Source organism: Zophobas morio, unplaced genomic scaffold, assembly GCF_036711695.1.
Source record: "Zophobas morio isolate AGI-343-1 ecotype UQ-CSIRO unplaced genomic scaffold, CSIRO_AGI_Zmor_V1 ptg000024l, whole genome shotgun sequence".
Classification (NCBI taxonomy): domain Eukaryota; kingdom Metazoa; phylum Arthropoda; class Insecta; order Coleoptera; family Tenebrionidae; genus Zophobas; species Zophobas morio.
Window position 1 is genome coordinate 15,221,085 of NW_026972129.1, and position 144,179 is coordinate 15,365,263.

Consider the following 144,179-nt stretch of genomic DNA (forward strand, 5'->3'; position numbering starts at 1 on the left):
TTGATAGTCCGTAGTAAAAAACGTAAGTTGTCTTTTCTGTGAGACGAACATATATAGAGAAAATTCAGTACGAAATTTCAAAAAAAACGTGGGTGTATAAAAGTGAATACAAAAATAATTGTAGTTTTATATTATATTTATTCTTTTTTAATCTTCCACTAAAAATGATTTTTGGGTACTTTTATAATGTTTGGGATTTCGTTTTAAATTTTCTTTGCTACACTCCATGAGTCCATGGGAGTTGTTTGAATATCATTTAATGTAAGCGATTTGTATATTATTGCCACTTTTTTCTTTTAAGACATTTACAAGGAACTGTTTTATGTAACCAAATTAGATTTGCTCAATTCCATAATAAGTAATAATAAATAATCAAAGGATATTTTTGTTGTATATGTACAAGATCTCCTATCGATTCGGTAGTGGAAGAAACACTCTTTTTTTATTCATTTACATTTCACGGAATATTGCACACCGTAGTTTACATTTAAATTTTAAGACATTAGAAAAACGAATGGTAATCTTACAGCAAACTTTTTGATTTTGTTGCAAAAAACCTGATTATACATTTTAATGACTCTAAGATTGGCACCACAAAGTTTAAGAGTTTCTGGCGCGCATTGTAAATTTGAAGTTTAAAAATGGAAACAAAACTTTCAATGAAACAATCAACTACAATAATTTAATGTTGATGTATAAACTTCCACTATCGAATCGTTGTGACGGGCTATTATTGCACTTCATACAAATATTTCTAGTTCATGTAGGTGAGTATACAGACTGCTATTTATTATATTACGTAAAAAGACATTTACTTGCATTAAAGTAATTTTTGTGTTATGTTAGGATTGTTATAAATTCTGTTGTTGAATAAATCTTTGGAAAGTTGAAGTTTAACTTTTTATTTCCAAGTTCTGTAATGCCGAACACGCCGGAAAGACAACGCGAAAAACATGATTGTCGCCGAGTTCTAACCACTCGTCTCAGGTGGCCAGTGGTCGAAATTCATGAATGGAATGGAAGGGATAAATGCAGAGAACAGGGCCGTACTCAACACTCAACAACAGTTTCTATGTTAAACTGTAAAGTTTTGTTGAACAATTTTGAATCCTAAAAATCTACACCCATAATGTTAAAATTAGGATGGATTAATAGGTCACAAATTATTTTCTAAATTTTAAATAGGGTTTATTTATCAGTTTTGATTTTTTTCTTAGCAAAATCTGGAGATAACGTTATCAAATTTTTGGTGAGGAAGATCAGATAAATTTTAAAATCTGCGATAATTATTATTTTCACGCTGCAAAAACCCTGTCCAGCTTTCAAAAATGAAAACAAATATTTTAACATCACAAATTTCAACATACAAGGAAAAGAAAAAATAATTGGATGTAAATATACAACTTATTACGCTTGTGTGGCGGCAAATTTAAACCACGACAATCGACTAAAAAACACAGTTTAGTGAAAAACATTACGGAGCGTGAGGACGCGTAGCGACAGCGGCGCGAAGGGCGTCTCCTGGTGAACTACAACCACAACGCCCGCTATGGAGATAAACATTCACATGAAAAGGACAAGGAAAAAAAGCTCCCAGTTTGAGTTTGTAGTCCCCTCACTCAGCCTCACGTGAAATAAACTCCAGAATTTTCACGCTAGCAAAATGAGTATTATTATTACCAGGAAGGAAAACTGGCAAAGTTAAATTATGTTACACTCTATCAGGAATTTCAAATAACAAAGGATTTACATGAAGTTAACTTACGCATTAATTGAAGTTAATGATTGAATTAAAATGAGTTCATCAAGATTACATCATGGCCTCAAAAAATCCACACAATAATCCAATCCAAGTATAACGTAATATTAAATACGGTAAAAATCAAAATAATATTCGAAAATAAATGTTCAAATTCAAGGTATAAGCGAATAATTCGGATGTAAAGAAAATAACACATTGATATAATATAAAATAAATAAAATATATCCCATTTCTAGTCCATGAAGATATTAAATTAACTGATGATAATTTTCAAGGTCCTTGAATCAAAATAAGTGAATTTTCGTCACGTGTTTTTAGTATTAGAACCATAAACAGTTATGACCTGTGAATTTGCAAACAATAAAACAAAAATTACACTATTGATGGAGTAGTCAAAGTTTTTTATTCGAAACGTCGATGCGACGTTGCCACGTTACTCCAATTTTGGAATTTTTTAGGAATGCAATAGTTCAAAAAAATCTCAATAGGGTTATTTTTAAAGCCTGTATTACAATATTTTAATTAGAGATAAAAACAGGTAATTACGCGCTTTCAGTGTGGAATATTTATAAAAAAAAGTCTAAAACATTACAATTTTCAAATATCGATATTTGCGTTTTTTTCAAATATAACATTTGGTATTTTATTACTGCATGTTACGCTATATTTTTGTTTTCTTTTTCTAGATATATGGAGTGTTAATGCAGCAGCAAAATTCAGTTGTTCAGTTCAAACATAGAATACTTTGTATAATTGGAAATAATTTTAGACTCATAACTTTAGTTTGTGACTTTTTTTCTATTTTTAATAATTAATAAAACACGTATCGAGGCACGCTTAGTGACTCACCCTGTACAACAAAACTAAAATGTTTGTCACCACAAAAACTAAATAAATAAATGAATTTTTATTGCACAATACGTTCAAACATACGTGCATTTTGTTTATGTTGTGGCACCGAATTTGTTAGGAGTATACATTAAAGCTTCATCCTCGTAATAAGCAAATATTTCAATCTTGTTATTCCCACTCAAAGTAAATACACTGTTAAATTGAAGTGATTAACAGCACGTCGCGAAATCGACTAATGAAATACGTGAAATACGGTCCTGCCCGAGGGTTAAACAATTTGCGGACCAAAGATGCTGAGTCTGTTTGATTCTTGTGCCGGCATCTGAGCATTCTCAGCTCAGTAGCGCAGCGATGTTCGTTGTAGGCGCGCGGACGAGCCTTTGGGCCGTCCTTGTGCTTCGGATGATTTACACTGTGCAGGGTGAAACGTCTTTGACACCGCCGTATTTCAATTTGGCCGAGGGCAGGAAGATCACGGCATCGGCCACGTGTGGTGTCGACACCGAAGGACCGGAACTATACTGCAAATTAGTAGGGGCCAATGCCGAAAATGATCTAAACGTTAATGTTATCCAAGGACAGGTAAATGCTAATTCTACAAAAATTCGCATGTTTCTTGGACCATGTGTGACTGTGTGTGTTTTTTTTTAAACACGCTAACATTCAAAGAGCGACTACTAAATTTCAGATTTTACATCCAATTAGATTCACTGCTCGGAAGCATTCTGGTCAGACGATAAATATAAATTTATTGTTCAGTTTGTTATCGATCATTGAACTTACTCCATAAATAAATAGAAGAGTAATTTGATTCTTAAACATTTATTCTAAAAATTATAGTCTTTCCAATTTCGAATCTTTCCTAATTTCTATAACCTTTGATAACAGTATGTGTTTGGTAAATTAGTTTTATCAAATACATACATATTTAAACTATGATAAAGGCTGCTAATCAAGTAGCGGCCTAAATTACTCTTAAGAAAGATTTTATTTTACCACTAGGATTTTAATTTTTTGGAAAAAGCGCAATGTTTTCGAAATGATGCAACGCACCAAGACGACATTTCTTTTATAAAACTATAAATCTGTTGCTGAATAAGCAAATAACTGACTGTTACGGGATAAATATTTGTGAACTATTGCATTATACAGTCTTTTAACTATTCCATAAAATTACTTTTTTTTTCCTAGATATTTATGTAACACACATTTTTTTTATAAAAATAGGCCACAAAATGTTTATCATTAAATTTAAAACAACTTTATCACTAAATAATTATAATTATGATGATTTTGACTTAATAGTAATTGTTATTTTGACCCACTTCCTAGTTCACTGGTGTAGTATAAGATTTAATAAACTCAAAACAAGTGATTCTCTTGTACTACATGACGAGAATCATTCCCAGCTGAAAATCACAAGAAGTCTTTATATTTTATTATAATTACAATTATTAGAATGCGTTCTGTTTGTTTGGCCATCGATACACTGTTTTAGTTTTTATGGCTAATTTCATGTTTTTTGGACATTTCATGACTCCTAAAAGAAAAAAATAGATCTCCCGTTTTATTAGACATGTAATCCCCGAAACTGCTAGACAGATGATTGTGAAATTTTAGATATGTTTTAAGAATATCATGGAAGTGATAGTAAAATTTGTCTGTTGATGCCCACCAAAAATGTGGTGACGTCATCCTATTTCCAAAATAGTTTTATCCTATAGCTATGGTTTATTTAATTCAGCCTTATTTGTAACCTTCATGTATGTGAATTAGCAAAAAAATCAAAGTTGTAAAACACAAAATAACATTAAACTAATTAATACTGTTTGTATAATTTTAATCAATCACGGCAAATTTCTAATGGAAAAATTACTCTACAATACGCACATACTTTATTAGTCTTCCTTTCTTTTTGTGCAATTCTTTTATTGTGTGACTGAGTGAAAATAAAAATTAAAGTGTAATATTTAACCTAGAATACACTTATAATAGAAAACTAGATTCTTATTATAAATTCTTTCTGTCTAGTCACAAATAGAGATTGTCTGAACGATTTCATGATGTAATTGATGAGAAAAATGTGTTGATTGCTTTCGGTAGAAGTCATGTAGTTGTATTATACAGTGTGTTGTTTTACGAATGCATCATAGGGAGATACATGTGTAAATTATTCTACTGCAAAATTAGCACCAACTTCCCTACTTGACAGGTCTTAAATATAGGTCGTACCCATTTGAACCTTTTCTGGACATGTACAAATAGACATTTTTATTTGTATTTAAAAACAGGGGACACATCATCAAAAATGTTAAATATCTATCAGGTAAAATGATTAAAATGATGGAATGATTTTCATTTTTAATTGAACTATTTTTTTACTTCTTTGGTTCTAAAAATTATCACAATTTGAAAAACCATTAGCACAATGAAAATTTTACAACATAAATCTCTATGATACATTCGTAAGAAAAACACACTGTATATTTTTCACCATGTAGTTCGAATAAACAAACTTTTTTTTAAACGCAGCTTATTTCTACTAGTGCTGGTGGCTTTTTTTTTATAATGTTCGTTAGAATTAATAAAGTTTGTATAATTACGAGAATATGAACCTTTGAAGTTAGTCGAAACTGCAGCCAAAATTGTCACTAATTACAGATGTAATAAGTTGATATATATGTTTTAAGAATATTATCTATGAATTTAGGTTTTCCTTAGTATTTCCATCACATTAAATTCAAAATAAATAACAATAATATACAGACACCCTGTATATAAATAGATAAACCACCACAAACTCTGTTAAAAAATACAGAGTGAACGAACTACAGTACTGCTTAATTTTATATGATTTTTTAAAGATAAAACAAATTGAAAATTTCGTATGAAATTATAGATTCAACCTTTTAATGAAAGTACAAACATCTAAAAAGGCAGGAACTGTTAACTAAATGACCCTTGCAAAAGTTAAAAAATGGAAGCACGTTTTTGGTTACTAAATTAAACGGCGTTGGTTTTATAATCATTGAACTCCAAGCTATTTGATTATGAACAATAAGGAAGATTTTTGAAAAGTTGCCTAAAAATTCTCAAGAAATTCTGAGATATACGTAGATCTCAGCGAATTGATTCGAAAAACATAGTGTTAATGGTCCGGAACCAAGATTTTTGAAAAATTTAGTTAGAAAATGATTTCTTTTAATACCTCGAAGGCTCGAAAAACGGTAAAAAAATTATACGAGGGGGTGTTGAAAAATTGAGGTGTTTGAAAAAGAGCTAATTCGAAAAACAAAAGTGTTCAATGGTTCTGGATCAAGATTTTTGAAAAAATCGGTTTGCATATGAATTTTTTTTAATATTACGAAATCTCGGAAAACGGTCAAAAAGTCAAAATTTGGAACATTGAGATTTTTTAAAAGTTACGCAAACCTCAAAAAATTCCATGATACAGATCTCTACGCGCTGATTGAAAAACATAAACTACATAGTCCCTAACCAAGATTTTAGACAAATTTGGTTTGAAATAAGTGCAATTTTTTAAATTTCTCTAAAAATGGCCAACACTTTTTTTCACATTTTGTCATTATTTTTACATATGTGTATGTAAAATATTTAAAATTGTGATACATATAGAAAAAAAATAAATGGGTTAGATTTATTGACCCCACAAAAAAGGGTAAACTAACGACAAAAAAGATGTTTGAAGCGCCAAGAAAATCTTTTACAAGACTAAAAAATATTTACACTCAAAATAGATTAATGCACGACAAAAGGTGATAATAGAACGCCAACATATGAATTATAGAAAAGTACAAATTAACGATAGTTTAACCCCACAGCAGTCGCGCCTTATTTTGAAAATTACTTTGACAAAACTTCCCTCGTTTTTGAAGTACAGAATAACGAATTCCGCTTCTTTGAAAAAATTGTTTTCTGATAACCTTTATACAGAATCTTTAGAATGTATGGAAACGATTAAATATCTTGAGAACCAGTTGTACAAATCAACTGAAATTAGGTATAGGGGTACAAGAAGTGCTCCAATTATTCGTCACACAAACACACCGAATAAAATGGGAATTCGGTGTTGTAGTTCCTGATTAAATCAATAAAATAAATTCACGCATTCATTAATTTTTTTGAGTCACCCTGTATATGCAAATTCAAAAAATATGAATGGAATGATAAATTACAAGTACAGACTCATTATATTTTCTACATTTTAGATAGGATTTATTCGGCAAACTTTTCAGGTAATGTAAATATATTTTGAATAAAAACTTATCATGCTTATCATAACTGTACACCATCTGCAAGATTTTAAAGCATTCGGTTTTGCAGATTCCAAATTAAATGTCAAAATGTTGTTACTTAATTTTGATTTTTTTTTCCAAAAGTCTGGACGTTTCGAGTAAAATCTCAATTCGGAGTCATAAACTACATGTGTAAGACTGTGTTATTTGATACAATTTAAAACCCATTTACTATGTACAATTTTGAAGTGACGTCATCACATTAGTGGTGGGGATGATTAGACAAATTTTGGTTAGCGTTTTACCATCCACATAATATACCTAATATAAATATAAAATTTGACAACAATCGGCCCAGTACTTTCGGAGATTATCAGTCTAATAAAACTCCGGGACGGCAGACAGACGAACAGACAGACGGGAACGGGAGATCTATTTCTTCGTCGAGAAAACGTAAAAGTAGAGAGTCGGCCGACGGACTCGATTACAATACTTCCTTTGCTTACGCTCGGAAAGTAAAAATACGAAAATGTACATTCGTCCAATGGACTCAATTACTATATGTATTTCCTTATGTTTTTGAAAAAATTTGGACGGTTCGGGAAAAACTCAAAGCGGATTCGTAAACGACACTTATAAGAGTATATTGTTGTAAAAGAGTTAAATCAAATAAACATAGAATTTTTTGAAATGACGTCATCAAATTGTTGGTGGGGATGATTAGCAAAATCGGTCCAGCAGTGTCGGAGATTACGTGTCTAATTAAAATGGATACAGACAGACAGATGGAAACGGGGAACTGGTTTTTTCGTACTCTAGGGGTCATGAAACGTCGAGAAAATATAAAAGTGGCCATTCGTACTATACTTAGCTTATGCTCGGGAAGTAAAAACTGTATTTTTATTTTTTTTACTGAAAATTCGTTAGGGATCGTTTATAGAAATCAACATAAATAATTTATGAAATAGAATTTTTATTCTATGTAACTGGATTTTAGAATTAAACAAATTGAAACACTAGTAACACGTAAAGTGTCGTTCGAAAGATATTTTATCGATTTCCAAGTTCAGTTTCACTGCGAATTCGGATTCAAAATTTCTCAATAACTTAGAAACTTATCATTTTTGAAATCTACTGAAAAGTAAAATACACTGCCACACAAAATTTTAAATATTTTTTTTTTTAGATAATCTTGTTATTTTTTCCATTTTGGCTCCTAATTCGTAATTATTAAATCAAACATAGAAATTCTGAAACAAAAATCGCCAAAACAACAAACTAATAATGATTTGGAACCAAGTTGCAAAAAATATTTACTGCAGTACTTCCCGCATAATGTATATTATGTTTTCCCGACCCAATCGCTAAACCAACAAATGATTAATTCAGTACTGCCAAAATCCATAATATCGAATGAAAATAGTTGGCCTTCTTTGTGTTGCTAAGGGTATCAATTAAAGATAATTTCAAAAACACATTTTATTAATTTTTGTTACAAAAAATCGTAAAATTAAACGGTGTTGTATCGAGTCCTGTCATTTCACTTAGTTCCCTAGCGAGGTAAGTAGCCCTAGGAAGGTAAGTGACACTGTTTCACTATTTCCTAGGCAACCAGAACACGATTAGTAATTTGAACTTACCTTCATCAAATGTGACGAAAAGGGTCGGAAAAAAAACTATTTCTGTCATGAATTTATTATATTTTATGTCTGATTTCTTGTGATGTAAGAGGTCTATGCTATTTTCAACTGGTAGTTATTTTTTAATTGTTCTTTTTTGTTTAATTTGTTATCTGAAAGAATAATAGTTTAGTGTATTGCATTTATAGTGGTATACAAAAGATAAAATTCTGTAAGTAAGCACCATAATTTTATGCAGTGAGAAAGTATTTTGTCAATTTAATAAATATTAATACAAATATTTGTATAGGCTATTTCATGTAAAACTCATCCCCTTGTAACTTCTATTAATAGTGATGATCTGCTCAAGTTCGAACCATATATTAAAGAAGTACAATATGATAAAAAAAAAAAACTCCTCTAGTAGGCCGTGCAATTTATTTTTAAAATAATGATGTTGGTACTGCAGTTATTTGACCCTTATTTGACGGTTATTTGATCGTATCTGTCAAACTATACGAAGAACGCGTTGGTAGTTAACATCATTAACTATTTTAAAAATAAATTGCACAGCCTACTCGAGGATATATGTAATCTAAACAAATTCGAATCATGTTACATGTTAAAATGACAATACAAATTTCAAAGTCCTGCAGGTATTTTTTGAGATTAAAACGGAACTTTGTTATTCAAGGAAAAGTCCTATTTTAATTTTTGTGAAATTAAATTATGTAATTTGAGAATGTACCTATAGCAAGAATACTCTTTTAGGAAAAAAAAAATTTTACAACCTAAAGTTAAAGAGCTCGTAATCGTTATAAACCGAAACTTGTGGCCTGCAAATAGTGAACAGGGACGGATTTGTTTTTTTTTGTGTAGTAGAGTATTAACTTGTGTTTTTAGACCGGCATGTAGTTTACTTACAACACCATCGAATTATTGTGTCTAAATATTTAGCCGAATGAATTTCAAACCACCAAATATTTTTCTAATGCAGCCCTGAAATTTACGCAAATTTTAAAGCAGCATGACGTATTGCACTGGAAAGGTTCTTCATCCATTGTGACACCAATAGTGTCATAAAATTTTATTAGTGCATAAAGATGGTGTTCTTACTATTCAAACTCCACCCAAAACATATTTTTTGCATCTTAAAATATTTTTCAAGAATTTTAAATGATAAAAGTGATTAGCAAATAAAGTGTGAGGTAATGCATGTATGTGAAAAGCAGCTTTTGTGGCCCTCTACTAAAAAAAAATATTTTGAAATGTGTGATATGTTACTAAAATACGACATCTTTTATAAAAACGTAAAAAGAAACACCTGTTACATCTTTGTTTTTTAAGGGACTCTAATATGTGTTATCTTGAGCATAAAGTTCGAAGCAAAGACGAGGACGTTGTATTAATGCTATTAATATTATAACGTCCTTGAACAAAGACTTATGTTACTAAGTTTACAAAAAAAAAAAAATGGGTGAAGTTGTCAAGTACAATAAGACAATATGATCGAAAAAAGCGATCTAGTAAGCTATGAAATTTATTTTTAAAATAACGATGTTGTCATTGCAGTCAGTTGACACTTATTTGACCGTAAATTTCAAAATAATTAACACGAACAAGGAACGCGTTGGTGTTGCCAACATAATATTTTTAACATTAACTTTCAAAGGTTGCTAGACGTCTTTTTTCTCGATCATTCAATTTTAAGAAATGTAAATCAACTTAATTCTCAGTTAGATGCCGACGCGACTTAATGATTTTAGAGAAATACTAAAACTCACTGAGGCGTAAGGACACGAATTCCGTGAGTTCCTCAATAAATTATTATTGCCAAGTATGTCATTTATGATTGTGTTTGATTGGCACACATCGATCCTTTATGTGATATACCATAATAGAATTATTGACATAGAAGGGGCTATTTGTGGAACTATATTAAATAAAATACTCAAATCCATTAAATTAATTCATGTTTGACTCTTTTTTTTCCAGTTTTGCGATGTTTGCGACCCAACAAGACCAGACAAAATGCACCCTCCAGAATTTGCAGTGGATGGTATGGAAACGTGGTGGCAAAGTCCCCCATTATCACGAGGAATGAAGTACAACGAGGTTAACTTAACTATAGACCTCGGTCAAGTAAGTGCATTTTTAACTTATCAATTTTTATCTTTTACTATCTCGTTGCAATTAAATCTTGTCCGTTCAGAGTTGAAATATCACTTTCAAGAATCGTGGATTTACAAAATACCTCGCTCAGTCTTTGTCCGATTAATAAGGTAGCAAAGATCACGATCGAACAGAGCTTTGTGTTTATGTAACGCGTTATGCTATTTCTAATTTTATCACTTTAAAAGCGTCTATTTTAGGTGAAGCCTCGTAAATTTGTGCACTGGCTGCCTATTTAACGGCTTTCCGATAAAAGTTTTATGAGGGTCTTTTTTCTCGTCTATTCATTCAGAGTTGCGGTTCGTCCATTCATAAAAGCACCTGCAAAAACTTGCTAGTCTTGAGACACCGAAGACTTCGTGACGCTATTACTACTTCTTGTTTGCTCAACCAGCGACTGCTTCATTTTTATAGCAACTCAAAATATCTTGCAAGTAACGAGCATCATTAAAAATAGTGGATTACGATTAACATATCGTGCGATGAGTCAATTTGGAACCTTCATGTTTACAAGTAACATTATCACATTGTCACATCGCTTACAATCTTAATTCAGTGTTTAGTATTAGATCATCTTGTAAGATAAATTGACCGAATTGTTTATTCTCTCTCTAATAGATAGATGAAACGAAGACTTTTTCCAAGTTACAACCGCTGTGTCTTGCGAGATGTCACAAAAAGAGCATCTGGCAAGCACATGTTTTATTTAATGTTGTGACCCCCGTCAAATCGTCTCGAGAGAATTCCTTGCTCTTTGTCGCCAGATAAATAGAACAACGCAACAGTATTAAGTTTTCTTATTCTTTTTAAGCCTTAATGCTTTGATACCTCTATAAATTGTTGAAATATGAGTGTAATATCGTATAAATCAAAGGGGTAAAGCAATAAAATGTGACATAAGAATGAATGTGTAATAATATCTGCAGACAATTTTTTCGTATTAACTTGTCATGTATTTCAACTACCGCATATCATATCAAGACGGGCGATGTGGGTGTCCACTTCCCGCACTAATCAATGTTTAAGGCCTGTATCAGTTATCACAGGATGTTCATCTCTTTTCCTATCTTTTTTTTACACAAATGTTTTAAATGCCACTTTTACAAGAATTGAGTGAGATCTTTTTTGCAAATAACACACCACATGTTTAAATTACAGTAGATCTATACTAACTATAATACGAAAGCAGATGCTGTTGTTTAATTAACATGTCATTTTTTTGAAGACTATTTTTTAAATACAAACTAAGGTCCCCTAGTATTTAACAGTTGTACAATTTTAAATCATTTTATTGAAATATGTTAATTTGTAATTATAATTAACAGCAATAGTGCGTAATTTCTAGATAGTCTAGTATTGACAGGGTCTACCATTGACCTTCATGAACTCCCAAAATACTTTTGTCAATATTTGCGACAAATAATAATTTATAACGAGTGTCCCAGATTTTGTTCTACAGTAGCGTACAGTAAAAGCTAAACTTAATTGCAAATTCGTTAATATTTATATTTCTCGAATTAATCCGAGTAAATCATTATATTAGTGCAAACATGTTGACGTTTTAAACAGTATGCCACAAATGTTTTAAATGAGGGTATACTCTGTCACATATATTTTGCAATCTATTACTGCGGAAAAATAGTCAACTATCAGCGTTTATTGTTATTATTATTTTATTTATTTCAATAAAACTCCATTATATACAGTCGTGGCCAGAAAATCTTAGGCATAATTTTCCTATCATTTTGAACATTTTAATGTAGTCTATGCCTTATTGTTACTTTGACGTTTGAAGTTTAAAATATTTGTCACGGTGCATCCAGAGTCGGGATGCCCTCAATGTCATAAATGACAAAACTAAAAAAAATGGACGAAAGTTGTTTACACAGAACTTCCCTCACTCCTGAAGTACAATGAAACATAGGCGAGCATTTTCGAGTTGAGTTTTTCTTTACACAATTTTGTGATGACGTCATCAACATTTTTGCAAGAACACGTATATCAATTTGGATTGATGCAGTGTATTAACTACTAAAAATAACAGTTTTGTATTCTCAAAATTTTCTGGGAAAATGGAGTGAGCCGTTCCTGATTTCATCAATAAAATAAATTGACTCATTCATTAATTTTTTTGAGCCACGTGTTTAATAAGCACATCTAAAAAATATGAATGTAGTAATAAATCACAAGTAAAAACTCGTTATATTTTGCACATTTTGGGTAGAATTTACTTGGCAAAATTTTGAGATGACGTTATCAATTTTTTGGGGGCAATAAACAGATATATTTTGATTAAAAATGTATCATACTTATCATAACTTTAAACATCTGCAAGATTTCAAAGCATTCGGTTTTGCAGATTCAAAATTAAATTGCAAAATATTGTTTTATGATCTGTTATGCTATGTTATTTTATACAATTTAAGATCATGCCATCACATTATTGGTGGGGATGATTAGACAAAGTTTATTTAGCGTTTTACCATCTACATGATATTCCTAATATAAATACAAAATTTCACAACAATCGGGGCCAGTACTTTCGGAGATTATCTATCTAATAAAAATCCGGGGACGGCACACAGACGGACAGACAGAGAAACGGAAAAGGGAGACCTATCTCTTCATACCTTAGGAATAATCAAAGGTCGAGAAAACGTAAAAGTAGAGAGTCGGCCGACGGACTCGATTACAATACTTCCTTCGCCTACGCTGGGGAAGTAAAAATAAGATCACAATACTTAAAAGTGTTGCACACTTTATAACAATGGAATGACATAGTATATAAGATTTTCCGGCCACCGACTGTAGTATTGATACATTAACGATTAATCTTTTGTTTAAATAATCATATGGAAGTGTAAAAGATGTTATTATTATTCTTTTATACTCGTCTGTGTTTATGCTTTCTTTAAGGTTGTTAAAGTTTTATACTGGAATATTTTCAATCATTAATAATTTAATATTTGCAGTAATTTTGTTTGATTGAATTATTATTTTCGTGTAGAAGAAATTTAATTTTCAAGTATATAGCAAAAAGTTAAAAAAAATTCAAAATTGCTTACATACATTTTGCCATGAAGTAACTAGATTTGTATACAAAAATTATTCAATTCAAAAATTTTTAACAAAATATGACTTGAGTCATGTTTCATCAATGATTTTAGAAAAAGATCTACAAGAATTCCTAAAATAAATAATTTGATTTACAAAGAATGCTGTACTCGAAAAAATGAGATAGCTAGGGGCTTGGTTTTTTTTTTTTTCAAACAGACTGTATATCAAAATTAATATATGGATTACCTTAATGTGAAAATAATACTTATTTTTCTATTAAGTAAATGTTTTAACAAATTAACCCTGACTTAACTACAGTATTTTTTATGAGTAGATTTGCTGCATATTTTTTTGATCTTGTGTGGTTGGGTGTGAAAAATAAAGTAGGATTTTTTGCATATTTATGGGATTCTTAAAATTTGTTTAAATTGTCCTGTTTTGGGTAAAAAATAAAAATTGATACATTTTTGCAATTTCTTATAGATATTCATTCATTATATACAGTCCCGTCATTACATTGTTACAAAGTGTGTAACCTTATATTTCTAGTTTTGTCATTTTTTCATCTGCTTTCAAGTTTTCTCGACGTTTCATGACCTCTAAAATACGAAAAAAGTGGTCCACTGTTTCCATCTGTCTGTTGTCTGTGTCGATTTTTATTAGACAGATAAATCTTCGAAACTACTGAACAGATTATCGTCAAATTTTATATTTAAATAAATAAAGAAATAATAAATAAATAAATTCATAAATTTTATTCACGGGAAACCCCTTTAGTACCAATTATAAGACCATAAATCCCAGAACAAACTACAATAAACATAAAATAATAAAATTAACTAAACGATAAAATTACAACAATCGGTAGTGATGTAGGTAAATCACATTGTAATACGATAAATAAACTTAAAATTAAACTCAAAATGACATTAATTAATATATGTTAGGGATATCGTGTAGATGGTAAAACACTAACCAAAATTTGTCTAGTCGTCTCCACCAGATTTTTGAAAATGTAAAACTGAATGCTCTGAAATCGTACAAGCGTTGTAAAATGTTCATCAAAATTTATCCCTTTATTCCCTCAGATAAAATTGATGACGTCATCTCAAAATTTTGTCCAATAAATCCTATCTAAATTATCAAAAATATGGTTTCATCTATCGTGTGGTTTCGAATGCATTCATATTTTTAGAATTATTTATACAGGATAACAAAAAAAATAATAAATGAGGCGAACTATTGATTGATCAAATCAAGAACGGCTCACCCCATTTTTTCGAAAATTTTAGTATGCAGTACTGCTGTTATTGGTGTCCTTACTAAGGTGTTGATGACGTCATGACAAAATTTTGTTATGGAAAAACTCACTTGAAACATACTCATAGCATGCTTTTTTACCTGTACTTTAACAGTTGAGACATCATTATTATCATATCATAAAAAAAATTAATGTTGTCATTTTTCCTTTTTTTTTTTGTATTTGTTTGCCTATACTTCAGGGCCGAGGGAAATTCCCTCTAAATAACTTTAATCCAATTTTTTTATTTGGTTTTTAAAGTCCGTAGTAATGGTCCACACGTTGAAAGCCAGTTTTGAAATGTCTAAAAAACGATGCATTTTAATAGGACTTCTTTTTTTTCCAAATTTTTTGTAGAATTTTCAATGTGTCCAAGTTTTGGGGTACATTTTAGGGATGTTAAAAAATTAGTAACTTTTTTTTTCATTTTGATTTAATATATATTTTCATACTTTAGAGCTTCCAAGTTTATGCGATTATCTTTTCTGGTCTTTACGATTTGTGTATGTGTTACAAGTACCAGTCATCAAAAAATAGTACGACTAACGCATTTAATAAAAGCTAAATAGCTATTTGTGCATCTGTATACCAATTGGTAGGTACTTTGGCACGCGAGAATTATACATAATACCTAATACCAAAACCAAATTTTAAATAGCCAGTTCACAGCGTCGATGTGATTTTTTTCCAAAATTGTTACTGTTTTTTTTTTTAATACAGTTTCCTGACTTCTACTACTAACAGTACTTTGGAAAAATTATTGTCAGCATTAATGTTTTTATACGATTTATGCAGGCAATGCATCTTTAATACGTATAGAATTTTTGGAATTTCCGGTGAACTCAGTGTCAAGCTAACCTATTCCGTTATTCAGATTACGCGTTATCTCGTTTTTAATCTAGTCAGTTAAGAAAAAAAATACCCATTTATTCTTTCCAGAATTCTTACCAAACACTAACCGATTCATTAACGTTTTTTCACTAACCTACACCGTAAAACTGTAAATGATCATAGCGAAAAACTGTTTGATTTACGCATTTCATGTCATAAAGTATTTTTACCCCACTGAATTTTAATTCAAGGTTTGTAGTATGCTAGGTACTACTCCTTTTTTCAGTTAGCTTGATTTTGAATATCACCACTTATTTTGCATAGTTTCCGAAGAACCAAAAAATGGACCAATTATTTATTACCCCAAACTCCGAGATATATTTCATTTTTGTTTATCGTTCCAGTATATCTTGTGTGTTATATCTTATATCACTTACATAATGTTTCTATTTGTTGTTTTAATTTTTATCTCTTCCCGATTTCCTATATTTTATCACGGCTGATTCCATTTTTATCGACATTTCATAACCCCTAGCGTATGAAAAGTAAGTATCCCATTTTAGTCTGTCTTTAGCCTGTTGGCTATTTTATTATACAGATAATCTCTGAAACTACTGGACTGATTATGTTGAAATTTTAGGTATATTTTAAAAATGTCATATAAATGGAAAATGCTAACCAATATTTTTCTTTTATCTCCACTAATAAGCAAATCATATTCAAAATATTCAAAGTAATCTGTGCTTGTATATTTTTGGAAATAAGTCAAAATTGTACAACAAATTTTAAAATATAACTTAGATATAAAAAAAAACGATCGCTATGAAATTTTGCATATGCCTGAGCTTAGGGGAATTGTGCTTAATACGGCATACTAGATAAAATGGCATATCATGTGTATTGTGGAAACTAAAAAGAAAATTTAAACTTGGCGCCAATAACTATAACGAATTTTTGTTTGCGTGAAGATGTATCCAACGGTCATGGCTGTGATCGGTGTTGGAAGCAGGTGACATGTGATTCTTTTCTCGAAGGTAAATATAAATTTTTCTTGAAACGGATCTAATTTGCTATAACTTTCGTTAAACGGATTTTTACTTTATCAAATTTAAACGTAGAGCAGTTAAAAATGTGTATTTTTTAACCCATATTCAGTTTTGTAAATAAACGTAACCTAAAAAAATATCAGCTTTAACTTTCCATAACCTACGGTAGGGGCAATATGGCACACAGGGAATCAGGGTAAAATGACATATTATGCCGTATTCCCCGAATATGTTCCCGACAATAACTAAATTCTTACTAAAATAACAATAATGTGACTTTTATGTTGCAGTATGGGAAATAATTATATTCGTAAAACAAACCGACAGAAATGGTCTGAGGCCGACATGCTTCAAGCTATAGATGCGGTGCGAGCTAAACGCATGGGATGGCTTAAAGCCACTAAAATGTACAATGTCCCATTTGGGACTTTAAGACGCCGGGTAAATAATATGAATAAACGTGTTAAAGGTACCCAAAAAGGAATGGGAACGAGCACGACAATACCACTTGAAGCTGAGCAAGAAATTGTTAATCATATTCTTGATTTAGAATCAAGATTATTTGGTGTTACAGCTCTTGAATTAAGACAGCTGGCCTTTAAAATTGCAACTGAGAGAGGCTATTCTCATAAATTTAATACAGAAAAACAATTGGCGGGGTGGGACTGGTTAAGCGGGTTTCGCCGAAGACATCCGGAAATATCACTTAGAGCTCCAGAAACGACGTCAGCAGCAAGAGCCAAAGGTTTTAATAAAGTCCAGGTGAAGAAATTTTTTGACTTACTCACTGACACCATGACTAATGAAAATATTCCTACTAGTAGAATTTATAACATGGATGAGTCTGCCTTGACAACAGTACATAAGCCTCCAAGGGTATTTGCCCGCAAAGGAAAAAAACAAGTAGGCGCTCTTACTAGTGGCGAAAGAGGCCAACATGTAACAGTAGTGGCTTGTATGAGTTCTGGTGGTCGTTTTATTCCTCCAGCATTAATATTTCCAAGGAAAAACTATAAAGCTGAGTATTTTGATGGATGCCCGCCTGAAACGTTAGGATTGTGTTATGAAACTGGATATATGGTCTCAGACCTTTTCAGTAAATGGATGGATCATTTCATTAACCACGTGAAACCATCAAAAGAAGAAAAAGTTCTACTAATCGTGGATGGACACAGCAGCCACAAATCGTTAAATGCTCTTGAAAAAGCCAAGAAACACGGCATTGTTTTGTTATGTTTACCAGCTCATTGTACACATCGGCTCCAACCGCTAGATGTCTCATTTTTTGGCCCTTTGGAAACTTATTTCAATGCAGCATGTGCCCTTTGGATGAAAAATCATGTGGGAAGAACAATAACTTTATACCAGATAAGTGGATTATTTTGTGCTGCTTATTCAAAATCTGCTACTGTTGAAAATGCTTTAAGTGGTTTTCGAAGTTCGGGCATATCACCATTAAATCCAGACATTTTCCCCGACCATTTGTACGCACCAAGTGAAGTTACTGACAATCAAAATTGGTATGATGAAAACACCAACAAAACTAACTTTACTGTGGAGGAAAATGTTGACAATAGTAATAATAATGAGAAAGTAAACAGTGAAAGGGCAGAAATTATAGAAAATGTCGTACTTGATAAACAAGAAACAGCTAGTAAAAAAAAAGAAATAGTTGAAATTAACCAGAAAACTGATAAAAGTGATAATATAAACCAAGCTAGTTCCTCATCACTCGAAAATAATTATCAAATTCACATTGGAAAAGATAAGAGTAGTGAGGGCAAGTCTAATCTCGATATTTCCATAAAAGAGTGTCTAAATTTACTGTCTCTGTTGGACGTAAAGGCTTTGAAAACACCTTTTTTCGCGGCGATTTTACAATTCCAAAAAAAATATTAAAACTTGGATCGAAGCTGACAAACGCACCAAAAGGTCACCTACCTTGTTTTGTTCAGCCTCCTGGGTTGAGGGTTTGTAGACCGCATGCACAAAGGAACCACGTGTCTAAGTTTCGCGACAACAATTCGCGATTTACGTCACACAAGATGGCAACTGCGTTCACTTAACGCCCACCTTAGCGATGTTACCTCTCTGAGGGTTTCTCGATCACTCTCTTCGATAACAGCGCCAACCCCAAGTACCGGGCCCTTTTGCTCGGTACTATGGCGCCTCTAGTGGAAAGTGACCAAAATACACTTGTCAGCAATCCGCGGGAAAACAAGCAAAATCAAAACAAAATATTAACAAACTTCGAACCGGAACATTCCGCCCACCAAAAGAAAATTAAACAAAATTTTTTTTTTTTTTTTAAACGTAGGTTCCAGCACAATATAAGGTTAATTGACAATCTAAAAACTAATGACTAAAACTAAACACAATATGATATACAAACTATTGACGAGGAAGCGGGCACAGCTTCACTAGAGGACGTGTGATCAGGCCGCTAGTGGTACGTACTTGTGCAACTCGCACTATGCCGTCTTTTCCCGGGTGCAGCGCGACAATTCGGCCAAGTTGCCACTGCAACGGGGCCACCGAATCACCCTTGATTACGACCAGCGTATCTACCGACGGTAGGTTATTCGACGTGTTCCATTTATTTCGTTGCTGCAATGTATGGAGATAACCCTGTTGCCACCTATGCCAAAAATCCTGGTGCAACCGTTGCACGAGCTGCCATCTACTTAGCCGATTTGACCGCATTGTCTCCAACGGTTCATCGGGATTATCCGCGGAGGCGGGACACAGGGGTCGCGAATTCAATACGGCTTCAAATTGCGCCAACACGGTACTAAATTCTTCGAAGGTTAGGGGTTGCTCGCCTACAACGCGCTTAAGATGGGATTTGAACGATTTGACGCCCGGCTCCCATAATCCTCCCATATGGGGGGCCGACGAGGGGTTAAAATGCCATTTGAGGGTGCAGTTACCGGCCGCTGCTTGCAATAACAAATACTGTAATATCCGGAATCTGACATGTAAATGTTTCCGATGAGCGGCCTCTAGTTCGATTAGACTGTGCGAGCGCGGCAATAACAAGGGGTGCTTAGTTTCATAGGGCAGTTCCGTTTGGTGCAATCTTCTAGTGACGCGAATCAAACCGTCGTCCAGGAACGGGGTCAATTCGTGGAATGGTTTTGAACACGTGCCATTCTTTTGCAATGAACGAATTTCATTGGCAAACACTTTACTTTGTTCCATTCGCACAGGTATTAACAACGCATGATGCAATTCCCTTCTGTGTACTTCAAGTTCCCTACCGGTACCAACTTCTAGGTCTACTTGTAGAGGCCACTCAGTACCTGTCAACCACATGGGATCCGCCCACCATAGCGGATGTGTGACACGCTCCTGTAAAAGTAACCCCCTCGAGGCACAGTCGGCTAGGTTATCAGGGCCGCTTCCATGATTCCATGCCGAAGGTTCGAATATACCTTGTATGGGCGCGATTTGATTTGCAACAAAAGTGGTCCAATGACCGGGCCGCGACTTAATTCCCGTTAGCGTTACTCTTGAGTCGGGCCACGCACACACCCTGTGTGTATTCAACACACCCTTGAAGGTTTCCCGGGCAAATGACAAAAGGTCGGCCGCAAAGAGGCGCGACTCAGGGACGAGAAAACGGCGCACTGCTGACTCGGCGGACCGACCTAATAAGGACGGCGTCTTGTCGGCGAAAGGTAATTGAATGTTGTATCTACCCTGGATGTCACGTGAGATCGCCGACGTGACTTTTTCCTCACACCAAGCGTCTTGCGGGGCCGCCATACTGCGTTGTGAGCCCTGCTCAGGCTGCCAAAAGCGTTTTAATGCCGCGTCTACAGAGTTGTCTAGGGACGTACAAAAGGACCTAACCGCGGTTTGTTGTTTGTTACGCCTAACACCCCCAATCAGTACCCACCCGAAAACAGTATTTAACGCGGACGGTTTCTCGAGCCCACCTTTCCTGAAGCCGGATGTCACGATTTGTCCGTAAACATCAGCACCCAACAAGACATCCACTTGTTGTGGCTTACCGAATTCCGGGTCAGCCAATTTCAAATTACGTATGTGACGAAATTGTCGCAGACGATCTTGTGATACTGCCCTTCTGGGGACGTCACCGCAAATTTGAGGCACAACAACCATTTCAGCTTTTAACGAAAAGCTACGTACTAAATGCGACCTAACTTCGCATTTCAATACACCCGACGTACTGCTTGACGACATTTGATTCAAGCCTTGAATTGGTACCACCGCGTTAGTTTGAGGGAGCCCTAAAACCTTTGCACACCGCTCTGTGACAAAGGTGGCCTCGCTCGCAGTATCCAAAAGCGCCCTAAATGCGCGATATTTACCTCGCGAATCCACCAAAATTATTCGCGCGGTCGCCAACAGAGTGAAACTATGGGTCGCGATCGCGTTAGTCATTACTTTGACCCCGTCGTCGACCGATGGGTCCTCAAAGATCCCTGACGTCTCTTCCGGCTGGGCGCTAGATTTGGGGACAAAATGTAACAACGTGTGATGTCTACAATCACAAACCCGGCAGTTTACTTTAGATGGGCATTTGCTAACCGAATGTACCCTCGACAAACAATTATAACACAGATTTTTCTTACGCGCGAAAGTATGTCTATCCCGTGGTTCCATTTCTAAGAAAGCATCGCATTTCGTTAATGGGTGCTCATCTGAACAATTAAGACATTGTTCCTTGCTGATTGGTGATCGCGTGACAAACGATGACGTCACGGGACGCTTAGCAGGTACGGAAGATGCAGCTGTGGGTTTATGAAGGGCGGATGCGGAATTATGACCCATTGTCATAACGGAAGTTTCCAACGCGGTACAATGTTTAAGCAAAAATTCTTGGAGGTCATTGTAAGCAGGTACGGAATTTCCTACAATACTCAACTCAAATTTCTGTTTCCACGTGGTGTCCAGTTTTTGCAACATTAAATTTAATAACGTGAAGTCCCACAAATCGACTTCATCGTACTGCTTCAACGCGGCCAAATTTTCAGAGAACACGTTTAACAAATTTCGCAACAAACTCGGCGAATCTCCATTCACTTTGGGTGCACTATAGATCGCTTGCCAATAATTTGTCAATAATACGCGCTTATTGTTATAACGCGCCACCAGCGCATCGAATGCGATAGCATAATTTGCCGCCGAAATCGGCAAATTTTTGATGACGGTAGACGCCTCGCGAGACAATGACGTCGACAAATATTGAAATTTTTCAATTGCGCTAAGATTTGGGTTATTGTGGATAAGCGACCGAAACAAATCATAAAATGTGGGCCAGTTTTTGATCTGACCGTCAAACGTCGGAATTTGAATTTTGGGCAATTTGACGTTGTTTGATGTTAAATTGCCCCTGGGTGCGGATGACTGCGCGGCCTCGCGATTTAATTCCGCTGCAACCGATTTAATTGAATACTGCATATCGTCAAATCTTGATTGCACCTCGTATTGTTCGTCTAGCTGCTCAGGGGTGGTGCATAATTCGACAATCTGCAACTGTCGCTGCTCAAACTGGGCAACAATATGGTTTAAGTCCGCAGCTCGAATAAAAAACTCTCCTCGTACAGTTTCGTGGACTCTGGCTTGTTGCGATAGATTCACTAAAGCCTCCACGCGTTTGATCAAACTAGCGCGTCCATTACTTAGCGCGGCGACGGTAGCCATTATGTAAGCTCGAATTGACGTATTTCGAAAATTTGAAAATCAAATGAAAATGCGTGCTAATCACGCTTAGCCAAACTACAACAAATTTGTGCTGGAATCTACAAATCTCTCGTAATTACCCTAAATCCGGCTCGAAGGACCATATGTTGGACGTAAAGGCTTTGAAAACACCTTTTTTCGCGGCGATTTTACAATTCCAAAAAAAAATATTAAAACTTGGATCGAAGCTGACAAACGCACCAAAAGGTCACCTACCTTGTTTTGTTCAGCCTCCTGGGTTGAGGGTTTGTAGACCGCATGCACAAAGGAACCACGTGTCTAAGTTTCGCGACAACAATTCGCGATTTACGTCACACAAGATGGCAACTGCGTTCACTTAACGCCCACCTTAGCGATGTTACCTCTCTGAGGGTTTCTCGATCACTCTCTTCGATAACAGCGCCAACCCCAAGTACCGGGCCCTTTTGCTCGGTACTATGGCGCCTCTAGTGGAAAGTGACCAAAATACACTTGTCAGCAATCCGCGGGAAAACAAGCAAAATCAAAACAAAATATTAACAAACTTCGAACCGGAACAGTCTCCTATACCTGTAATTGAGAAGACGGTTTCTGGAAAAAAAAGCAAAAAACGGCAATCACAGGGAACTGCAGTTTTAACAAAAAGCCCTTATATTGCGGAACTGAAAGATAAAGAAGCGAATAAAAAGAAAAAAACGTTGAGAGCGTCAGCTAGAATAATCAAACATAAACTGTTCCAACCTACGTGTGATACAAGTAGTGAAGAAAATGATCATTGGGAAGATTTCGAAGACGATGAAGATGATGCGTGTTGTCTTTATTGCAATGATAGTTACAAGAGATCTAGAGCCGGTGAGAAGTGGATAAGGTGCATTAGCTGCAAAAAATGGTCCCATGTCGAATGCTCAGGAGTTAGTCCCAAAACGAAGCAGTTTATCTGCGAAATTTGCGAAGAATGAATAAGTTCGTCGGTAGAACCTATTTTTTGTTATTTTTTTATATTTTGTATATTATTTACATTTTTAGTTCATATTTTTGTTGTGTTGTTCTCTAATTATTGAAGTAATATTTTGGTTTTAATATTTTTTTTGTTATAATTAATAAATATATACGAATTTCTTCTTAAAATTCCTATTCCTATTCCTATGCCATTTTACACCGTACATCAGGGTAATATAGATTCTGTCACTTCCAAAACTTTCAAGTGTTGCAAAAATGTAGTGCTTGATTAAATATATGTTATAACTGAACTTCAAACTTAATTGATAAAGCTAACATGTGCCACAAATCAGAAAAAGATTATGTTTTTTTTTATACGTGAAAATGATTTTTTTTAAAAAGTATGCCGTATTAGACATATCTCCCCTATTGTGAACATGTGAAATCGTTAATCGCAATTTTTTTTTTTTTTTTGGAAGCAATGTTTCAGGTTTTATAATTTATATAAGAAGCTAGACTGATTGAATTGATTGTGCTTTAGGAACAAGGGAAGTTCTTGTCCAGATAACTTTAGATCTTTTACACTGATGGAACAGTTTGTATTTTTCAGTGCCATTTGGCAAAGTGTTTTGTTTTTTACAGCGAAGTAATCGAACTGATATTTTGTAAAAATCAAAAAAAGTGATATTTTGATTGACGTTAAAAACATATTTAAAATACGAGATCAAATAGTACTTAAGGTAAACTTTAATGAAATATTCAAAAATACTGTCATCAGCTTCTAAATCTAAACCAAATTATGCTTTATTAACACCATATATTATTTTTTGATAAGTAGACTGGTTTTCGAATTAAATTTTTTTACGATTTTAAAACTTTACAATTTTAAAACTACTACAGATCTAGTTTCGTGTGCACATACAAGTTTCCTTCCAAGCTTCAAGCAAGTAAGAGACAAAACTACACCGATTAATTTTCTCACTCCCAAAGAGAAATTTCACAAATTTTTTTAAACATGTTCGGCAAAATTGTACAACATTTTTCAACACAAACCGCAAAACTTGTAATGTGAGTAGTAAATTTTTTATTCATTTGTTATATTTTCAGGAATTTCATGTTGCGTACGTGTTTATCCGAATGGGTAATTCCCCGAGACCTGGCCTGTGGGTTCTAGAAAAATCTGCTGATTATGGAAACACCTTTAAGCCCTGGCAATATTTTTCCGATTCTCCAGATGATTGTCAAACATATTTCGGCCGAGAAAGTTTACAGCCAATCTCGAGAGACGATTCTGTTATTTGCACAACAGAATATTCGAAAATCGTACCTTTGGAAGGAGGAGAAGTAAAAAAATCTACGTAGATTATCAAATTGTTTGAATTGTAACATATTTCAGATCCCCATTTCACTACTAAACAACCGACCATCTGCTAATCATTACTTCAATTCCACGGTTTTACAAGAGTGGACAAGGGCAACTAATGTTAGATTGCGACTTTTAAGAACGAAAAATTTGCTAGGGCATCTTATGTCGGTGGCCAGGCAAGATCCAACCGTCACTAGAAGAGTAAATTTGTTTATATTTAATTGGCATCTTAGTCTCAACAACAATTTTTAGTACTTCTACTCCATCAAAGATATCAGTATTGGAGGACGTTGCATGTGTAACGGACATGCTGACACTTGCGACATTCAAGACTCACAAGATCCGAGTGTTTTATTATGCAGGTGCCAACACAATACTTGTGGAGCAAAATGCGACTCGTGTTGCCCTGGTTTTGAACAGAAGAAATGGCGACAATCCAAAATAGACGATCCGTTTGTTTGTGAACGTAAATTAGACGTATTTGACCACAGTCCTGTGGAAAATTAATTTGGTTCTTTCAGCTTGCAACTGCTTCTACCATAGTAACGAATGTGTATACGACGAAGAAACAGATCGACAACGACTGTCGCTAGATATTCACGGTAGATACGACGGTGGAGGTGTCTGTCAGAACTGTCAACACAATACCGACGGTATAAATTGCAACAAGTGTAAACCCACATTCTATAGACCTTATGATAAACACTGGAATGAAACCGACGTGTGCCGACGTAATTGGCTGCAAGCAAAGGTGCGTTGAAGAGTAACATGTTTTGTTTTAGCTTGTGATTGCAACCATTTTTATTCTACTGGTAACTGTGCGGAAGGTTCTGGTCAGTGCGAGTGTAGGAAAGAATTTAAACCTCCGAGGTGTGATGATTGTAGTTTTGGATACTTTGGTTACCCAGATTGCAGACCGTGTGAATGTTTCTTGAATGGAACCAAGGATTTGCAGTGTGCTGCACAGAATGGACAGTGTCCATGTCTGTATAATTTTGGAGGGCATTATTGTAAAGAGTGCGCACCTGGATACTTCAGTTTTCCGAGCTGTAAACGTAAGTACCAATAAAAATAATTCTCTGCCTTAGTATATTCTAAAGGCACACCTTTAATATCTTGTTAATAAAACATTGATCGTTTTGAGCCACTAATAGTCGTTTATGTTATTAATGGCGATTTGGATTGAATGCATTGTTAAATACGCGTGGGAAGTTGATACTTGATGGAGCGAATAGTAACATATTAACACACTGACTCACGCGTTGCATATGTAGTTTTATCTATCGCCGTTCGTTTCAATTTTGTGTGAAATAAAGACTTCATTTGTCTGTCTTTTAAAGACGAAAATTGAAAAAAAATCGCTGAACTGGTTCCAATCTAGCAGATAATTACTTTAAAACCGTAGTAGTTTACAAGTTGATGACAAAAAACAGTTGATCCAAATTTGACTTAAGTTTTTTACGTGAAAAATCAATGACTGTTACCAATGCAATTTTCCCGCTTTTCACAGAAAAATCAAATTAGATTGAACAGGAAATTACGGCTAGAATGACATTTATTATCGCATTAATGAGGTAGAATAAGATTGCTTCACGAAATGAGGGTAAACAAATTTGCTCTTGATGACCTTGTGCATGCACTTTGCTAATGGAACATGTTGACATTTTGTCATATTATTATATGCATTGTACTAGTCTATTTAAAAAAAAAAAAATGTGCAGTTGAGAGTACCATACTGAATTTTTACTAGCAAAAATGTTCTATATCGGAATTTTCTTAAAATTTACCTTTATAGCTGGTGTAAACTCAGCAACAGATTTAGTATGGTTTATTTACGCAAGCTGTGATTTTCTTAAGGGTATAAAAATTTCTTATGGCCTATGGTGACCTATGATATTTAAAAATATTGCAGATTTGCCACTAAATAAAAAGATAATAAAAAGTATTGTTTCAAGCTTTTTTTATTTCACTGACAATGCAAATGTCAAACTGACAGATAAATTCAATGAAAAACAACAATAGTGCCACCACAGTAAAAAAAATCCATGGCTGACTAAACGACTTTTTTTTTAATCATATGGTAGTTTTACACACGGAAAGAGTGTTTTGATTTTTTATTAGTGAGTTTTAAAATGAAACAAATAAATCAGTTCATGAAAAAAAGCTTTAAAAATATATATGATTACTTGGATTGTATTATTTTATTTTATTTATTTATTTATTTTTTTTGTTGTTGCGTACTAAAGATAATGTTTTTTATTTATAAATTATGCAGAGTGATTGAATTCAACACAACATCGAAATGTCATTATTGTATATAAAACTTTCTGTATGAACTAGACAACTAGGCTTTTAAACCTACAACGTCATTAACAAATGTGTAGTTTGTCAAAACCGATCCAAATTTTTAACGCTATGTCAGTTTTGTCGCTCCACAAAATTAAGTTATGATATTTTAATAAAATCGATAACAAATTTTGATTTAAGTTGGTTGTTACTCTCAACCAGTCAATTTTATCAATAGGAAGTAAAATAGGATATGTTGTACCAATTTCAAGTAAAAACTACATAGTGGTCTAATCTTGTTGCATCAATTGGTGGAAGAAAATAGATTTAGTTACTAAAAAAAATGGTTTAAAGTTATTTAGACAGAATTTCCTTTGCACCCGAAGTCAATTATTCAAATAAATTCAACATCTTAGGGAAAAAAAATTAACGACGATGAGATTGGAACTCACGCGTGCACTTATTTCGCACATGCCCGATTTATCGGTTATATGAACCACTCAGCGAATGTTGCACATTCATTTTTGTACAATAATTGTGATTAAAATTAAAATTCAAGGCAAATTCATAAACCATAAGTGTAGAATTATGTTATTGTATAAAATTTAAATAATGTTTAATGTACAAAATTTTGAGGGGACGTCGTCATATTGTTGGTGGGAATGATTAGACACCTTTTAGTTACCGTTTTACCACCTGCACTATGTTTTTTGACAACAATCGGTCCAGTAGTTTTGAAAAGAAAAGAAGTAACTATTCGTCGATGGATCCTGCTTACCCTCGGGAAGTAAAATAGGTCAGTCATTTAGGGAGAACTTCCCTCGCCGTTGAAGCACAGTCAAACCTGTCCAGTCTTAATTAAAAATTACAATAGTTTCTTAGCTTATGCTCGGGAAGTAAAAATAGCACTGTTCACATTTATTAATTTTTTAAACATTTTTTTGATGGCGACAAAAACGTGATAAGTAAATTTTAATTCTTGTTCTGTAATATAAAATAAACGTTAACAAATCGTCAAAATTTCGGTTTCCTGTCATGGATTATAATACACTGAAAATTTTATTTTTACAGATTTGATTTTTTACACCAACTAACACACGTATCATTAAAAATATTACTTAATACATTATTAAATCACAAACAAAAGACCCCGCCACTAAATTTCAAGCAAAATTGGCATAATTTTAAGATAACGTCATCAAGTTTTTGGAAGGTATAAACAAATGAATTTTGATTAGGGATTTACTATTCGATAACCTTAAAATGCGTGCAAAATTTCTGCGCAGTCGGTTTCATACTTTCTAAGTTAAATTGTAAAATTTTGTTGTAGAATTTTGAATTTTTGACCAAAACCTATATGAAAAATTAAAAATTTAGCAATTAGTACATCCCAAGTGTATATCACTGTATGTTATCTTGCGCACTTTAATTAAGATTTTTTTTCAAAAACCTAAGTACAAAAGGTTAAAAATACGAGTTTGGTAATAGAATCACAGGTAAAGACGCACATTATTTTACACATTTTAAATAGGTTTGACAGAGAAAAATTTTGAGATGACGTCATTAATTTTTTGGAATTGACAATCAAAGAGGCCTGAGGTATACAAATTTCATTCGAGATACACCCACATAAAACTTTATGACAGATAATGAGTGAAAACCCTGCACAATGGCAACAGTAATTTATTGCTTTTAACACCCTAGCGACCAGAAATCGGCACGTTCCGGCAGAATTTTTCAGGGCCGTACTCTGTTAAAAAAATAAGGTGAAATAATAGACAAATTGTATTAGTTAAATAATAGTTATAAGATTACAAGTCACTTTCAGACTCAGATGAGTCGTTATTTATTGAAATTATAATTTCGTTAGGCCGTGTATTTACAAATGTTGATTCAACTTTTATAACATGCCGAATACAATTCTGCCATTTTTCAGAAGATATGAGTTCTGATTGTTGTCTAATGAGATTTACCACAGCGGGAGAACTTTCTGGACGATTATTATATTTTCTAATATATTATATCTACATTTATAACATTACCGAAAGCAGGTAAAACTTTCAACTCAACCCGAATACGGCTCTGTATAAAATGACCTTGTCAAGCCCTTTTCATAATTTATGGTTGCGGTTTCAGGAGCACCGATTTTTGAGTGATTGGTCCCATAAAAATTTATATGGGTGTATCTCGAATACGGTTACTATACATGGCTATACAATCTCACAGTATCCTAAATCCTCATCATTACATCCATAAATAGTGTAAGTATCAAAGGGTTGACACGTCACTGTACAGAAAATATTTGAGCAAGCTGGTTTGAAATATTTAAATTTTGATAAACCTAATTTTTATATTATATCGCAACTACAGCTAGTTTAAAAAAAAATGGGACAACTGACAGTGACATGAACGTCATATTCCCATTGTTTTTCATTATTGATCTATGGAGAACCTGATTTGCTCATCTTATCCCGTTTTTTGTGAAACCAGCTGTATAAAAACTATTTAAACATTTTTGTTTCGCTTACATTAGAAGCAAACATGTTTTGAACGCACGCCATATATAATTAAAACTGTCGAACGTAAAAAACTCATGGGGACTTTCCAAAAATTTTGTACAATTTATAAGAAAACTGTGGAATTATTATGTTTGTAATTTTCAAAAAAAAAACCACTCAGACTGTTTCATGTCCGTTACACAAGCATAGCTTGCGCTGAACGATCATCGATGATCTGAATTCAGTTTCAGTAACTGAAAGCAGATCTGCCTCACGCTCAGGACACGAAACTGTCACTCGTCATCGTGGCTGCGTCAACTCCACATTTGAATGTGGAGTATGTGAAGATATACTACAGAAATGATCCTGTGAAGTATGATCTTGCCGTACGTAGTTCTCAGAGGGGTAGTTATTAGCAAAGGGAACTCAGGTAGTCGGCAACAGAAGACCCCAGCACCCTCTGTGGCCAACTATGCAAAGTGGCTCTTGACCTTGAGCGTTGATAATATCATTTACAATCGGTTTTTTTTTTGTAGTTTTAAAATAAATTAAAAAATATCACACGCGATTTTGCACATTTTGCTACATAGGGCATATGGCAATCTTTTGAGATGACGTCACCAAATTTTTGGAAGGTATAAACATTTTAAATTGATATATTAAATTTAAATCAGCTTTTGACAGCGTAATTTATCTTACTGTCATTTAGACAACTAGAAGACACAAAAGAATATTTTACTTCTATTGTTAGTATTAAATCTGCTCTTCAAGAAATCAAAGAAGTAGACAATTTTTATATTTTGTTAAATTTTATTGATTTCATGATAATCAACGTAACAATAGCAACAGTTACTAATTTAAAAAAAAAAATGAATTTACCCTATATAGTATATACTTACTATATTACTTATTAACGTTTCTTTTTCTTCGTCTCTTAGTATAGTGACTATGCATGTTTCCCTCTCGACCATTACCATTCCAGAACGCTATCGACCGTATCATGTTTGAAATATGGTAACATATTTCATACTATGGACAAAATAATGGATCTAAGCTGACACTCTACTTTGTCCATAATTATTAATATACAGAAAAAGTGATTCTCCATCATCACGATTTTATATTTATTTTAGATTGCGAGTGTAATCCAGTTGGTGCAATTTCACAAACCTGCGACCAAGAAACCGGAAACTGCACTTGCAACAACAACTTCGGGGGTAAACACTGTGACGAATGTCAGGCCGGATACTTCAACTACCCTTCATGTTCATGTACGACTTCAATTCATAAAATTGTACGATCTTTCACACGTTTTCTCTAGATTGTAACTGCGACATCAAAGGCACCAAAGAAGGAATCTGCGATAAACAATCAGGTCAGTGTATTTGTAAAGAAGGCTACGGTGGCGATCGCTGCGACACCTGTCTCTTGGGCTACTACGGATTTCCGGACTGTAAGCCCTGCAACTGCAGCAAAGTGGGCTCTTTGGGCTTCAGCTGCAGCGCAACTGGGAAATGTCAATGTTCAGTTAACTACGCCGGAAAAACTTGCGATCAATGCAGTCCCGGCTACTACAAATATCCGGAATGTTTACCGTGTGAATGCGACAGTCACGGATCTAATGGAGTCTCCTGCGACAACGAAGGCAAATGTGAGTGTCATTACAACTTCGCAGGACAACGGTGCGATGGTTGCAAAGAAGGCTTTTACAATTTTCCCCAGTGCGAAGACTGTAATTGTCATCCAGCGGGTGTTGTGGCTGGGTTTGCGGGCTGTGGGTCAGTACCCGCTGGGGAACTTTGCCAGTGTAAGGAAAGGGTGGAAGGTCGCATTTGTAATAAATGTGGCCCTTTGTATTGGAATCTCAATGTCAACAATCCGCAAGGGTGCGAAGAGTGTAACTGTAATATACCTGGGGTACTTGGTGGTATTGCGGTTTGCGATTCAGACAGTGGAGAGTGTGTTTGTAAGTCTCTTGTGGTAGCGAGGGGTTGTACAGAGTGCGCTGATGGTACTTACGATCTACAAGAAGAAAATCTGTTTGGTTGTTCCGGTACTATATAAATCCACTATGGTGCCAATGTAAATTTATGCGAGCTTTTTAGATTGTGACTGCGATGTTGGCGGCGCGGTGAACAACATTTGTGACAAAAATTCCGGTCAATGTTTATGTCATTCGAGGGTTACAGGGCGTACCTGTAAAGAACCACTTCAAGCTCACTATTTCCCGACTTTGTACCAATATCAGTATGAAGTCGAAGATGGTCACACTCCTGCTAATACTTTGGTCAGATATGCGAATGACGAAGACATTTTCCCACAGTATTCGTGGAAAGGCTATGCCGTCTTTTCTCTCTTACAGGTGATTATTGATTCCTAAAAACTAAACATGTTTAATGTAACTTTTTTTTAGAACAAAATTTTGCAAGACATTCATATTTTCAAACCTTCACTCTATAGAATGGTACTTCGCTTTGTGAACCCAAACCCTGAAACCGTTATAGGAAAAATTAAAATAACGCCGGATAATCCGAGCGATAACGAACAAGAATTCCAGGTGCAATTCAAAAATTCTTCTGCTCCTGCTTTCGTTACAGTTTCGGGTGCTACCGGAAATACACCATCACCTTTTGTTATGAATCCTGGTCGCTGGCAAATTGGTATAGAGGTTCATAAAAATCTACTGCTGGTATGTATAATTTACCTTATCAGTTTTTTTACATATTTTTTTTATCACCAAAAATTGTGTTTCATTATACCGACAATATCTACACGCTGTAGCACGTATAACAATTTTTTCCTTTTTTTCTGTGATAAAATGATATACATTTTGCCTTTTCGTTTTAATAAGTGTAGACTTCTTTTCAGAACATAAAACTTAAAACATGTTTAAAATGGAAAATTTGTATAAGGAAATATCGATTCTGCAATTAGGCTCCGTCCCGTAATGGCAAAATCCATATTTCCTTGTAAAAATGTACCATTTTAACCATGTTTCAAGTTTCTTGTTGTGCAAAAAAGGCTATGTATATTAAGAAAAACAAGACAAAATATAAGCCCCGCCCACCCACCCCGTCTCAATTGTGATGATTTTTTTATTCGTCGTGAGCCAAGAAGGTGGAGCTTAACTGCAAAATCTTTATTCGTCAACGAGTAATTAAAAACATTTTTTTGAGTATCGTGTTGCTCAAAGAATATTATGTATATTAACAAAAAATTAAAGCTGAAGATAACATTTTAAACGTGTTTTAAGTTTCTAGGAATAAAAAATCATCACAATTGAGATGGGGTGGGTGGGCGGGGTTTATATTTTCCTATATTTTCTTAATATATATACATAGTATTCTTTGAACAACACGATACTCAAAAATATGTTTTTTATGTCTTATAAAGAAATAAGTATTTTACAGTTAAACTGGGCCCTCGTGGCTCACTACGAATAAAAAAATCATCACAATTGAGATAGGGCGGGTGGGCGGGCTTGCATTTTGTCTTTTTGTTTGAATATGTGTAGACTTTTTTCAAAAAATAAAACTTAAAACATGTTTAAAATGGAAAATTTGTATAAGGAAATATCGATTCTGCAATTAGGCTCCGCTCCGTAATTGCAAAATCCATATTTCCTTGTAGAAATGTACAATTTTAACCATGTTTCAAGTTTCTTGTTGTGAAAAAATGGCTATGTATATTAAGAAAAACAAGACAAAATATAAACCCCGCCCACCCACCCCGTCTCAATTGTGTGGATTTTTTTTATTCGTCGTGAGCCAAGAAGGTGGAGCTTAACAGCAAAATTTTTATTTTTCTACGAGTAATTAAAAACATGTTTTTGAGTATCGTGTTGCTCAAAGAATATTATGTATATTAAAAAAAAATTAAAGCCGAAGATAACATTTTAAACGTGTTTTATATTTTGCTGTATTTTCTTAATATACATAGTATTCTTTGAACAACACGATCCTCAAAAACATGTTTTTTATTTCTTGTAAAGAAATAAGTATTTTGCAGTTAAGCTGCGCCCTCACGGCTCACTTGAATAAAAAAAATCATCACAAGTGAGACAGGGCGGGTGGGCGGGCTTACATTTTTTTTTTTTTCTTTGAATATGTGACATATAAGTATAATATATGTTTGTTTTCTACTTGTTAAGTAACTCCTAATTTAGACTTATGAGTGCTCAGGTATCCGGTATATTTATTTGTACTTATTTATTTACTTTTCTTTTTTTTTGTATTAATTATATAATATATTAATTATAGATGTATTGTTACGTTGAACGGATGATTAAAATCGGCGTGGGTTAAACTCAACAATTTATTTCTCAGTAACTCAAATTTACACGACTGATTACACAGCGATTATCTACAAAATAAATTCGGCGTAACTTGACTGTACTCTCGACTGAACTGGTTGCATAGTAATCGTTCCCGAAGGTGGCCTCTATTTAAAGCCATGCTTCCCGTCTAGAAATTTCGCAGTCGAGGTCTTTCTGGATTTCCCAGCGCGACTTCCGCTTCCAGGCTTTTCTCCAGCCGCCGTCACCGACAATGAGTCATCATCGCCGTACATACTAGAACCCTTAGGCGTCGTACCAGGGCGGCGTATGGGTTTCTTTCGTAACAGTATTATACATCAATCTGCAGTTTTTTTTTCCTGTTTTTTGTGTGTTAAACATCGTAGAATCGCTTGCAAATCCTCACACTGACAAAGTAACGTATTTTAAGGGTCTCTATTATATGAAATATTTATTACTAGTACAATTTATTTAAATAATAATGTTTTTATTAAAAAAATGTACCATAAATTAATTCAAAATACGTCGAATAATTTTACAAGGAGTATCAGTGGAAACTTGGCTTAATTCAAACTTGCCTGTCGTCTATCATCCCACCTTTACCACCAAGATTTACCTTTTCAGGATTATTTCGTACTTCTACCGGAAGATTTCTATTTGGCAACTATATTAAACAAAAAAGTCGAAAAACCTTGCACCACAGACGACTTAGGTTTGTGCCGGGACCACACCTACTTAAACTTAACTGACTACTCTATAACTTACGGTGCCGGAGGATACATTCCAGAGGGTCGCAGAATCGGGAAACTTCGAGAATATTTCCAAGATACCCAGGTATGACTAGTAAAACAAACTTTTTTGACCTGATGTTTATTTTTCGTTAGCATTTGTCAAAAATTGGTGTAGGCAACAGAGTCCCGACTTTAAATCTTGCCCAACCTGAAGTATCGTTCAACATTACTGTAAACAAACCAGGGCAGTACGTGATAGTGATCAACTACGTTACACCCAATGAAGATCAGAGAACACACAAAGTAGATGCCGTTTTACGTTCTGGTGATCATACTACTCAAGGACAAACAGTTTTATATTCATGTCCGTATACTACTTTATGTCGGCAAGTGGTGACAACAAATGACGGCATTGTGGCGGCACAGCGGGTGGATGGAAATGAAATTGCAGTTAATTTGAAAGTATGTACATCCCTAACACTAGCAAATTTTTGTTTCTGAACTTTGACAGGCGCTTTAAAAAAATCTAAATAAGAAGTTGATGTAATTTCCGGAAAAACCTAATAAAATTCAGTTGAAATTAAGGTTGATTTAAAGAAACGCCACGTTTTATGTCAAAGTTTGAAACAAAAGTTGTTTTAGTCAAGCCTTCAATCGTTAAATACGCCTACAGGGTTCCAATTCTGATGTGGGTATACACTCAGTGGTTGCTATACCATTCGAGCAATGGTCATTAGATTACATTAAACCAAAATCGGTTTGTATTCGAAAAGACGGTAAATGTATAGCGTCTTCTTTCCAAAACCCTCCAGAGACGAAAAAAATTCAGTTTGAAGAAAATTACGCCCCACTGGCTACCACGCTCCTGAATACCACGTATATGTGGTTAAATCCAAACTATAACACCATTGATCTAAAAGGAAAAGTACCGAGTCCGGGAGATTATAGTTTCGTTGTCCATTATTATCAACCCAACTTCCAAGGTAAGCGTTTTGATAACGACAATGTGAAAATTATTTAAGCAAACTTATCTTGTAGATTTCGATGTTAAGGTTTTAATGCAAAATGGGCAATTTTATGAAGCAACGTTGCCTGTGAACTATTGCCCATCCCTCTCCGGATGTCGTGCGACGATAAAACAAGCAGACGGAAACTCCAAGTTCTCACTAACAGAAAACTTCATGCTTACTTTAAAGGTATTTCATTAAGCAACTTTAGTCCATTACATAACAAAAATTTGTAGGAACCCGACAGCAAGAACGTATACCTGGACTACCTATTAGTTATTCCGGCCGATTTTTACAATGACAGATACCTGGAAGAAGAAGATGTCGACCGTACAGGAGAATTCATCTCCACCTGTGGCAGCAACCACTTCAACATTAACACAACAGCAGAAGGCTTTTGTAGAGACAGTGTCTTTTCCATAACGGCAGGTCACAACAGTGGCGCCTTACCATGTCGGTGTGACTACGATGGCTCTCTTAGTTTTGAGTGTGACAAATTTGGAGGACAGTGTCAGTGTAAACCTAATATAATTGGTCGAACCTGTGAGGCTTGCAAAACCGGCTTTTTCGGCTTTCCTGACTGTAAACCATGCAACTGCCCAACGATTGCGTACTGCGAACCCACCGATGGTAGATGCATTTGTCCACCGCATGTAGAAGGGGAAAGATGCGACCAGTGTAAACCTTTAACTTACGGCTACGATCCCATTATCGGATGCGAAGAATGCAACTGCAACGTGCTGGGTATCCAAGGCTCACTGCAGTGTGATCTCAATAATGGAAGCTGCCAGTAAGTAAAAGAAGAATTTAGTTTTCAGTTGAGCAGTTATGAAATGCAAGCTATAACTTAAGAAAAATCATCCAGCATTTTTTATAAACATGTGTTTCCTTTGCAGTTGTAAAGAAAATGTGGTGGGCCGACAGTGCAACAAATGTTTGGCTGGTCACTATGCGTTCCCGTATTGCGAAAACTGCGCCTGTGATACTAGAGGTACAAACAACGACATTTGTGACCAACAAACGGCCGAATGTTTCTGCAAGAAAAATGTGGTTGGACCTCAGTGCGAGACATGTCGCGAAGGCACTTTTAACCTGCAAGAATCAAATCAAGACGGCTGTACTGAGTGTTTCTGCTTTAGTAAAACCACCAGATGTGCAAGTTCAAAACTGATCAGAATACCGATAATACAAATGGATGAGTGGCAGCTCGTGGAGCTCGACCTCGATACCAAATTAGGAATAAATCGGTTAAATTTGACGGTGGAAAATACTGAGGATTATACTATTGATGCTGTGTTTGACAAAACGGATAATGAGAATATTACGATTTACTTTTCGGCGCCTAGTGATTATATTGGAAAGAAATTAACTACTTATGGGGGTTTTCTAAATTATACGCTGTACTACACTATAACGCCTGGCGAAGGTCAGTTGTGTGAGTCGTTACTGTGATTGGCACTGGAGACGTTTTGTTTGTAGGTAGCGCTGTCAGCGAACCAGATGTTATTTTGAAAGGTAGAAAAACATACTTGGTTTATTCCAGTTATGAACAACCTGCAGCCGATGAGGAATACCCGGCTAGTGTTCAATTTGTGGAAGATAATTTTGAACTACCTACTGGTATACCAGCTAGAAGAGACCATATCATGGAGGTTTTAGAAGATTTGCAGGGAATTTACATTAGGGCTACCTACTGGACTGGGACTGTTACGACGAAGTAAGTAAAAATTAAAATATATAAAAGACTTAAGAAAATGTTCAAATTGACACACAGATATTTTCTTATCATTGACACGAAATTACAGACATATTACTATGTTTCGTGGTTTCTATTCATTGTCATTGTTGTTTGAAACATGTCGATTTTATTAATTTTTGCCAATCCATTTAAGATTTTGCTAACTTCATGTTTTTTTCAACACTTCCTGGCTTGTACAATACGAAAATGCCGGCGGTCTCCCTTTTCCGTCTGGCCGTCATTTTTGTCTGTTTACAATTATACTACACCCGTATTTTGCGAAACTATTGAACCGATGGGTGTGAAATTGTGGGTGTATTTTAAGACTATTGTATAGATGATTAAACACTAATCAAAATTTGTTTGTTCATCCTCACCAACGATTTGATGACGTCATTTCAAAATTTTGTTAAATAAATCAAATCTAATTTTATAAAATAACTAGCCCGGCAAACGTTGTTTTGCCATATAAATTATTTCTAGTGAATATTTTGGTAGTTAAATAAAAAATTAAATTAAAAGAAATAAATTGTAATTAAATTATAAATTATACATAAAAAATTTATCGTACGACAATGATTATATTCAACAGCCATCTTCCAACCCTATTGCGCATCTTTGGATGAAAGTAAAGATACTCATACCGTTATTAAAAAATGCGGGTTGGTGGTAGAAGGGTGAAAATTTAGGGTTATATGTATTTCTTGTTGCCAAATCTTAAAAAAATAAAAATACAAAATTTTGTCCAAAAAATAAAGAAAACATTTTTTATCACTTAGGAACATAAAGAATAGTCTACGACCTATTCTCAGACCTACCGAATATACACAAAAAATTTCATAAAAATCGGTCAAGCTGTTTCGGAGTTTGGTTACAAACACTGTGACATGAAAATTTTATATATTAGATATGTTTTTGTACTTGTGGTTTATTAATCCGCCCTAATTTTTACCTTGGATGTCTAGAGTTAAAAAAACAATGAAAATTTGTATTAAAAAATGCAAAACCGTCTGCTCTAAAATCTTCCATACGTCTGAAAGTTATAACAATCAAAATTATTTGTTTGTTTTCTCCAACAGCGTCATCTCGAAATTTTTGTAGATAAATATATCCTATCAAAACTGTGCAAAATCTTAGTCCACCCATATTTTTAACCCTATAGAGTAAATTTTTACACCAATACAAAGTTGTACAACAAAATTTTACAAGTTATCTTAGCAATAATTATTAAAATAATTGTTATTGAAATTTACCACATGCTTTGAGACTATCATCGGCTGGATATATCGCTAATCAAAATTTGTCTGTCTGTCCCCACCAAAATTTCGATAACCCACCTCAAAAGATTGATAAGTAAATCCTATTTAAAGTTTAACAAAAAAATGTATGTTTCAAAAATTACATCTACACTGACCGGCAAAAAAACGGCCATCCTGAAAATTTTCGCAAAACCAAACTTTAAAAATTATACAGAACGACAATTTGAGAGACGTCTGTAAGAGTTAACGGCATTGTTTTCGCGTCATAACGTTTATTAACTGCCAAACTTATAATCAGATGAGGAAAAACACTGTTTACAACAACACTCTCCTTTATTGTTTTAATTAAGAAAATACTTGGTCTGTTTCTGTTATTTTTTTGTTAAATTAAATTTAATTCTGCGTTTATTTGTCTTCTTTTTTTTGCTAATTTGTACATCATGTGTCAATAGTGAATGGTTCTTTAATAAAATAACGATCACTAGTTAAATTATAGTATATTAAAGAACGAGTTTCATAAGGCAAATATTAAAGCACGAATCCAAGTTTATAGAATGAGCGGCAAATCCGCGAGTTATATAAAATGGCCTAATGAACGAGTTATTTATACTATTTTTTCTACCGCGCACGTTTTTTCGCAAAATTTAATTGATCTAACACGAACCACGAAATATTTGAGGTTCGAATTTTCACAACAACTGTAATTCGAATCAATTTGAGTTAAAATTGGTTAAAATGTCTTGTGAAGAAGTTAGTGAAGTCCTTACGCCTCCCGAAATACGGGAAATTTTAATTTGACTTTTGGCACTGACATTCACCTGACATTATGTGACATTTCTCGTCTTGTCTACCAATCTTACCGTTCTAAATTACACCAGATCTATTTCAGAACCCCTTTTCACTATTAATGAATCGCTATGACGTCATTTGGGTGTTTTAGTAGCTCCATTAGAAAATCAAAAAATGTGCGCGGTAGAAAAATAATTTCTAAAGTGGTTTTGCGAAATTTTTCAGGGTGGCCAGTTTTTTTTTCCGGTCAGTGTAGAACAAAAAAGAGCAATACTGTAGTTAAAAAGAGACTAGACTACTGTTTACACCTTAACTGCTACTTACCTCACTCTCAAAGATGTCTAGCCTTTCCTGACCAATTTTAAACAATTGTCCTTCATCCTGTGATCGATCTCAAAGATCTTGCGAAAACCTAACTTTTTGGATTCGTCGAATTTGGAATAAAACGTGACCTCCTTAAATCATATCATAGAGTAGGTACGAAATCTCGTGAACCAGACCGTATTGAAAATATCGTCACTTGTTTACTTGCGTTCGTCAGAGATCAACATCGTAACAGGTGCGTTTTAGGTCTGTGTCTTGCCGTTTTTTTGTCTTTTTGCGTGGACGGGACCGATGATTTCAGTATGAACATGCTTCAACCCCACTTTAAATAACGAAACCCGATCTTCACCGATTTTCTATTAAGCTTGCCAAAATTAAAAGAGTTCTATTCATCAAAGTTTTGTATTATTTTTGTATATCTACGAAGTATAGTAGGGCTGCTAGCTCAATTTGACCTCATTTGACTTGAGCTAGAAGCCCCACTACTTTTTATCGAACGTTTGTCATCACCTTATGCTGTATTCTATTATATTTCCTCAAGAAATAACATAACATTAAAATGTGTTTTATTTAAACGCAAAAGAACTGTCAGGTGTGGGATTCGAACCCACGCTCCTTTTCGAGAATCAGAGCTTAAATCAAACGGTTTAGACCGCTCGGCCAACCTGACTACACTTAATGTTTTATTTATAAATCTGTAATTTCCTACTAAGCTATATGAGAGGACTCGAGTCGGGATGGGACTCGAGTGTGCTCAAAACAGGACCGTCCCCGGGGTCAGGTCGACCAAGCACAAATGTTCGATAAAAAGGAGTGGGGCTCTTGGCTCAGGTCAAATGAGGTCAAACTGAGCTAGGAGCCCCACTATATAACTACTTTACGAACAACAAATCGTAGTGTTCTCCTCTTCTTCTTTGAGTTGGAAGCTGTCGATCAAATTATTTACAATAAATACAAATTCTCTAAAACTGTATTCACTTACATCGAAAATCGCAGAAAGGCCCACGTATACAGGGTTAGTCACGAGAGAATTACTTCTGAAAATTATTTTTACGCAACCCAAAAAACGAATATCATGTACCATTTGATACTAACTGAATTTAAAATAAAATGCTTAATCCATGATTGCTTTGAGTTTGGCAATCTCATTTTGACAATTGTGGAAAAAGAGGTTACGCGAGTGTCCATGGTGGTACCGCAGCCAGTCGGAAATCTCCTCCGGCGCCGCTAATAAATTTGTCAGTGTGCCTCTTGATCTTTTGCAACCGATTAATCACGAGAAAATTATTTCTAAAAATTCCTTTTACGGAATTTTATTCAAAGGTTACAACACAAACTCAAACAAGTAAGTAAATAATTTAACTACTAATCTGTTGAAAATGTTGGACATTTTGGGGGGATGCTACGGCTTTTTTGTAAATGGATGGCCGAAGAAGTCCAGAGGTTGCAGATTTGCACTTCGAAGAGGCTCTAGGTGACGCAGAGATGGCGAATTAACACGTGCACATTAGCGGCGAACAACATTGGTAGAGCACTTACGGCTTCAGTATAGCCCAGATTGATCTGACTGTATGTCGTCGTTCGAATGGGGCTCTAGAAGTGAGTCAACGATGAAAAAAAAATGTTAAAAATTAATTAACGTCAAAGTGACACTGCCAAAGTCAAAGCAATCATGGATTAGGCATTTCATTTTAAATACAGATAATATCAAGTGGTACAGGGTATTAGTATTTTGGGTTGCGTAAAAATAATTTTCAGAAGTAATTCTCTCGTGACTAACCCTGTATAAGACAAATCCTTTCGTCAAAATCTTTTCCAAATCGGCTTATAAAAAGATCACAGATTAAGATGGATGTGACTAACTTGAAAATTATATTAAACTTTATTGCTGCAATAAAGCGCACACGTTTATCTATCCATAAAAATTGCAACACAGATGTTAAAAATAACTCCTACTGATTTACTCTATAGATTAATCAAATCCTCAACATAAAATAATATACGCGATTTTTGCAACAGATTATCAAATGTTCTCCAAGACGAGGCAATCCCCTATCAACACTATACCGGTGACAACAGAAATATCCTTCTTGCTGATACAGTTGAAGAATGTCGCTGCCCTGAAAACTACCAAGGGTTATCATGCGAAGAGTGCGCTCCAGGTTACTACAGAATAGAAACAGGCCCTCACGGCGGTTACTGCGTTCCATGCCAATGTCACGGCCACGCCACCGAATGTGACGTCGCCACTGGAATTTGTATTGTAAGCACTACCTTTACGATTTTTGAGATGTTTACGTTTGAATAATCTCCAGAACTGCACTCACAACACTCGTGGTGACCACTGCGAACAATGTGAAGTTGGCTATCACGGAAATGCTCTAGCAGGAACTTCCAGGGATTGTTTAATTTGTGCGTGCCCTTTGCCCGTAGCGAGCAACAAGTATGTTTCTATTTACAATACGATGACCACATTGTTGTGATTTTTTCGTAGTTTTGCGACAGGATGTGATGTCAGTTCGGACGGTGAAAAAATTAGTTGTGATTGTAAAGAAGGGTACTTTGGAGGGCGTTGTCAATCGTGCGCTGCAGGGTTTTATGGGAGGCCAGAAGTTTTAGGTGAGTTCTTTTACGATATTCTTAGCTTGTATATACGTATGAGTGATTTTGCCCTTTTACTAGGTGATATATGTAAACCCTGCCAATGTTCGGGCAACATCAACCCTGACGACCCCGGATCTTGCGATACCGCCTCAGGAGACTGCCTAAGATGTCTAAACAACACATTCGGTAAAGCTTGCTCTCTATGTGCCCCTGGGTACTTTGGAGATGCTGTTGTTCTCAAGGATTGTCAAAGTAAGTTATTTTTTATTCTATCGACTATGAAACAAACAAAAAAACACCATATAGGTTGCATATGTGATGATGTGGGCACCGACCACTGCAACAGCTTCACTGGAGAATGCGTCTGCAAACCTAACGTCATCGGGGAAAAATGCGATCGCTGTGAAGACACTCACTACGGCTTCCAGACTGGAGCTGGTTGTGTACCGTGTGACTGTGGTGACGCTTCGGAAAGTGCTAGATGCGATGACGTCACTGGACAATGTAGGTGTAAGCCTGGAGCCGCTGGAAGACCTTGTGATCGTTGCGCGGCTGGCTATTGGAATTATACAGAGGAAGGATGCGTTTGTAAGTATACAAATTTTGGATAAACATATTTGATGTAAAAAGAACAAAGTAGTTATTTAATTATTGTGTGTAAAATTTTTACTCAGCCTGTGGTTGCAAGAGTGATTATTCCCGTGGTTTCGGCTGCAACGCACAAACTGGACAATGCGAGTGTCTCCAGGGGGTCATAGGTGAAAAATGCGACCAGTGTCCTCATCGGTGGGTCTTTGTACCAGATTACGGTTGCCATCAATGTGATAGCTGCACGCACGCCCTCTTGGATGATACTGATGGACTAAGAGCTTTGATTGACCCCATTATTTTGGAATTTGATGTGAGTATTTTAACTCCGTTTTTTCCTTGTACCACTGTAATAATTTTATATGTAGTCTGCAAATTCGGGCTACTTTACAAGAAGAAAGCTTGAAAATATGAGAGAACTGTTACGGGAATTAGAACCCAAGTTCAATGAGGTTGATCCAAAACAGATCAGTCTGGACATTTATATTGAAGAACTGCAAACCTTGGAACAAGATTCTAAAAATTTGAACCGCAAGGTAAACACTTCAAACATTCAGTTACTTGAAAATTGTAAATAAAAATTATTGCAGGCGAATTACTCATTGGAAAATAGCGACTCTTTGAAAACGAATTCCGCAGATTTGAAAGAGACAGCGGAGATTCTTCTGGATGATGTTCAGAATGCTGAAGATGATTCTATACGTGTGATCGAGGGAATTGACAAGATAAGTTTCCAACTCAATAAGGACGAAAATCCGGAAATTGATTCGGCTGTACAGGAAGGTGTCGAAATTCTAAATGCAATTAAAAGATACAATTTAACTGAACGACAAAATTTGACTGATGTTGAAATTGCGAAAGTGAATGCACTTTTAACAAATGTTACCAATTTCGAAATTCCTGTAGAGAATTTGGACGAAAAAACTAAGAAACTGGGCGATGAGTTGAAGAGCTTTAATCAGAAATTGGACGATTTGTATAATCAAACGCAGTTCTCGCTGAACAATGCAAATGAGGCGCAGAGAATAATTGACAAAAGCGGGTAAGTATTGTGCAATAACAGTATAAGCATTAAGAAAATACAGGAGGGTAAGGGGGTAATACCGATGGAAAGATAAACTTGTCTTATACCATTTGATCGAAAAAAAAAGGCGTCTAATCAGCCATAGAATTAGTTAGTTTTTTTTTTTTTTTTTGGTATATGGTATTACCTGTCATTTCACATAAATGTGACTACACGAATCAATTAAGCTTTACTCTTTTTCAACCACTTCAAAAATTATGATTAAGAATTAGAATTGCCACTACAATTTCTCGTCAAACTTTTCGTCGATATCTCTGAAAATTACATTAAAATTCGCTAAAAATAAAACCACGATACATCTAATCATTACTGAGTAGTGCGCATGCTCAAGGTGTCTTTTTCTGACTTGTCCACTTAGTACTTATGCGTAGAAAACTTGATCTTTGGAAGGATTTATAAATTACAACTAGGCTCATATTTGTTAAGTATAATTTCTTAAATATAAGTCGATCCTTGCATTGACAGTTTTTATAATTGTAATTACTAAGTGCCTATAAGTGAATGGAAACTAGGTTTTAGTTTCAATTTTCCCCACTTAGGAAAGAGACAACCCATTTAACAGTGCTGCAGATTATAATGTTTTGATCCTTTTAACTCTCGCTTATAAAGGTGAGATTCTGGACATTCGAAAAAGCTCACTAGAGGTATGGTAGTCCACAAACTCTTAACATTATATGTGATGAAGTTAAATACCCCGACAAAGACGGTAGACGGGTGCATTTTTGAGCTTGGGTATTGCATAGGTTCGGATTCAATAAATAGTGGTTTTATAATCCGTACAAAATTTTCTTAGAAACAATCAGACACTAATAGTCATAAATATAGGTTAAAGAAGGAATAGATGCAGTTTCCAGTGGTGATTCGAGAATCTGTCGATCTGTTCGTCAACTGTCTCAACATTCTGTGACGAATTTTTGTATGTGATCATTAGTGATGACCAAAACAAAAAGTGTTAACAAGTATAATCTAAACTCACTACTTTTGGGTTCTTGTAAAATTTTGCAATTTAAAGTTAGAGATCCCCAATTCCTCACTATTTAAAGCCATAAATTATATCCTTGAGTTAAAGCGTGCTAACTGTTCAACTGCAGTCATCATTTTGACGAGAATTCCGACCGCTTGCGATTTTAATAAAGCCCCCGTGATCATAAAATTTTATTAGGATCCAAAAATGTTTCGTCCTTGAAAAAATACAAGTATAGTCTTGCAAGTTCTGTATGGGTTTTATGAATTTGGAAAAGAATAAGCGTTAGTGTGCGAAATTTGTAAAAATTTCAAAACAACTTGGTATTGAAATAAAACAAGTTATATGGCATTTTTATAAAGAAAATCAAGTACCAACAACTCAAGTCTAAAAGAAAAAATAACGTACAACATTAATTATACGAACGAATATTTTCGACGGTATTTAACTATTTAAGAAGCATAGGTTTTATGTACAAGGTTTTGGATACACGAATGGCATTTGTGGAGTCTGAACGTTTAAAAAAATCGAGATGAGAATATATAACTCAAATTAGAAGATAATACTAGAAGGTCATCACATAGTATATCTAGACAAGACATGGTAGTTGGATTGGCTCAATACTAGTAATGGATAATGCAAAATACCGTTCTAAATTATTAATTGTTAAACAAGAAACCTAGCACTCTTAAAAAAAAAAAGAGATTTGAGATTGGGTGAAAGTAGGAAATTGAAGAAAGATTTATTAGATGTCATTAAAGGACTGGACAGTTCTCGGCAATTTCGTGTTGCCTTTACCTCCATATTACTGTGTTCTTAGTCCAATTGAATTCACCTGGAGTTCACTGAAACGTACAGTAAGAAGGATAAATACATCTCCCAATTGAGTGCTACCATTATTGACTTAATCAGACAAGAAGTAGACAAGATTAGAAGTGATTTGTGGAAAAACTGTATTAAACATGTAATTGAAGTGAAGATGAAGAATTTTGAATACGTATTAAATATTTTTGTATACATACATGTGTAATCTTTGATTTAAATAGTTCGTAAGTAAAATGTTTTTTCCACATAAATTTAATAACAATGATTTATATTCAGCTGCAGAATTCTGATAATAATACGATAATTTTGACAAAATGTTGTAACCTATTTGTTGAATCGACTTGACAACGGAATACGTTCCTAAAAGGGTACCAACATAGGTAGTAATAAGCGAATTTACCAAGAAATGAATAAATCCTCTTATCGAAAAGTTTAACACTCCATAATCACTTTAACAGACTATAAAACCCACAGAGAATTTGCAAGACTATACTGTAAAAGTCCATTAGGCAAATGGCCTATTTCATATTTCCTCGACGTCTCAAAACTCCCAGAATAGGAAAAAATAGACCCTCCGGCGATTTTATTGACAAATAATTGCCAAAACGATTGGACTGATGATATGACATTTTAGATGTATATATTTTATAAATAGAAATAAACAGTCCCCACCAAAAATTCGATTATTTTGCTAAATAAATACCCTAGCTTAAATGTGAAAAAAATATTTCTATTCCTTTTTACTTCCCGAGTGTAAACGAAGGAAGTATCGTAATCGAGTCAGTTTGCCGACTGTCTACTTTTAGTTTTCTCGACCTTTCATGACCCCTAGAGTACGGAGAAATAGGTCTCCCTAGAGTACGGAGAAATAGGTCTCCCTTTTCCGTCTGTCTGTCTGCCTGTCCGCCGTCCCGGGTTTTATTAGACAGATAATCTCCTGAAGTACTGGGCCGATTATTGTGAAAGTTTGTATTTATATTAGGAATATCATGTAGATGGTAAAACGCTCATCAAAATTCGTCTAATCATCTCCACCAATAATGTGATGACGTCACTTCAAAATTGTACATAGTAAATGGGTTTTAGACTATATAAATAACATAGTCCTACACATGTAGCTTATGACTCCGTGTTGAGTTTTTACCCGAAACGTCCAGATTTTTGGAAAAAAATCAAAATTGTAACACAACATTTTGTAATTTAATTTTGAATCTCCAAAACAAGATCTTGTAGATGTTTTCAAGTTATGATAAGCATGACAAATTTTTAATCAAAATAGATTTCCTTACCCCCTCCAAAAAATTGATGACATCAGATCAAAATTTTGCCGAATAAATCCTATCTAAAATCATTCCTTTCAATTTTTTTGGATTTGTGTATACAGAATGACTCAAAAAAATTAATGAATGCGTGAATTTATTTTATTGATTTAATCAGGAACTACAACAAAACCGAATGCTTTGAAATCTGGGAGATGTTTTAATGTTATCATAAGCATGGTAAATTTTGGATCAAAATTTTGCTCATTCCCCCTAAAAAATTGATAACGTCACCTCAATTTTTTTCTGAACAAATCCTATCTTAGGTGTGCAAAGTATGATGACTCCATACTTATGATTTATCACTGTATTAATATTTTTTAGATTTGCTTATACAGGTCGCTCAAAAAATTAATGAATGAGTCAATTTATTTTATTGATTAAATCAGGAATAGTTCACTCCATTTTCCCGAAAATTTGGAGATACAATACTGTTATTATTAGTATTACATTGCACCAACCTAATTTGATAGACACAAAATTTTGTAAAGTAAAAACTCGTTTGAACCAAAAACTGATTGTCAATTTATTTTATTGATTAAATCAAGAATTGCTCAACTGAATACTTTGAAATCTTGCAGACGTGTTGAAGTTATTGTAAGAATGGTAACTTTTTAATCAAAATGTATCTGTCAACCCCAAATAATTGATTACAACATCTCAAAATTTTGCCGAATAAATCCTACCTAAATTGTGCAAAATATGATGAGTCTGTACTTGTAATTTATCATTGCATTGATATTTTTTAGATTTACTTATACAGGGTGACTCAAAAAATTTAATACATATAATCAGTGAATTTATTGTATTGAATAAATCAAGAATTGCATAACCGAATACTTTGAAATCTTGCAGACCTTTTAATGTTATTGTAAGCATGGTAAATTGTTAATAAAAATATATCTTTTTATTTCCCCAAAAAATTGATCATCTCAAAATTTTGCCGAATAAATTCTACCTAAACAGATGGGCCAAAAAAAATGAATGAGTCAGTTTATTTTATTGATTAAATCAGGGACGGCTCCCCTTTTCGAAATACAATACTGTTATTTTTAGTATTATACTGCACCAATCCAAGTTGATATACGTGTTCTTGCAAAAATATTGATGATGTCATTGTAAAATTGTGTAACGAAAAAACTCAACTCTAAAATGCTGGATATGCTTTATTGTACATTGGGTGCGAAGGAAGTTCTGTCGAAACAACTTTCGAACATTTTTTTTAAATAAATCCCATCACTTAAATATGAAAAAAATGTTTCTATACCTTTTTTTATTCACCGCGATTTTTAATTTTATGCTTAAAGGCTTTTCCGAGTTTTTCGAAATGAAAATCAAAATGGTACAACAAAATGTTACAGTTTTCCGTAAAAACTGTTAAAACGATTGTGCTGAAATGTTGCACATGCTTTATGTTGCCGAGAATGTGGTAAATTGCTAATTCAGATTTATCTGTTCATTCCTTCCAAAAACTTGATGACGTCATCTTAAAACTGTGAAATTTTCGGTTTGTCATAAAAAACTAAAATTGTAAAGGAAAATTTACAATTTCTCTTAGAATTTACGAAACGATTGTTTCCAAATTCTGGCAAAATACTAACGTTGATGTGATGATTACAGAACAATATTAAAATGTATTTTTTCATCCGCCCCAATTCGTTTATACAGGGTGTTTAAAAATTAATTAATCAATTAATTAACTTTGATTAAGTCAAAGAAGGTTTATTTAATTTTGCCAAAATTCTAGAAACACATTATAATTTGTAAATTCAATGTTTACCATTTATCCAAGAAAATAGACTTGTTTCACTGTGCTTCAGTGGCGTAGAAAGAATTGTACAGAACAGTAACATATATCTCATATAATAATAACGATCGTAGCATTTTTTTTCAGTGGCCCATATTGATTAAAATCATTATCAGGCGACACAACTTTAAACAAATCAACCAAAACTGCTAATACATTTTTATAACACAGGAAAGAGTGCAGGATATTCAGACAATAATTTTATGATCTTACATTTTTATAAATAACACAATTAAATGACCACTTTTTGTCATATTCTAATGATTTCGGTTTTCCGTTACTACTGCGAATCCACTGACTGAATACATTTGTCTTAGAGCTGGTTCTCATTAGTTGTTACTGAGCCAGGGAAGTCACGTCAGCGATGGTTTTTCTAAAATATATAAATAAATAATAACTTTTAGGGAGCATTTTTTTTCAACTGTTTATTGAAAAAATAAAATTGTCAAGAATATTTAACTGTTTTTCACGTCACGTAAATGACAAATTAAATTTTTTTCTAAGGGATGTACAATAATTATAGTTATTTATTAACTTTAAAGAAAATATAATATCAGTCACTGGGCGGTATAACTACCGTGATATAAATTTATTACAAAAATTTGTGAACATAATAAATACTTAATTTAATAATAGAAATTGATCCACACAACTGTATTAGTCTTAAATAATGGACATAATGCTTTCGACATTTATACATATCAACAATTTCATATACACATATATTTTAACATAAATTAACAAGTAAAAAATATACATACACCTTGGTCACTTAATTCCACGTACTTTCAACTCTTCTTTCAGTTTCCACTTCACCAAGTCCATGCAAGCAATGGCATCTTCAGCACTGTCGTGTCCACTCACACTATTCTGTATAATTTTCTTCAAAAACTCACTAGCCAAAACTTTCAGCGCCCTCTTATGAGGCAGACCCATTTTATGCGGAAACAACACAGACGTGTCTATAACAGTCCCGTGAATTATTTTTAAGGCTTTCATGTCGGACTCTAGACTGTGACCAATTAAAATAGTTTTAGAATTACACAAATGCAAAATATTTGCCTGAACTTGCAAAATACTGGTACTAGTTCGTTCCATTTGATCCATGGTTATACCAGAGAACGTTGTATTGTAGTCTATTATGGGGTTTAAGGGTTTCACTAACGATTCATACACGGTTTTACAATCAGAGTCCACGATTGTCACTCTAGTCAATTCCAAACCTTTAATGGTGTAACACATTTCACAGTCCAGAGCGTACACTGCATAATTTCGCGGGTCATCATCAGACTCTGGTTTCATAGTAGTTTGGAAACCTTCCAGTTCACTATCACCACAACATTCCGTGACATGAGTATTTGATGTTACACAGCCAACACCGTCGTTAGTTTTGCAACAAAGGTAGGTTTGTTCACCTCTCAGGGTCCTCTTCTTTAGGGGGTGATACAGGCATTCTTCTGGATATAACACGAAACCGTCTTCATCCACTAAGTAGATTTTGGAGCATCTTGTACACTTCCTTTGATTTTCTCCCAGACTTACGTCGATTTTACTTCTGCGATTTTTTATCACTGCTTTGCCAGGTGTTGAGCTTTCTTTTGGGTACCCGTGAATATCAAGCTCTTCCTCTGACAAAATGTATTGCTTAATGTGGTTATAGAACTTTTTTCCTTTGAAATCTGAAGAACTATCTTTCTCTGATGACTCGCCTTCACCAATAGGTCCCAGACCTAATCTTTCTCTTTCTTGTAACTCTTTCCTGAGGCGGTTCACCGCCAACATTGCTGAGTTTTTATAAGTGATGAGGACTTTGCATTTTTCGTAACAACTGAACTCTTCAGTCAGTGCCCTATTATAAGCGTCTTCTTTCGTCAAATACAACTTCACGCATTCATCAGCAATCATTGTTAGAAATCGTGTGCGAACGTTTATGGGGAGTTTAGATTTATCAGCGTTTAACACATCCGGTATATCTGATAAAGAAATATCAGGAACGTGAGCCACACGTTTTCCTTTCACTGTTTGTGCTGTTGTTTTGCTGATGGTTTCAGTCGCTTTCTTTTTAGCTAATTCTTCTATCCGTGCTTTAGCTCTTTGGATGGAATTTACGTTTTGAACAGGTGCTATTTTCTTAGGTTTATTTTTAGCACTATTCAAAATAGAGTCAATTAGATTAACATTTTCGCTTGGTTTTTCTTTGACTGAGAGTTTCTGAAGTTTGTAACTTCTAGCAGCTTCTAACAAACTTGGAGGTGGTCTTTTAATAGCTGTCTGTTTCACTTCATTTATTATATTTTTCTGCTCATCATTAGCTTGAGCTGCTTTTGCCAACTTGAAGCGATTAGCCAACATTTGCGCAGGCGTAACTTGAATTTTTGGTTTAACATAGTTTATTTTTGATCCGCTCTCATTAATATGTGCTGAACTATGTGCTATACGTTTCTTACTAGCGGTGATGTCTTCTTGTACATCTTTGACAGGTTCTGGGGGCGACGGATCTTTGTGTTCGACTTTCGGGGGTTCATATTCACTAAATATTTTATAACATTCTGATAAAGTATCTTCGTCTTCCAAGTCAAAGTCGGAGTAATCGTCGAAATTGTTTGTTTCAAAAATTTCACTATTATCGATCTCATCACTAGAGGATTCTGACGCTTTTTTCGATTTTTTCTCACTGCTGCTATCGTCGTCCCGCAACCGCCTTTCTTTATCGCGTTTATCCTTATCCCTACTCTTACTTTTGCTACTACTTTTTTTTCTATCCTTATCTCTACTTTTACTTTTTTCCCTATCTCTACTACTTTTGTGTTTGCTCTTGTGTCCTGAACCCTTCTCTTTCTCCTTTTCTTTACTCCTGTCAGATTTTGTGCTTTTCTCCTTGTGTCTGTCCCTACTACTTTCTTTAGATTTGTCTTTGGTATCTTTCTTATTGTGATGTTTTGATTTATGAGATTTGCTGCTACTGCTGCCACTGCTTCGTTTTTCCGATTTTTCAGGCTTATCCTTTGACGATTTCTCTTTTTCCTTTTCAATTTTTCCTTCTTCGTTACTACTTTTCAGAATACTGATTGCCTTCTCCACCTTCTTCACCACGTTCTCTGTCGAATTATTACTCTTGGCTTGTTTGTCACTAGGCTCTTGAATTATGTCATCAATTAGGTCAAACTCCGCCGACAAGTCCTCGAAGTTGATATCATCCTGTAAAGACACTTCTGGATTGTATTCTGCATTGGCAATATTTTGTTTGATTTCCCTGATTGCTTCTATCTCTTCACTCGTCTCCTTCTCATCACTTTCCAGCCCGTTTTCGCGCTTGTTCGCCGAAGACAATATACTCAGCGGTGTTGGTTTATACGTAGGCTTCTCAAATGAGAACTTTGGTACTGGTCGAGGGGTTCGGCCAGGTCTGAATGCCAAGTCCGGAACATAACTAATGGGAATATGGCTTTTTATGTTCGCTAACTCGCTTTTGGGGGTCGGTTTATACGTAGGAACTTCCGGTTCTTTTGTTGTCTCGATTGAAACTTCCTCGGTGGTTTCTTGCGTCTTCTTTCGGTGCCGAAAGTGACAGTAAGGCCTGTTGCAAGCATTGTCGTAATACGGGCATTCGATATCTTGAAAATAGCCTTTGGTCGGCAACATTTTAACTAAAATTCAGGGCTTCATCCCTGGTTTTGTAACAACTTCAACAAGACACTTCGATTTTTAACAAACATAACCACACTTCTTTTGGGACTTTGTCTGGATTTTATTTGGTGTTGGAAACGTCAGCTGTCATCACAACTACGTGATCGTGAATAAAGCGCGGTTGTTTTAAATTCACAAACCGTTACTTTGTTGCAGCTGCAGTGATGAATTATTTTCTGAGGAATGTGTTGTCTGTTTGCAGAACAAAGGAGCAGTTGACTGTTGCCTGCTATCTGTTTCCTTTGGTAGATAACATATGGTGACCAGATGTGGTAGAGGTCAAGGCGAAACGAATTCAAGTGTCGAACACTTTGCGTCGGTGAAAATTATTATTTTCGGATATGCGTTGTGTTTTTCTATGACTTTGGCTTTCATGATTAACATTTTATCGTCATTTGAAGGTCTTTAACCTTCGGTATAAATAAAACTTATGAAATTCGAATCATAATGAACTCTAATAATAAATTAGTTAATAGACAAATTTGAAAAGAACTAACAATTTTAGATCGGAATGAAATCTTTTATTGCAGATATCAAAAAGCTAATGACCGTAATTGAGTACTTATTATCGTGTTTTCATTTTTATTATGTCTATTGTTTATAATAATAAAACACTAATAAGTGGTTTACATGTGATCAGTAACAGCTTTCAAGTTGGACAAAATAATTATGCAACTGTTGTCTATTTCAGATTACAGTCATTATCATAAATTTTCCATTTTACTTCCGAAGGTGGGTGAACTAATACTTAATTCCGTATTTTTTAACGTTTCGTATCTCAAATATAGCCTTCTTGTTTCCGTCTAACTATCTGAAAATTTTTGAGGTAAATGTCCACAATTAGGTAATTAGTTTGATTAAAAATACATTAATATTATCACGAAAATTTGTTTTTCTCATTGGTGACGCCATTTCAAAATGTTGTAGTATATGATTAATGATTATTAATCCTTGGACTATGAAGTACTGAAGTGAGAATGCTTTGAACAAGATGGCGATACAGCCCATAGGGTCAGTTTAACAATCATATACCTTCAAGAATATTTTGACGAACGCTCGATCTTGACTGATTTGTTCCTCAGACTTATCGCCTTTGGAATTTTTTGCTATTCGGACGTATTAAAAATACCGTGTTCAAGAATCACATTAATTATATTAATGAACTGAAGACTGTTGTAACTAAAGTTTGTTATTATGAACAATTTTTTTTATTTAAATAACAATTTTCCAAAGTTAAACATTAGTTCCAACTTTTAAGCAACTACTCTAATTGGTCGAACTTTAAAACATGCCGGGCAAAATCGAGACGATAACCTCATTAATTCCCTTGTTAACAAATACACCAATAAGAAAAGCTAAAATTTGCTTTTCCTTGAACTTGCTGCTTAAAAGCATCTACATCTCAATTTTAATATCATTATAAACGTTATTACTAGTAAAAAAGCTATGAAATTTGCAGACTGCAGTGACAAAAAATTGTATGTCTGTGCAATTCAGCAACTGATTTTCTGTCAGTTACACGGTCTTAGCTAGTTACGTCAAACTGTCAGTCAAACGTCACCAGCCCGATTTAATACTCACATATCGCGAAAGACGGGCCTGAAAAGCAAAGCAGACGACTTTTTGGATTCCGCACCTCGTATTTATTAACAAGTTTCTGTTTCGCTGCTCATGACAGTTTAATGTGACTGATCTGACTTAATGCCGGAAATAACACCATTGTACATCCATTTTTGTTTTTATGAGTTAGCGCGAATATTTTATTACATTATTTTTGTTGGGTTAGTTAGGATTTTATAGTGATAAATCGGTTTCTTAACAGTATATCAAATCTAGGCGCAATTATGTATATGGCTGCACAGTATTAATGGTTATTGGTATTTTATATAAATAAATAATTACAAATACGCCATTAATATTTATTAAATACTCTAAAGCTTATGTTTGCACAAATTATGATGAGTGCGAGGTTATAAACGAAGTAAAATACCCTATAATATTACCAATATTTATTAATTAATCTTAAATATAATTTTTTATTTGTAAAAATTATATTTTCTGCAGAGTAATACTGAGTGTTTTATTCCTTAACTTGTTTTGAACAATATTTGTCTAGACAAAAATGGCGACATATTGAGATTTTGGTTTTCTGATATCCTGTACAAAGTAAAAACCAGTGGTGTAAATAACGTTCTCGCAGCTTATTTGGCTTGAATTTTTCATTCAAGTTTCCATTGTTTTTGTTCCTTCATTTTTTCGAGCTTCGAAGTTTAAATTTAATTTTTCAATTTTTTAACTTTTCAATTCAATTTCTAGATTTTGCAATTCTTCGCTTTGAGTTTCTCGAGTTTTCAACTTTTAATTTTTCCATTTGCAATTTTTCGTTCCAGTTTTTTTTCTTTATTTTTACAAATTTTCAATTTTTCAATGTTCTGATTTTATAATTTTTTGTTTTCTCAATTTCACTTTTTTCAATTTTTCGTTTCGTCAGTTTTTCAGTTTGCAATTTTTCAATATTTCGGTTTTTTTCTCTTTAATTTTACGATATCTCTTCGAGTTTTCATGTATAAATCTTCCAGTTTTCCGATTTTCCAACTTTTGGACGTTTCCATTGACTTTATGTTTTTTAATATAATACCTCTTGTTCTTTGCGGCAAAAAATTGTTTAACTACATATGTATATAAAAAAGAAAAAACAAAGCTTAAGCCCCACCCACCCGCCCCGATGAGTTTTTCATTCTTAATCAGACGAGGGGCGGAGATTCATTGTAACATATTATTTCTCTACAAAATTCTACTCTTTTAATAACATATTTAATATGGTAATTTCTTGTAGAGAAATGAGTATTTTGCAACTAAACTCTGCCCGTCAGCTCCCGATGAATAAAATATTCATCACAATTGAGAAGGGGTGGGCGGGCGGGGCTTAGTGTTGGTCTTTTCTTAATATGCGAAGTCTTCTTTTCCCAACAAGAAAGTGACAATGTTTAACTTTCCTGTTGTTGAAAGAGAATTCTATATTAAAAAAAAAAACAAAAACTCGATATGTTAAAAAAGTAACACAAAAATTAAGCCCCACCCACCCGCCCGATCTTAATTATGATGAGTTTTTTCCCTAATCAGATCGAAGGGCGGATTTTAATTGAAACATCAATATTTGTCTAAAAAATTCTATTCTTTTAGAAACATATTTCAGATCGTAATTTTTTGTGGAGAAATGAGGATTTTGCAACTAAATTCCGCCCTTCATCTCACAATTAATAAAGCTTTCATCACAATTGAGAAGGGGTGGGTGGGCGGGGCTTATATTTGGTCCCTTGTTCCTTAATATACGAAGTCTTCTTTTCCCAACAAGAAACTGATAATATATATGTTTAACTATCCCGTTGTTAAAAGAAAACTCGATATATTAAAAAAAAAACACAGAAAAATTAAGCCCCACCCACCCGCCCGATCTTAATTATCATGAGTTTTTCATTTCTAATCAGACCGAAGGGCGGAGTTTAATTCAAAATTCCAATATTTCTCTAAAAAATTATATCCTTTTAGAAACATATTTCATGTGGTAATTTTTTGTAGAAAAATGAGGATTTTGCAACTAAATTCCGCCCTTCATCTAACGATGAATAAAGCATTCATCACAATTGAGAAGAGGTGGGTGGGCGGGGCTTATATTTGGTCCATTTTTCCTTAATATACGAAGTCTTCTTTTCCCAACAAAAAACTGATAATATATATGTTTAACTATCCCGTTGTTAAAAGAAAACTCGATATATTAAAAAAAAAAAAAACAAAAATTGAGCCCCACTCACCCGCCCGATGTTAGGACTCGGTTTATAAGCGAATTAAATTTTAATAATAATAATTAATTATATCGTGATTAACTTTTAATTGAGGTCCGTTGTGAATATTTAAATCGCTTTCTATTAACCGGCCCCAGGGGATCAAAAATTAACTGCGAACATTTTAAACGTAGGGTTTGGAAAATTTTGACAATTTTTGATAGGTCAAGCATTTCTAACTGCTTACTCGATTTTTGCTGATTTGTACCTTCGCTTTAGATCAGGCAAACATTATTGTCAAATGAAATTTTATCAGAATATTACAAAAACAACACAACCAATTCTAACTGAAATGGTAAATAAACATAAATAAGCCATTTTTCCCATACTCACCATTTGATTTTAAGAGCGTAGCGGAGAGTTAATCCGCCATTTTCCAGACAGCCTGTATATATATGGCTTAATTGCTACTCACCTTGCGGTAATTTTTATGAGTTCCTCACAATGAGCCTAATAAATCCGCTTGCCTGGCCAAGGCCTTCTTGTGTTGCAAGAGTAATAAATACAAATTGTTTAAATAAAGGGCTACATAACAGTCTGTGTAACATGCCATTGCTTGTATTTATTGAATTTTATGAGGTGCTCAATTATAAGCATACTATATTTTTATCCACACCTTAAACGCTTACCAGATCTTACCAAGTTCATATCTTACCCCCATTATTAGTAATTATTTTGGAGAGAAGCTGATTTAAAACATATTTACTGGCTTTACTCTTAATACTATATCGTGACAATTGTTCCCTAAAACTTTGCAAAAAGAAACCTAAACGTTTTGTTTAATGTATGAATTTTGAGTTATATGTTTTTGAAAACCAATAATACACCTGCAGCACAGCGTTTGATAATGTCAAGTAGACAGTGCTGAGTATTTCTACATATTTTATTCATAGGTAATTATTATTTAACAATGGGCAATTACATTTGTGTGAAAAACCAACCTTACAATGGTCGAAAATTAAATTACATGTACTGCAAAACACGTCGGATAATGATACATAATCACGCATTGACAAACATATACAGTGTGTTTACTGAAGATGCGGCAAACATTCAGAGTTATTTCTTGGGTTATTTTCAGATTTTTTTGTCGTAGGATGATTTTCGGAAATACGGTTTGCTTCCATAAATAAAAACCCAAGTGTTTTAAGTCGGGAATCAAGTATGTAGTTTTCTTTACTTTTATCGCCCCGTATGTTCGAAGCAAAACGTTTTTCCGAAATCACTGAAGGACAAAAAAATCTTAAATATACCGAGGAATTTTTGCCGCATTTTTAGTAAACACCCTGTATAGGTATATCATTCTAATAAACATGCTATAACATAATTAATTAAATTCTGTGATGTATATTTCCAGCATAGACAGATTAAAGAAAAAACTAGGCGACATTGAAACCCAAACTAAAGAATCCCAAGACAACTTGGACGTATCACAAATTCTGAACGACAACTCAACCAAATTCAACGAAGAATCTAACGTAGAATTACAGACCCTCCAAAATCTGCTCAACGAAATCGAAGTACACAACAACGAAATCAAATCAGTGATAGACAACAACGATGTAGAACTTGACGAAGTGAACAATCAGGTCCCAGCGGTCAGACATCATGCTACAAACCTAACGGACAGAGCGATGAACCTGGACAATCTTCTAACAGAATCTCGAGATTTATCAGGAGGTGCCGTGAGGGCCGTCAAAGCGTACAGAGATATCGTAGCAGCAGTCAAAAATGCAAGCAATGCTGCTAAAGCAGCTGAAGGGGATAGCACGAGCGCCCTCAACTTGCTGGAAGACGTTGGTAACACAACTTACGAAGTAGCGCAAAAGTCTGCGAAGGACCTGGACAACGCATTTGGAATTTACCACAGTACAGTTCAAGATTTGGAGCCGAGGGTGGTTGATGCGATAGATCAGTATAAACCTGTGAGAAAAACGCACGAGATGAATGATGAAGTTTTATCGAATATTGAGAAAATGCTGGAGAATATACAGAAGCAGTCTCTGGATCAAACTTACGCGCTTGCTGCAGAAAAAGCTGACAATGCGATGCGTTACGTAACAAATATAGAAGGCATAGCCAATGGGACGTTTGATAAGGTTATTTTGACTAAACTTTAAGTAAGTATTCAATTAATTTTATTGTTTTAGCTCAAAAACGAAACAGGAAATGCAACCCTTCTACCAAAAGTTCTGGACGATATGAACAGAGATTTGTTGCAAACTCAAAAGCAGCTTAATATCGTGAATGAAAAATTACCGACAATTGTTGATACTATGGAGGAGATACCTGAACAACAAACTCGGTTGCAAAATACCGTCGACAATCTTGCAAATTCCTTGAAGAAGTTAAATCAACAAATTATTTATGCTCGAGATCTTGCTAATCAGATCAAGATTGGTATGAAGTTCTATCCCAATACCACCCTAGAGTTGAGAAATCCGTCCAATTTACAAGAACTTAGCACTTCAGAACGAATTTCAGGCTACTTTAAGACGGATCAAGAGCATGCGTTAATTTGGTATCTAGGTAATCCAGTTGGAACAAATCTGAGGAGAACTAAAGGGGTACGTTTGTAATGTATATGTAGTGATTATTGACTGATTTTGTAAATTATAAAAGATACAAAATTGACCTTAATTAATTTAGCTGTTTTATGGCTGGTTATAAAATTTAATTTAACCAATCTTGTGTAAACAAGCTGAATTTGTTGGATTTGAATTAATTTTTTCGTAAAATGTCTGAAATCACTAGCTAATCAGAAAATATTGAATACTCTATATATTTTGGATATCGTGTTAAAAATTTGATTGGCGTAGGACGACTACATGGCTCTGATACTTCAAAATGGTTATCCTGTCTTAAAACTAGATGTAGGAAATGGTGTTGAACAAGTTATTCTCGACAAATATGTTTCTAATAACGTCTGGTATCAATTTATTGTAGACAGGTACAACTCATTCTTCTTTTCATAACTTGTCACTCAACGTACTCACTTTTAGAACTGGGCATAACGCTAAGTTAACAATACGTGAAGAATTGCCGGGAGGCATCGCAAATACCACCTCAAAGGAAACCACTTTAGACGGACCTCTGTCCATATTTAACTTAGACCGAAATAAGTCCAAACTGTTTATTGGTAGTTACCCGGATCAGTACAACATGCAAAAAGAGGTCGAAGTTCTACCATTCGAGGGTGAAATCGAGGACTTTGTTATAGGAGACAAACCAGTTTCGTTATGGAACTTCAACTACGGTTTCGAAAACCATCACGGTGCCGTTGAAAGAGATAAACTAATCAATTTAGAACCTAGTACTGGATATAGATTTAACGGCAACGGTTACGTTATTCTTGACGCTCGATCGTATCCACTTAGAAGCAGATCGATTATTCAGTTGAATTTCAAGACGTTTGCAACTGAAGGTTTACTGTTTTTGGCGGGCAAAGGAAGGACTTTTATTGCACTGGAATTAAGACAGGGAAGGATATTGTATCAGGTAAGAAGTGACAATTTTAGCGTGTTCCGCCTATGACAGCTTTTTTTAATTTTTTAAGTATAATTTGGGAGGTCAAACAAAGAGGTGGCAAACCCAAAGAGCATACAACGATGGTTTGTGGCATACAGTAACAGCTAGCCGTTTAGGAGCAGATGGCAAACTTACGCTTGACAATGAAGACATCGACGATACCACACCAGGGATTGACGGTCAATCGGTCGAGTCAATCGAGACAATTGCATTTGGTGGTTACTCCGGCCAACATCCGTTTGCAGACGTTACCAAAATCAAGTTTGATGGATGCATTGATCACGTAGTGATAATGAGCAACCAAATTGATCTGAGAAACAATATCAAGGCTTATGATGTTACTCCGGGCTGTCCCGTTAAGGTAACGCCACGCCAAGTGTGTACTTGTTATGACATGCTAATGTTTCTCTTGTAGTTTTCTCAAATGGTTTCGTTTGATAGGAGTCCAGGATATGTAGCCCATGGTGGAGTGACCGTTGCTAACGATTTTAAGATTAGTTTTAAATTTAAAACCAAAGAGAAAGACGGCCTGATTTTCTACAGTACCGACTCTCTTCGCACTGCAAATATTTCTCTAGCACTTAAGAACGGTCATCTAGTCTTGATTAGTCAGAAAATTGAGTTGATGTCTAGGGGTACCTATAACGATAGTGACTGGCATGTTGTTTCAGTGATACACAATGATCATTTCTTGAGGATAGATTTTGACGATATTGAACACGTCAGGTATGTGCTTAGTTATTAATTTTTTTTATTAATTGGTTGAGCTCGATATTTTACGTACACAGCTACTGCTTTGTTGAAGTAGTGTATATCGCACAGAATTTTCTGTTTCTAATGAGTTATATCAATTTTCACTATATGAGACATACACAAAAGAATAAACAAAACATTGACAAGTTTTGCCAACTTTATTGGTATTTGCTCAAGCAGAAAAATGGGGGAGAGGACCAGCATCCGCATTGAACACTCTATCCCTATGAAATATATGTTTTTAGCTCAAATAATAATTCGTACAATATGCTCAATAAAATCGGCTATATTCTGTGGTGATTTGTTTTCCAAACTATATGTTACATATAAATAATTTAAACCAACAAATTTAAAGATAAATTAAATATGAACATGAAAAAATTACAAAGACAGAACTTCACTAAAGAAAGTAAAACATCATCTTGCAAAATAATTTTAGTATAAGATCGACGAAAATTAGTTAAAATTAATTAAAACAGTAAAAAATTGTTCCAGAGTCTAGAAATATTCATGGTAGATTGTGATCGCATCTCATACTTTTCCTTACTCTCCTGGACAAAAGAAAAGTGTCATTTAAAATATATACATATATAAATTTGGGGGAGTTCATTCAATTTAAGTTATGTGAAACGTTTAAATGATGTGATGATTAACATTGTTTATTTGTTTAATATGCTAGCAACTAAAATATTCCACATTTTGATTTATTAATCCATAATAAAATAAATAGCTCCTTCATTAATTTTTTTGAGACATCCTATATATAGGCAGTTCTAAAAATTATGGCCACAAGTTCAGACTCATGACATTTTGGGCATTTTAGCTAAGATTTATATGCCACAATTTTGAAATGACATCAAGTTATTGAAGAGGATAAACAGACACATTTTGACTAGTGATTTACCACATCCAGAAAAACCTTAAAAAGTTTGAAAGATAAGTTTTAAAGTGTTCATGTAAAAGGTGGATTTTTTTTCGAAAAATTTAGACATCTTAGTTACAAAATACAGGTTAATAAACCACAACCAGAGAAGCGTATTATTTTATGAAATCTAAATGGAGATTTCTATAGCAAAGGTTGAAAATAATGATATATTTCTAAAACATATACAGGGTGAGTCACTAAGCGTGCGTTCCTCGATATCTCATAAATTATTAGAAATAGAAGACGATCAAAGTTATACGATTCTTTGAGGACTATACTTTAAAATAATTTTTAACTATACAGAGTGGCGTAACACACAACTTAGTTTTTTCACTTTTCTCAAATAGAACCTCCTATATTTTATTACTACATCTTATTCTATTTTTTTGTTCTATTTCTTTTTATCTAAGTGTTTTCTATATTCAAAGTTGATGGTTAGTAGGTATGTATAATTTTTTACTTTTTTAAAAATACAGTAAAATAATAAAATACAAAATGTTCTATTTGAAAAAACTGAAATATCTATATTCGAAAATTGTAAGGCTTAAAATTTTTGTATGAGCACTCAGTATATTAAAATTTGAGTTAACTTTATTTGTCCTTCCACAAAATATTGTAAGACAGATTTTAAAAATAACCCTATTATGATTTTTTGTGGATCCTTCTATTACCAAAAAAATGGAATAAAATAACGTGCCAACGTCGCATCTGAATTACAAAAGTAAACTACACTTATAAAGCCTAGGTAGAGGCTAATGAGAATATGGAAAAACTTATAGTGTTGCATTAAAAAAACTAAGTACGTGTTACGGCTTAAAAAAGGAGCATTCTGTTTGATTAAAAATAACTTTTTAGGCGACCATTACAAATTAAAAATCTTAACATAATGTGAATTTACAAACAATAAAACAGAAATAACACGTGTTGACGTCATTGTCAAAGTTTCACATATTTCATATGAGGAAGTTATTAATAAACTGATATTTCACTAGTTACACTCGTTAAGGCGGACTGTGGCGTCAAATGCGATTCATTAAAATTAAGTCACTTTTATATTGATTTTTTTATACGCATTGCAAAGGAAATTTTTATGCGAAAAAAAACAATTTTCCTGTCATATATGAAAAAGTAGGGCCTAAAAAATAGATGACGTCACCTCAGAATTTTGCTCAATAAATGCTATCTTAAACGTGCGAAGTATGATGAGTAGAGAGCGGATTTCTGTCGGGCTACGTCACGATTATTAGGTGGGGACGCGTGAATCGCTGTGAATCAGTAGCGGGTAATAATCAGTGCATTTAATTTTCACTTATTCCATAAATACAATTCACGAAACCTTAATTCGTAAAACAGCTAGGTAAATGAGAACGGGAATTAACAGCAAAGTACAACGAAGCACCGTTATTTTATTCGAAAATAGACGAAGTGCAGCTAGTAACTGCTCTGAATTCCCATCCCGCACGAGCCGTACCGAGTTTGGCCTTGCCAAGCCCGACAGAAATCCGCTGTCTAATGATGAGTCTATACTTGTGAATTATTATCATGTATTCATATTTTTTAGATTTGGTTATACGGGGTGTCAAAAAAATTAATGACTGAGTCAATTTATTTCATTGACTAAATCAAGAACTACAAAACTGAATACTTTGAAAAAAAGCTATTGTAAGCATGGCAAATTATTAATCAAAATGTATCTGTTTATTCCCTCAAAAAATTAATGACGTCATCTCAAAATGTCCAAAATATGATGAATTTTTACTTGTGATTTATCATTGCATTCATAATATCTTTTAGATTTGCTTATACAGGTGGCCCAAAAAAATAATGAATGAGCCAATTTATTTTATTGAGTAAATCACGAACGACTCACTCAATTTACCTACAAAATTTTGAGAATTACAATACTGGTGTTTTTCAATTTCCATTTTACACTAAATAAAATAAATCAGTGAAATGGACTTCTAGTGACTAGTCTTAATATTGTTCAGTCCTATCTTAGCAAGTTTTAGCCCCGCCCACCCACCCTTTTTTTAGAGGATGTCATTTACCAAAATCAATCTTATCTTAACAAGTCCTAGATCCGCCCACCCGCCCTCTATTTTCTTGGAAGGTATGTCATTCACTAAAATCAATCTTACATTAACAAGTACTAGACCCGCCCACCCGCCCTCTATTTTCTTAGACATCAGTGCCATTCAAGTTACGAGATTGTCATCAATAAATATGAATTTTTGGTCTATTTTATTGAATAACTTTTTAAGTTGATTTTAGACTATTGGTTGCTTTTGATTTTTTGCAAAAAAAAACATATTTTCATTTATAAAAAATACACTAGTGTTCCATTAAAAAAAATAAGTTGGCGTCATTTCCGGTTCTACAGGAAGTGATAATAAAAATGTGAGATTGCCATCACATAGGTGTTTTAAAATAATACAAATTTGCTCAAAGAACTACAGGTTTATCTTGAAGAATAAAAAAATTAAAGGGTTGTATCAAATAAAAGAAACATCCTGTATGTTCTTTTATAAAATGAGAATGGGAACTAATAGAACGTACGCTGTTAGAAAAAGCGTTAATCGTTTTTTTTTTTTTATATACTACGTATTTGCTGTAACATTTATTTCTTATTTCTGAAGAAAAAATGAGAGAACGGGTGGGCGGGCGGGGCTAAATTTAACTTTTTCGTACAGAATCTTTTATAAGCAAGCTATAGCCCCGCCCACCCACCCCCTCTTCATTCCAGTGAGTACTCTTAATACTGTTCAGTCCTATCTTAGTAAGTTTTACATCACAGGATTATTGGGAGATTCAAGAAGATTTGAATTGTTTGTATTAATGATGCGTCAATATTGGGATGGAATTAAATGTGAAAAAGTATTTTCAGATCACGTTCTCTAAGAGTAAAAATAATATAGATTATAAATATCGGATAATCAATATTCCTTTAGTTATGGTGACAGGATTTGTATTGATTCTCTTAAATTCTGCGCTGTAGTTCGGTCAATCCTTGAATATTCCAGTTTAATATGTCTTCAATACGTCACTCACGTTAGAGAGCTTGAGAAAGTCCAGAATAAATTTTTGAGAATGTGTGCATGGAAGATGGGTATTCATACCAACTGATTAAGGGATTAATAATGTAGATACTTTAGAGCGTAGACGAATCATTGACGTTTCTTTTTAAAGTTTTTAGTGGTAAAATTAGATGCTCAGATTCTACATGCCAAAATTTAACACATGTTGAAGTTAACACTGCTACACAAGAAGTACGGCGCTAAAAATCTACATTGACTGATTTTCCTATGTTTAATTTTTCAAATGCAGTTTCACGAAATTGTTTAGAACAAATCTCAGCGCGAAATTCGAATTTCAAATTCATGATGATTTTATCTGTTTTCGACGTTTCTGCCTGTCTATACTCTGTTGGTGATTTTATTAGATATGTGATCTCCGAAACAAATTATGTTTTAGGAATGTAGTGTAGATGGTAAAAAGCGAAATTTATCTATCTACCCTCATCAATAATGTGGCGTCATCCCAAAAGTTAGCTAAACAAATCCAAACTAAAATATACAAAATAATATACTTCTAAAGAATACATTTAATCACCTCTCCAAAAGCTCGATAACGTCAGTTAAAAAATTTGCAAATTCATTTAAAGTATTCAGAAAAGCATGCTATTATTCGTGTAGTTTCTTCACATACTCCTATGTTGTTCAGTTATTTATATAGGGTGTGTCAAAATATTAATAAATGATGTGTGGAAGGAGGATGGTACCTACTACTAGCTTCATCTACGGTATTATGATGTTATTCGATTAATTATGGCTCATTTCTTTTTCCTGAAACTGTCGTAATACAGAGCTGTTATAATTAGTACTACGTGAATATTTAAATTACTGCAGGGTAACTAGAGCAGAAATTTTTAAAACCACCCATATATGTAATTGTGGGTTATTTTCGAACCAACCTAATGGAAGCACGACCTCTCATAGTTACATATAATTTTTCCGTCGTGTATAATTTGTTGATATCATTTTTGTAAAATTATTCTAGCCTTGACTCTGCTCCTCCTCAACTCTTCTACATGCATGGTACCTTGTACATCGGGGGCGTACCTAGACATTTAATCCTATCACCCGGTACTGTAGCCTCGGTAATACCTTTCCGAGGCTGCATAGGGGATCTCACACTAAAAGGCAACGTGGTAAATTTCGCCAATAGCACAAACAAAGCCAACGAAATATTAGGAAAGTGTATATACGACAAAAACTACAAGGACATCGACAGAATCGATACCGGTAAATAATATTTTAGTATTAAATGTACGTTTTGTTAATAATCATCTTACCAGAACCCACCCTACCACCGTTGGAGCCACTGGAACCAATAACAACTGAACATTTCGGTGAAACCACTCAGGGTCCCCACGAACGTGAGTGAATTATCCCGGCGCATCCACCATTATTACAGTGATTTTGCAGACACTACCAGACGTGGTGATGGCGGCTTTGATGACTTTGACAGGACAGACCAGGAAGCTGTAACAGAGGTTGTTCAACCACAACTCATTCAAACTACGCCCCCACGTCCCTATGGTCCAGTGGGTCGTGACCCCATCACAACTGCAAAACCACCAGAAGATGCTTGTGTGTTGCCTTTGGATCCACCTCAAAGCGCTGCTGGAGTGTACAGATTTGGGGCCCAGAAAGACAGCAGGCTTGAAATTGAGAGACTAAGAGGAAGATATAAGAAACACATTGATTTTGCACTTGATTTTAAGAGTGATGCTCCAGATGGTATCATTTTCTATATGTCGGACAATTTCACTCACTCGCAATATTTAGCGTTGTTCTTGCAGCAAGGGAATGTATGTTGTTTGACGAACTAAAAAGACTGTTATCTATAATGATGGTGTTATAGGTGGTCTACACTTTCAGTGATGGTAAATCTACCACTGTAATAAAATCTAACAACACGCAAGACTACAGTGATGACAAGTGGCACGTAGTCGAGTTCAGCAGAGACGAAAATGGAGGTAAATTAGTTTTAGATGGTCAAGTTTTCGACAAGCAAGATTCCAGTATGCAGAAACTAGATGTCAAACATCCCATTTATGTTGGTGGCTTAGATCCCGATCATTACAACCTAATTCAAGGAAATTTGGTAAGTTTTATTAATTATTATTATTGAAAAATTAAATGTGCGTAATTACTTTTGGTTTTTAGAACAACACCCGATCCTTTAGTGGTTGCATCAGAAACTTGGTCATGAACAGCAAGCCTCTAGAAATCCAACCCCAAAACCAAATTGGGGTTGTCCCGTGCTTCAATAACATCGAATCTGGGGCGTTCTTCCCAGGCAGAGGCGGCTTTGTCAGACTGAAGGAGCCCCGCTTTAAAGTGGGCGATGTCTTCAATGTGAAACTCGACATTAAGCCAAGACGAGATTCAGGTGTTTTGATCGCCGTTAACGGGAGAAAAGATTTCTTCGTTTTGGAGATGATTGAAGGTGAGATGAGTCTGACGGTCGAAAACGGAAATGGGCCTATTAAAGCCGTGTACAACCCTCACAAGAAGTTCTACTTCTGCGACGGGCAGTGGCATAGCGTTCAGGGTAAGTAGATTAATCTTTGTAATTTCGTGTAATATCGTCTGCATTCTTTAGCTGTAAAATCTAAAAATGTGATAACGTTGTCTGTGGATAATGTTTTTACTGATCCGAATCTGGGAGATCACTCTTCGACGTCGACCGATACAGGCAGCGCCTTGTTCTTAGGAGGGCACAGGTACTTAAATACACCCAGAGCCAAGGGAGTCGTTACCAAGTTACCATATGTTGGGTGTGTGAAAAATGTTGTCATTAACGATGAACCTATAGAAATTCATGCCAATATGGCGGAAGGGGATGTTATTGTTGGTACTTGTCCGACTGATTAATTGGAATCAAATTACATTCAATAAATGGTTTCATATTTTTACTTGACTTTGTTTTTACGTAATCTATTCATATTTTCTAACCAAGTGATTTGTGCTTAGTGTATACATATGTATCCTTTTGTTCTTATCTTTTCCAATAAATTGCATGCTTTTTCTCATATGTTTTACTTCCAGAAATGCAGCTTCTATCAGTTCATAAAGTACACAAGAAACAATGAACTTCAACTTCACCCCCTGTCTGGTGTATTTGTTCAGCAAACTTAATTCCGCGAAGTGATAAATTACTCACTTTCTAATAACTTTGCTGTCAGTCACATTCCGCCACAATATGCCCTCCAGCATCGTTTCCTTCTTCCTCATATTTTTTCTCCCTTTAGTTGTTTGTAGAGACGCAGTACAGTATTTCGTAGCACATCGGAAAATTAAATATGTTGTTACTGAAGAAATACAAAACATAGAAAACGCTTCTACACGATGGATTGAATACAAATACGTATTTGACAATACGGAAGCTGTTTTTAACATATCCAACACCAGTTTAAAGATTGGTGTATTTGTCAATGAATGGATGAAATCTGATCGTGTCGAATGTCAAATATCTAAAAACGAACGCAATCAAACCATTGTAAAAGGGTATCAGATTGACGTTGTAGAAAATTTGCAACAGTTGCAAGGTATCAGGTAAGACTTGAAATGTAATGTGCATTTTTATACTATGGTATGAACATCGCAGTACAGAGTTCATATTTATTCATAACTTAACCAAGTCGATGGATGAGATCGATCTGGTGATTTGTCCACCACGTTCAGAATTTTTACCTCCAGGTTTAATTGAACTTCATCCAACTATAAGAAGCAAGTAGGTATACACGACACGTATTTGTTAGAAAATACAGTGTGTTAAAAAATGTTTATTAAACAAAAGTACACTTGCCCAAAACGAGCGAAAGAAAATAGATCTTCAACAAAAATTTCTGAAAAATTGCTAATTTCAAACTTTATCAATAGTAAGTGTATATGTCAAAAATATATACAGGGTTGTTCACGAGTGATTATGAGTGACTTAGAAATGCAACCCAAAAAATATTACAGCATGCAAAAAAATAAAAACATTATATTTAAAACACCTATAAAGCATTCTACATAAAAAACTAAGTTGAACTTATTTACAGAAAAACCAAAGCTGATCTAACGCTAACTATACTTTACACAACTTCGTGTGTTAGTTACCATAGATTGTTGTTTTTAGTAGAAATTTTTTGGCAAAAAATGAAGCTTTAGAAACACTAAGCTAGCCAAAAAACGTGGTAATGTGTAATTTTTCTATGTCAGAAAATCAATTTTTATTTGATTATTTTATTTTTTTTTAAATTTTGCTTTGACCACATTTATTTACATCGTGTTGACTAAGGATTCCCTGTTTTTCGATTTTTACTTTGCAATCTTTTAATTGTACAATGGTTTCGATTTGCAAGTTTTTGAGTTTTCAATTTTTAGTTTAACAAAATTTTTATTTATCAACTTTTGATTTTTTCAATTTTTTAATTTACAGTTTTTCGATTCTACAGTTAGCTCGTTTTGTCAATTTCTAGATCGTTTATTTAGTTTTTGGATTTTCCAGTTTCTCGATTTTTAATATTTTGATTTTCAAATTTTCCATTTGTGAATTTTTGTTTCTTCAATTTTTCGACTTCCGATTTTAGGTTTTCTAGTTTTCAATCTTTAATTTTTCAATTTTACAATGTTTGCAATTTTTTATTTTTTGATTTTGCAATTTTTCAATATTTCAGTTTTGCACTTCCTCAATTTTTAATTTAGCTTTTAAATTTTTCAACTTCTCAATTTTTTAATGTTTCATTCTCCCAAAACGAACAAATTTATTAAAACTGAAGTTTTCACCATTTTAAAGTTTTTGGATTTTTCAATTTTTGCATTCAAATTTTTCTTAACTAATTAATTTTTAAATGATTTCACCGCGTTTATTTGACTCAGCATTCTTTAACAGCACCCATTTTTAAGTTTTTAAAAATTCTTTAGTTTTCCGATTTTGCAATTTCTCGATTTTCCGATTTTGCAATTCTAGATTTTCCGATTTTTGTTAGATTTTACAATTTTTCGCTATTGCAAATTTTCGTTCCTTCAGTTTTTCGATCTGCAATTTTCCGTTTGTTGGATTTTTAGATTTTTTAAGTTTCCGGTTTTTCGGTTTTTCGTTCCTTCGATTGTTCAATTTGTAGATATTTGAATGTTCCTTTATTTGAATTAAAGAATAATTCAAATTTTCATGTCTTCAATTTTTTGATTTGCAGTTTTTCTAGTTTTCAAATTTTAGCTTTTAATTAAGTTCTCTTTGCATTTTTAAATTTTGGACAAAAAGAACAGGTTTCGTGAAACTGAAATTTTGAAAAATTGTAAAGCAGGATTTTTTTCCATGCTACTTTTGTTTCTTCCGAAAATCGAAACATCCAAAATAAAAAATAAAAAAATTGGAAATCTAACAACCGAAAAGTCAAAAAATAAAATATGGAAAAATTGAGAAATCTAAAAATAATAATAGAAAGAACCACTCTAAAAGATGAAGCAACGAAATATTGAACAATCTAAAAACTCAAAAGTCCAAAAATTCAAAAATTGTAAATGGAAACTCAAAAAATTGCGGAAACGAAAATTTAAAAATCGAAAAATTAAAGAAAGGAAAAATTAAAAATCGAGGAATGGAAAATTCGAACAAATGAAAAAACGAAAAAAGTAAAAACCCAGAGGTTGAAAACTCAAAAAGTTGCTAATCGAAAAATGGATTTACTGAAAAATTCGAAGAGAGAGAGAGGCAAGATTCGAGTTCGTCTCTGTGTGATGTGTTGAAGGGCACTGTTTGAGGACAGCGAATATCCACATTCTAAGATGAGAGTAACAATAATTTTTCACACTTATTTTTTGGCTCTTCGATTTCTCGGTTTTTCGAGGTTTCGATTTTTCGGCTTTCCGATTTCTCGATTTTTTAATTTTTCAATTTCTCAAGTTTTCGATGTTTTAATTTTGGAATTTTCAATTTTTCGATTTGTTGACGTTTTGATTTCTCCATTTTTCAATTTTTCGATTACTTATCAAGATTTCGATATTTCGTTTTTTCAGTTTTCGAATTATCGGTTTTTGAATGTTTAAATGTTTCAACTTTGAATTTTTCGATTTTGGGATATTTGGGTTTCTCAAGTTTTCGATTTTTCGACTTCTTGACTTTTCGATTTCTAAATCTTTCAATGTTTCGATTTTTCGATGTGTCAATTTTCCAATTTTTTGATTTTTCAATTTTTCGACATTTTAGTGTTGAGATTTTTCAAATTTTCGATTTTTAAGTCTTCCGATTCTTCAATTTTTCGATTTTTCGACTTATCGATTTTTTTATTTCTCCATCTTTTGGTGTTTTGATTTCTGGATGTTTCAGTTTTTCAATTTAGATTTCCCGATTTCTCCATTTCTTGATTTTTCGGTTTTTCGATTTTCCGATTTTTCGATTTTCCAATTATTTGATTTTTCAAACTGCCGACATTTCAGTGTGGAGGTTTTTCAATTTCTCAATTTTTAAGTCTTCCGATTCTTCAATTTTTCGATTTTTTAAATTATATTATTTTTTAATGTTTCGATTTTTCGATTAAAATTTTTTTAATAAGTATTTCACTTTTTCGTTTTTCAATTTTTTCGATTTGACGGTTTTTCTAATTTTCAATTTTTCAATTGTTCGATTTTTCGATATACATATTAGTTTTACGATTTTTCAATTTTTGGCGTTTCTGAATTTTCGATCTATGCATTTCCCAATTTCTCGATTAATCAATTTTTTGAATTTTCAGGAGTTCGATTTCTCGATTTTTCAAGTTTTAGATTTTTCGACATTCCGATTTCTCGAATTTTTAATTTTTCGGTTTCTCACGTTCCCAATGTTACAATTTTGGGATTTTTCAATATTTTGATTTTTCAATACTTTTGGATTTTTAAAATTTTAAAATTACAGCGCAAATTCATTGCTGAGGCATTACCTCACCTTCCCCATAGAACAAGCCGCCCCTGAAGTAACTATATTTAAACGAGTTGTATTTCAAGTACTACACAACTAAAAAACATCTTGTTAAAAAACTGATATGATAATTCACATTTTTTTTTAATGTGTTGGAATTTTCGCACACGCTTTTTTAAAAAACAATAACTCAATCATTTATGGAAATTTTGGGACGCGGTTTCCACCACCGTTTCCAGCTTAAAAAACTCTAGACATCGTACCAGATAAATTCTCTACTTTTTTATTGGAAGTGAAATACAGCAACATGACGCTTCTGGCAATTCTACGACACAATCTTTTTTTTGCTGTATCTCATTTCCAAAAAAAGAGAATTTGTAAGCTGGAAACAGTGTTGAAAACCGCGTTCCAAAATTTCCATAAATAATTGAGACACTGATTTTTAAATATACGTGATGTCAAAATTTCACTAAAATGAAAAAAAAAACAAGATGACAAACTGTTTTTAGCAAAATTACCCTTGCACGATTGTTAATAATGGAGATTATTAGATTCTGAAAAAATACTGAAAATTAGAGACTGGCTTTAGATGAAATAGTTTACAGTATTAATTGTATGATCCATGAGTAGGTAACAAATTATGTTTCAAATCCTGAATATGTAGGGTGAGTCACCAAGCGCGCGATCCTCGATATCTCATTAGATAACACACAACTTAGTTTTGTTAAATACAACACCCTATATATTTTTAGATATTCTGATCATTCTTTTCCTAGACTTTATAAACATATTTTTAGTTCATCCAATTAATGTTCCAATTTTCTTGAAAGTTTTCAGCAAAGAAAATCAGTGAAATCAAATTTTAATATACATGTCTCTATAAAAAAATTCTAAAACGTTACAATATTCAAACTTCGATATCACAGTTTTTTCAAAGAGAACTTGAGTTATTTGACTTACTTATACAACTGACTTATATGGGTGGTTTGGCTTAAGCCGCCTAAATCATAAAAGTTTTACTAAGTATATGTCAAGTGTGTTAAGTATATGTAAATTTTTTCTAACATTTTCAAGGAATCTGACAGAATTCAAGGTCCACCTCTGATATTAGTTTGCATTCCGCACTTTTCAATCGTTCTTAAGAATTCAAACTTAGTTTTTATTGGTCTATCCGTCTATCAATAACATAAAATAGTAATAAATGGTATTTATTTACTTCATTGATTCAAATTGCTTCCTATTTTTCAACACACTGAAAAAATCCTTAACATTCCTTTTAAACTATCACTAAAAACTGTTGTTTCTTTTCAGTTTACTCTTAGTGTTTAAAGCAAGCAAATTAAATTTTAATAAAGACATTTTTATTTTAACATTCGCTGGTTCATTATGGGTTGTTTTCTTTTCTATACTGATACTCCTTGCTCTATGTTTGCAAATATCAACCCGAAGATATGCTAGAATGAAACCCAAATATGAAGCATGGACTTGGGTAGAAATTACATTATGGGCAATTGCTGCTGCTTGTCAACAAGGTAAGAAACCTTTTAGGTGGCAAATAAATTTCAGTTCTGTGTTGTGGGATTTGTACATGAAACTAATATCGGATCTTCAAACATATTTTTAGAAGCTTGCATTTTCGTATTTGACTTTATCCTATAATATGACTATAATTTAACGATATAATTTTAATTAAATCCTTTTAATAATGCGTCGTCTAATACCGTGCCCTTTTGCGCACGCACACTAATGTGAATTTATTCTCTTATTAAGTACTCGCTGGCTGAGAATTTCACATTGAGCCTGTGAAGGCTGTAGTTATTAAGTATGCTAGAATCCGAGAACTAAATGTAACTATTTCACACTAAACGTGTCTCCATGGTTTAATTAAATTTCATATTAATAGCTTCCCTGAGAATCTATTTTATTAAAATTCCTCATAATTCTACACCGAGAGAACAATAAAGATTATTAAGTAACTTCCAGGCGGCATCCTTGACCCAGCTTATACAATATTGCGAAAACAACAACACAATGTATCTTAAATAATAATTTGTTTATTTACTTTAAGGTTTAAGTCATACACCGAGTGGTTTCGCAAGCTGCGTAATATTTTTTCTGGGTTATCTCATGGCATATCTACTATACACGGGATTCGCAGCCGCCATAACATCAATCCTGGTCGAAAATTTAGGAGCAAATGCAAACCTAAACAATGTGAACATAGAAAGTCTTCATTTAATAAGCCCTGAATGTACGCGCTCTTACATAAAAGACTTTCAACGACATTTCGTAAGAAAAACCGTTTTCGTATTATTTTAAAACATTAAAAAAAAATGTTTAAGCTTGTTACTGAGTACGTTAATAACCTCGGTGAACTTTTTGAACAATTGGATAAAAATAACAGGATCGGCGTGGGGCCTGAAATCTCACTACAACAATATATGGTGAACAATTTCAATTCTGATCGATTGTCAGAATTTCAGACCATGAAACTGGACATAACGTACAGTCAAGGGTTTCTCACGCTGCGAAATAACCCGTGGAGGAAAATTGTGGACAAACAGTAGCGCACCACTACTTTATTTAATTTGTTATATTTAAGATTTTTTCTAGTATTGTGGCCCTCGACGAATCTGGAATACTCAAAAAAATGCTTCAAAAAAATTTACGACCGGTGTCAAATTTTAACCAGAACTCGGGCTACTCGAGTGCTAGTAAAGAACACGTAGGTTCAGCAAGTGTACTGTTTTTAGGTGGTGTTATAATCGCCTTAGTGTTCTTCGTGGCGGAATTGGTGCTTTACCTTTACAAGAGAGGGCAGAAGCATAATCAAAAGAAAACTAAAAATTAATTGTTTATTACAAGAAATTGGCAGCACAATAGATAAGACTACAAAATGCCCAATAGAATTAAGTACATCATGGATTAAGCCTCAACATTAATCACATTAAAATTAATAAAACAACACGACATCCTTCGGAAAAAATAACAAACAATAATTATAATCGAAAACTTACACAATAAAATACAAATTTCAAAGTAGTAGTTTCTGTTTACCCCTTTGAAATTCCCCTTCGATTTTTTTAACGCAATACTTTGACCAAAGCAACCTATACTATATTCTTCCTCGATATTTAGATGCAAAATATTTCTGCATCCTTTCCTCCATAATCACACAAATTTTTCAGAATTTTTATAAAATCACATTTCTTTGTCGACGTGACTAGTGTTAACGTCAAACCAACTCCGAACGGATGTAGGAACGACTTTGTTCTGAATTTTTGAGATCAAATACTTAGATCATTAACAAACTACACGTAATAACAGAAACAAACTTGGGAAAACCGCACACCCATCAACATTGATTAAGTCTGTGTACACGGTCCAGTTAACAAAACATTAGCACAATAGAATGTACAAACAAAAAGTTTCAATTACTAGGAAAGGTAAGGAGCGCTGAACCTGTCGAAAATATCTTCCTGCCTACAAAAACAGCTAATACACTAAAACAAAACAATGAAAATTATATATTCAATTTTGTAATATCTCTAGTGCTACGAAACTGGAGCACACGGAAGTGTCAAAGTCCAGTATTAACTGGATTAAACGACAATTACAGTGGATGTATTTTTTGTCTAATTTACACTCCAGACAAAAACATTGTTAACAGTCAATCTAAATCCGCAACGTGATTAGATGGAATTATCTTTCATTTAGTACACATGTGACCCGAATATCTACAACAGAACGTTTAATCACTTATTTTAACTCAATTTAGTATTTTGTAAAGAGCGTAAACATATTGGAGTATTTAACTTAGATTTAAAAAAAAATAGTCAACACGTCAATAATTCGTATATGTTATTCCAAAATCAAAAATCCACCAACACTTCAATTTTTGCGAAAAACAACCAGCGGTGTTGCCAGGTGTCAATTTAGTGATTTATTCCAGTGTGAAATAATGTAGGGTTATGTTTCATTTCATTTTCATTGATTGTTTCCGTTTTTAAACTTCAAATTGATAATCCGTGACAAGAAGCTCTAAACTTTGTAGTGGCAATCTTGGAATAATGCAACTACAAGCATGATCAGGTTTTTTTGTTAAACCGAATTCAACAAGTCGTGGATTTTTGGTTTTGGAATAAACTTGCCAAATTTGTTTTCTAGTTCGCCACTAGTTATTATACACCGTGTTTCGTTGCTTATGACTCACAGATAATTACATGTTTTTAATATACCCAATTACATTTTTCAGAATGAAGACTGCAAAAAAATATAACACACATTTTTAGTTTATATAACTTTTTGCGTATATCAAAACTATATATTTTTTGTTTAATAAGGCCGATTTTTTGTACTTTCGATAAGATTCTTAATAACGTATTTTTTGAAATTTTAAAAATATTTAAAAAAAATACATAATCGATAATATTAGACACACAGTCTGTTAAACACAAAAATGAATGAGGTTTAACCTGAAATCTTACAACAAATAGTAGCAATTTTGGGAAACAATGAGTAAAAATTGGCAGTTGTTAATTAAATTTGAGTTAAAAATGTTAATAAATTTTTATTTTTAAATTTGTGTGTTGATTTGTACCGTTAATTCTGAAAAATTTAACCTAAAATATTAAAAACCATGTACTATCTCTGTGTGCCATTTTTTTTATTATTATGAAAAATGTATGTATTAGTACAACAAAATAGATAAACTAAGGCAAGATAAACAAGCAGACAAATGCTTAGTTGGTTTTGAAATGAAAGGTCAAAATCTGCAACTATGTGATAGTTTTAATTCACATTTTAGTCGCACATTTAAAGTACACAAAAATACACTTTCTTGAGTCATTCAATTTGTATAAATGTCGTTTTCTATTCAGTTTTTATATTAAAAAAGTAAATGTTTTATCCGTCATGGTTTCACACAAAATTTGGCAATATATTCAAAACCACCTGTTACATTGGATTGTTGACTGTTAAACTACCCGATTTAAAAAAATATGCTACCAGTAGTGCAGTAAATTATGTTTCCTGCAAATGGAAGAAAGTAATCTATATGCATGAGTTATCCGTTCTTGAGTGTCATTAGTCTTATATAGTATAGTAGAGACCAGGAATTGGTGAACAGTGACTTTTTGTTTCTAAATGTGTTTATTGGGAGCCCTTAATAAATAAAGTGCAGGAATGACTTACAACGCTTACCTGGATTTGGGTTGCTTGTTGAAAGGATCAAGGGTTTTGCCAGTCGGAGGTCTTTTACCATTAAATATTAACCTTGCTCCTTTCAGGTAAACAATAGGAGAGAATATCGGAGATGTAAATTACCATGACCATAATCATAATTGCGGGCTTCCAATAAACACTTTTGAAAACAGAACTCGGTGTTCACTAATTTCTGGTCTTTACTATATTTGCTTGTTTAGGCCGAATAACGGTTATCTGATTTTTTACATGTTTATGTCGTTTTATGCCTAAATATATTTTTAACAAGTTTGCAGTGCTGGGTTTTGAAAAACTTTTAAAAGTAACAACCGTTCCCATAATCGGATTCTCTTCTTAAGATCATCTAATCGCTCATCCTTTTTATTTTATTTATTTGCTTTATTCAACTATTAGCTTATCTATAAAGCTCTGTGATTCTTTCCACAAACAGACGGTCTTTTAATAATTTGTCAACTAAAACCAATGCTTATTTACTACATAAATATTAACTGATTTCTAGTATTTACAGTTAATTCGCGAGTTAAAAGCAGACTTTAAAACCCGGTTTATAGAAGTTCAGTTAAATATTTGATTGTGATTAAAGTACCACGTGACCGACTCTACCCCAATCAGACGTCGCTAAACGTCTCGTTAAATGCGTGATTAATTTAATCTCAGTTAAAATGACTTTCTTTTTCCAAAAGTGTTTATTGAAAGCTTTTAATAAATTGCGCAGGGTCATAATAGTGATGATTTACAACGTTCGCTTACTATGCACGTTTGATCCATAGAACCTTTGATCTTTTCAGGTAAGTAATCGGAAAGATGAGGGCTCGTGTAATTACCATAACCGTAAACGGTTTGGAATAATTACTTTTGGAACTCTGTGCCGACTTTATGGGTTGTGATTATGAAGTATTCAGCTGATAAAGTAAACACGCTTTTATAATATACCAATAGGTAGGTAGGTTGGTATGGTTCGGGACTTAATACCGGCCTGTACAAACCTACCTGCTTATAAATGTCTTTATCACAATCCTTTTGTGATGATTGTTAGGGTAGAGACTGAAACCTCGTCGTAAAATCGGTACAGAATTTGTGCTACAACGCACAATTTAAGTATTTATAGTGGACCAAAAGGTATAAGGTTATATGGCCATCATAAAATCATCCCATTGTGTCGAAGTTAAGTTGTTTACAATAGAAAAGGTTTTAGGGTCGTTCAGGGGCGGCTTTCACTAAATATGAAAATCTACCACTCCACTATTTCTTTACTACCTGCAGCCGCTGAGGGTTCCGAAATAACCACTCGCTTTGAAAGCCGGCCCTGTTAAACGTGAGCAAGAAATGTTTAGAAGACGATCTATTGCCAACCGGTAAGCTTAGTGCGAACCACACAAAGGGGGTATTTATTTGCGGTCAACTACTTTTATGATGGTCATGTAACCTTATACCTTCTGGACAAGTATATATACTTATATTTATAATTAAATGGAACGAATTCGATTAAAGATTAGCAACAAATTTTACCAAAATCGTAGAACCGGTGAAACCTTAAAAATGCAATTCAAAAATTTGGGACTACCAATAAAAAAGTATACGGATACACAGTAATTATGTACTGAAATTCTAGAACCATATCTCCGAGTGAAAATAACCTTAATTTTGACTAATAAAAGTTTTCGTATTTTAAAATCTACTGTTGTAATACGCAGAAACCTTGAGTTCCATAACCTCTTAGATGTTAATGATGCATAAAACAACAACAACAACTTCCTGATGTTACATTAAATATTATGTTATAAATCAAAGAAGCTGAGAAACGTTGAAAAAAATTACCTAGAGTACTTTTTGTTTAAAAGTTATTGATAAAAACTATCTTCAATGGGTTAACTTTAAGATGCCATAACTTTTATATTAATTAAAAAAATGTGAACCATTTTTGATGAGGCGGCTAAAATTTTATATATATTGGGTGCCTTTCTCAAATTTAATTTCACTGCAATTTTTTTATAAATTTGCTACATATTTTTAAACACACTGTATTAAATAACACCTTTGTTTCAATGTCAAATTTATGTGAACCGACAGCTTCATCACCATGATAAAATAATAATAATAATAATAATAATAATAATGATCGGCATTCTTTCGTTAATTAAAAAACCCATTAATGAATTTTCACTCAATGAACACTAGCGACAAATTAATATGAGCTAACGAAAGTTTCCAAGTTTCATTATTAATTATTAATATTAGCAGAACACCGGTAAAACTGCCACAATTAAAAATTTGTACTGATATAAATATTTACGACAATGGGTTCATAGAATTTAAACTCGTTTGTCTGGTTATAAAATCACCTAAATACATTTTAAATCAGACAGGATAACTGTTTATTGCACATATAAGTTAAATTGGGTAATAAATTAGTCTTTTGCGTCACAGATCCTCGCTTTACAACGTTTTCATGATTAATTAAAACAAAATTATTTCAAAACGTGTTTCATTTTTATGATTTGTTAATATAATAAAGTTTTTTCTTCAGTGATATTTAAACCATATACGAATTTTTATCGCTATCGTTATAACTATATTAATTGCAATAAAACTGAATCCATTTGAGTCACCACTGCACGATATTGATTATGGCAGTGTAAATTTTCAACACAATATTATTTTTTAGAACACATAAGATAACTCCGCTTGTAACTGGCGATCCAATAATTCACACAATTTTTATCTATATTAATAAAAAATGAAACAAACTTCACACAATGACACAAATTTGCAGTAAACATATTGTGAAACCTGATAGTTCATGCATTTACTACACCACTGATAACGTAAAATAAAATTTAGAATTAGGTATATTACAGAAAAAATTTGGCAAATATCCATTATTTTGCACAGACCCTCTCACTTCACAAGCAAAATAGTGAAAAAAATTATTATTAAACTTAGTGTATATTAATTAAAATCTGATAAAAGAAATACGGAATGTACTTTTAAAATTATAAGAATAAAAGTTATTCTATACCATGAGCAAAAATCATAACGAGTCCTGGTTCTACCATCATATCTTCACTCATATGCGTGTTATCGCATGCTAGCACCAAAACAGCTTGCTTGCCTGGCACCCTTTTACAAACATAATTCTCATATTGTCTCCTATTATTCTGCCTAGTTTCCAGAGAACTTAACCCAGGTGGCCATCTTCGCTCATGACAATTCTCCATTAGATCATCCAATATGTGGGGGGGACAACCCATTTCAGTCAACGTTCTTCGGATCATTCTCTGAAAACAATTTTTATAATAAGTGTCACACTAAAACCGTTGTGCACATACCTGAAGAACCTCATCTGGTGTCGAAATCATTCCACCCCATCGCGTCACCCGTGCCCTCTGCAAGAAATTACTCCACCTCAAGACCTCGTCCCTCTCCATCGCGTCAGCTATGGCCCTCATTGAAGGATTCGATATTCTCATCGCTCTCATAAACTCCTTCAAAAGCTGCATTTCGCGCTTTTGCTCATTAATTAGGAAACGTTGCTCAGTCATTTCCTGTTGGAAGTCGTTCAATTTCTGTTGTTGCGTTTGTATAAGGGCTCTCAGTTCTTTAACGCAGTTGTGATCTTTTAATTCATCTTTAGGAATTACTAATCCACAGCCCTTTTCGCAAGGTAGCGGTCTCTTGGGATTGTGTTCACATTCTTCGAGATGGGATTGGAGAGAGTCTAATTTTAATACACGAGTACAGCCATACTGGGCGTTATCACAATTAATACACAGTCTGAAAAATAATGAGTCATTTGATTGATATGATGTATAAAATAACGTACCTAGAAAGCAGGTTTCGTAAAATTCTGGGCACTGGTCGCAGTTGGGCAGAAGTGACGCTTTGTCTATCGACAGGACAGGTGGGTTGTCTGGTTATCCATTCGGTTATACAGGACTTACAAAATGCATGTTCGCATACAGGAGCCTAGAAAGTTTGTATTAAGACATGTGGTTTATAATTTGAGGAAATTGTATTTTACTAAGTGTTTAAAGAAAACACACACCTGTAAGGGATCCTCTAAGACACCTGAACAAATGGGGCACACCAATTCTTCGTCTACATCACCTTGAAACCTGTTTATATCAAAACCCATTTTTAATGTTAGTTATCCATCACACTTTATACACTTCACGGGAGCACAACTTCTTTCAACGTCTTCAAGAATCAGATGTTATAATGTCATCTGTCTGCAATATGTCTGACACAGAAACAAAAAACTGAGGGACTTTATCTCTTGGAGATTGGTACAGAAATGTCATTTGTTGGGATGTGTCATTTCGGATGGAAGAAAGCAACAGCCAATGATATCACGCGACAGAAATCAAACCGCTCGCTCATTGGCTGGCTTTTGTTATTAGATTTGAATGGCTTTTTGTAGACAGAACCTATGGACAGAAGACAGAACCATAAATTAAGGCGTAACCACACTGTCGTTACTTCTATGGTCGTTACCGACGCCGACAAAGAAGATCAGATTAATATAATTCTGGAAATCTACTTTAATCTGTCTAAACTAGCATCCGAGAGTACAATACAGGTATAATCCGTGCTGAGGGGTTCATCGAGCTGTCAAAAATCGTCCAGGCAATTTAAAGCAATATAGGTTCGAACCGGTCTCACAAATAACAGGCTTGTGTGTGCGGCTTTAGCAGCGTCGGCCTGAGATATTTTAGGGCCCCTTCGAATGGTATTCTTTTTAAAAAATAAATAAATTTTTAGAGAAAACAATGTTTTTATTACAAAATTAGGTAAACTTCTGTTATTAGCACCAAAAGTGATTCTTAGTGCAGCCGATGTAGAGTTACTGTTGTATTCTAAATTTTCATGTTCCTTTAAAGTTTTATCTAAATGTTTAGGTCGATTTTTGTGAAAAATGAAACTCATTGTGTTTTTCAGCAAATATCAAACAATTGCAACAAAACATTTTTCAAAACCAACAGAATATGAAACCCATTTTCTGTTAATTTTTTGTACCAAATATAGGTACTAAATACACTTTTTCTGGAGTCAAATGGTAATTTTTGTTTCCAAAATTGGTGTATAAGATATTTTAGTATTCAAGGATACATTGGGACTTGGCTTTATAAATAAGGTGTGTAGTGCCACTAGACAGATCATTCGTCATCTATATTTTCAAATTCTACTTTTTTTTTCTGGAATATTCACATCTATTGTCTTTGTCATTTCTATTGAAACACCACCTGTTGATTTTGCTTAAAATTTAGCAATTGGTAACAGCTTTCGGTTGATTGACAACGGCTTTTAGTTAGAAAATTGTCTGAATATGAACGTTGCCAAATTTACTATTAACAAGTGGTGTTTCAATAGAAATGGCAAAGACTAATAGTCTTATGTCAGAATGTCCAGAAATTGCTTAGAAAGAAATAATATAAATTTTGTATCTAAGAAAAGATAATCCTCCCATTGTGTCCCCAGCACGAACAATCGAAAATAAAATTTCGGCAGTACTAAGTAGGAAGGTTTACAACAACGGCTGGGAACCCAATTTAGAAGAACAATCTACCAGAAAATTAGAGGAAACCATCCAAAGGCTGTAAGACCTGAAACAATTTTGCGTCATATTGAAGATAACGGATATATATGTATATCTGTTTTTCAATTAATAATAAATAATTAAGAAATTAACACTTTTCTGGGTTCTTTTTGATATTGAAATAAAATTAAATTTGAGCTTCTTATTATTAGTTTAAACTTTGTCTTAAAGTTTTGTTACTTTACGTTAGGTTTCTCGGAAATTAAAAATGTTTCTAATTTTCCCACTTTCTTTAAAATATCTTCAAGTTTTTGTTTTTTCTGAATTTTAAATTTTCTTTTCTGGACACCACTTTGTATTTTTTGACTGATGATGAAAGTTTAATTACACCTTAAAGAACTAAAAACCAGCATATAGTATGTAGTACATACAAAGTGGTGTCCAGAAAAGAAAATTTAAAATTCAGAAAAAACAAAAAGTTGAAGACATTTTAAAGAAAGTGGGAAAATTTGCAGCGCGGCTGGTGCCGGGGGGCACAAGGGCACGTGTCCCCCCAAAATTACAATGTCTACAAACACACTGGACATAGCAAAATAGTAATTTTCAACATTTAAAAAATTATCCGGAAATTTGTGTCATAAGTATCAAAACTAATTTTTTTATCTCGCTCCACTTGTATAAAATGTATCAAAACTTACTTCCACTTGCATCTAAAGATGTGTCTTGGATATATGATATGTTATTTCTGATGAAATGCTGATAAAAGCCCGGCACAGAGACCGAATGGACCGAATCATGGCTGATTTAGATGTTTTATTTACACCGTTGCCATGGAAACTACACGTCGTAGCCGCCTGATATGATATGCGCCTGATACAACTGGATTGTGAGCCCGTTGCGATCGTGCTCTGGAGGATTGAGTTACTATCGCGGGTTTTAATTTTCCTTCTGCGCGAACACGTATGATAAATATTCTTGGATAATCTTCTCGGTAATACAGACATTCCGAAACAACTACACACCGCTTATATTAATAATATTCGGGCACATAACGATAAAATAACGATAAAAATCGCCATATATTACGCCGATTGATAATGTGCATACAATTTTGTGGAGCGTTTGAATTTGCTTTACGTGGACATGACGAAAGTATGGAATCACAAAATCCAGGTATATTTCGAGGTCTGATTGATTTTATGGCTGAATTGGACTTTATCAGATCATTTGAAACGGTTTTTAAAGGAACGCCTAAAACTGTCCAAAATGAACTTTTAGATGCCATGAACACCGAAAGTAAAAAGGTATGTGGAGAAATCCTTTTTACTTCTCGAGCGTAAGCAAAGAACGTATTGTAATCGAGTGCGTCGGCCGACTCTCTACTTTTACGTTTTCTCGATCTTTCATGACCCCTAGAGGACGAAGAAATAGGTCTCCCGTTTCCGTCTGTCCGTCTGTCTGCCGTCCCGGATTTTTATTAGATAGATAATCTCCGAAAGTACTGGACCGATTGTTGTGAAATTTTGTACTTATATTAAGAATATCACGTAGATGGTAAAACGCTAACCAAATTTTGTCTAATCATCTCCACCACTAATGCGATGACGTCATTTCAAAATTGTACGGAGTAAATGGGTTTTAAATTGTATAAAATAACATAGTCCTACACATGTAGTTTATTAATCCGAATTGAGTTTTGACCCGAAACATCCAGATTTTTGGAAAAAAAATCAAAATTATGAAACAACATTGTGCCATTTAATTTTGAATCTGCAGAACCGAATGCTTTGAAATCTTGCAGATGGTTTACGGTTATGATAATCATGATAAATTTTTAATCAAATTATATTGACTTATTCCCTCCAAAAAATTGATGACGTCAGCTCAAAAGTTTGCCGAATAAATTCTATCTAAAATGTACAAAATATGATAAGTCTGTACTTGTGATTTATCCATCCATTCATATTTTTTGGATTTGTATATACAGGGTGACGCAAAAAAATTAATGAATGCGTGAATTTATTTTATTGATTTAATCATAAACTATAAAACCGAATGCTTTGAAATCTTGGAGATGTTTTAAAGTTATCATAGGCATGGTAAATTTTTAGTCAAAATGTATTTGCTCCTCCTCCCTAAAAAAATTGATGACGTCACTTCAAAATTTTGCTGAATAAATCCAATCTTAAATGTGCAAAATATGATGAGTCTGTGGTTGTGATTTATCAGTCCATTCATATTTTTTGGATTTGCATATACAGGGTGCCTCAAAAAAATTAATGAATGAGTGAATTTATTTTACTGATTTAATCAGGAACTACAAAACCGAATGCTTTAAAATCTTGGAGATCTTTTAAAGTTATCATAGGCATGGTAAATTTTTATTCAAAATGTATTTGCTCATCCCCCCCAAACAAACTGATGACGTCACCTCAAAATTTTGCCGAATAAATCCTATCTTAAAAGTGCAAAAGATGAGGAGTCTGTAGGTGTGATTTATCATTCCATTCTAATTTTTTGGATTTGCATATACAGTGTAATAACCCAAACCTCCCGCCTTTTATTTTGACATTGAACAAAATTTGAAAAAGCCCGCTAAAATTTGAAATTTGGCCTTGGCTGTGATCGTCTACAAAAGTGGGACCCTACATTGTGTTTTGAAAACTGGCGGGAGGCGTTCGTTCATACAAATTGGCGCACTGCGGAGCGGGAAGAGTGACGGATTTAAAAAACTTATATTTGGAAAAAAAAAAACTATGAAAAATAAATCCAATAAGAGCTCAAGAGACCTTGGCCAAGGGCCCCAGAAGAGCTTAAAGAATTTATTCCTCAAAGAAAAAAAAACCTTTATTTTCACTCGAACCTGAGAACATAGAATAAAGATTAACAACCTTACAAGTACAACAAGAAACAAAATAAAAAAAAGTCGCGGAATTCTCAGAAAGTAAATGGATGGCAACGTCCCAGATATTTCGGTGGTGTGGCCTCTACAAACAAGATGGGGGCGCACAGCGGGGGCAGGGCGACGGCCACACTCCCCGTGAAGGTCCACATAGTCCTACCTCACCACTTCACGCGCGTGGTCTTACGCACCCACCTGACATAGGTTGACCTTCCTGTATCCCGCAAACAAGGTAGCTGTGTAAACTCCGAGTCCGCTAGGGTGCGGAAGTCTAGCAAGACCCGCAAACACTCGCACGGAGACGCCGACGCCACCGCGTCCACACCACACGACCCCCGAGTTAACTAGCGTTATCAAAATGAGTATTTGGATTTCAGACAAGCAATAAGCAAAATTTAATTGGCCACACTCCATCAACACTTGTTTTAAATAACAAAGAAATTTAAATGAGATTAAATTATGCACGTGTGATCAACAATCTTATACAACAAGGAAAATGAAATGAGAAATTATTCATGTTTTGTCAATAACTTTAAAGAACAAGAATTTTGAAAGAGATTAAATTATTCACATTTTGGCAATGATTTTATTGAAATTAAGCTACATTTACGTCGCTGATTCTTACCAAAGAAAATAAAGAAGCTATGGATTTTATTGAAATATTTATCTGACATTAAGCAAAGAAGTTACGACTGCATTAAAATGGTCTGGGCAAAGTTACGTTGTTGACCGAATTAAACACGTCATTGACCGAATTAAACAAAACAACCCCCGCCCCCCCCCAAACACATCCCCAAACAAAAGACACATAAATAAAAACACATACGAGATAAACAAAACACATAAAAAAAATACCGCACATAAAATATGCAAAATAAATAAAATATAGGTAATCGTCGGTGCACATTCGCTTTGAATTGTGCCTTTCTTTCAATAACATTCATTTTCAAATTCATCAACAGTTTTCGGTCAACAACAAATCCCCAATGACTAATACAAAAATTCACAAAGGTTGCCCTTGAAATTCCCCGGTCAACACCCCGTACCTGCACCCTACCACTTTCTCTTTCTATTTTGAACGGCTGAATATTTGAAAACTACATGAAATTTTCAGGCATTAGAGTTTACAACAAACGAATAATAAATCGAGGAAAAACCATTCAAATATCTTAGATCTTATAATGTCAGTCAAATTGATGTGCCTAATTAATTGATGTTACTAACACAAAGAAAATCCCCCGTCCCCCAGACTATGATATTATTAATTTTCTGATGCCGTTCTCAACGTTATTTTTGTTAAAGATTCACTTGTTCAGATTACGTTTGAATTTACTTTACTCACACGTGCTCAAATTATGCAACGCAAAACAATAACTCGAAAATTGCCATCCAACTTTCCGCATAACATTCGCTAAATAAAACTGCCCTAGCTAACGTAATTCCCTGAAAAGCCCTACTAAAACGGCTTGAAATTATGTTGGAAAGATTAGTACGAAAATTAACGGCCATGGCGTCATCCGGAAGTGCCGCCATTTTTGTCGCGTCACATACGTGTGTGGTTCCCGCGTCTCACATACTCCGTAACCATCGAGAAGCAACGCCGCTTCTTCCACCAGCACACACGGAATCACGTGGAAACATACCTCTTGGATCTTCAAACCAAATACGTGCTCACCACCGAAATAACCTCTCTGTGTTCGAAATCGAGCAGAGAAATCTTACGTTCGCTGGTTCGTCAGGGGGGTGGAACTCCGTTAGAAGAAATCAGCACTAGAACAGGAAACAAACAGCGCACAGACATTTGAAAAAAACACAAAGAGCACCAACCTGACGTCTTACTCGAAAGAAAGACCAAGTCGAACTCCCCGCGACTCACCCTGCTCAAACACACCCTTCTGCGCATCTCCCTCTTAGTGGTTTTCGTTTCTTTCCATTCCTACACCTTTTCTTACCAAAAGTTCGGCGCGCGGAAATTTGGTTCGAAACGGCTTACTACAACAGGTAACTCAAAAAAATTAATGAATGCGTGAATTTATTTTATCGCTTTAATCAAGAATTGCAAAACTGAATACTTAGAAATCTTGCAGACGTTTTAAGGTCATTGTAAGCATGGTAAAATGTTAATCAAAATAAATCTGTTTATTTCCCCCAAAAAAATTGATGACATTATCTCAAAATTTTGCCGAATAAATTCTACCCAAAATGTGCAAAATATGATGAGTTTTTACTTGTAATTCATCATAGCATTCATATTTTTTATTGATCAAATTAAGAACGAGTGACCCCATTTTCCCGAAAATGTGAAAATACAAACATTTTTATTTAATAAGAATTATAATGATATTCAGAACATTTAGTCGATTGTACCTTACTAGTTAATCGTTTTGATCCTCTGTTTTCAGGGGACGAACTCATTCAAATCAAACTAATTTCTACGTGACATTCTTCCGATGTATAAACATAAACACTTGTTTTTCTTATCGAGGATAACCTAAGGACGTACAGTAATAGAATCCATTGGGCAATTTGTTGCTTTCAAATTTTCTCGATATTTCATAATCCCTAGACAAGGCCGTAGCTGGGGAGAGGCTAGGGGATGCTCTCCTAGATCTAGACAAGTTATAATTAACCAAATGTGAATTACATCATCCAAAAACGGAGAAAATGTAGTGTTTTATTCAATATACGGAAGTCAGAGCAATAAATTAGTCTGGACCGTCGGCATTGTCATCCAGTTATTCCAATTCGTAGAAAACATGTTTTGGTTTAGTTTGTGTTTCACCGTCACGTCTACGGATTGATAAGTGTTATGGCTATTTGTCTTAAATTACAAGTACTATACAGGCTGTTCCTTTTATCTGTTCACACCTGACAATTTCTGCATAGGCAACATATTATACACCCCAGAGACGACTTCGTCCAATTTAATGGTTTTTTTTAATAAGCAGTCATAGCAATCGCAAAAAAAAAATAATACTTAAAAGACATAATAGGCATGCAGTCGTCACGATTCCAACAGCGAGGGAAGTACTGTCTAAACTCTTTAGACCAATTTTTGTATTTATTTCCGTCACACAATTTCGTCTATTAATTGGTAATGACAACCTGTTTTATATCTTAATATTTAACTCATCAATCAAATTGTGTCCCCCCATTTCAAAAAGTCACCAGCCGCCACTGGTATGTACTGAATGAACCAAGTTAACACCAAAAATGCCGTGTAAAAAACATCCTAAAATGAGATACTGGACAAAAAAATGCCGAAGTTATGCATTCTTACATAGTAGCAACTGATTACTATCTATAAATTTAAATAATAAAATGATTTTTTGAAGTGATTCGTTATTGTTCGAGCCCCTAACAGCTCAGGGCCCTCGGCGATCGCCGAGTAGCCGGGCGGGCCAGTCCGACGCTGGCGCTTTAGACATTTCATTGATGACCTAACCTCACTTTTTTCCCTTTCCGGCTTTCCGGCACACTTTCCGGTTACTCCATGTCAAATGTAAACAATTGATAATTGATAAAACTAAACCGCAGTCAATAACTGCACAAAGAACTTCAATCAAAGCAAAAGTGAGGATATTCTAAGTCAGAAATTTTCTTTGTTCGTGCCATAGTGAACATGAGTAAAGCAGATTCCAAATACAAATCAAAAAAGTTCTTCATGAAGCAAGGTGGCAACAGAAAGGTCGCATTGGACCTGAATTTAAAAGGGTTTCTGTGTAGCTGTAACAACAGAGAAAAAGACTGCATTAGAGAAGCTTACAATTTATTGAATGAATACGCAGATAAGCTATATCCGGCTGCTTCAAGAGTGGAAGAAACCGAAGAAGTTCAGGACGAAGATATCTCCGAGTCGTTGACGAAAGAAATCTCAGACTTGAAGGAGGAGTCGACGCCAAATAAGAAAAGATTTCAAGCGATAGAGTCAGGGGCGAGAAATTTGTTGTTCATTCGTACGACTGTACCAAACCCGGCTGAACTAGCAGAAGCTATAGTGAAAGACGTGCATGAAAATGGAAGTCAAAAAACCAAATTCTTGCTAAGACTTGTGCCTGTGGAAACTACTTGTAGAGCTAGCGTGGCTGACATTGGTAACGCTTTTGTACAACTCGCAGAAAAGCATTTCCAGGATTCAGCGCAAACGTTTAACATTATGTTTAATCATAGAAATAATAATGTTGTTTCTAGGGACGATGTTATTAAACTCATTGCGGAAAAAATTTCAGCAATTCGACCAGATCATAAGGTTGATTTGAAAGCTGCAAAGCTGTCGGTCATTGTTGAAGTAATCAAGGGTTTCGCTTTTTTGAGTATTGTTCCAGATTATTTAAAGTATAAAAAATATAATTTGTTGGCAATTTGTAATCAAGAAGAAACAACGGATTCGTAGTTATAGATCCTCATTATTTTATTTATTGCTGCAATAAAATTTTATATCAGTACAAAAATTTTATTTTCAAATTCATGTTCTAAACAGTTACATGATTGCATCTGCTACAACATGAGTACACATAGTGTAGGCTGAACTATTTACCATTGTTCAAAATCAAATATGACTAAAAATTAGTTCAGAGCTTACAGTAATATGAACAATTAATAAAAAGACGCTTTATTGAAATAAACTAAATGGTAAAAGTTTAATATCTTTATGCTTAATGGTAAATAAAAGTATCTTTTATACAAATGGAAAAAATACAAAACATTACAGTATTTTAAATGCACTGTGGACATTAAGCTCAAAAAATAAAACAAATACCATTTCCTAAAGGACTTCATGTTAATTATACTAAAACTACTTTAAAATAGTTACACTGCATTTTAAATAAAAGTTGGGAATTATAGGTATGTTTAAAAATATAAATACTTACATAAATAATTCACATAATGGTCAGTTATACTAAACAATGGTGACATATGCACAATTATACAAGTTCATTTTCCTATTTAAAATATTCAACCTTAATGTTAATCACTGCCTAAAGCGGTAATTTTTATGAAAGCCTTTGTGGTGGAAATTACGTCTATGTCTGTTTCCTGAATAGAACGGCTTGTAATGTCCAGAACCGCTGTTTTGACTCCAATTTTTTGCATTGTGAAATTCCTGCAAAAGAAATTAATACAATAAGACTAAAATTAAATAACACTTTTGGTTGTGACACTTAATTAATAATTTGACTTCACTCACCTGAACTGGATTGTATCCTGGGTTGGATTTATATGAATTATTACACAATTTCTGATGTTTCGTTTTCCCTTGATCTGAATTATCCATAAACGCCCTTTTCCTATCTTCCCTTCTCTCATTACTAATTTCTTTATCTAACTGTGCTCTCGTTCCATTCCACGACGCCACTGGCGCCGAATACCCACTATGCGACATTTTGAACAATTCATTAACAGTTCCATCTTGTTTTTTCTCTCCCCACGTTTTAGTCTGTGAACTTTGTGCACTTGGCTCAGTAGAAGTCACCTTCCATTCGCCCACAGCCGCTTTCGTCGAAACTCTATACTCTAACTCATGTGGAGACTGGTTTGAATCATCCGAACCACTAGAGTCATCAGTCTCATAAGGAACCAGTTTTGTTGTGAGTGGATGAAATGACGTTTCTTTTTGTTTAACGATCAATTCGGTGTTTGAAGAGCTGATTTGTGTTGGAATATTGCTAGTGACGTTGTGGACTGATGATAAAACCCGGTTTTGGATCTTCGGTGATGAGGGAGGTTTTGGGGGTTTTGCTTCATTATTTGTACTAAATACGGGTTTTTGGGGCGACGGTGGGGGGGTTGCTAGGGGCTTGTTCTCTTTTTGGAGATTTTTCCTATTACAGGCGTTTTCGGGTTCGCTGTCGCTTGTACTGGAGGAACTTTCCGAGTGATTGCCGTTACCGTTCGTAAGCGGCGTTGGATTGGTTCCGTTGACTTTTTTCTCTGCTTTGTCCGGCGGCAATTCAGGTCCGTAAACTTTGTCACTTGTGAAACCTATACCGTTCGTAGAGGTTTTCGGCGAGGTACTGCTGGTACTGGTTTCTGGTGAAAGTGGAGACTTTACTTTGTTGTTTGTTGCATTGTTTGATTTTTGCGTGAATGGAGATGATTCCAGTTCGTATAGCATTATGTATGCATTTGTATTGAACACAGCTTGGTGAGATATCACCCGCACCTGGGGAAATGACATTGAATTAGAGACATTAATAAACGTTTCTTAAAAAATTGGTCGGGGTTATTTCGACAGAACTTCTCTCGTCCCTGAAGTGCAGCTCAACAAATTCCGCTTCTTTGAAAAATGATAAAAATTTTGTTTTTTTTGTTTTCTGATAATTTTGGCATAAATAATAAACACTCCCGTAGTTTTTTTGACTTGAATATTCCAAATCTTCAATTTTAAATTTCTTTTGTTTTTACAATTTTTCGATGTGTAATTTTTCGAGTTTTTAAATTAATATTTTTCAGTTTTTTAATTTTCCAATATTTACATTTTTCAATTTTTCGGTTTATTTGCTTTATTTTTTCAATTATTGGATCTATGAAAACAAAAAATAATAAAATCGAGATTTTATTATTTTTTGTTTTCGTAATTCCAAATTTTTTAAATTTTTTGTTTCTTCAATTTACGACATGCATCTATTCGAGTTTTTATTTTTAAATTTTTCAGTTTTTCGTTTTTCCAACTTTTGGATGTTTCAATTTTTCGATTTTTCAATGTTCCGATTTTATTACTTTTTGTTCTTTAATTTTAATTTTTTGGGTTTTCAATCTTCTGATTTTATAATTTTTCTTTTTTTTTCAATGTGAAAATTTTCAATTTTAGATTTTTCAATTTTCCTATTTGCAATTTTTCGATTTCTGGATAATTAATTTAATTTCATTTTTTGATCTTACAATGTTACAATTTTTCGACTTTACAATTCTGAAGATTTTTAAATTTCTAAGTTTTCGAATTTTTCGATTCGATTCGTTTTTCCTTCTTTCCAATTTTTCGATTAATTTTTTTTTCGATTTTTCCATTTTTTCAGATTTTTTTGTCTTTTCGATTTTTCAACTTTTCGAATAAAAAAAATGGAAAAATTGAAAAATAAAAAATGAGAAAACAAAAAAAGACAAAATGAAAACTCAGAAAAATCGAAAAACTGGAAATCAGGAAAAATTGTAGAAAGGAATAATTGAAACTTCGAAAGATCCAAAATTGAGAAACTTAAAAATCGTAATACGTGCAAAATCGAAAAAAAGAAATGTTATAAATCGAAATATTGAAAATTAAAGAAATTGGAAAAATGAAACATAAAAATCAAAAACTTGAAGAATTGAGGAAATGAAGAATTGAAAAATGAAACAAATTAAAGTTGAAAAAACGAAAAAGTGTGAAATCGAAGAAAAAGGAAAAACGAAAAATTCCTCGAAATTAAATAAATCCAAATTTTTCGAAAAATTATGATTTGATTTCGCGATTTTTTTTTTTTTTTTGATTACCCATATAAGTTTTATTTCAATATTTAATTTTTCATTTCTTCAAATTTTCGATTTGTAACTTTTCGTTTTCGTTTTTTTTTCTTTACCGTTTAAATTTTTCGGTTTTTCAATCTTCTGATTTTGTAATTTTTCTTTTTTCTTCAATGTGAAAATTTGCAATTTTTGGATTTTTCAATTTTCCTATTTGCAATTTTTCGATTAATTTTTTTTTATTTTTCCATTTTTTCAGATTTTTTAGTTTTTTCGATTTTTCAACTTTTCGGATAAAAAAATGGAAAAATTGCAACATTGAAAAACAAAAAACGAGAAAACGAAAATGGACAAAATGAAAACTCAGAAAAATTGAAAAACTGGAAATCAGGAACTTGAAAAATTGCAGAAAGGAAAAATTGAAACTTCGAAAGATTCGAAACTGAAAAATTTAAAAATCGGAAAAGTGCAAAATTGAAAAAAAGAAATGTAAATCGAAATATTGAAAATTAAAGAAATTGGAAAAATGAAACATAAAAATCAAGAACTTGAAGAACTGAGGAAACGAAGAATCGAAAAATTGAAAAATCTGGAAGTCGAGACATTGAATAATAATTAAACAAATTAAAGTTGAAAAACCGAAAAATTATGGAAACCAAACATTAAAAAATGAAAAATTGTGAATTCGAAGAAAAAGGAAAAATGAAAAATTCCTCGAAAGTAAATAAATCCAAATTTTTCGAAAAATTATGATTTGATTTCGGGATTTTTTTTTGATTACCCATATAAGTTTTATTTCAATTTTTAATTTTTCATTTCTTCAAATTTTCGATTTGTAACTTTTCGTTTTCGTTTTTTTTCTTTACTGTTTCAATTTTTCGGTTTTTCAATCTTCTGATTTTGTAATTTTTCTTTTTTTTTCAATGTGAAAATTTGCAATTTTTGGATTTTTCAATTTTCCTATTTGCAATTTTTCGATTTCTGGGTAATTAATTTAATTTCATTTTTTGATCTTACAATGTTACAATTTTTCGACTTTACAATTCTGAAGATTTTTAAATTTCTAAGTTTTCGAATTTTTCGATTCGATTCGTTTTTCCTTCTTTCCAATTTTTCGATTAATTTTTTTTTCGATTTTTCCATTTTTTCAGATTTTTTTGTCTTTTCGATTTTTCAACTTTTCGAATAAAAAAAATGGAAAAATTGAAAAATAAAAAATGAGAAAACAAAAAAAGACAAAATGAAAACTCAGAAAAATCGAAAAACTGGAAATCAGGAAAAATTGTAGAAAGGAATAATTGAAACTTCGAAAGATCCAAAATTGAAAAACTTAAAAATCGGAAAAGTGCAAAATTGAAAAAAGAAATGTTGTAAATCGAAATACTGAAAATTAAAGAAATTGGAAAAATGAAATACAAAAATTAAGAACTTGAAGAACTGAGGAAACGAAGAATCGAAAAATTGAAAAATCTGGAAGTCGAGACACTGAAAAATCGAACAAATTAAAGTTGAAAAAACGAAAAATTATGAAACTGAAATATTGAAAAATGAAAAAAAACTGAAAAAACGAAAAGGAAAAATGAAAAAACGAAAAATTATGGTTTGATTTCGCGAATTTAATTTTTTATGATAACCCTTGTAAGTTTTTAATGTTTCAATTTTTAATTTTTCAGTTCTTCAAATTTTCGATTTGCAATTTTTCGTTTCCGTTTTTTTTCTTTACTGGTTCAATTTTTCGGATTCTCAATCTTCTGATTTTATAATTTTTCTTTTTTTTCAATGTGAAACTTTTCAATTTGTGGATTTTACAATTTTTCGATTTCTCGATAATTAATTTTCAAATTTTTTGGTTTTCAATGTTACAGTTTCAGGATTTTTAAATTTTTAAGTTTTCCAATTTTTCGATTCGAATCGGTTTTCCTTCTTTCCAATTTTTTGGATTTTAAAGTTTCTTGATTTTTAATTTTTCTGTTTCATTTTTTCAGCTTTTCAATTTTTTCAGATTTTTTAATTTTTCGACTTTGCAACTTTTCGAATAAAAAAATGGAAAAATTGCAAAATTGTAAAATTGACAAATCAAAAATGAAAAAACGAAAAAAAAAGACAAAATAAAAACTCAGAAAAATCTAAAAATTGGAAATAAGGAACTTGAAAAATTGCAACATCGAAAGATCCAAAATTGAGAAACTTAAAAATCGAAAAAAAAAATGTAAAATAAAAAAAACTGCAAAATTGGAAAACCGAGGAATTGATCAAAAATCAAAGATTGAAAAATTGAATAAACGAAAAACTGTGATATAAAATCGAGAAAATAATTTTAAAAACTGCCAAAGTGAAACATAGAAATCAAGAACTTGAAAAATTGAGGAAACGAAGAATTGAAAAATCGAAAAATTGAGAAATGTGGAAGTCGAGATATTGAAAAATTGAACAAATTAAAGTTGAAAAAAACGGAAAATTGTAAAATCGAAGAATGAGGAAAAACGAAAAATTGTGATATCAAAACATTGCTGGAAAGTAAATAAATCCAATTTTTTATGATTTGATTTCGCGAATTTTTTTTTTGATAACCTTTATAAGTTTTGGATGTTTTAATTTTTAATTTTTCATTTCTTTAAATTTTCGATTTGCAATTTTTCGTTTTTCTTCTTTACTGTTTCAATTTTTCGGTTTTTCAATCTTCCGATTTTATAATTTTCTTTTTTTTTTTCAATGTGAAAATGTTCAATTTTTGGATTTCTCAATTTTTCGATAATTAATTTTTTAATTTTTTGATCTTCCAATATAACAGTTTTTCGACTTTACAACTTTGAAGATTCCATAATTCCATAAAAAGTGTAAAACTGACAAATCAAAAATGAAAAAACGAAAAAGGACAAAATAAAAACTCTGAAAAATCCAAAATTGAGAAACTTAAAAATCGAAAAAAGGGCAAAATCGAAAAAAAAAGAAATGTAAAATCGAAATATTGAAAATTAAAGAAATTGGAAAATCTAGAAATCCAAACATTGCAAAACTGAGGAATTGAAAAAAGGAAAATTCTGATATAAAATCGAGAAAATCAAAATTAAAAAATCGGCAATAAAAATCAAGATCTTGAAAAACTGGGGAAACGAAGAATTGAAAAAATCGAAAAATTATAAATTGAGAAACCGAAAAATCGGTAAATGAAAAACTGTAATTTGATTTCGCCAATTTTATTTTTTATAACCCTTGTAAGTTAAAATAAAGATCTGTACGTAATATTAAAGTAAAATGCTACACTTTGTTTAAAATGAGTTTTTCTATTACAAAATTTTGTGATGACGGTCATTAACATCATCCAAATACTAATAACAACAATAGTGTATTCCCAAATTTCCGGGAAAATGGGGTAAGTCGTTCTTGAATTAATTCATAAAATAAATTGCCTCATTCATTAATATTTTGAGTCACCCTTAAGATAATTCTAAAAAACTGTAACTACATTGATAACCCAAAAATATAGTCATCATATTTTCCATATTTCAAAGAAGATTTATTACCTAGGTAAAATTTTGAGATGGCGTTTTCAATTTTTTGGAAGCGGGTAATCGAATAAATTTTGATTAACGCTTTACCACGATTACGATAACCTTAAAACGTTTGCACTTTTTTTTCCAAAAATCTGAATGTCAACATGGATTCATACACCACAAGTCCAGGAGTATTCTATTTTATAAAAATAAAAACAAATTTACTAGTGTAAATTTTGGTGATGACGTTAACAAATTGTTGGTTGGCGTTTTACCATCTACATGATAGTCCTAATATACATACAAAATTTGACAGCAATCGGTCCAGTAGTTTGCGAAATTGTGTCTAATAAAAATTGATACAGACGACAGACAGACGGGAGACCACTTTTTTGTACTCTAGAGGTCATGACACATGGAAAAAACATGAAAGTGGCATTCGCCCGATGGACTTAGCTTACGCTCAGGAAGCAAAAATACTGTACAATTTTTTGGCCGCTCCGTAAGATGTACATATTAAATTATCAATCTTTTTGAATTACAAAGTTAGAGGGAAAAATGTCAAATTGTCTATTAATAAATGACAATTACGTCGTAAGCGCCGAGAAAATAAAATAAATACATTCCAAACAAAAGAAGTAATTTCCCCAGAATTTTAACGAAATGATCTAAATTTTCATATTGATTTTCAGAACAGCCTCTAGATCTATTAAATAACAGGGACCTTAGACCTTGCTTGATAGTTACATTTTGTCAACATATTAATCTCTGAAGCTACATATTTAAACATTATTGTTTTGAATTAATGCGTAAAAATAAATCTGTCCGTCATGGTCGTATACCCATAAAAACTGTACCCCCTGTTACTAAACAATTTTTAAGACGTCAATCGACACTTCCTATAATCTGTATAAAATTTACAGGCCCCATTATACACAGTACTTATAAAAATCATGTGGCTTCTTACCATACTATCATCAAACTGGTAAAAATTACCAGTCGGTGCTTGGGCGACCGCAGTGTAGTGGCCACAATTAACAGTCGGTCCCATATGTGTGACTAAGGCAACAAGTCTATAGATCAGTGGAACACTGGGACGATGTCTGGCATACCTTGTTAAATCCAGTCTTTGCCGAAAATGTATATGTTTTGTAATTTTATTATTGCTAACCGAAAATCTTTTCAATTGTATACAAAGAACCATAGGGGCTCTTTCAACGGAGAACTGTTTAGTTGCAGGTACCTAAACAAACAAAAAACATTAATTAACACACACACAAAACCACCTTCAAAAACTTACTTTTTTCTGACACGACTGGCAATGGTACGAATCATCGTCCAGTTTTTCTCTAGCGAAGTAACCCTCTAAAGCTTCATCTAACGTTTGTGCTTTCCTAATGTCCAGTAGTAGATCTTGAAAGTGTTGAAATGTGGTGCTAACGTGGCCACATTTTAGACATCTCACAGCCGATCTCAAATAACCGCCCAAGATTTGATTTAAAGGTGTGGTTTCTTTGACTTTCGAATCAAATTCGGTGTGGTTTTTAAAACGACGTAAATAGGATTTTTCCATTGCTTCTACTAAGTATCTAAGGAATTCGTGTGCATCTTCTTGTCGTCCGGGTATGAGGTTCCGACAAACCAAACGCAACTTGTTGTAGATTAGGAGAGGACGGATAGAGTTTGTGTTACGTTGTTGGGAATCTTGAAGGGTTTTTCGCATTGCACATATTATACAAAGACCACCTGACGAAAAACAACACTGTGTTAATCAACAGTCCGATATAAAATAATCAATAATCGGTCAATTGCTGACTTAGCAACGAAATTAGAATTGATATTTCTTACAAATGTTTCAAACTAACACAACAAATGACAAATTAGAAGCTTTATTTTGCACTCATTTGACTGATATGTGGCCTTCACACTTTCTACTTGATAATAATCATTCTGAAAGACATTTTTGGTCGATGCTGTTAAAATGAGGCACGATCGCCGCGTTTTTAAATTAAAAGATAAACGGATGTCGCACATTGTTATTTCCGGTGTTAAGTCACACTTGTCACATTAAATTACGACGAACGCCAAAACAAACACTTAAAATTAAATAAAAAAAACGCCTTCAACGCGAAATCAAATTCCATCTAACTTGCCTTTTTCAAACATAGGCGTTTTCGATAACAAATATTTAATTATTGTGATCCGACCCTAAAAGGCAAAATGCAAATAATGCAGAAGTATTTTGTTAAGTCTTATCGAAACTGTTAAACTTTCTCGATTGTTTCATGTTTGTGGTATCAACTGCTTCAATTTTACTAGCTCAATGGAGAGAGATATAAACATAAAAAACAACCTAAAAAGGTGTACATAAAACTGATTAAATTTTTGTTCTTTCACAAGTTTTAAATCGATCATTCTCGTAGAGAGCACAACACGGTTCCACTTTCTATAAACACGCTATAACGAACTTCCTGGGTTGTAACGACGTAGATTTACATTTAATGGTTTTAAGTATACATTACACAAAAATGAAAAATTTTAGGGGGTTGTTACTCAAAGCTTTTAATCTTTGCAGTTTAAAAACATGTTTATTTCTATTAATGATCGTCGTCTCATGTGGTCATTCTCATTATAACCTCATTACTTAAACGACCAACTCTACTCCACTGATAATTTCACCACAAACCATTTCTCCAGTACACGTATTTCAATGATAATAAATATGTCGTTAATGATAAACCCTACTCAGTGGTATACGAACCTGAATCCTGACATTCAGATGTGTGTTCTTTATCCGAAATGAGCCAATTAACAAGGGCGGGAACATGAAAGAGTGCTTGTAGCGTCGAATTCAAGTAGCAGGTATTGCCCATGTTGATCATTCCGGCTCCCACTGACCAATCACATTTGCTCCACCCTAACTGCACCGCTTCCAAAGGATATAGTTCGTAACTGGCCAACTTGAGCGTCTCGTCGGCGCCCATGTCTCCCTCCGGCTTGCTGCACACAACAACACAATTAATAATAATCAACAATAAAAATGCAACTAATAATTACACAGTTGCATGATATACACACATCGAGTATTCCAAATTTACCTGTATAGGTAATATCTTGCTGATTGATGGAGATATCGACATTAAGTTATAGCCAAATTTAATAAACACCACCTACCACATCTTTCTCGAAAATTGAAAACTCTTCCCATTTTTAAAAATGGAGATATGTACGATTTTTAAACAATCCGTCACAAACTTCTTTACAACAGGACCTTCTACCAGGTCGAGAAATATATATTTAACGTTGCGTTTTTTTTTTTCGAAATACTTCTGGATTATCTTGTACTGCTAAATGATAACAAACATTTGTAGAATCATTTTCTCGCAAATAAGTGGCGGCATCTTAAAATATTGCTAATTAAAGCACAGTCCTTTACTTATGGTTTAACAATCCATTTTACATTTTAGCTCTGCACCTTCCTAAAAAATAGAGACACCAACATAGATTTAAGGATTGCAAAACATTAACTAAAATTTATTTACTGATTTTCTCTAAAAAATTAATACTTTAATGTTTGTATTCTTGAAGCTACTATCAAATCCCAACATTTTCATGACCCCAAATATGGATTACAATGATTCCTTTACAATTACACGGGATATTCTAATCTAACAAACTCTGTTAATGGCTTTATCACTTACGCCATAATTAAATAAAATACTTTGGATTTTTTTTGTTGTAATCGTTATAATAATTTTGTATTATCTTCTTTAAATTTTAATTTATGTTTGACACCAAAGATAAAATTTATTATCACTTTGCGCAGTTAAATTTTACTACAGTGGAAATACTTCGAGACGAATACACCAATCAAACGTCTCGGTAAACGTAACATTATTCTTATTCTGTTCTGTGAAAATATCTCCCGTTTCAGAAACTAAATGATACGCCACTGATCAAAGCCTAAGCGGCATATCCTGATGATTCAACATGTTGTTCGCATACTATTTTCACTCTACAATGAAAAATCTGGTCAAATACTACGAATAAATGTTTGGATACTTGAGCTTTAATTATAAATTAAATTAAAAATTACTTCATGATGAAATCCATTGCATATAAATAATTTATTAGACATTTTAATTATTTTAATGCGTATTTTTACAGAATTGAACTTTAAAGTTTCATTCAACTCAAACTAATAATTTTTACTTTTGGTTTAGTGATTTTCTCTGATATGTGCTTTATTTGATAATTTTATATTTCATTACAAATAATCGAAGTAGTAAACAATTAATACACTATTCATTTTTCACGGTTTACGAAAACTCAATAAAATATTTGATTTGCGATTAAATTTTTAAGGCGGGATCAAAGTACCATGTGATCGATTGTACGCCAATCCGATATCGCTAAACGCCTCATCAAATGCATGACTAACTTAATCTCTATCAAATATTTAATTCAACTTTCGTAAACTGCCCCTACGTATACCAAGTAATAAGCTGTAATTAAGTCATAACTGATCTATTAACTTAATTACGATTAACTATTTCACTATTAATGGAAAATACATTAATTTTGGCCAATTTTGTTTAAGTGAGATTAATTACAATCAACGGGGCTTCATTATACTTAATTACAATTGAAACGTAATCAGTTTTGATTTACAATTAATTGCTTATAAGTGCTCTTTAATACATAACTACTGATTTCCATTAATGTCATCTAATTTCAGGAATTACTAATTACATCAGTTTAAGAAACAATCAAGTTTCTCAAGTCAAGTTTATTGAAATAAACGATAGTTGCTATTGAAATTTTATAATTTTTAAAATTGAAGACACAGTATTTTCGGTAAAGAAGTGTGCTATTTCAAGACAAGAGACATCGGCCTTAAATCTGAGGTTTTTTTAAGCAAAAAAAAAAAAAAGGATTTCAAATGCTATACCTCAAATGAAGTTTAACAATATTTTACTATCCGTCATCAATTTTTTTTAACTTTATTCAAATCAGTTCTTTTCAAAATTACCGGGTGGAAACACATACGAAAATTTATTTTTGGAACGCTCTGCTTCAGAACCTAAATGACACGCCACTGGTCAAAACTTAGTGACAAACTGTGACGATTCAACATATTGTTCGTGCACTATTTTCAGTCTACAACATAAAATCTCATCAAATATGTATTACGAGTATATGTTTGGATAATTAAGCCGTAATCATAAATTAAATTCAAAATTATTTCATGACGAAATTGTTTTAATGCATAATTTTTTATTTTAATTTAGTATTTTTCTCCGATGTGTACATTTTATATTTTATCACAAATGTAATCGAAGTAGTTTTGTCGGTCTCTAAAAAAGTGGAAATCATTTTCATTAAAAACGAACTCGTAATCAATTATTAAAACATAAAATATTAAGTAAACTAAGTAGTATGTAATTAGTTGCAATTAAGTTCTAGTCGATTAATTAACCTATACTTGATACAGTTAACTAAGCCTAGTTATAATTAATTCCTAGTAGAAGTCACATTTAACTAGAAAACTAACAATTAACTTAATTACGATTAATTGTTTCAGTGCTAATCGAAAATCCATTAATTTTAATTGTAATCAGTTACCAACATATGGCCTAAAGTATTTAATACAACCACTGATTTCAATAATTACATCTAATTATGATCATACTTAATTACATAATTTTAAGGAGCAACCAAATTTCTCAAGTCAAATTTATTGAAAATAATTATAAAACAATTTTTTTTTGTTTTTCAAATAATAATTAAAATTGAAAACACGCCATTTTTAGTATTAAAGTGTACAATTTCAAAACGAGAAACAAATTTGAGGTATTTTTTTAAGCAAACAAAGAAGTATAAACGAAATCAAAACTCATATTGATACCGATATTATAAGTTATTATTTCTGAAACTATATGTGGGACACCCACTCAACTTGAACTCAATAACGAATTGATCTAAGGATGAGTCAGCGGTTTGTCCCTCAGTGAACATTAATATATTAATTTTGATGGGTACAATGTAACACTAATCATAACATTAGAGTTTTGTTAGAATTTCAGAACATTATATAACCAGTTTCCTAAATAATGCATGGAATCAATTTATTCATATATTATTTTTTGAGATATTTTCTGTACGTGATACAAAAGACATATTTTTTTTACAAAGACTTATTTATTAATTTTTTTCAGATGACGTCACCAACATTCTAGACGAAATAAAAGAATCAGTTTAATTAATACTTTATAATTCGAAAATTGTACGTAATTTATGATTTCAAAGTCAATATTTTTTTAAACATAAATTTCAAATATGAGTAGATTATTAAACCATACGTAAATGAACAAATCACGCTATACATTTCGTACGAAATTTAGCAACATTTTCCATAAAAAAAAAAACATCAATATCTAAGACCACAATGTTATATTGGTTATTTTGGCTAGAGACATAAGAGACAAACAACTTCACATTAAAATAAGTGTATATTGAATTTATTGTTGCGATCGATAAATATAGACAACTTCTGTTACGTTTGATGTAAACACTACAGATTTAAATAACTGTGGCCAAATTACAATCACCTTTCGAACAAATGTAAGAAATTTCAGAAAAACGTAGCAGCACAAAAATTCGCAAATTTCTTTATTTTATTGGTAAGATGGCAACAATACGACTCCCCATTTCTTCAGTGCAATATTTTCTTCACGTTTATTAAAATTTTTAGTTCTTTAGTTGCACGCCCGCATAAAAGTGTGAAAATAAATCGTGGCGCCATCTACTCGGCGAAGTCAAAAATACCACGTTCTCAAAAATCCCAATTGGAAGAAATTTGCACTTGGTTATTTTAAGGAACTGCGAAGCGATAAAAAATATAAAACTGCGACATTCGTTAAAATTATCCCAACAATATCTTGGTAAATAATACTTGATTTTTTTAATAGCGAATATTCGTGTATAATGAACTTGGAAGAATTAACAGGTGATTGTAGGTCATTTATATTGACCAACAATGATAATATAAACAAAACGGTGAAAATAAAATTAAATAATACAACAAATAACATCTGAAAATGAATCTTTTTATTGCCAATTTATAACGGTAATAGTTTATTTTTTAATGATTTTAATTATTCTTTTTGACCCGTATTTTGAACTTGGCGCCAAAATTGGTCAAATGTGAAAATTGAGCAGTGTACTGCAGCCTGTCACTGAACAACAATTTACCAACATTTTAGTCAATAACTAGCATCAACTCAAGTCACCACTGTATGAAACCACTGCATTAAAGCAGGTGGTGGTGGATATTAGCTTTCCCATAATATTGTTTCACTCACAGTTTATTCTTCTAGCGCAATAGAATCTTCTAGCAGCAATAAATTTATTCTCTCTAGAACGAGTATTTATTACATTTTAAAGTAATAATAACGTTGGGACGCACAAAACCAAGAACCCCTAGTAGTTCACTTTCCCTTCGCAACACTGTTTCTTAGCAAACTATCCGAAGCGCTGTTTCGTGTGGTCACCTACCTCGGCTGGGGGGTTTCCGCGCTCTTGAGGACGATGTACTTGGACTTGAGCTTGTCCAAGACGGTGCTTTGGTAGCTCCCGGCCGGCTCGAAGTCGACGTCTGCCAGCAGCGCCTTCTTGGAGGCGCCCGCCAGCTGATCGTCGAGGGCGCCGTCGTCGCCCTTGCCGAGGGCCGAACGCAGGGCCGCGTTGACGGGCTCCAGGGTGGACGCCGGCATTGCACGTGCAGGAACCCCGCGTTGTCGCCACCTACCGTATTGTCTGCAGAGGACGTGCTAGCTGGAGGCCGCGGTCTGCCGCCGTCGCATAGCCTCGGACGCGAGTTCGGGGGAGGTTGGCGGCGGGCTGTGCCTTATCGGATGCAGGAAACTACGCGATTTACTTAGAACATCGGAGACACCAGCACAAATTACACCGAACGATGATTTCTGAGCACTGGTCACTAGTGCGCATGTCAATGCTCGCCCCAAGGGCAGCGCGACGATGACGGACTCTCTTGGTATTGAACCGTACTTTTCCGAATCTATAATTTTGCCGATAATTATTTATTGAGTTTGTTTGGTTTTTTAACGTGACGAGAGGGTGGCGAGGGGTTGGCTTTTTATTTACTGATTTTTCCGTTTTCGGCCCGTTTCGGGTTTTGTTTTCGGAGACGCGTACTTGATTAGTGGAAAATGGAATGGTCCAAAAATGATAAAAAAAGCGTTTTTCGAATATCGATTGGTTAGTCGCAATTATTTTGAAAACGCATAGTCTTTTATTTTCAAAATGAAGCCCTAAATTGTAATGTGCTTGAGATTTGTTTTTGTCGGTTGCAATTACTTTACTTGTTTTACCGTATGCATGCAACAAATAAAAAATGTTATATTGGTAGTTGTGAAATAATTTTATTAGAGCATAAATCCATGGAAAAATAAATATATCGGAAGTAATACGCGTTAAAAATAATATTCGTTCACATCTTTATCTACTTTATCAGGCGTATGTGTATAATTGGTTACATATAGGTGTCCATCATTTCGAGACCCTGGTAAAGTAGATCATTTCGCGCGGAATTTTTGACGTTGTGGCAACCTGCGCAGACCCACACATCGTTAGGTACGCAACTGCGCAAGCAGCGTTGCCATATCGATTTGAGGGTAGGTAGACAATCGTGTTCATTTCGTGTTCAGCGACGTTGAAAAATTCATTAAAGACCATCCAAATTCTTGTTATTTTAATTACGCCGAATAGTAACATACAATACAGACTGGAATAATAGTTGAATGAATTGTTATTGATATTACAGTTTTATTTCTTAATAAATCTTTCCAATAAGCACTGTGGAATAATGCAATAATAAAACGGAAAAAATCAAATTTTTAAGTCTCAAGTATATTTTTCGTACTCTTATCTGCTATCCTTTTCTTGAACATGCTTCATGAAATTCTAGTTCTCCTTTTAGTAATTGTGAGTTTCATTGTTTTCAAGTTTAGTTTCTAATTAGCTATTAATACCCATATTACATGAGATTCAAATTTTTGTAAAAATTAGCCAATATGACTGTGATTTCATACTTTCAAAGTTGCAGAAATTTAACCCTGTGAGTTATTTTAGCACGATCTAGTCTCACTGAGTACATATAATTTTGCTGAAAAATAATCACAGATAAATAAATCTTTTCCACCATCAAGTAAATATTTGTGAGAAAATTCGTTTCTGGATGGGTTTTAAGAAGTAAGTACGGCTAATAATTCCATCATAAATTGATGAATACATTAAAAACATCCCTCTCCACCGCTAAACTTTAGAATATGTACTGACGGAAAAATTACAAATGCAAATAAATTCTTAGGAGGTAATTGTCGAAACTGATTGAAAAGATAATGAGGGTAACTTATCATTATCATCTCTACGTTATGTTTTTCGGTGATAGGCTTTAAGGGAGGTTTATCAAAAGTGTTCAGCTTAAAGTCAATCACACAAACTTGATTAGTGAGTACTTGGTTCTACGGAATAATTTGTAGATTCTTCTACACCATGTGGAAATGCAGAATTCAAATACAACCAATACTTTTCACTTTTCTTAGTTAAGGTGTGATCAATAAAAAACGTCCTTCAGTTGGCAGTAGAAGAGCAAACTGTTTTCTTGTCCTCTATCGCTCACGCCTCGGAATAAGAAAGACATAACAATGTACCTATTGTATTGTGGCCGTCAAATTAGACCGAATGCTGCCTGGGGCGCGGTCGTGCTGCCACTCATTGAAGTGATTAGGATGGTTGTAATTTTTATTACTCTCCACTGTTTGAGCACAGCATATCTCTTATTTAAGTACTAACTGAATGGTACGCGACATTTGGCCCAAATTTATTGCATCTATAAGCTGTGGTTAGGGGTTTATTGAGCGCTTGAGGCGTTCAGCTTATTGTGACAGCTACTATACGACGAAAGATATTTGCAAATGACTCCAATTATGGGAATTGCAGCTGTAAAATTTCCGACCACTTCGGAAAGTGCACCCACCATAAAACTGTCAATCAAGATTACTCTCCACCGTTACCTTTCCAACACCGTATTTGTTTCAGTACGTGAACAGGTAGATTGTTAAACAGACCGCTTGCAAGGAATTTAATCTTAAAATTTAAGGACACATGAAAGTGTGCCCCTTAAAACTTTTTAAATGTTTGCAAATACATATTTCCTAGAAAAATTCCAATAAAAATTAACTGTACCATGATTCATATAGAACGCTCCAAAATTTGAAGTCCGGCTCTGGCTGAAGTCGTACCTCCGTTGCGAAGGGTTCGTAATGGTTTTTTTGCAGGTTGCGGTCCAAAGTACTAAAGACCCCTCATAAAGTAATTGACGGCGTTTGCAAATATCTTCCGTCGTACTTTATTAAAATGCGTTGCTTCTACAAGGGTTTATTGCAAAATTCAGTGAATCGTGAATAATGGTTTATGGTATTTAAAATACCATCTTACCATTGCTTAGTATTAATGGACCTCAGATTTATTACTCTTCAGGATTATCTTTAAAAATGGATAATACTGAAGGCTACAATATAATAAAAATGATGGTAGGTATATAAAATATGAGAGTTTCGGTAAACATTTGATTAAATGGCTTAGTATTAGTCACAGAATACTATTAGTAGACCTCTTATAGCTGCTTTCAAAATAAGAAAGTAAAACTACCTGGAAAACTAACTTGAATTTTTGGATATCATAATAGGGCCATAAGCTTAATCCATTATACCTGGTAGAAGCTGTCAATCATTTCTATTGGCCCATCTACCGCTTAGGGTTGGAAAACCTTAAAAGTCAAGTCAGTTTTCCAAGTAGTTCTACTCTCTTATTTTGAAAGCAGCTATACCTGTATTTTTGTGTATGGAACCACCATCATCAACATGAAATACCAAAATTACTATTACAATAACTAAACTACCAACTATTAAAAAAACGTCAAATAAAAAAGATGTATCTGTATCTGTGGCATTTATTTTTTATCTAGATGCAGATATTTTGTGATTAAATTTGATTTTATCTATATACAGATAATAGGTAACCAAATATTTATCTAGATAATTTATTCATATACAAATATATTTATTAGAGTACTCAACACTGAATGTAATACTAATAATAACAGTGTTGTATTCCCAAATTTTCGGTCAAATGGAGTGAATTCATTCTGATTTAATCAATAAAATAAACTGATTCATTCATTATTTTTTTAAGACACCTGTATAAGCAATTCGAAAAAATGTGAATCCAGTGGTAAACGATAAGTATAAACTCATCATATTTTGCACATTTTAGGTAGCATTTATTCGGTAAAATTTTGAGATGATGTCAACATTTTTTTGGGAACAAACAAATATTTTTTGGTCAAAAATTTACCATGTTTACGATAACTTTAAAACGTCGACAAGATTTCAGAGCATTCGGTTTTGCAGTTTCAAAATTAAATTGTAGAATGTTATTACATAATTTTGATTTATTCCAATGTTATTTTATACAATTTTAAACCCATTTACTATGTGCAATTTTGAGGTGACGTCATCGCATGTAAAATTTTACAACAATCGGTCCGGTAGTTTAGGAGAATAGCTGTCTAACAAAAATTTATACGGACGGTGGACAGACAGACAAACAGACAGACAGCCAGATAGACAGACGAAAACGGCAGACCTATGTTTCTGTATTTTAGGGGTCAATACGAGAAAATGTGAAAGCAGCCAGTCGGAGTTTTAGCTGAGACATTTTGTAAGTTATTTTTATTTGAAGTCGGTATATTACATTTCAAGAATAGATTTTTTTGTTTTGATGGGGGTTCTCCTGTCTCGCTTGTGTCTTTAGGAAAGTTGGTCATCTTTAGGTATATACCACTTCAAAAGAGTTGTATCGAAGTATTTAAGGTGAAAAAACTATCACATGATGGAAGTGACCTTATTCCCTTAAATTTTCGGACATTTTTTAATTGTGAATAAAATATTGGAGATGACGGAATATAAGTAAAATAAAGCTATTTTTGTCAGTAGTAGAAAGTTCAACGTCCGGTTCAAAGGATCAAATCAATGGTCTTTCACCTCGGCAATTGATTAAATAGATATATGTATTTATTTTCAAACGTCATACTATTGACACTTATATGACGTTATTGTTACCGGGGTTTAAGTGTCATTTCTATGACAGCGTGTTTGAGCGGCGCATAAGTATACTAAACTCACTTGACATACACCTTGTAAAACTTTTATGACTTAAGCGGCTGAAGCCAAAGCACCCTTATAAGTCAAACTGACTATTGTATAACTTAACTCAGTTCACATATACCTAGTAAAACTTTACAGCTCCATTATGGCAACAATGGACAGCAATAATTTGTGCGGTTCGGGTCCATAAAGCTTATAATAGCCAGTTTGACTTGTAAGGGTGGTTTGGATCAAGTCGCTTAAGTCATAAAAGTTTTACAAGGTGTATGTCAAGTGAGTTTAGTATACTTCTTATACTCCGCCGGAATTTTACCTAAAGTCGCGATCTTTTCTATAGAACCACTCCCTAGTGTAAATTTTCAAAATTTGTTTGGTGTAAGTGACCTTGACGGGTTTCTGGGGGAAAACATAGGTGTCAAAAATTTGACAGGTTAGATGGCCCCATTGTCAGTGTAGATATTTTATTTTAATAAACAGATGAACAGAACATACAGTCTGCACAGGATACAGTGCGGCATAACTGAGGGCAACTGAAACATTCGTGTTGTGCTAGTTTCGATTGCCATATCAACTACCGCTACCAACCGCGTTCGGCGTAAAGTACTAGATGACAGGGCTATCAACTTGACTTTTTATCGAGTGGTTCCGTAGAAATGACCGCTACTGTATTTATCCTTCAGTTGCGTCTAAAAAGGTTGGATAAGGGTTAATTTTCCCCTTATAATTTTGATAACACAAAATAAGTTTTTCCGACTTCTTAGACTTGGCGAATAACTGTCAATTTTGTTGTACGTACCTTTCAATAACACGCTGTACATTACTATTAAATTAATCCATTACTTTATCTAAATAATACGCTAATTCGTTCTCTAGGTTGATAAGAAATATATTTAAAACCTAATCTGGTGCTATATGTAATCGAGTCCATCGGGTGATTTGCTACTTTTATGTTTTCTCGACGTTTTGTGACCCCTAAAATACGAAAACTTTCGTTTACGACTGTCTATCAGCCGTCTGCCATCTGTCGTCTGCCGTCTATCCGCGTCTGTGTCGATTTTTGTTAGACAGATAATCTTCTAAACTACCGAACGAACCGATTGTTGTCAGATGTTGTATATCTATATAATATTAGGTATCTTGTGAAAATGATAAAATTTATCCAAAATTTATCCGATCATCCCCACCAACGAGTGTAAACGTCATCTCCAACTTTTACAATAGTAAATGTTATTTAAATTTTATTTTTTACAGTATCATACTCTTCCACTTGTAGTTTATGAATTCGTGTTGAGTTAAAAAATTAATGGCGTTGTCAAGAATGTATAAAAGAATTATTAAAGAGAAGTGTGAGTTGTATTATTTATTTCTTAAAATACATCATCTTCTAATAAAACGTCTAAAATGCAAATGAAACTAAGCCGCTAACACCACATTAAGTACCTACGCCAGAATTTAATTTTTGCTCATGCTCTGTCGTTTCGATTTTATGTAAATACGCTTTTCCCAAATAAAAAAAAAACAACAAAGATTTAAGGGTATTACAACTCTGTTCTATGTAAATCGCATAAGTTTTTCCTCAAGCAAAAAAAAACAAGCACCGGGAGTTCTTTGAAACAGGGAAGACACGAACCACTGCAGTTTTCGTTCGAAAAGGTATTTGTAATTATAATTAATATTAATTACAAATTAATTAATAACATATTTTTATGTGATTGAATTATCACTGTATATTTGACATTTCGGTTGAATTATCGAAAAAAGACTCTCGCATATTTTTTTTACAGAATAATATTTTACAAGTTGTTCTCTTTTAATTTTACTCATACTCATACTTAATGTGAAATAGTCACCGCCATGGTAGAAGGAGACATGGTATAGGCATCCGATGTACCAATTTAAAAATGGTCTGCGCATCCATTTGTGACGTTAGGTGGCATCAACGACCTTGTGACTCTTGTGAGCTTCGCTAGGGAAGTCTAGGGAATTTCAGCTTGAGTTGTCATCGCTCTGCCTAATACGTCAATTAGTTGTCGGATAACGAAAGTTTGTATTTTAAATTTCGCGCTAATTTCACCCCACTTGACGTCACACCCGATGCGTATGCCTATACCATGTCTCCTTCTACCATGAGTCACCGCTACGTGCCGCTACTGCAGACCCAGGAGCACGGTGGTATAAGTAAGGTGTTTCAACTCCATTCATAAATTTTCATAAAACGGGCGCTTAAAAACTGGTATCGTAGTAGGTTGTGGGAGCTTAAGATGACCGCCACCATGTGGTAGTTACTTGTACTATTTGCGCTATCGACTGACGTTTGACATGACATTTGACGTATATTTCCCCTCATCTTTCAAAAAGATGTCACAAAACCTAACCTATAAAGCTGACATTTATGACAACTTGCATTCAAGGACATTTTTACGCAAATTTCATTCATAATTGTGGACAGTTTCATCATAGTATCCAGTAGACGGCGCTAGGAACTTTAAGCTCCCGTGGCCTTCTGGGATCTCTTCGAAAAAAGACCATTTTAAACTCGGAGTTCGCAGACCTGTTATATATGGCCGTGCCCAGGAGGGTCGAACATTTTCCCCTCCATTATCCTGTAGTTTTATTATTATTATTGACGTCAGCTAGTGTACGTCAGGGAGTGCTGGTGTTTTGTGAGGGAGTGTACTTTTTCAGAGCAGGGATATTAGTGTCTAGATCGTGTAGATGGCAGCATTGCGTTAGTGATTTCTTGGTTCTTTCCGTTTCCGGCAAACATGAGCGTTTTGTGACAGTTGTGTTTGTGACCGGCGTTTGGTAATTAAAAAATAAGTGATATATTTTTGCAAGTTGACTATTGTACGGTGTTGTAACAATGCTGGTCCTATTTGAAACGGCGGCGGGTTACGCACTTTTTAAAGTAATATTTTTTTTATTGTTGTCAGACATAACCTAACATTTTCCATGCTTTCAGCTTCTAGACGAAAGTAAGCTCCGGGAGGTAGATAATTTATATCATGACTTCAATTCGCCAGAATCGGCGGGGAGGGTGTAAGTATGCTTATATTGTCTAAAACAATAAATTTATGATCCACTTTTTAGAGTTAAGTTAAAACACTTCGAAAAGTTTCAAGACACCACCGAGGCTTTAGCAGCAACAACTGCAGCAGTTGAGGGAAAAATTTCAAAAAGTTTAAAGAAAGTCTTGAAAAAACACATCGATAAAGAGTTGCAGGATAAGCTTTTAGTTGCTGATGCAAAATTAGGATCTGCTATTAAGGAAAAATTTGATCTACAATGTCTTTCAAATACCGCAGTTCAGGAGCTTATGCGGTGCATTCGTTCGCAACTCGACAGTCTCATCACGGGGTTACCTAAAAAGGAAATGACCGCAATGGCGTTAGGTTTGGCCCATTCGTTATCACGGTACAAGTTGAAATTTTCACCAGACAAAATTGATACTATGATAGTTCAAGCTGTATCCTTGCTTGATGATCTAGACAAAGAATTGAACAATTACATAATGAGGTGTCGTGAGTGGTATGGTTGGCATTTTCCTGAACTTGGTAAAATTATTACAGACAATGTAACTTTCGTTAAGACCGTGAAAATAATTGGAACCCGTGATAATACCAGTAGTTCAGATTTGTCAGATATTCTTCCTGAGGAAGTAGAGGAGAGAGTTAAAGAAGCAGCTGAAATATCAATGGGAACAGAGATTTCAGACGATGACATCATGAATATACAGAACTTGTGTGACCAAGTTATTGAAATTTCAAATTATCGTAGTCAGTTGTATGACTACTTGAGGGCAAGGATGATGGCAATGGCCCCCAATTTGACAACGTTGGTGGGAGATTTGGTTGGAGCGCGACTGATTTCCCATGCGGGGTCATTGATTAATTTAGCGAAACATCCAGCTTCAACAGTACAAATTTTAGGCGCTGAAAAAGCGTTGTTTAGGGCCCTCAAAACAAAGAAAGACACTCCTAAGTATGGTTTGATTTATCACGCTCAATTGGTTGGACAGAGTAGTACGAAAAATAAAGGTAAAATGTCTCGAATGTTGGCGGCGAAAGCGGCTTTAGCTACACGCGTCGATGCATTGGGAGAAGATGGCAATTTTACTTTAGGAGCTGAACACAAAGCGAAGTTAGAAGCTCGCCTGAGGATACTGGAAGAGGGCAATTTAAGGAGGATAAGTGGGACAGCGAAAGCTAAAGCTAAGTTTGAAAAATATCAGGGCACATCAGAGGGTCAACAGTATCCGGCTGCGGCAGATTCAACATTACCGTCTACATCAAAGAGGAAGAGGTTAGATTCAGAAACAAAGGACACTTTAAATTCGACTCAAGACACTCCTAAGCAGAAAAAGAAGAAAATTAAGACAGAAGTTGGTGCTGATTTTGAAACTCCTGTCGAGCAGGAGGATAGTGTAAATGCTGCAGATGAAAATGGAGAAATCGTTAAAAAGAAGAAGAAGAAAAAGAAGGTGAAGCAAGAAGTAGAGGAAATTAAGGTGGAAGAAGTTGAAATTAAACTAGAGGAAGAGGTTAGTCCTGAAAAGAAAAAAAAGAAGAAAAAGAAACACCTAGAGCCACAACCTGAAGTTGTTGAAGAACCTGTCTCTGAAAAGAAAAAAAAGAAGAAGAAAAAGGAGATTGTTGAAGCTGAAGATGAATAAGTTAAGATTGTATGAATAGGGGGCGATTTTTTATTAAAGATTGGGTATATTATAAAGAGAAAGCCATCATAGATGTAAACTTTTATTTTTACAACTTAAATATTCCTATAAATAAGTGAATGTTATTACACTACCGCAGTGTAATTAGCTTTGCAGTAAACTAAAAAGAAATTACATATTATTGACAAATGACGTGAGTGTGATTTAAATTACCTATAAATTCTGATACAGGGTCATTTTCTCCATCCCCTCTCATTGTTCCAGTTATTTCATCATTTTCCACCATGGGCATGAATAAGTGCACAAACTCTGAACTATATGGAGGCCCAATTGTTTCTAGGACCTTAACAAACTCATAAATATTACAAAATTAAACCTAATGTGTACTTACTTCTGTCACAAAATATCTGATTAGTGAAATATCTGTATCACCTTTCTGCCAACATTGTTTAATATATTTTACCACAGGAACCACACAGCCAGAACATAATAAATTCACCATCCTGTCAAGAACCATTTTTCTCATTTCAAGCTACAACAAACTACATGTTTTAGATGTAAATACAAAAAAGAACTATCTTACTTGCACCAAAATTTCTAGCTCATCCTGTTTTGACTCAAATAACCTAATTAATAGGTCAAGAACTTGATTGTGTAGCAGTGGATGAGAACTAACTACTTCATCTAACAAAGCCAAGTGTATTGGAGTATGCTCAGTTGACAATTTAAAATAACTAGGTTCAGTTACTGTGCACTCCACCCATCTTATGATTCCCACTGACACCACAGGATACCTTAAAAACACATTAATAACAACTGTTGGTACATTAACTGCACTACTCACTTTAAACACTGATATATTGTTGCCAGCTCAGCCATAAGTTCTGAACTTCCTTTATTAGTGTTACAAATATTATGAACTGTTTCAATGGAATGAATGGTTGCTTGAAGTTCATCTCTATTGACCACCCGTTTTTGTCCTTTTTTTGCCTGTATTTCAAAAACACTGGCAGCATAAGCAAGAAGGTGGATATATTTTGGCTTATGATCAGGGTTAAGTTTCACTCCAGGCTTAAACAGAGCATCTACTAAAAGTTCTAAAAATTGTGGCGTTCTAAGCAGATCGATTGGTGGTGGATCTGGTGCATTGTAATTCCTGTATAATACTGTAATATCTGCTGGATTCAACGTATTTTTAGAAAGCATAGAAGTTAACGCTTGACACGCTTGGGGATAGGCTGATGCTCCATTTAGCGCCATTGTGATTGGAGTAACATCATTGCCACTGAAATTAAAACAGTCAAAATAAAATTGTACCAAGTACAACGCAAAAGACAAACTTTTTTTGGGCACATTTGGTAATTTCTTGCGACAACCTTTTCATACTACTACCACCTTTAGATTCACGAGCCAAAACATGGATAATCACTTGACTATATACATAAGTGTGTTGTCCATGACACACCATTTTCTGTAAAAAATATGTCAGTGGTTAAATAAATTAAAAATGAGTACATACAGCACACTCCCGACTTGTGTTTTGCCAGTCTTCAGGGTTTGTTAAAAAACTAGCTATTGAAGTTTTCAAAACTCTTGAAAATACTTCCAGTTGCTGGGCTGCAGTAGATATGCTTGTGATTTCAGCTTGAAAGCCAGCATCAGATATCAACTAAAATGGTTCAATGTAACATCTTTCATACAGAGTTTCTAACTTACTTTTATTGTGAAGTTAAGCATAAGACAATCTGGATACTCCTCTGCTAATCGATAAATCAACGATCGCCACGTTGGGTGTTCAATCAACTGAGTCAACCAAGCTGGCGTTTCTCCTTCTTCCGTGAAAATAGTGTCCGCTTTCTTGGGGTCAAATGTTTTCAAAATCATCTCTTTTAAGTGATTTTCAACCATAGCTTGCACAGTTGTTACATTTACACCTCCTGTGATGAGCCACTCGGCGATTAAGTTCGCCATTTGCGCTACGGCTGTGTAATTTTGCGATAATTCTTCAATGACCTGCAAAGGGTTTCCTCCAGACTGAAAATACCGTTTTAATTGAGAGAAAATCCCGGGTTCCATTATGTAGTCAGAAGTTGAAAATTTTTCTGCGCATTCTTTAAGAACTAGTTCCGGATTTTCAGCCTCTTCGCCCATTTCTGACTGAAAGAGTGATGGCATTCATTAAACTATTTTGTATTTTACTAAATAATCATTTTATGAATTAAATTACTTACCTCATTATCCAAACGATCGACCCCATCCCAGGTTCTTTCGTCATATTCTTCGTCCATGGTTTTTGTATTTTATAATGGTCTGATCTGTGGAACAAACTAATTGCACGCTGTATTTATAAAACAAACTTAACAGACAAAAACATAACCTATATTGAAAGACAAAACACGAATATGAAGTTTGGTTGGTGGCTTAGGGCATAGTTATTTGTACATCAGTGACATTGGTAGTACTGATTTTACAAATAATTTAATTATTGTTTTTAATATTACGCGAATTGTATTTAAAAATGTCGCTTCTTATTCACAAAGTAACAATTAGACCGGGCTATAAATTGATTAATGTTCTTAATAGATAACAATTTTTATCATGTTTCTATTTAGAGCTTTTAGTAATTTTTGTTCAGGAAGGTAGCCCTGCGTGTTGACAATAACAGCCCGGCTGTTATAAGTGAGGTTAGTTTTATTACTTTCAAAACCAAGATTCTTTAATTTTTGCCATTTAATATGTCGAATATTCACATCACAGTGGAATTCGGGTAGGTGAAAATATTTTGTCTTTATTTATTATGATATATGTTATTTTTTGTAGTGGAGGCGCAGAATTGTTGTTTGACAACAAAAAGGCCCACCCTGTGACTTTACCGGCCAAAGAAAAGCATTGTAAGAATAAGACTTTTTTAATACTCTTAAATAATTAGTTAGAGTACCATAAAACAGTTAAATATTGATAATTTTGTTGATCACTCTCTCATTCTTTGGGAATTCACAGATCCGAGTTACTTGGAAGCACTACCGGATAATTATTCCCCATCTTTAAATATGTACTAGCAGTTAATTAATGCTCTGTTTACTCTCCAGTGATATTTATCTTTTTCAGGTTTTCTTTTTGTGTACATAAAACTTTTAAACCTTTGAATTTAAAGCACAAATGAATTTAAAATATTTGTATTTGTAGAAGATGGTTGTGGGTGTTTAAATTAAATTTAGGATGGGGTATTACAATTTTGGGTTTAACAGTGATATTCTGCTTATTTTTGTTTGGTCATTTAACTGTGTGAAATTAATAGATGAAATTAAATATTTTATTAAGTGAGTGAACTATTGAATATACTGTGTGCTAAAACACGTGTGTTCTACAAATAAAAGTATTTTAAACTCATTTGTGTTATCAATTTAAATAATTTTAAGGTGAAACCTGCTTTATTTTTTATGCGGAATATTTTCATAGTAAAATTACTTACTAATGTGCATTTGTTACAGGGATAATTAAAGATTTGTTGACTTGGATCAAGGATAACTTGTTAAAAGAGAGACCAGAATTGTTTTTACAGGATGAATCAGTGTAAGCTTTTAATATATATTATATTTTTTTCATTAGGTTATTCAACTAGTGTTTAATTAAGTTAAGTATTTTACTGCGAGTAGCAATTTGTAATGCAAAAATTTTTTTCCTTGTTGGCCAGATTCAGACAGTAATGATTTACCACTTCAAATGTACTATAGTTATAAAAAAATTGAACTTTACAATTGAGAAGGGTTTTACCGGGAATAACATCAACTTTTGACGGCGTCTTCGTTTGTAAATTCCATTCTAAATCTGTTACCAAAGCCGAGACAAAATTTTGAAATTTGGAAAGGTAAATTAACAGAAAAAAATGTTTAAAGGGAGTATATTAGCGTTGGGTCACCTTTGATGTTTCCGGAAATGACTTCAACTTATTTGTTTAAGCAGACTGGGTGTGTTTTATAATAAAATATTCTAAATTTTTTTAAACTGTGGCGTACCAGTTTACTTGTTTCACTGCAATGTTTGAATTATTTCAAAAAACAAAATTTTAAAAAAGATTGCATTTTAGAATGTAAAACATGTTTAAGAAGATATGTATATTAATAAAAAACATTTAAAAAACATGTTCCTTTTCATTTGAAATAAAAAAAGTAGATGTCATTTGCCACAAAACTTGAAACCAGTGTATGTATATGCATAGCGTTAACGATAACGATAGTCAGTTTTCCATTTTTGTTTTTAATATCACTTAATTTCAAATTTCAAGGTAAAATATTTTCAAATATCCGAGATATTAGAGGTAAACTGGTAGATACGGATGTCGTTATTTCAAAACTTTTTAAACCACTAAAACATTTAAAACCAAATGAAAAATTGAAAAATATTCTACTTGAAAAACATACTCTGTTGTATTTGAAGAGAAAAAGTTGATGTCATGTACGAAAAATGCAAAAGCGATGTCATACTAGTAACATAGTCTGCTCATTTTATACAGTTCCTTGTGTCAATTAACCGTTCTAAATTTCAAACATGTTCAAACAACGGATGTTAAAGTGGAACAAGTAAAACAGGACATTCGATATACCGAGAGAGCAATAAAAAACACGATCAAATATAGCCATGGATTTGTGAAGATTTGTCTAGAATTTTCTTCAGGTTACCGCCAATTTGAAAGTTGAAAATGTAACGATCAAAGACACATCTTCAAAAATCCAAGGCTGTCTTTGATTGTGTTTTTTATTGCTCTCTCGTATATCTATTTGTATATTTTAAAATTTTATGTTGGCAAAATTGGTCACACGTAAATTTGTTCCATATTCAATTGCTCGCAAGGTAAAATTCATCGCAAAGTATTTTCTTTTCATAAAATTAAATTTTTTGTATTTTGATTTTTAAGTTACAAAATACTTAATATTTTTGATTAAGAAAAAGGGACAATATGAGCAAATCAAGTCATCATAGATCAATAAAACCAATGGGAATAAGACATTAATGTCACTGTCATTTGTTCATTTGTTTTTTTTTTGTTTGTTTAAACCACTTGCACTACGCCGAACAAAATAATTCAAAAGACGTCAAATTGTATTGACTTCTAAGTGTAAATTTGTCTGGCATTTGAACGGTTAGAACGGTGAAAATGTCTATGAAATAAGTGACGACAAACGTCCGTTTTAAGAAATGTGATGTATGCTTACAACAAACAAAGATAGAACAATGCGATACAGCTTTATATTGTCAGTACACTTTGGTGAACCATGGCCGACTAGTATAAAGATTATGGCCTGTCCAAAGGAATGCCAAAGGTACCATACGTGCTGCCATCTATTAATAATTCAAAAGCGACAAAAGAATTATTAACACTTTTTGAAAGGCACAAAGGCATTCATACCGAAACAAACCACCATTACACGTTTTGAAGTCCCATAATGTCAAGTCAAATTAAAATTTGGCTAAATTATTAAGTGTAATTATTAATAGATGGCAGCACGTATCGTACCTCTTGGACAGGCCATAATCTTTATACTAGTCGGCCATGGGTGAACCTGCGCACTAGAAATCGTTTTTTTCCATTTGGTGACAGTGACTTTTCTTGTTCATATTTTGTTAATCTTGTTTAGTCTTAGCAAATCGGGGTTTGTGACGGTTCTTCTGCAAAGTAGCGGCATTTACCAAATCAAAAAGAATTATATTTTTAGTAATGAATATTAGGGGACCTCGTATCTCTATCCCGTTCTCAGTTAAAACGCGTTTTCTCTGGTTAAAACTAGTTTTGACTAAACGCCTTTGTTACAACTATAATTTACTGCTTTATAAAAATGACCATCAGTTAAAACTAGTTCTGACCAGACAAAACGCGTTTTGTCGAAATGATTCAGTTAAAAGTTAAATTAAAAGGATTAAAAAAAATGCATGTATTGCTTTTTAAAATATTCATTAATAATTCTTGGTCACACATTCACGTCGTTAGTGTTTATTTATTTATTAAAAAGTTTTATCTGGTTAGAACTAGTTTTAACTGATATTCATTTTCAAACGGCAGTAAATTCTGTTCACTCTCTTTTTAATTTCAAAAATGTTCTGTAATCCTTTCGTCAAGACCCATTATTCAATTTTATGTTCAAACAGAAAGTCCTGACTGCAGAGGAAATATTGTCAAAGATGTTTGCGGATTCTGCTCAAGTCGTCTCAAATCATCAACAACTTCCTAAGATACTAAACGTCTTCCACGAGATTTCTCTTTGTTAACACTGCCAGTTGGAACAAATCTGTTGATTACATCTTTGATGTGAGCCTCTAACGATGTTTCTTGAATTGTTAAATCACGATATTTGACCAGATATTCTTGCTTACAAGCGGTTACAGAATACACAACTCTTCGTTTACGAAGTCCCAGTCCGATAACAAGACATATAAATAGCTGCAATGACAACATCGTTATTTTAAAAATAGAGTTCACTAGAGGATTTTTGTTGGATCATATATATGATAAATGAAGTAGAAAACTGGCAAACCAACTTGAAGTAAATACAGGAGAATTATGTCAGACTACTGATAGACGAAAACTACCATCAAAGCAGTTTGTCCAACATGAAGAAAAAATATCAATGCTTACTTTACGTCGAAAATATCGTGAAAGGATAATATTAATACTGTTATGTAATTCTGACTACTCACTCACACTGTGATTTTGTAAATCACAAATTGTCTACATCTATGGCGGCAGAATAACACGTTGGTAAGCGGAGAAAGATAAGCCGCCTCGTGGTCTAGTGGTCAGGATACCTGCTCGGCAAGCGGGTGGCGTGTGGTTCGGTTCCCACCGAGGCAGCAACATTTACCTTCGCTTACCTTCATATTTATAGTTTGTTATCGCCGGCGTGTCTTACCTTTTTTTGCTAATCTACTAGATGATAATATTGTGTTAGAAATATGTAATTGCTTCATGTTTATTTCAGGAGACCTGGAATTTTAGTTTTAATCAATGATACAGACTGGGAATTAATGGTAATTATTTAAATTTATTGAAGATGTTTATGAAAATATATATTTTTTATTTTAGGATACTGTAAATTATGTTATACAAGAAAACGATAGAATACTATTTATATCCACCCTTCATGGCGGATAAAGATGTGCCTACATATGTATCAGGTATTTTTTACAAGTACATTGAAAGTTTGAAAGTATATTTATGTGAATTAATAAAATTCGTTTTTTTAATTTTTGTCGTCTTTTTGTATATCCATTATTGAATATTAGTATTTGACTATGCGAAAATAACACTACAATGGCTGTATTCAGTGTAACATAATGTGGTGTTTATATTTGCCTAAATCAAAATGACTTAAGTAACCCGAAGTTGTACAGATTTCCTGAAACTTAATTACTTTATGACTCGGTATTTATACTTACTATTTGTTACAAATTTCGGCAACTTTAATAATAGTGGTGGACGCGTTCTTAATCAATCGCTATTACTACGAGTATGTCGAAATTTTCATAGTGATTTTTTTGTAATGACTAGGATTGACATCTACAAGGCAGTCATAGCCCCATCTGCTCGACTAAGTCAAAAATAGATCTTTCCGGTTGAAATTGTTTTTGGCAGTTTGCCTATTCATTTTTCTCAAGTGTACTTCAAATATCCGTTTAATGGCACCAAATGAAGTTCATTGACGTAGCGTATAATTTAGCTGTTGCCTGGTGTCGTGGTTTTGGCGTGTGCATTAACAGTTCTCCATAATATTATCGGACCAGCGGCGTCGTGTAAATAGGCTCGTAAATCGATGTGGTCAGATAGTTTACACCCTCGTGTGACCCTTATATGTAAATTATCGCTGGGGATCACATAACAAGATATATACAATAGTTTGTCCGCTTTGTCGGAATGGAGGTGATTCCCTTTTATATTAATTTAGCAGAGTAATAACATTATCCTAATATCGCGAAATAAAGCCTTAGAAAATTTATTGCAGCAATCGGATGTGGTGTAGAGACAAAGGCACGTAAGGGTATTACATTTGTGGTACTTTCTGAATACTTAAGTGCAGTGTCAGCGGGAATAAGAAATCGTCACTATCTCATTGTTCACGATCCTATCGTAGATTTTACTTATGGATTATTGTCGTCCCGAACCGTTTCGAATATCTGATCTTTGCATATCTCCGCAACGTCTTGATAAATTAGCATAAAGCTCGAGATAAATGAGCCATTCAAAATGACGCAATTATGCAACAGTTTCTTTTTGCGTGGTGAAGATGCACGCACAACACATTTGAGTCGTTAACGATCTTGAAAAAGTTGGAAATTAATATTTTATTTCGGAATAAGCATTATGAAGCATTTGCATTTAATAGCTAAAAAGTGGCAATTATTTGGGCAAATTGGGGGAATTGGTCATTAAATTTCCATAAGTAGGAGGGAACGGTTTCCTAAAAGAAATATAGTAAATTAAGGTTAAGTTTTATGATTTTGCCGCTGTAAAGGATAAGGCGGTCAGGACTATCGCAGGATAATGACGTCGTTTATATGGAGATCCTGTGCGTAGATGACGCTCACCCCGGGTTGACTGAGGTAGAGAGGTGTATGGCGACATGTGTAATATCTATATGAAAGGAAATACAGTTTGTTTCTGCATAAAATCTGCGTAAACAGGGGGAGTCCACTCGAATCGAACAAAATATTGAACCATTCTGGAATAAATTTTGATTTTACAAAATTTATGTGTTCAAAGATAACTACTACGTATCTTGGCAGGATAGACCTACCTACGTATCTACTATACGTCAGAAATAAAATTTGTTTATCTTTTTCATAACATTTTAAATTTATAGCGACGCTTTATCAAAAAATGTTGGTTTATTTTTGTAATAAGAAATAGTAAGTGTATATCCGTTACGAAAAAACTAAAATTAAATCCCTCTTTATCGCAACAATAATTAATTTACATTTTTATCGAATCATTTATTTTGCTATTAACTAACTACACATAAATTTCAGAGTCGATTTATTAATTTTAGTTTATTGTGAACGTGGAAAAAATTAACTAACACATATTTATTTTAACATTACACGCTATACGGTATAAATGTGCGTAATGTTTTGTCAAAATTACAGTGAGTTATGATAATTATTTTTCCGAAAACTTTATTGTGTGTAATGCACCATAATCTGATTCATTATACACATACAAATATAGGTGGATGCCAAATTTTGTCGCTAAATAAATGTTTAAAAATTATTTACAGTTTGCGTTTTTTATTGCACCCATAAACATTTCTAGAGCGCTATTTACACATAAAAAAATAGTCAAAGTAGTGAAATAACGTTTAAATTGTTCAGCGCTGAAAATGGGCACGATTTTGTCGCCAATGAAGATTTTTTTCTGTGTATACTTACTTTGTCCGTTTCACTTCTACTTCATCAAATTTTATGAAATTTTTTCTTCAGTTTTAATCGCAATTGATAATTTATGACAAGACAGTACATTAAACAAATAAATATTGAAATTGAATTGGGTAAAAATTTTAGTGTTGAAGGTGTATTTATAATTTTTGTACTATTTTAGTTTCTCATTTGTTTATCGTTGGTAAACCTGGAAAACCTCTCATTAATTTGCAGAAAAGTCCGACCCATATTAGTATATAATAGATATACTAGCACATACTCAAGCCATAAATCTTGTCGGTTACCCATTTTCCTTCCCATTGTAACGAGATCATTATCAACCATAAAATTTTACGAGGCACAAATGAAACAGAGTACATTAAGGTAGTAAAACGTATGTTTTCACGAATATGGCTCACTTCAGCAAATAATATATAAGTGATGATAAATGTTATTAACTTCATTGACGAGGTGAACAATGTTCAGTCATGTTTATCTGAAGTCTGTAGATTTCATTAAAATTTCCACAACGTTTTTTGGCCGTCTCCTTTTTTTTCCTTGCACTGGTATAACGCTGTGACTACTTTTCTTTTGTGCCTAGTATTATCCATGTTGATAACGTCATCACAAATTTGTTATTGGTCAAATTAAAAACGAGTCACCCCCTTTTCTCGAAAATGTGAAGAATACGCCCGTCTTTATAATATAATAATGATAAAATAAGAATTATAATATTCAGAACATTTTGTTCGATTGTGGTTTAATTAATAATTTTAGTCCTGTTTTGAGAAGACAAATTCATTCAAATGTAAAATAAACACTTGAGCTTCAGATTGCTATTACCTAGTGCTGAAGGACAAGGGGTGTTATTTATGCCTGTGGTTTTTACTTTACAGAGGTTATCACAAAACGAACATCGTAAAATTAAATTTTATAATTCTTTTTAAAGAGCTGGATTTATCGGATTATACTTATAGCCTTCAACATATTTTTTTGTTTCATTCTGGCTTAATAATTTTAGTCTGCTGTTTTGAGGAGACAAGTCATTCAAATTAAACCAATTTGACATTCTTTCAATGTATAAACATAAACAATCGAAGTTAAGCATGTACACTGATAATAATACACTCTTTTCCGTTAGTTATTTGCTTTGAATACATTTCATATTCTCTGTATAACTGCGGACGGCACCTCCTTGGAATCTGCACCCCCGCGGGCCAGCGGGTTTGAGGTGTCATTTACACCACTGGTTTTTACTAAATAAAGCTTATCAGGAAACACAAATTTTCGATGATTTTTCAAAAAAGCGGAATTTGTTGGACTGTATTTCAAGGGCGTGGGAAGTTCTGTCGAAGTAACTTTGGACCAATTTTTTTATATTCTTTAATACGGAATTTATTATATTCATTTTTTTTTAATATGTAAAGTTGCTAATGCAGGGTTGAGTCGTTTCTGAAGCACAGGGCTTATTCTTCAGTAACAAATTCTATTTAAAATTTTTGATATGGTGATTTGGTGGGGATAAATGTATTTAACAATTTTTGACGTCTTAATATTACTTATTGTTTTCTTAGAATTGTAGAATAATAATATAACAATAATGTTCAAAATAACCTAGATAAATTACAATATATAAATAGATGATAGTATTAGAAAAAAAAAGTTGACCGATACGATTTTAGATTCTTTTTGTCAAAATTTGGATGCCTTGGGTAAAAACTGGAGGCGAATTCATAAACCACAAGTAAAGTGAGCATGTTATTTTAAAAAGTTTAAATAGCATTGACAAGGACAATTTTGAGGTACCTAATGGATTTTGACAAGTTGAAAATTATCTCGTCCCAGGTGTCTGTTCTAGTCAAGATTATTTAGCACTTTTTTAACCGAGTTACGATTTTGTAACTTGTAAATTTAAAAGTTATGGTCTTGCAAAAATTTTGTGTATCTTTACTTCCCGAGCTTAAGCAAAGGAAGTACTGTAATCGAGTCCGTCGACCGACTCTCTACTTTTACGTTTTCTCGATCTTTCATGACCTCAAGAGGACGAAGAAATAGGTCTCCCGTTTCCGTCTGTCTGTCCGTCTGTCTGCCGTCCCGGATTTTTATTAAACAGATAATCTCCGAAAGTACTGGACCGATTGTTGTGAAATTTTGTACTTATATTAAGAATGTCATGTAGATGGTAAGACGGTAACCAAAATTTGTCTAATCATCCCCACCACTAATGCGATGACGTCATTTCAAAATTGTACATAGTACTCTAACCTCATTTGAGATACACCTGTTAAACCTTTGGGACTTAAGCGGCTTAAGCCAAACCACCCTTATAAATCAAACTGGCTATTGTATTACTTAACTCAGTTCACAGCTACATTATGCCAATAATGGACAGTAATAATCTTGCGATTTGGGTCCACAGAGCTACAATAGCTAGTTTGACTTATAAGGGTGGTTTGGCTTAAGCCGCTTAAGTCATAAAAGTTTTAGCAGGTGTATCTCAAATGAAGTTACAGTAAATGGGCTTTAAATTGTATAAAATAACATAGTCCTACACATGTAGTTTATGACTGCGAAATGAGTTTTTACCCAAAATGTCCAGATTTTTGGAAAAAAATCAAAATTATGACACAGCATTTTTCCATTTAATTTTGAGTCTGCAAAACCGAATGCTTTGAAATCTTGCAGATGGTTAACAGATATGATAAACATGATAAATTTTTATTCAAAATAAATTTACTTATCCCCTCCAAAAAATTGATGACGTCAGTTCAAAAGTTTGCCGAATAAATTCTATCTAAAATATACAAAATATGATGAGTCTGTACTGGTGATTTATCATTCCATTCATATTTTTTGGATTTGCGTATACAGGTGACCCAAAAAAATTAATGAATGCGTGAATTTATTTTATTGATTTAATCAGGAACTACAAAACCGAATGCTTTGAAATCTTGGAGATGTTTTAAAGTTATTATAGGCTTGGTAAATTTATAGTCAAAATGTATTTGCTCATCCCCCCCTAAAAAATTGATGACGTCACCTCAAAATTTTGCTGAATAAATCATATCCTAAATGTGCAAAATATGATGAGTCTGTAGTTGTGATTTATCATTCCATTCGTATTTTTTGGATTTACATACACAGGGTGACTCAAAAAAATTAATGAATGTGTGAATTTATTTTATTGATTTAATCAGGAACTGCAAAACCGAATGCTTTGAAATCTTGGAGATGTTTTAAAGTTATCATAAGCATAATAAAATTTTGGTCAAAATGTATTTGCTCAATTCCCCCTAAAAATTTGATGACGCCACCGCAAAATTTTGCTGAAAAAATGCTTAAATGTGCAAAGAATGATGAGTCTATACTTGTGATTTATCACTACATTAATATTTTTTAGATTTGCATATACAGGGTGTCTGAAAAAATTAATGACTGAGTTAATTAATTTTATTGATTAATCAAGAATTACAAAAATGTAATACGAAAAAAGATATAACAGGCTTGCAGTCGTCACGTTCCCGACAGCGAGGGAAGTACTGTCTAAACTCTTTAGACCAATTTTTTTGTGTTGGTATATTGTGAAGTTTTATTGTACCAATATTATTTTGTTAGGATTATTAAACCAGGTGTAAGATCAACTGTCAAAATTTAGGTGACATTTATTTAAACAAATTCTGAAATGGCGTCATCAATTCTTTGTAGGGATTGAGTAGACATTTATCAAAATAATATTGTTAGGGTAAACAATCAAATGTAATTTCAAAATACAACAGAAGATTTCTGAAAAACATCATAAAATTAAACTTTTGCAAAATATTCACCTTTTGTAAATAAGTTCCTCTTAGCGTAAGCTAAGGAAGTATTGTAATAGGGTCGGACGAATCGCCGCTTTCCGGTTTATGACCTATAGAGTACGAAAAAGTAGGTCGCCCGTTTCTGCTTGTCTGTCATCTGTCTGTCTGCCTGCCTGTTGTCTGTGTCAAGTTTAGTTAGACAGGTAGTCTCCGAAACTACTGCATTAATTGATGTCAAATTTTATATGTATGTTAGGAATATCGTGTAGACGAAAAAACACTTATCAAAAATTGTCTAATCATCCCCATCAACAATGGGATGACGTCCTTTCCGAAATTTACAATAGTAAATATTATGTACATTTTGTAACATACGATAATAATATCATTAATAATAATAATAATAGTTTATTACGTGTGCTGCAGTTATGGCAATCGTTAACAATTTTAAAGTTGGCATAATATTGTTCTGGGACTTGTGGTTTATGAGTCCCTGTAGTCCCTGTTGAGTTTGTATCCTATACATCCAGATTTTTTGAAAAAAATCAAAATTGTATAACATTTTACAATTTAACTTATCTTTTAAAATTTGCAAAATTAATCTCTTAAAATTGTACTTTATAGCCTAGGGAAGGTCTGTCAAAATAATCTTCGACCAATTTTTTTACTTCTCGAGCGTAATCTAAGGAAGTATTGTAATAGAGTCCACCCGGCGAATGGGTACTTTCATGTTTTCTCGACGTTTTATAGCCTCTAGAGTATGAAAACATATGTTTTCCATTTCCATTTGTCTGGCTGTCCTGTGTGTGTATGTCTGTCTGTCAGCCGACCGATTGTTGCCAAATTTTATGTATATGTTAAGAATACCGTGCATATGGTACAATGCTAAACAAAATTTGTACTTGCGATTCATGAATCCATCTTGAGTTTTTACCCTAGACATCCAAATAAAAAAAAACAAATTATATAATAACATTTTAAGCCAGTCAACCCGACTGTAAGGCTGATATGGCGCAGTTAATTATTAGTATTATCTATATTTTTTGAACTTATAGAGATTACCATAAAATATCTAAATAAAATTTCGTAAAATCAAATTTTAAAATTTTTCCAAGAAGCTGGATTTGTTGCACTATACTTCAAGGATGTTCTGTCTAAATAACCTTGAATCAGTTTTTATTTAGATAAAGTGACTACATATTTTATGCATTTTATTGTGAATTATTAAATGTGACTATTTTGGCACAGAAAAATGCAAATACCTTGAAAATTCTTAAAAACAAACTTTGAATCTGATATCATTGTTCACAAGAATCTATAAAAATCCATCCAAACTTTAATTAAAAAAATCATCTCTGTAATATAATTTTACGTTGTACACCCAAATCAGTTACTCTAGATGTCAACTTCGCCTTATCCATGGAATATTAAGGCAAGAAAGATACAAAAAATTCAACAATTTTCAGCTAAAGTTCAAGTAATCTATTTGACTTTGTATTATTTCTGCGGCAATTTTAGAACATCCTATATATTTTTTTGTCATTACTATTAGATATATTTGAAATAAAATTCATTGTTGAATGTTCTAAAACTCCAACGTTGTTATTGTTTGTTTTGATATTCAAAGCGATAACAATTTTTGGTAGGAGAATATCAATTTGTCTTTCTTGTACCCATTTCAACCTTTCTGAATAAAAATTTTGAGTTGCTAAACAATCAGAAAAAACTAGTTTGTCTTTATTTTACCGAAACTTTTCAGATAAAGTGAAAATTTCTTAAAGAAACGAAATTCATAAAAGTACTAGAATGTGGCTAAGAAAAAAACAGTAAGTACAGATAAAGCAACACCTGTTATGTCAGTTTGACCTACAGCGTAGAAGTGAAAAATCAAAGAATCCTGTTACAGTAAAGCATCTGGTATGTTATACATCTTGCTTTGCCATGGAGAAGACGAAACAGATTTCAACTCCGGCATATTTTGTTAATCTGTGAAGTTTCTGCGATGGTAACGATTGGCGTTTCAGTGTCAAAAACATATAATCAGGATTTTATTGAAGGACTTTGGAAACGTAAGAACTTCTTTCAACAAGTTCGAGGGGCAGTTATTGAATATTAGTTATCAAGTTAGACAGTCGAAATCGTTTATGGATTAGACGAGCGAACTTTTAGATGAAACAATATCCGCGTTGTCTGAAGCAGTTGAGTCTCCATTTCTTTCTCCACATATCGGGATGCTACGCCGCGCAGTACACGTCCTTCAAAACTAATAATGGAACTTGCTTCGCCAGAAAAGAAACTTCACAAAGTTGTACAAGATATTACAGCATCTTGTATAATGGCTGTGGACCGTTTATTACGAATCTGCGACAACACGTTGTCTATCTGCATCGTTATTCTAAGTGCAATCGTCGACTTGGCCGAAGAAAAGGATCGAGGTCAATCCCAAGGATAAAGGACAGACAGTGGCATATTGCGGAGACAGCTAAGACAAGCTATTATTCCTTCGTTAGGATTTTCAAGCTAAACTTAGATCTGGCATTAGTTTTTATAGCATCTAGTTATTGAACATTTGTCAAGGGAAATATCGCGAATTATAAAAATTTATTTCCCTCATCTCTCGACGTTCGCGACAAAATATATCCCCTTCTTCCGTTAAGGTGTTCTTAACATTTTTTCAGGGCCTACAAAAATGTTACATTAGCATTTGATAAATGTTCTGTTAGAAAATCTAAGAGAGCTTACCGCAAAGGCCTCTATTAATTTTTTCCGTTTTCGCTAAGCTCTTTCGTACGTTCTTACATACTCATAACATTTTACAAATGGGTGCGCACTTTTAAATTTACGTCATCGGTTTTTGAGTATATCAATCTTATGTAATTAAGAATGTGTCTCAGAATTAATAATGCTCAGAATAATAAAATATTGTTTCAATCAAATTCATGACAAGTGTTAAAGTTGAACCGTTGTTTAAATAACTCGGTCATAAATAAAATAAAAAAGTGGAATATCTAGTTTCTAAAGCAACGCTTGAACGACGAGGATGGTTAAAGACATTGATTAATCATGTTGCTAATGGAAACGTCTTTAAAATAGCAACTAATGTAGATTTTGCTGATAATAGACTTAAAATTGTGGTGACAGCTTCATACATTAAGAAAAGTAAACAAAATATTATCATACTAGCAAATCAAGTTTTAGTTTTATTAATTATCAAGTACTTAAACCACTACAAAAAGAAACTTTTTAACAATTTAGTTTAAAAAGATTTTGAAAATGTATGACACATTTTAATGTAAATATTTTATTCCCATTTGGGAATTAATCAGTCATTCGACTAAAGACCTTTCAACAGTTTAATAAATGTTTCATTCTGGTCGTTTAAAAATGTATGAAAAATTTAAGTGCACTTACTTACTATACGTTATTAAGAGCCATTTCGTTCCAGATATATAAAGAAGTGCATTTACATTTTTCACGGTGAAATCTTTAGAGTAAAATTATTAATTAACATTCTGCTACGGTGGCCGTCGTAATAAAGTTAAATTTAAATTAAAATTATATTTAAAAAATCCCACCGGATTTTCTGCTATGTTGCTTCTATGTTTTATTGCCATAGCTTTGAAAATTAAAAATTTTTTGCAATTTTAATTTATGAATGAAATGTGTGGAGTTTTCCCTTAAGCAATTACTGAATAATTCAATGAAATACCTCGGAAATGAAGACAACCGGAAGATTCTTTAGTGAATGTTTTCATTACACAGTTTAAGTAAATGACGGAAACGTGAGTTTCTCAGTCAGGTGAAGGTGACTTGCCACCAATTTTAAACAGTAAATAGGTCGTTATTTTGGTTGATTATTTAATATAGAATTACTTTATTCGGAATAGCAAATGAAAATTATAAATAAATTATATTTTAATTTTGCCAAAAATTTATCAACTATTCAGAAATAAAATTTGGCAGAGCCTAAATAGATCAAATACTTTTTTCTAGGTCTATTAAAAAAAAACATAATAATTTAATAAAATAATTTTTTCGTTTCTGAGGGTTAGGTTTTATTGGAAATATACATATAAAATACACCTTTTCTCTCCAACTTTATTTAACAATACTTCGAAAAGAACTTTTAAGGAAACTCCAGAATATTCAGGAAATCGGAAGTGACATCCAAGAATATATTTATTCCAAGATAAAAATGCAGTGGTAAGATAACTTCAAGCAGAATTGATCTTGGAGAATATGCTTTCGAAAGCGTCGAGCTTTGGATATGACTTAAAATTTTTTCTAACCTAAACGGTTAAAATCAAATTGTAGAATTTCCATTCAAAAAACAAGTTCATTCTGGATATTTTTTCATTGCGTGGATTGAGTCCAAGAATTTGTACGAAAAGAGTTTTCAGGAAATTTCAGAATATTCCGAGAATTAGAAATGACATCCAAGAATGTATTTATTCGAAGATAAAAAGTAGTGGTAAGACAACTTCAAGTAGAATTGATCTTGGAGGATATGTCTTCGAAAGCGTCGAGCTTTGGAGATGGCATTAAAAGTTTTTCGAAAAATTAAATTGTACAATTTTTGTTCAAAAAAAAAGTTAATTCTAAAAATTTTCTTTGTATAGATTAGGCCCAAGAAAGGTGTACGAGAAGAACTTTCAAGGAAACTCCAGAATATTCAGAAAATTGGAAATTACATTCAAGAATATATTTATTTCAAGATAAAAATGCAGTGGTAAGATAACTTCAAGCAGAATTGATCTTGGAGAATATGCTTTCGAAAGCGTCGAGCTTTGGATATTACTTAAAATTTTTTCTGACCTAAACGGTTAAAATCAAATTGTAGAATTTCCATTCAAAAAACAAGTTCATTCTGGATATTTTTTCATTGCGTGGGTTGAGTCCAAGAAATTGTACAAAAAGAGTTTTCAGGAAATTTCAGAATATTCCGAGAATTAGAAATGACATCCAAGAATGTATTCATTCGAAGATAAAAAGTAGTGGTAAGACAACTTCAAGTAGAATTGATCTTGGAGGATATGTCTTCGAAAGCGTCGAGCTTTGGAGATGACATTAAAAGTTTTTCGAAAAAGCAAACTGTAGAATTTCTGTTCAAAAAAGAAGTTAATTCTAAAAATTTTCATTGTGTAGATTAGGCCCAAGAAAGGTGTACGAAAAGAACTTTCAAGGAAACTCCAGAATATTCAGAAAATTGGAAGTGACATTCAAGAATATATTTATTTCAAGATAAAAATGCAGTAGTAAGATAACTTCAAGCAGAATTGATCTTGGAGAATATGTTTTCGAAAGCGTCAAGCTTTGGAGATGATACCAAACCTTTTTTTAACCTGAACGGTCAAAATCAAGTTGTAGAATTTCCATTCAAAAAAGAAGTTAATTCTGGAAAATTTTTCATTTTGTGGATCAAGTCCAAGAAATTGTAGAAAAAGAGCTTTCAAGGAAATTCCAAAATATTCTGAGATTCAGAAATGACATCCAAGAATGTATTTATTCGAAGATAAATTTCAAGCAGAAGTGATTTTGGAAAATATGTGTTTGAAAGCGCTGAGCTTTGGAGATGATATCAAAAGTTTTTCTAATCCGAACGATCAAAAGTGAGTTCTAAAATTTCCATTCAAAAAAGAAGTTAATGCTGGAAATTTTCATTGTGTTAGGTCCAAAAAAGGTGTACGAAAAGAGCTTTTAAGGAAATTTTAAAATACTCTGAAAATGGGAAATGAGGTCCAAGAACATATTATTTTATTCGAAGATAATTCTGGAAATTTTCATTGTGTAGATCAGGTTCAAGAAAGTGTACGAAAGGAGCTTTCAAGGAAATTCCAGAATATTCCGATCAACGAAAGTGACATCCAAGAATATATTTATTTGAACAAAAAAATGTAGTTATAAGACAACTTCAAGTTTGTATAACTCGAAAGGTCAGAATTAAATAGTAGAATTTACATTCAAAAAAGAAGTTTATTCTGGAAAATTGTTCGGAAAAAGTTTTCAAGGAAATTCACAAGTGAGTGTTACGAAAAAATGATTGTTTATTTATTGTAGAGGTTTTAATTTTGTAGTTATATCATGTTTGTAGGTAGTACAGTTTATATAACCCGAAAAGAAGTTCTGGAAAATTGTACGGAAAAAGCTTTCAAGGAAATTCACAAGTGAGCGTTCACGAAAAAACGATTGTTTAGTTATTGTAGAAGTTTTAGTTTAGCAGTTATATAATGTTTGTAGGTGCTATAGCTTTTGTTTGTGAGTAGAAGAATTGTGACGAGTGGGTCTGATGAAGGGCTTAAGAACTCGAAACAAGTAACTCAGAAGAATTTTTAATTCAAGTTGGAGAGAAAAAGTGTATTTTTAATGTGCAATAATTAAAAGACATAATAATAAATATGTAATTGGATGTTCTATTCATCAACTCGAATAAAAAAATCTAGATCTGATAGTTTCAATTCCTTTTTGGTGGATATTTTAAGACAGGCTGGTTTTTATGTGCCCCTTTCATTCTGTCTTGTAAGTAGTAGATAATTACGTATATATTTTTTATGAAAAATTTATTTTGAGACACATTTTTTAAATTTTTTGAAAAAGATAAATTTGATTACTTTGCAGATGTGTTTAATTATTTGTGATTTTTTTTATAATTTTTATAATTTTATATTTTTCAAGCATTAGCAAAGAAAGTATTGTAAGGACCCAACGAACGGCCACTTTCACTTTGTTTGGAGGTTTGATGACCTCAAAAGTATGAAAAAATAGGTTTTCGTCTCTCCGGTTGTGCGGATTTTCAATAGATCGTCGAAACTATCGAACAGGTTGTTGTCAATTTTTATATCTATGTATGTTCCTATAAATATGGCTTTTTTTAAATTTTCTATAATTTCCACAAACAATTCGATGACGTCACTTCCAAATTTTGCTTAGTAAATACCATTTAAATTTTATAAAATAACATACTCCTGTACTTATGGTTTATGAATCCGCGTTGATTTTATTTGTGATGAATATAATTTTTATTGTTTAATATTTCTAGTAGTAAAACTGTTCTTCAAATACATAGCAGGGAAAATCTGAAACATGGGCCATGGTAGAAAAAAAATCAATAAGAGCGTTCGGTTTGCATTTCAAATAACCGATCTCCGACATTTCTAATTTTTACTTTCGGGGAGAAATATTGTAATAATATTCGTAAATTTATGTTACGATTTTGGAATCCCGAGTAGAATACTAAAATGTAAGTTTGAAAAAATATTTAATAATAATAAAATAATTATTATCATAATAATAGCTATTTGACCAAAACAATATTCAGAACGCTATGCCTTATTGTAGCTTATTTGATATAGTCTTCTCCTCTATTTTCAGGAAACAAATTATTCAAATTTCATTTTCTTTGAACACAGATGCATACTTTTTATGTGTTGCTTCCGCTTATTCTAATCCACCAGCATCTGCACGTGCTTAATAGTAGAATTCTTTCGAAGTATGAACATAAAGAGTCAAACTTAAGCGTGTACTGATAATACACAACGGATAAACAAGTAATGCTTTAGTTGGCATGAACAAATTTTGCTTGAATTTGGTAGAACTGTCACCCCACCTTATTTCCTTTTGTTAAAATTGACATGAAAGTGGCACTTGATTTCTATTAAAATGCACAAGAAAAATTTCTCAAAATTAGTGAATCCTACTACCTACTCAAACAGTATTTGTTGACCAGACCGTATTTTTCACGTTGCTGATCTGCTTCAAATATGTGTAGTGTTGTCTGTACCTGTGTAGACGGCGTCCCATGGATTTTGCTTTTTTTTGCTGTGTAAGATATATCGGGCAACATAATTTGTAATCGAGCCATCGAGAAGATTTAGCATGTCGGTGATTAAACCACACTGAAATATGTAAAAAAATGACAAATGTAGAAGCAGAAATGGTAGACACTTTTTTTATAAGATCTAAAGGGTGATCAAAAAGGTTTCAGATTAGAGTTGGCCATGGAAATATTTGTTATGTCATTGATTAAACTGTAACTGTGTGAATGACTTTTACAGTTTAATCAAAGACATGACAAATATTTCCATGGCTAACTCTAATCTGAAAACTTTTTGATCACCGTTTATAATAAAATAAGCGTGAAGTAAAAAAATATCATGGAAGAGGTTTGTTCCACTATCTGTCTAACATTTCCAATATTTTCTGTTTCTCTTATTTTTAGACCTCCGTTTTCTCTCCTTTCTTTGTAGAGACGAGGTTTCTCGAAAAATGAGCATAGTGGATGATGTTACTGGGAAATTCTTTCCGGAATTCATCCCAAGCCGCTTGAATGGAGTACACCCATTGATACAACTTTTGTCCATTTCGAAAAAAGACGATTCATACAGGCTTTTGCTTCAATGAAAATGCCGTTTTCGAGTGAATACTCAAATAAGCAAGTAAAGTTCTGAAAACAACTGTTTTTTAATGTGAAGATTATTGAAAATCTCCAGGTAGCAACAACAAGTAAAAGAACAAGAAAAGTAAGGTTAGAAAGGACGTTTCATGTAACAGTTGTAACATCACAGCGAGATTGATTAATACATTGACGTAAATTTGAAATAATAGTTAAAAATAAATTTATAAGGATTTTAATTTTTGCCATTTTGGGTGTCATTTCAAATATAGTGTTTACAAAATTATCGGTAATTCAAATTAATTTTCTAGAAAACTTTTTTATAGACATGGCCTTAAAGAAATCTTAGAGAAGACCTGCGGATTCAATTCCAAGGATGACTCAATTACAAATTATGTTGTTCCACTGATACAAAATATCAGTGAACGGTAATGATTGAAGCACAGTTATCAGTTTTGACATGATAGTTACTGGTTTAGTCTCATAAATGTGAATCAAGATGTCATCATAAAATTTTAAATATGTTGCCAACCTGATAAAAAAATCCAAACATTAATAGTCTCCCGGTATTACGAATATACACATATCCGTATTTTTTATATTTCTTATAGAGAATATTTCAAAAAAGTTGGAAGGGTTATCACAAAAAAAATCTCGAATTTAAAATTACAATTTATCAAAGGAGCTAGATTTGTTTGACTGTGTTCCAGAGACAAGGGAAGTTCTGTATAAATAACTTAAGACCAGTTTAAAAAAAAAGTGTACCGACCTTATTTTATGCACAAAATGCTGTATGCATTTTTGCAATTTTCCTTTACATAGTACATTAAATTGACAATGGTTCACTTTTACTCTGACAAATAGTTGGATCGTCAGATACATAAAAAAGTTTATAACTGCATAAATATAGTGATAGTAGACTAAAACAATCATTAAAAACAGGAACGAATGCTCGTTCATAAAAATTACCTTTTTGATAAAAAATTAGGTTTGAATTTTGAGCTTAATTGTTCCGCACTTTCTTTTATTAAATTTAATTTAAATTAAATCTTTTATAATAGTAGGTATTTAGTTCATTTGAGGAAAATAATTCTGGTTGTGAAATGTCTTCGCAATTGCTGGCACAGTTTTCTGTTTAATACGTTTTCACAGATGCTATGCAAATCATATTCTGCTTATTTTGAGCATTATACCCCTTTACATTTAACAACGTTCCTTTCCAACCGTTGTTGGTCGGTTTTAGAAAGAGCATCATGACCACTTTCCTTCCATATCTCCATAATCTTAGATCTTTCATATGGTGTGTATGTATGTCGTAGATTTTGTTATGTTTACCTATTAATCAAATTAGGCGTCACACATTTTTTCCATAAATTAAAAGAATTTTTTTTTGTTTTTTTATATAGCAAAAAAATTATCATAATGCAATTCGATAACTTTGACAATATCGATAAATAGTGGTCAATAAGTTTATTATTACAAGCTTTTTAATAATTTTTTTCCATAAATGCGGTTACCAAGTTGTTGAACAACAAGGACGCCAGTATGTAATATTCGTTATTAGTTGGTTTTCATTATACCAAGTTAACAATTTGAGGAATGTTCGAAGTTACCTTATTAGAAAACTCTAACTGGCTCATTGCTTAATTTTCTTGTTGAATTCTGGAGTACCAATGACGACAAAGAAGGAATGTGAATGTGGTTTAGGTTTTCTTTTGAAGGGTGTAACATTGGTTTCTACCAAATTCCGATCTCGTCTTTGATAATTACATTATTCCAGTAGCTTTTTGTCTTAGATAAATTGGCAAGATTTTCGTATGAATAAAATAAACCAGCAACCTAAAAGTAAACTAAGTTTTTGTGTTGACAGTGTAGACGCGTATAATGTACGAGAAATAAAATTTTAATTATTCAAAGTTTCTTAACTTTGATGCGCTAAACTTGGATATACTAATTTTTAATGAACACGCATAATAAGTGCGCTTGGAAATTACCGAGTACATCCACAGGAAGAAAAACTTTTGAATAAATGGACTAGATAGGGTGGATGCCGTCTCTTGAGAGCTTGAATATTAAATTTGTTTGATTAACGGTTTTACGCTGTATTTTAAAGTCTGAAGATGATTCGAACCTCTGCGTAAGTGTTTACAGGTAGATGCGATGCATTATTAAAAATTCTAGCTCTAAGATTTATCGCACAATGTGCTGATTTCGCTGTAAAGTTGGATAAAAGTAGTTATATAGTGGGGGTTCTAGACCAGGTCAAATGAGGTCAAACTGGTCCAGCTCCCCCATTACTTTTCATCGAGCGGTCATTGACCTTTCATTTGTTGTCGAGCTTGTCGGTGCACGTGGCTGACCTTGCCAGCTGGTCCAGCTCCCCCATTACTTTTCATCGGGCGATCATTGACCTAGTCGTTGCTCGACCTTGGTCGTTTATTGCCCTCGTTCATCTCGAGATCTATCCCCTCTTTTCGTTTAGGTCGGGGAGGGATCTCGGACGCAATCTCGCATCCCCACTTCCGTTTTATACTTGTATAAAAGTCGATGGATTCGTGTGTAAGAATTAATTAGTTTTTTGAATTCAATTATTTAACACTTAGAAATGTCATCTTTCATTTCTACCTTGAATAAAGAGTCTCACTTGCAAGCTTTTGTGAGTGCGAAAACTTTAGAAGAAAATAAAAAATTTTTAACAAAAAATTTTAGTAAACTGTCTACAAAGTACGGTGACAAGATATTTGTGCAACTTGAAGAGTCTAGAACGATACTTCCACAGAGATTTACCGACAAATTCACCGACTCAGTGATCAGCGATCTGAACCAGAAGATCGTGAACGGCTTGAAATTGTACTTGGTAAATAGAGGTCCGATCGGTCGAACCATCAATATCGAATTTATCGAAGAATGAAGAAGGCATTGGTTCATGTGGAAAACAAATCAAGTGCAGTTAGACTGCTTCGTCGTAGATTAGAATTACATTTAAAACGAATTAGTTATTTAAAAGAAGCAATTAAAATGTATGAAATAAGAACTAAATTGAATAATCTTAAGCTGTAATAGAAATTATAATAAATATTATTTAATTCGTTCGGTGTATTATTTTCCCCAGTCTCATGTAAAAAATATTTGATTGCAAACTGTCATGAATAACAGACGTGTTTGTTTCGACAAAGTTCCGGTTATTTTCTTAATAAATGATAAAGAAAGCCGAATTAATACTTGGTTATACGATGTTAAAAGATTTCAAATGAATGTGGAACGTTTCGAATTGCAAATAAAGCCCTTAATCGAAAAAATGATGGAGAAGAAGCGAAAATTTAGAGAAACAATCGAAAAATTGGATTCAGAATTGAAAATTATTCAGCAAAGAAAATCAGTTAAATAACTGTGCACATTGCGGTTAAACCACTGCGTCGTAAATTAGATTTAAATTTAAAACTTATTAGTTTCTTAAAATGTATAAAATACGAACTAGTTTGTATAATCTTAAGCTGTAATTGAAATTATAATAAATATTGTTTATTTCGTTTGGTGTATTATTTTCCCCAGTCTCATCTAAAATTATTTAATTGGGAATAACAGCAACGAATAAAAGCCGTGTTTGCTCCGACAAAACTCCTGTTATTTTCTTAATAAATAAATGTTCATCAGCAACTTTCTGCCGATTTAAGCTTATTTGTCCGTGATTATTAGAATAAAATCTCAAATGTCAGAAGGCGAGTGTGTTGTTAAAAATTAAAAAAATTGTTACTTACGACATTGAAAACAGGCAATAAAATCATCCGTTCTCCCTCGAAAACATTCAAATACACGCACACTTCACAGAAGCCACCATTTAGTTCAACAAAACCACCTTTTTCCCAAATCTTTTCACGGTAAAATTCATAAACCGAAACACGCCGCCCGTCATTATTACAACACAGAATGAAATAACGCGATGCTGTTTCAGCAAATTCTTACGGAACTGGACGCTTTTGTCGCAATAGACAGGGACGTATTCGGAAATATTAAAAAAAAAAAGAATTATCGCTTGAGGGTGATAAAGGGCAGAAAGTTTGTTAAAAAAATAAAAATGCATCCCTATAAACTAATGACACATTTGTGTAAAAATAAATGTGGGTTGGAGGTGCAATAATTGTTTAAATATAAAAAAAAAATGTATTACTCGAAGACGGTAAGAGATACGAGGTTCGTGCAAAGAACAAAAAAGTTCCTAAAATACGAAACACATGCACCTGTGTCGACGGTTTTTAGTTTGAGTTTAGCATTTCGGAGAAAAGGGCAAAAGTTTGTGGTGACCAAACGGAATTAGTTAAAAATTTGTTTTTTGTGTCAAAATATTTTTGGATGAATAATCAATAGGTCCATGTAATTAAATATGTGAAAATTTGAGTTTGGGGCGCAACAATTTTTGTCAAAAAAGGTTGTCAAAATTCGAAAAAAAGTTTTCCTTGAGCAGTAGGAAAGTAAATTAGAAGTTTTGGTGAAAAAAAAAATTTAAAAAATTCAAAGAATCCAAAGAAAAATTAAAACAAAAAAAATCTCAAAAAAAAAATCCAAATTTTGAAAAGTTTGTTTTTCCACAAAATCAAATGCATATTCATGAAGTACTATCTAATCGTGTGTAAAAATGATTATGACTCATAGGTGTATCTACCGTTTAAATAGAAAAAATTTTTGTTACTCGAAAATGGTAAGAGATAGGAGGTTCGTGTATAGAGCAAAAAAGATTGACAAAAACAAATAATATCGACAGCCGTCGACGGTTTTTCGCTAACTTTTGACATGACTGTGAAAAGGGCAAAAGTTTGTGGCGTCCAAACGGTAAAACTTAAAAAATATATTTTTGTACCAAAATATTTCTGAGTGAACAGTCTATAGGTCCACTTAGCAAAATAAATATTTTTTGCTACCGTTTAGTAGTAATAACGAAAAAACGTCATAGTTCGTAAGCGGTAAGAGGTAGCATGTCGGCTCAGGGGAACGGGGAAAAGCTAAAAAAATTAAGCCATATGTTGAGCAAAAAAAATTTTCAAAAAAGTTGAAAATAAGGGAGAAAAGGGCAAAAGTTTCTAGTGTCCAAATGGTAAGAGATAGAATATCGGTTGTATACATCAAAACCTTCTTCTGGAACGAACGCATAAGTCTGCTCAAAAAAATCGATTCTGTCCACATCGACCTAGATACAGGAGCCATTTCTAGTTTTTTCGAGGTCGCTACGTAAAAATTTTTTCAGGTCGAAAAAAAGACCATCGAAAAAGGATTCGAATAAGCCCAACATGCAACACTTAAAAAAAAAAAAAAAAAAAAAAAAGCGAAATAGGTTGTTCTTTATATGTATTGTTATATGACTACTACCATCACAACTAAATATACTAAGACATTAAAAAAAAAAATTTCAAGTTAACCAAAAACGGCTTTTTGTTGAATTTTATATGAAAACAACAAAACATCATTAAAAAACGAAAATCAAAAACCTATAAACAATCATCAAAAATCACTGCTGTGGTGGTAGATCGTGATGAGTCATATCGTGCTGCTGGACAAATAATTTAAAACATATTAAATAACTTATTGTTGTATTAAATCGTAGTACTGATGCTGTTAAATAAATATGTTAAAGGACATTAAATAAAACTATTAATAGTAACTAATTGTTTTATTGAATCATACATTTGTTTGAGTATTGTATTTACTAAAATAACTGAAACAAATTAGTACTAAATAAAGTAACAGACAAAATACGATTGCAAAAATAATTGCTCCTACTGAAGTAAATATCCATATCCATGGTTTTGCCAAACAATATTCTGTAACATTTGCACCTGTAGAATTCCTGTATCCACTATAATCGTTAAAGATGGTGTAATTCGGAGACTTGCATCGAGTGTTGTCTTTGAAGACTAATTCTAGCCGATATTGCAGTTGGTTCGAGGAAGATACATATTTTGAATAAAACATACGTAGTTGTTCATGCCCATTTTTAATTTCTAACATTTTTCTAACAGTACATTCTTTACTACTATCAATAGTTTGTAGATAGACATCAGTAACATTGCTATCAGTCAATAAATAAAAATCTTTCTGAATTAGAATGGTTGATAGAACAAGTGTGCAGTTTAAGCCGAACATTGTTTGGATGAAATGAATAGTTTGTTGTTGCGGAATTCTATATATATAGCAACAACCATCACCACCACCATTAACGAGCAGCCAGGTCCCAACATCCCACTATTACAGTCATTATCGTGAATATGACAAAAAATGAAGCAAACCATACACGATCGTTTCTTAAACAAAAATCAATGACCTCCTTTGAACTGCGACTGTTCTTAGTATTTTCTATTATTAACCAATTGGAAAATTGGTGATTTTCTTCTTCCGTTTTTATCTTGTACGTCAAATGATTCTGCATTGTTATATTTTTCGCATAGAAGAGGTGATAACTGGTTTCGATTAGATTGATCGGAGTCATTTTTTCCCAAAATTCTTTTTCGTACGTCTGAATATACAGCAGACTTATATTTGAAGTGGTGTAAATATACAAGTTGTTTTCAACTAGCACACTTAATAGTATTAACACATTGCTAGGCAGAAACATCTTAGACTTATCTTCTTGTACACAGACACAAATACTTAGTTGTGGTCGTTGATATTTGTAGGGAAGAAGTTTTTAGAGGTGGTAAATGATGGTGTGGTAAATGATGGTGGTGGGGTGATAGCGATAGAAATAACAAATTATTGTTTTCTTATATATTTGTTAAATGTCGCATGGTAGGCGTTTAAGGCTGTTCTATCTAAAAACAGGGATCTATCTAACTTTGGCACATAGGTCCCTGAGAATTCGTTGTCCCAGTTTTCCACTTGCGGTGGTGTTGGTGGTGGTTGGCTGAACCACTTTGATGGTGGTGGGGGTGGTGTAGATGGTCTTGGAAGTGCATTCTCCCAGAGTTTTCGCTCCCTTTCCCAGGCATCCCGGTGGCATTTGAAAATATGCTTTCTCAGCCTATTCTCTAAAAGCCTGTGGCTGACATCATAGGGGCAGATAACAAATTTCTCTATACAAAAAAAAAAAATTAAATACTACAAAAAATATATATATATATAAGCTTACCCATTTCTGTCGTTAATTAATTTTTATGATATGTACTTGCAGAACACTTATTAATCTGTTCTTTTGTGTGATCTTTAATTTATACACTATATTAATCCCCACCCCTACTTTTTTCCCTCCTTCAGTTGCTTTCCTCATGTTTCATTTTTCGCTGACTTGAATTTATTTTTTACGACCACGTTTTCAACTACGACTTGCAAGTTGTAACTTGCAAATTAATTCTCATATAAACAAGAAACTAGTCAACGGGAAATAGTAGTGTTTCTTTTTTTCTGCTGTGGTGAGCAAGTTTCACGACAAAAAATGAAATCACAAGAATCAGTGACGGCTATATGTAAAAACTCTCTTAAGCTAATTCATGAATACATAAGTAAAATCAAAACAATCGAAGAAACTAAACATTTTTTAGTTTATATCAATACCAGTATTAGAATAATTAGAAAAGCACTCAAATGTAAAATCCATCGAGAAAATATGTTGGAAAACGCAAATTCCTTAGAAACAAGTTTGGCGTATTTGAAATTTTATCGCCTAAAGCTTTTAAATAAGAAAAAACAATTATCTATAAAAACTGGTGAAGGCTATATTAAAACAGTCAAATTTAAACCGGTGACTAATGTAACATGGCAGGATGTCGAATCCTGTTTTCAACAACGAATTCGTACAGGATTTATAAGTAACCACCACATTAAAGATCCTCTTCAGTTTTTTCAACAATCTTTTAAATGCTTTATGTTTAGAATTAAAAAAGAACGGAAAAACTCAATGCTTAAGGTAAATGTAATTTTTTCGGCAAATTTTATTCAACCGCACTCTGGTGAAACAGACATTAAAACATTTTCAACAAAAAATCAGCACATTGATCAATACACAAATTTAAAGGAATGGTACGAAGAAAACGTCATTGATAAAATCATGAAAAAATTAGAGGAATTTGCAGAAAAGGATTCCGGTTGGGCGTTGTATGAAATTTTAGGATTGAAAATTAACATAAATAAATACGACCCAATTAAATTCGGCTATTCAACTTTTGTATCCACACCAGATTTTATAAAAAAAAAACATGCAATAATTAATGTACAAAATAATGATGAATATTGTTTTCTTTGGGCCATAGTTTCGGCTTTATTTCCTACCGATAAACATTCAGACCGAAAATCATCGTATCCTCATTTCAAAAATGTGTTGAAATATGATAATTTAGACTTCCCAATCACAATTAAAGACATTCAAAAATTTGAGGAACTCAACAATCTTGCCATTAATTTATACTGCATCGAGAAGAAAAAAATTTTACCTTGTCGTTTAAGCACTAGATTTTCAAATTCTTATAAAGCAATTAATTTGCTTATGCTACCCGCTGAAAGACAAATACAAAATACTAATAACAGTAATGATAACTTTGAAGATCAACAATTGCTCTATCATTTCGTATGGATCAAAAATTTGTCAGCTCTTTTAGCTACGCAACTTTCCCTCCATAAATGTAAATTTCATATATGCGAAAGATGCTTAAATCATTTCACCACAGAGGAATTGCTCCAAAAACATAAAACTTCATGCCAGAGTATTAATAAATATTCCATAAGACTGCCAACAGAAAACGAAAATTACTTGTATTTTCAAAATTATAGACATCAAGAAAAAGTACCTTTTACTATTTATGCAGATCTCGAGAGTATTCTTCTTGATTGTACCAAACAGCATATGTCCACCACGAATAAGACCGAAACTTATCAAAAACATATTGCGCACAGCATTGCTTACTATTTTCACTGCTCATATGATAATTCATTTTCTAAATTTCGTTTGTATCGAGGTAAAAATTGCATTCAATGGTTCGTTCAGGAGTTACATCGAATGGCTCATTTCTGCAACGATAAATTTCAGAACGTTATTTCTATGGAAACATTAACTACGGAAGAACGTGAGCAGTTTGAATCCTCCCAAATATGTCATATATGTAAAAAAGGATTTTCGGAAAAGAACATAAAAGTACGCGATCATAGTCATTTAACTGGAATGTATAGAGGCGCTGCCCATCAAAGTTGTAATTTAAATTATAAAGATATTTGTGTTATACCCGTGGTCTTTCATAATATGAGCGGATATGATGCCCATTTTTTTATTAAAGAACTTTCAAATTCAATAAAAGGTGATATTAAGTTACTTCCCATTAACAAAGAAAGATATATCTCGTTTACTAAATTTGTCGAAGACACGAAAGTTAGTTTACGGTTTATTGATTCTTTCAGATTT

At 33.3% G+C, this 144,179-nt stretch overlaps 10 protein-coding genes and 1 non-coding gene across 11 annotated transcripts in view; 6 read left to right on the forward strand and 5 right to left on the reverse strand.

Annotated features, from left to right (window-relative positions):
- Positions 1 to 891, forward strand: part of LOC135135444 (mannose-P-dolichol utilization defect 1 protein homolog) — a 3,440-nt gene extending 2,549 nt beyond the window's left edge. The window contains exon 4 of the mRNA XM_064064495.1: positions 1 to 891. This exon is cut by the window's left edge and continues 779 nt beyond it. The gene's annotated coding sequence lies outside the window, so the exon portion shown is untranslated.
- A 2,030-nt stretch (positions 892 to 2,921) lies between these two features.
- LOC135135434 (laminin subunit alpha) lies at positions 2,922 to 67,721 on the forward strand. Its single transcript, XM_064064476.1, has 38 exons — positions 2,922 to 3,196; positions 10,485 to 10,631; positions 24,633 to 24,869; positions 24,922 to 25,092; positions 25,144 to 25,357; positions 25,413 to 25,622; positions 25,674 to 25,946; positions 30,809 to 30,946; positions 30,997 to 31,728; positions 31,781 to 32,037; positions 32,089 to 32,364; positions 34,594 to 34,803; positions 34,854 to 35,162; positions 35,374 to 35,683; positions 35,739 to 35,896; positions 35,944 to 36,497; positions 36,604 to 37,133; positions 37,187 to 37,424; positions 41,837 to 42,080; positions 42,133 to 42,260; positions 42,312 to 42,436; positions 42,500 to 42,673; positions 42,728 to 43,009; positions 43,096 to 43,322; positions 43,378 to 43,545; positions 43,600 to 44,051; positions 57,895 to 58,636; positions 58,688 to 59,104; positions 59,357 to 59,487; positions 59,540 to 60,035; positions 60,094 to 60,426; positions 60,481 to 60,791; positions 65,800 to 66,044; positions 66,098 to 66,178; positions 66,228 to 66,613; positions 66,667 to 66,909; positions 66,972 to 67,359; positions 67,411 to 67,721. The coding sequence occupies exons 1-38, from the start codon at positions 2,966 to 2,968 to the stop codon at positions 67,680 to 67,682; spliced, it is 11,040 nt and encodes a 3,679-aa protein (XP_063920546.1). The 5' UTR covers positions 2,922 to 2,965; the 3' UTR covers positions 67,683 to 67,721.
- On the reverse strand, positions 29,848 to 30,058 carry LOC135135713 (small nucleolar RNA U3). Its single transcript, XR_010281631.1, has one exon. It is a non-coding gene; the product is annotated as a small nucleolar RNA U3 (small nucleolar RNA).
- Positions 49,571 to 52,880, reverse strand: LOC135135435 (RNA exonuclease 1 homolog). Its single transcript, XM_064064477.1, has one exon. The coding sequence runs from the start codon at positions 52,648 to 52,650 to the stop codon at positions 49,777 to 49,779; it is 2,874 nt and encodes a 957-aa protein (XP_063920547.1). The 5' UTR covers positions 52,651 to 52,880; the 3' UTR covers positions 49,571 to 49,776.
- Positions 67,722 to 73,470: 5,749 nt separating the features above from the next.
- On the forward strand, positions 73,471 to 74,557 carry LOC135134834 (uncharacterized). Its single transcript, XM_064063672.1, has 4 exons — positions 73,471 to 73,541; positions 73,763 to 73,983; positions 74,037 to 74,257; positions 74,308 to 74,557. Exons 2-4 carry the CDS (start codon positions 73,822 to 73,824, stop codon positions 74,543 to 74,545), a joined length of 621 nt encoding a protein of 206 aa, XP_063919742.1. The 5' UTR covers positions 73,471 to 73,541; positions 73,763 to 73,821; the 3' UTR covers positions 74,546 to 74,557.
- Positions 74,536 to 81,223, reverse strand: Elgi (early girl). Its single transcript, XM_064063671.1, has 5 exons — positions 80,963 to 81,223; positions 80,741 to 80,883; positions 80,247 to 80,691; positions 79,937 to 80,195; positions 74,536 to 75,431 (listed from the first exon to the last, which is right to left on the reverse strand). The coding sequence occupies exons 1-5, from the start codon at positions 81,050 to 81,052 to the stop codon at positions 75,397 to 75,399; spliced, it is 972 nt and encodes a 323-aa protein (XP_063919741.1). The 5' UTR covers positions 81,053 to 81,223; the 3' UTR covers positions 74,536 to 75,396.
- A 7,571-nt stretch (positions 81,224 to 88,794) lies between these two features.
- LOC135134906 (THUMP domain-containing protein 1 homolog) lies at positions 88,795 to 89,806 on the forward strand. Its single transcript, XM_064063789.1, has one exon. The coding sequence runs from the start codon at positions 88,978 to 88,980 to the stop codon at positions 89,746 to 89,748; it is 771 nt and encodes a 256-aa protein (XP_063919859.1). The 5' UTR covers positions 88,795 to 88,977; the 3' UTR covers positions 89,749 to 89,806.
- On the reverse strand, positions 89,742 to 104,311 carry Scny (scrawny). The gene is made up of 6 exons (XM_064063788.1): positions 103,847 to 104,311; positions 99,051 to 99,289; positions 97,590 to 98,035; positions 97,257 to 97,532; positions 90,544 to 91,518; positions 89,742 to 90,459 (listed from the first exon to the last, which is right to left on the reverse strand). Exons 1-6 carry the CDS (start codon positions 104,062 to 104,064, stop codon positions 90,328 to 90,330), a joined length of 2,286 nt encoding a protein of 761 aa, XP_063919858.1. The 5' UTR covers positions 104,065 to 104,311; the 3' UTR covers positions 89,742 to 90,327.
- A 6,961-nt stretch (positions 104,312 to 111,272) lies between these two features.
- Positions 111,273 to 113,404, forward strand: LOC135135695 (nucleolar protein 58). The gene is made up of 3 exons (XM_064064835.1): positions 111,273 to 111,448; positions 111,503 to 111,579; positions 111,631 to 113,404. Exons 1-3 carry the CDS (start codon positions 111,404 to 111,406, stop codon positions 113,210 to 113,212), a joined length of 1,704 nt encoding a protein of 567 aa, XP_063920905.1. The 5' UTR covers positions 111,273 to 111,403; the 3' UTR covers positions 113,213 to 113,404.
- Positions 113,282 to 115,708, reverse strand: LOC135135694 (negative elongation factor D). Its single transcript, XM_064064834.1, has 9 exons — positions 115,444 to 115,708; positions 114,929 to 115,369; positions 114,732 to 114,881; positions 114,553 to 114,683; positions 114,057 to 114,497; positions 113,796 to 114,006; positions 113,604 to 113,744; positions 113,426 to 113,555; positions 113,282 to 113,372 (listed from the first exon to the last, which is right to left on the reverse strand). Exons 1-9 carry the CDS (start codon positions 115,498 to 115,500, stop codon positions 113,338 to 113,340), a joined length of 1,737 nt encoding a protein of 578 aa, XP_063920904.1. The 5' UTR covers positions 115,501 to 115,708; the 3' UTR covers positions 113,282 to 113,337.
- A 106-nt stretch (positions 115,709 to 115,814) lies between these two features.
- LOC135135696 (ubiquitin-related modifier 1) lies at positions 115,815 to 120,451 on the forward strand. Its single transcript, XM_064064836.1, has 5 exons — positions 115,815 to 115,979; positions 116,033 to 116,103; positions 116,704 to 116,785; positions 120,187 to 120,235; positions 120,291 to 120,451. Exons 1-5 carry the CDS (start codon positions 115,948 to 115,950, stop codon positions 120,357 to 120,359), a joined length of 303 nt encoding a protein of 100 aa, XP_063920906.1. The 5' UTR covers positions 115,815 to 115,947; the 3' UTR covers positions 120,360 to 120,451.
- Positions 120,452 to 144,179: the final 23,728 nt, after the last annotated feature.

What these genes read in the sequence shown, in the direction of transcription:
- LOC135135434 (XM_064064476.1), top strand. Translation starts at nt 2,966, where the DNA reads ATGTTCGTTGTAGGCGCGCGGACGAGCCTTTGGGCCGTCCTTGTGCTT. An exon ending in CGATCCGTTTGTTTGTGAAC is followed by an intron (nt 25,358 to 25,412) that starts GTAAATTAGACG and finishes TGGTTCTTTCAG; the next exon opens with CTTGCAACTGCTTCTACCAT. An exon ending in TTGCCCGTAGCGAGCAACAA is followed by an intron (nt 42,261 to 42,311) that starts GTATGTTTCTAT and finishes ATTTTTTCGTAG; the next exon opens with TTTTGCGACAGGATGTGATG.
- LOC135135435 (XM_064064477.1), bottom strand. Translation starts at nt 52,650, where the DNA reads ATGTTGCCGACCAAAGGCTATTTTCAAGATATCGAATGCCCGTATTAC.
- LOC135134834 (XM_064063672.1), top strand. Translation starts at nt 73,822, where the DNA reads ATGGCATATCTACTATACACGGGATTCGCAGCCGCCATAACATCAATC. An exon ending in AAGACTTTCAACGACATTTC is followed by an intron (nt 73,984 to 74,036) that starts GTAAGAAAAACC and finishes AAAATGTTTAAG; the next exon opens with CTTGTTACTGAGTACGTTAA. An exon ending in AGGAAAATTGTGGACAAACA is followed by an intron (nt 74,258 to 74,307) that starts GTAGCGCACCAC and finishes GATTTTTTCTAG; the next exon opens with TATTGTGGCCCTCGACGAAT.
- Elgi (XM_064063671.1), bottom strand. Translation starts at nt 81,052, where the DNA reads ATGGGTTTTGATATAAACAGGTTTCAAGGTGATGTAGACGAAGAATTG. An exon ending in TTACGAAACCTGCTTTCTAG is followed by an intron (nt 80,692 to 80,740) that starts GTACGTTATTTT and finishes ATTATTTTTCAG; the next exon opens with ACTGTGTATTAATTGTGATA. An exon ending in CACCAGATGAGGTTCTTCAG is followed by an intron (nt 80,196 to 80,246) that starts GTATGTGCACAA and finishes AATTGTTTTCAG; the next exon opens with AGAATGATCCGAAGAACGTT.
- LOC135134906 (XM_064063789.1), top strand. Translation starts at nt 88,978, where the DNA reads ATGAGTAAAGCAGATTCCAAATACAAATCAAAAAAGTTCTTCATGAAG.
- Scny (XM_064063788.1), bottom strand. Translation starts at nt 104,064, where the DNA reads ATGCCGGCGTCCACCCTGGAGCCCGTCAACGCGGCCCTGCGTTCGGCC. An exon ending in GCGGAAACCCCCCAGCCGAG is followed by an intron (nt 99,290 to 103,846) that starts GTAGGTGACCAC and finishes TGTTGTGTGCAG; the next exon opens with CAAGCCGGAGGGAGACATGG. An exon ending in GCCAGTCGTGTCAGAAAAAA is followed by an intron (nt 97,533 to 97,589) that starts GTAAGTTTTTGA and finishes TTGTTTGTTTAG; the next exon opens with GTACCTGCAACTAAACAGTT.
- LOC135135695 (XM_064064835.1), top strand. Translation starts at nt 111,404, where the DNA reads ATGCTGGTCCTATTTGAAACGGCGGCGGGTTACGCACTTTTTAAA. An exon ending in CGGGTTACGCACTTTTTAAA is followed by an intron (nt 111,449 to 111,502) that starts GTAATATTTTTT and finishes CCATGCTTTCAG; the next exon opens with CTTCTAGACGAAAGTAAGCT. An exon ending in CCAGAATCGGCGGGGAGGGT is followed by an intron (nt 111,580 to 111,630) that starts GTAAGTATGCTT and finishes TCCACTTTTTAG; the next exon opens with AGTTAAGTTAAAACACTTCG.
- LOC135135694 (XM_064064834.1), bottom strand. Translation starts at nt 115,500, where the DNA reads ATGGACGAAGAATATGACGAAAGAACCTGGGATGGGGTCGATCGTTTG. An exon ending in TCGATCGTTTGGATAATGAG is followed by an intron (nt 115,370 to 115,443) that starts GTAAGTAATTTA and finishes TCACTCTTTCAG; the next exon opens with TCAGAAATGGGCGAAGAGGC. An exon ending in ACACAAGTCGGGAGTGTGCT is followed by an intron (nt 114,684 to 114,731) that starts GTATGTACTCAT and finishes TATTTTTTACAG; the next exon opens with AAAATGGTGTGTCATGGACA.
- LOC135135696 (XM_064064836.1), top strand. Translation starts at nt 115,948, where the DNA reads ATGTCGAATATTCACATCACAGTGGAATTCGG. An exon ending in ACCGGCCAAAGAAAAGCATT is followed by an intron (nt 116,104 to 116,703) that starts GTAAGAATAAGA and finishes CATTTGTTACAG; the next exon opens with GGATAATTAAAGATTTGTTG. An exon ending in TTTTTACAGGATGAATCAGT is followed by an intron (nt 116,786 to 120,186) that starts GTAAGCTTTTAA and finishes TGTTTATTTCAG; the next exon opens with GAGACCTGGAATTTTAGTTT.